This window comes from Monodelphis domestica, chromosome 3 (assembly GCF_027887165.1).
Source record: "Monodelphis domestica isolate mMonDom1 chromosome 3, mMonDom1.pri, whole genome shotgun sequence".
In the NCBI taxonomy this organism is placed as follows: Eukaryota; Metazoa; Chordata; class Mammalia; order Didelphimorphia; family Didelphidae; genus Monodelphis; species Monodelphis domestica.
The window spans coordinates 270,922,569-271,066,747 of NC_077229.1; the positions used below are offsets into that span (position 1 = coordinate 270,922,569).

The 144,179-nt window shown below is 36.2% G+C and overlaps 1 protein-coding gene across 3 annotated transcripts; it reads left to right on the forward strand.

Annotated features, from left to right (window-relative positions):
* The first annotated feature begins 2,667 nt into the window (after positions 1-2,667).
* Positions 2,668-121,416, forward strand: YES1 (YES proto-oncogene 1, Src family tyrosine kinase). Of its 3 annotated transcripts, XM_056823772.1 has the most exons (13): positions 2,668-2,846; positions 28,503-28,730; positions 77,672-77,944; positions 87,531-87,630; positions 89,972-90,070; positions 91,822-91,925; positions 92,027-92,176; positions 94,908-95,063; positions 96,449-96,628; positions 100,217-100,293; positions 102,407-102,560; positions 114,657-114,788; positions 118,721-121,416. In XM_056823772.1, the coding sequence occupies exons 3-13, from the start codon at positions 77,680-77,682 to the stop codon at positions 118,927-118,929; spliced, it is 1,626 nt and encodes a 541-aa protein (XP_056679750.1). In that variant the 5' UTR covers positions 2,668-2,846; positions 28,503-28,730; positions 77,672-77,679; the 3' UTR covers positions 118,930-121,416. The 3 variants fall into 3 exon arrangements, with proteins under 3 accessions (XP_056679750.1, XP_007487703.1, XP_056679752.1); XM_007487641.3 differs by lacking the exon at positions 28,503-28,730 and having other exon boundaries at positions 2,715-2,846; XM_056823774.1 differs by lacking the exons at positions 28,503-28,730; positions 114,657-114,788; positions 118,721-121,416 and adding an exon at positions 108,240-108,558 and having other exon boundaries at positions 2,715-2,846.
* The last annotated feature ends 22,763 nt before the right edge of the window (positions 121,417-144,179 follow it).

A 144,179-nucleotide genomic window follows, 5' to 3' on the forward strand; every position in this document is an offset into this window, starting at 1 on the left:
GTGGATTTAGAATCCCTTAGAATTAGAAATCCTTCTTTAACATTATATATTTCAATAAATATTTTATTTCTGTAATAAGAGTCTCTTTAGCATCCTTGGCCTGGCCCTGAAGGGAAGTTCACATTTGAGCTTCACCTCATCACTGAGGATACTTTTGATTACATCTATCAAAAGTATCCAAATAGTTTTGAACCTATATTGAACAGTTTTTCCATCTAAATATTTTGTTTTTACAACTCGCCAATTTATTTTTTACAGAAGACAGTGTTTTAAATCACTACACATAAGAATATTTATTACATCTGAAGAAGGAAAAGACAGAGATTCCAGAAAACAAGAATAAAATTATATTTTCCTATATGCAATTTTCCGCTGTGGTTCAACTAAACCGTTAGGGCCAAAAAGTCATGCTCTCTCTTGGAATTTATATGCTAAGACAAATAATGTCCAACTGGACTAACTACAATCTTTTAATGAAAAGCTAAAACAAGACATTCACACAAATGAAAGGGGGGTAGGGAGAAGCCTTAAATCATAATTCAAGTGTGTTATTTTTACTATTTGGAAGGGAAAAACTTATCTGGCTAATTCCCTTTGTTTCTGCATATGTCTAACTTCTAACCTATTTTATAAATCAATTGAATTGATTTCTTTTTCAATCTGAGTTTTCTTTACAAGTTCCTAGAATACACTCACGACTACAATTGGACATTTGGTGTATGTTACTAGCCATTCTTAACTTCACTTTTAAGAAGCACACACAAAGGAAACCAGCAATCCCGCATGATTCTAGATAACCCTGTCCAAGAGGAAATACAAAGAGGAAGTCGATCCGAAAGCCGGACAGGACAAGCATAATTTCACTTGAAAAAGACACAATATTCATAGAAGGTCGGAACTGGAGGAGACCCAAAATGGGTTCTTAACCTTTTTTGTGTCACAGACCAAGTTGTAAAACGGTATAAGTCTATGAATCTTTTCTCAGAATAATATTTTTAAGTGCATAAAATACACAGGATTACAAAGGAAACTAATTGGTTCTAAAATATGTGTTTTTTAAAACAAATTCATGAACGCTGAGTTCCTGCCCTAGACTTTAAGGAATGATTCCACCTCCCTCATTTAACTTGGGAGGAAATGGAAGTTCAGGGAATGTCAGTGACAAATAAAAGTCACACAGTTATTTGTTCAGTTGTTAGAATGGTGGCCGACTCTTCCTGGTCCCATTTGGGGTTTTCTTGACAAGGATACTTGAATAGTTTGCCATTTCCTTCTTCAGCTTATTTTTCTGATGAAGAAACTGAGGTAAATAAGGTTAAGTGACTTGCCAGGAGTCACACAGCTGGTGTCACAGTTACAATAAATGCCTATGCCGGGCACTCCAACTCAAGCTCTCCTAAATCCTAGTTTCTAAACTAATTTCTCGAGGCTACAAAAGTGATTAGAAGTCAGAGGACTAAGGGGAGAATTGAGTGACTTTGGATGCAAGACTTTTTACACCCTTCGATTGTGAAATGTGGCCACCGATGAGGCTGGATCCCTGCTCAGGTCCCTTCTAGAGCTAACCTCCCCCTTTGATCCTTACTCTAACCTTGGACGAACTCAGTGACACAGGACACCTTCTCCAGGGACCTGCACTTCCTAGGAGCGCCAGTAGAGAATTTAGAACTTCCCGGGCAAGTGGAGCGCGGACACGCCAGCGAGCGAGCGAGCCTCGCGCGAACGCGAGACCCTGAGGAAGGCTGGTCTGGGCCGGACCGGTGCCCGGGGTGGGAGGGGTTCGGTCTGAGGCATTCTTTCTGGATTGAACCGCACGCAGAGTCGGGGGTGGGGGCGCGACAAGCGCTAGGGAAACGTTGGCCGAGGACTCGAACTATAACGCCCATCTGCCTCATCCGGCTGGGCTGAAAAATTTAGCTTCGCGGACAAAGGATGAAAAAGCTTTGGGCCAAAGCGCAGGATGTTCAGGATGCACTGACTTCAATAAACACCCCCACCCACACAATCACCCCGCTACGATGTAAAGCTTGAGCCCAGAAGAACCACGAAGCGGTCCTACAGGGCGAGGGAGGGGCTAAATCAGTTCGCCTCATTTACTTCCCCGCAGCTGCTTAAGTAGCTCAGTTCGTCCATGGGTGCGCGATTAGGGGGCGGGGAAAAAGTGGGGGGGCTGGAGAGGCACCTCCTTTACTCGGGCTCCTACTCATCCCCCCGGGAATCCGCCCTGGACCCCGCCGCCATGTTTGATCGAGATGTGTGACACGGTTTTGGCCGCGGCAGAGTCCGGGGAATTGCAGGGTGGGGCTGCCCAACAGCCCCCACCCTTGGGGAAGAAGGCGAGAGGACCGTGACCTCGGCCACCGAGAGGGCACGAGGAGGGGGGTGGTGTCCTCCCGCCGCTGCTGGGGGCCGGAAGGTTGGGGTACGAGAGCGGGTGGGGAAGTGCGGGTTCCGGTGTCCTCGGGGCTCGCTCTCTCCCTCCCGAGCGCAGGTAGCCACCACAACTGAGGAGAAGGAGGGGCGGGAAGAGAGTAAGGGAGGCGGAGCCGAGGGAGAAGGCGGGTGGCTAAGGGGAGGAGAGAGGAGGTGGAGAGTGAGGGCCAGGGGTGGGGGGAGCCCGGGAATTCCCTCCTCCGTGAAGTAAGGAGTCTGGGGCTAGTTGCTGCTGCCGCCGACCGGCTCTCACGGAGGAGGTGGAGGAGGCGGTGAGGGCGGCGGAGGGAGAGGGAGGTCCCGCTGCCCGCCCGGATCCCTCGGCTCTCGCCTCCACCTCGCTTTCCTCTCCCCTCCATCTTCCAACCGAAGCCACCACCGCAGCCGCCACTCATGTGAGCGGACAAGAACAGGTAAGGACTCGGTAGGGCCCCACACCTCCCCGCTCCCCAAGAAAGAAGTCGACCGAGCCCCGAAGAGCACTAGGCCCCAGCAGCCCTCGGAGGCCGCCTCCTTCCCCTTCCCCCATTTCGCGCCCCCCTCCTCGCTTCGGGTTCTGCTTCGGGAAGTTAAGGAGAAACTTCTCTCTCAGTAGTGCCCCTTCCCTGGTCCGGGCTGGGGGGGAGGGGCCGCGCTGCGCTCTGGCCTCTCCCCCGCCGCTCTCCCCTCCCCCAGCGGGTGTGTCTCGCTTCCTTCCAGGTAGACTGGGTTCCCCTCCCTCCCCGGCGCCCGCCGGGTCGGGGCGGAGAGGCTTGTCTCCGGCAGTTAATGCCTCTGGAGCGCCGTAACCCTTAAACCTTTCGTGTGCGCCCCGTGCTGCCAACCTGGCGGACTGGGGAGGGTATTTTTTTAGCCACTCCTTTCCCACCCTGGTTCCTTGGCGGAGTCGTGTCGAGTCTGGAGGGAAGTGGCCCTCCTGACCGTATTGCCCCTGGTCGGGGGACCTGTCTGTGGCCTGATGCCTGGTGACAACTGCTCTGGGTTTGGAGCGAGCTTCTCCCTTTGCTGGGGTTGATTGAAAACCTCAGCATGCAAAAGTTTTCCTTTGTTTTGGGCTGAGGGCAGGCGGGTGTCGTTCTGGAACCAGTTTTCTCCGTATTGTATCCACTTCACTTACTGTTAGTAGTTAACATTCTCTGCACCAATGGACAGTAAAAAACTTGTCATGTTTTGGTGGTTTTTGTTTGTTTGTTTTTTGTTAATTGTATCCGAGGGTGTGCTGTTTTGGGGTAGGGGAGAGTGATGTTTTAAGACGATATTCAGAGATTATGGTTTTTTGTTTTTTTTTGTTTTACGTTTTGGCCCTTTTATGTTTTAGCTGTTTTGATTGTATGGTGATCAGAATACAGCACAGCTTCGTTCTTGGTTAAATGATCTTTTACGCATATTAATGAAAAAAAAAAAGGTACCTGTACCCTGCTTTTTAGTTAATAAATTAAGGAAACGAAAAGGCAGCACTTTAGCCATAAATGTAATTCCAAGACCTTATGCCATATGCATTGCATTGGCCGAATGCCATGGTTTGGATTCATACATGAGAGCAGGGACTGGATCAGGTATGATTTATCTCGATTATCTTATGCACATCCCAGTTCATTGAATATATTAAGAGTTTAATGTTTGTTGAATAAATGCTTATATAGTCACAGATTGGCATGTGTATTATGATAGTTGTATTGATATTTCTGTAGGCATTGAAATGTAAATTTCCATTAACATGTGAAATTATAAAATGTGAAATGTGTGCATATAAAACTGTAGGTACCTTTAAATGGATGTTCATTAAAATGGAAAAAAGATAATTATTTTAGATTGATGCCTTAAGTATTAGGAATATTGCCTGGATCATATATAGCATTCCCATGCTAAAATTCTCTTATTAATAAACCACATTTGTAAAGAAAGTTCAGACACTTGTCATTAAAGATTCAAGAAAAGGAAATGTTTTTTAAAGTTTACTGGATTTTAATTTTTGAATATTGGAGAAATCTGGGGGGAGGGGGTTGTGTTCCTGAATGAATAATTCAATGGGATTCAAGTTTGAATTTACCGAAATTAACCTGGAAGAAAGTTTTTTTTTTTAGCATTTTTTTGGATTGACTCTATACCTGTGAAATTAGGGGGAAAGTTTGACTTATAACAAAAGTGAATCTTTGTCCACAATTACCATAATGTTATAACATAGCTTTAATTTTGCACAGTGTTTTTGCTGACTTCATAAACCACAAATTGACTCCTTTCTGCTCAACAGCAGACAATTCCTGAAATGAAATTACAGCTTTGGCTTCTCTTTTTGGGATAGGTGGAATTTGTCTTATGCCTGAAGTATATACTGTTGTAAGATTGAAAGGAATTTGTCAGTTATAAAGCAGTGAGAACACTGTAATACAATTAATTCCTCCCCATATCTGTAACATTAAAAGGATTCATGCTGAAATAATTTAACTCTAGTCTGTTTCGACTAAAGCATTCACAACCCATGTTTAAAAAAAAGACTTGGTTGTTTTACTCTTTCAAAATTTGGGTAGTTTTTAATTAATGATATTTTATTGATGTACGTGAATTATCATATAATATAATGTGACATCTGTTTGGATGATTTGTTCACGTGTTGGTACTCCTAGTGGTGAGGAAACAAAAAGTTGGTCTATTTCTCTGTAATAAAATGACCATCTTGTGTGTATACACATACATATATATGATACTTGCAAATAAAATTGGAGGTCTTTCAAACCTAATATTTTTCTTTAAAGTAGAATTCCCCCTTATAGACTTAAAGCTGAGCAGTTCAACCTTCTGACTTCCATTTTACAGATGAGAACACAGGCCTAGAAAGCTTACATGACTTGCCCAAAGTCAACCTCAAGTAGTAAGGGGCAGAGTCAGAATTTGATCCCAGGCCCTGTTTCCAAAATCTAGTACACTTCTGGACATGAAAGGGAGAAACAGTTTACTTTTAAACTAGTATAAGTAGTAGCATTGAAAAATTACAATTTTCATAAGCATGTCTAGTTCTCAAATTTTTGTTTTATGTACCCAGTTCCCCTCAAGAAGATACCAGAAAGCCCTGAATGATTAACTGGCTTTCTGCAAATAAGTGTACATGTGCATGTACAACATATATTTGAGAAACAGCGATGGTGTTTTGTCGTCTTACTTTTGGTATTCTCTCATTGTAGCCATCATTATACCCTATATATAACATATATAGTAGATTAAGATTTATTGAATTAATAATCCATAATGAATATATAATTTCAAATTTTGTTTTCCTTCATTTTCATAGCATGAAATGTCATTTGAAAAATGTCATTTGAAAAAATTAAATAGTGCCCAACAGGAATTTTCCTTTTTCCATTTTTCTCTCTTTTAACATCTGTTTTTATAGGAAAGGCAAACATAACCATTATATAATCAATCCCATTAGCCCTCATTTAAAATGTTTGTATACATATCAACATGGGTTCCATATACTAATTTTTAGAACAGCGAGTTGTGTCACAAAAGCAAACATAATTATAGAATGCTGTAACTCTAAAAAGTTTGAAGGAAATTTCATTTGGCTATTGTATACAAAGCTGCGTCTGGGAAACTATCTCATTTTACTTTAACTACATATGGATCTGACATACTTTTCTTAATTCTCAGTGAAAAAGACTGGATTGTGTGTGTATGCATGCTGTATATATGCTGAGAATTATATATGTCATGTACATTCATACACAACCAAGTCTTTTATGCTGAGAATTAAGAAAAGGTGGCATAGTTGTCAAATTATCACGTCTTGGGAATTTAAAATCTTTTTTTTTTTTGTTAAACCCTTACCTTATGTCTTGGAATCAATACTGTGCATTGGTTCCTAGGTAGAAGAGTGGTGTAAGGGCTAGGCAATGGGGGTCAAGTGACTTGCCCAGGGTCACACAGCTGGGAAGTGTCAGAGGCCATATTTGAACCTAGGACCTCCCATCTCTAGGCTTGGCTCTCAATCCACTGAGCTACCCAGCTGCCCCCCAAAATCTTTTTTTGCGTGTGAAAAAGATGCTGTTTTGTGGTACTAGCTTTTAGTGACTACTTGCACAGTAGAAAATGTAAGTAAACATTTTACTTAATCTAGTGCATTTGATTAAATTTACATAAATAACTTCATTGATTTCATGTCTTATTCATTCACACTTGGAAATTTTAGCCTATTCTTAATTTGATTATTTCAAATTCAAAATAACCAAATTAATTTTATTTTTATATCTGGTTCCCCCCCTCCCCATTTGTATTGTTTGTGTTCCTTTCATCCTTAGCACAGAGTGACCACATATTCTTATTTTCATTTGTATGGCTCACAGCTCTTTTTTTCCATGGAATATTTAATAAATGTTTTTCAGTGTTACAGTTATTCTTCATTTGTGCATACTCTGAAATTTTGAATTTACAAATAGGGAGGAAGTATTATGATAATTTCAGTTTTATAAATAAATTGTTGTTTTACCTGTAGATTCATTCCATTGTCCATAGGACCATTTGCCTCTTATCTCTGGGCTTGGCTGCACTTAAACCAGAGGGTAATTATATGCTTTCACCCCTTCCCTAAATTTTTTCCTTTTCAGAAAAAAGTTTTTAAAAGTCTTCATCTTTCTGTTAATTTGTCTATGTCATTTTTGCAGTGTGTATTAATTTCAAAGTATATTTTATATACCCCTTTTCTCCCTCTCAGCTGCTCTAGGATTGGGGGCCTTCAGTTCAGCTGCAGCTGCTGGATGACTGGGACACTATCTACCTTTCTAATAACAGCTCAGAGGAAAATTTAGCCAAAGAAGCTTTAAAAGTAGTAGAAAGGAAAAGGAAACCAGTTGTTTGGGCCTAGCATTGATTTAACTTCTGTATGCCTAAAAATCCTTAGTTATAATGCCAGTGCTGCTGCTTTAGAAGCTTTAAATATTTAAATAAAATAATTCTTTTTTATTATAAACGTAACTAATAAAAACATTTCAATATACAGAGAACAAAAAAATTGTACATGAAACTGAACTTTTGTTTTTTTAAACAAAAAACAAAGTTTTTTAAAGTGTATATTAAATTTGTAAGCATTGTAATCACTTTTTTGGTGTGGTTTCCAAATTACTTTCCAGAATGATTGGACCAATTGATAGCTCTACCAGTAGTGTATCTCTTTCCATTGTTCTTGCAGCTATTTCGCTTTTCTTTTGTTATTTTTGTCTAACCAGTGGGTATGAGGTATAGACCTTAAGGTCTTCATTTGCATTTCTCTTATTAATGATTTGGGGCAATTGCTTAACTTTCTTTTGAGAATTGCTTTTATTTCCTTTGACCACTTATTGGGAATGTCTCCTGTTCTTATATATTTGTAGCAATTCCCTAAATACCTTTGATATCAGAGCTTTATCAGAGACATTTTCAGGAGCCATAGACTTTTTGGCAATATACTATAACCTGAGATTAGATGTGGAACTGGTGCGATTCCCTAATCATGCTAATATATAATATAGGAATGAGACAGCCTTGTAAGATACATGTAAGCCACAAATAAATTGAGTTCTGAGGGTTAACTGATTTACTCTTTATGGACTATTCTGATACTCTCCCTATGCTCCACCTGCATCATTCCATCACCTACTCAAACCATTCATTCCCTGAGTAGTTTTAGGTTTCTTCCATGAAGACTAGTGGACTTCAGAATGGGGTGGGATGTACACACAAAAAAACCCAAACATTAGAATTTTTATCTTAAAAAACTATTAAGCTTTACTAACTTTTAATATACAGGTTGACACTGGCCCATTCATTTACTCCTTTATTAGTCTCTTTCAGCACTGTCATATATTGTAATTTACAAGTGCCCAGTTAAAGGAATTCATGGATTATGTAATTAGGTTTTAACATAATTAACTCTGAAAAATGGATAATGACTTAAAAAAAATTCTTGCAAAGAAATGGGATTGAGGGTAATACTAATAATTTAGCAGGAAATCAGTTAAAATAGTTTAAAATGTATTAAAACCTTAAAATATTTAAAAACCAACCTTTTAACATCACCAATAAAAACTTTCCTTCATAATTCAAATATCCAGTGAATCAAGGTTTGAGTTCAAGTCCCTCTTTTGACATATACTGACTATTTTTTGAATAAAATGATTCTTTTTTATTATGAACCTAAACAACACGAACATTTCAATATACAAAGTACAAAAAAATATTGTGACCCTGGACCAGTCATTTAACCAACCTCTCAGGGCCTCAGCCAAATCTCTAAGACTACAATTTGCCAAAAAAGGTTACTATTTGCATTGGTAAAGCAAGTTCCTTAGCCATAAGACCCACCCAAATAGAAGTGGCAAGTCCTGTTCCCCACCTCCCAAATCTGTATGCTTTTTTTTTTTTAATGTAAAAAGAGCTTTATAATCTGTACAGAAATTTAAAATTTTGCTAAAAATAAAAATACCTCTTCCAGTTGTAATTTGCAAGTGCTACAACTAATTGGCTTCAGCTAGGGTGGTGTAATTATACTTGACCACAAACCTTTGCATGAATTGATGAATAAGATTAAAAAAATGAGTATCCTGGTTTAATAAGTACAGCCAGTGAGCTATATATTTTGAAACTTATTGATATGGTTTTTAGATTCATAATCCCAGTGAATTATTGAATACATTTTGTAAACTGACAATCATTATACAATTATAGAACTAGACTTTTCAGTCTTTATCACAAAGTGTTAAATTAAGATTTTAAAAAATCATTAAACACATTCATATTGCTCTCACTAAAATACATATACATATAGAATACAATCATTACAAAAATGACTAAAATATTTATTCATTAAACATTAACATTTTAGTAAGAATAAAAAGGTTTTTAATGCTGTTAATGAAATGTTTTAAATATTATTTCACTTTTAGTCTACCTTTTACTATTTTGTATACATTTCATTATGTACATGATATGTTATTTCATTAGGATATGTATAACTTTTATAAACAAATTAACAGCTCTCTTTTATGTCCATGCAAATTTTTTACTGTTGTAGTATTTGAACAAAAAAAAAATTGTTCACAATGCTGCTCTTTCTATATGGACTGCAAAGTTTATAGATGGCAGAACTTTAGTAGCCAAAACCTTAGATTTTCCTAACCTCAGCCAAGAAGTGGAAGTCTCCAAGAGATACAGTTCCATTTCCCATACTGTTGTAAATTCCAGTGCTTGCTTCCATCCCAGCTCCCTTTCTGTGTCCAAATATTCAAATTCTAACCAGAGGCTTTCCCTTTTGTCTCAGTCTTAGAGGTAAATAAGAAAGAATTATATCACATTTTGTAGCATTGTCAAAAGAGGAAAAAAGTTGTATAATTTAAATACCCCCAAATATAGTAATTATTGTCTAGTGGAATGTAAGGACAATATTTAATTTTTTTTTCATTCTTGCTAGGCACTGAAAATACTTATACTAAATCTGTGTTGCAGGTATTTCATAAATACTGTTCAGTTAAACTGGAGATTGGAGAAGATGGTCATCATCTCTTTATAGAATGGTGCCAACCATTGTAAAAATTAAATTTAGTTTCTGATAATAAAAGTATTATATTTTATGAGGTTTATTAAGGAGTATTAGAATTAAGAATACAAAGTAGAAAACCCACGTGCCCATGGCTGATTAGCCAATTCAGAATCTTAGCATACTCACTACATCTTATAATCTCCGAGTACAGGAAGAGAGCTCTTGGGAGGCAGAGAGCCTGTTAAATACTAATTGTGATCTCACCCAGGTGGAGACTCAGGTGAGATTATAGGGAAATCTGGGAAGTACCAAGGACTTCTGGGGATTGAAGTCTGGGGTTCAAATCTCCAGTTTTATACCATATGGCCAACTCCAGACTAAGAGATACCATTGGAAAACTGATACTTCTGGGATGCTGCTGCTATTAATATTATAGGTGTAGAATCCTTATTATGTGTGAATATCCTAAGTCAACCTCAGTATTATCTCAATCTTTCTTTCTCCTTAAACTTTTTCCTACTATGATTGACTGCCGGGAACCATCAAAGACCATGCTGTTTGACACTGGTCCATGTGGAAACCAGGGACTGCAAAGCAACCCCCAGGAAGGATGAAAACACCTATTGAAACCCCCTAAGTGACTTTCCTTATTAACATCCCTTTATTATTGGAATTGCTATGATTATTATTCTCATTTAGCCCCAGGAAAAATAGATGAGAGCAACATGCTTACAGGGTTAATACAGATGTCCCACTCTGTCCCCCTAGGATATTACCAGGAGAGCCCACTTAAAAAATTAAACCTAAGAATTCTTATCATCATCCATAGCTAGGTTCTACCCTACATTAAGGTCAAGGCGAATTGAAGTCTGGCTAATTAAAAAACAAAAAAGGGGGAATTGACCAGACTATTTGCTATATAGTCCTTTTGGCTAAATCTGTCTCTGAGACTAGAGTGAGAATTTGGGTCTGGAGCTGGGCTGGTTTTCAGTCCAGTAGAGCTGAAAGGAAGGAAGGTATACAAATGAGAACATCACATAGACATTGTCAGTATACATTGACATATACAGTATATTGATGTTGATGGCACAGACATGTTTTATGTAGGAATGCATTTGCCTTTTTCACAATTTAAAACTTTCTTTTCTTGTTATTTTTCAGACCACGTCTGATATATTTAAATTTTAGGAGACTAGACAAATATTATTTTATAGGCTAAATAAAGTTGAAGCATGTTGCCTAGGTTTTCTATAAAAACCAAATTCTTTGTTTTTGAATGAGTTTGCAAAACATGTTCAGAAATTTTTGAGGGTTTTGAATCTAAAAAACATTTTGTTGGTATATGGAAATCTAACCTTAAAAAATCAGTGTGGTTATTCTTTACTCAGAATTACTTCTGCCCCTTCTCTGTTTCCTCTATAAAGAAAACTTGAAACATTAAAGTATGATCTTTATTTGGTAGTGTAAAACTCTGCCATTATATTAATAATGACCAGCCTGTGCCCTTTGTAAAAAATTTATTTTTTAGGGGAAGGAAGCTATATGTCGTTCACAGAATCTGTCTGGTGAGAGGATTAAAGGGAAGTAGATGGAACTAGAAAAGACAAGAAGTACTGAAAGAAAGGATTGATGACTGAAATATAGAATAAGATTAATTTTTCACATATATATATAAATTTATATAACATGTTTTGCTGTTTTTAAACTACCTTATTAAAACCATTTTTTAAAGATCCAGCATTGTTTTCCTCAACTTACATATTAGAAAATTTTATTGGCTAAGGATATCATGAAAGCTTTTACTTTGAAAGTAGATTCTTATAAATGTTCCATATTATTGATTTCTGACTTTTTTAGGAAAGGCATAATATTTTTTTAAACTCTTACCTACTGTCTTAGAATCAATACTGTATATTGGCTCCAAGGCAGAAGAGTGGTAAGGGCTAGGCAGTGGAGGTTAAGTGACTTGCCCAGGGTCACATAGCTAGGACATGTCTGAGGTCAGATTTGACCCCCTAATCCCCTATCACTATGCCTTGCTCTCAATCTACTGAGCCACCCAGCTGCCCCCAAGGCATGGTATTTTTGAAGAGAAACATAAGTTTTATTTTTGTTTTTCCTTTATACTTTAGCATAAATAAAAATATTTAAAAGTAGGGAAGAGGCAATATGATATGAATAGAGGTTACATTTGGGTCCAGTTTTGTGTCTGCCTTCATCTGACCTCACTTTATGAAGATGATCAAAAATACCTTCCAACTTGAAATTTCTATGGCTTCCCATATCAATTGTTTTTCTAAACTACACTAAATATTGGTATGAAGAGACCTTCAGAAATCTCAGATTCTTTCCAAAGTAGTTAGAAAATAAGCAAGATGCTATCAAATCTGAAAATTAGATATCAGATGGAGTTAAAATTGTAACTAATGACTTTGCATAGAATTGACTTTTTTAGAAAATATGAAGTAATTTACTTGATATATTTTGGTGGGGGCTGATCTAAATTCTGTAGGTTAATAAACATTTTGGCAGGTTTATAGATTATTATAATGGAAAGACTGCTAGATAATTAGTAGAGCTGTGAATTGGTTCATCCATTCTAAAAAGCAGCTTAGTAAATTAGGGAAAGAAATAACTAAAATATCCATACCATTGACACAGATATTCCATTGCTATGCATATAAAACAACCAGAAATATCCATATGTCAAAACATTTTGTAGTAGCAAAGGACTGGAAACAAAGCCAGTTGCCCATTGGTTATGGAATTGCTAAACAAATTGTGGAACATGAATGTAATGGTGTGCTGTTCTGTAAGAAATGATGAATTATGAAAAATTCAGAGACACATGCTAACTATAATATAAACTGACACAATTTGAAGTAAGTACAGTCAGGGAAGCTACATAATGACTAACAGTGCAAATTGAAAGAATCACATTGATGCTTTGACATTATACTTTAAAAGTATAGTCACATTAAAGAGATTTGAGAAAGTGCACCTCTCCTTTCCTTTGCAAAGGAGTAGAATGATGGGCATGGAACATTGCATATGATGTCAAGTTTTTTTACTATGTCGTTTTGCTTAGCTAGCTTCTTATAGCTTTAAAAAATTCTTTTAAGTAAGGAAAGGCTCTCTGTGAAAGAGTGGAGGTAAAAACGCAATGGAAAGTGTGATGTAAAAATAAAAAGATCAACTGAAACAAGTTCAAAAAAAGGATGAATTTGTTTACATTTAATTCTGAGGGAATGTCATAAAATTTATATATGTGGTAGTCTAATGTTTATTTAAAATTAATTTTATTTTTTTCTCAGCAAAATGATGAAAAATCAATTAGCATATGGCAGCATTTCTACACTGAAAATTATTCTAGGAGGGAAGGGAAAGAGGACTCCTAATTTACAAATATTGTCAAGTGTGTATTTCCAAATACCACTGAGATGGCCACAAATCTTTCTATGTAAGATTGCCTGCAGATATTAGAAAATGCTTTACTTGGCTTCATTTTTCATGTTCAAAAGTTTGACTTCATCACTCCAGTAATTAACTATCATCAAAGGATTGTCTATTCAACCTCCCTCCAAATCCAAATGTTTCAATCAGCTGTATATTTGTAGACACAGTGAACCTAAAGATGCATAAAAAGTTGATCGAGCTTTGGCAAGAGCAGTGTCTTTTCTTTGAATGTATATTGTGTAACAGTTAAAAGTTGTTGGCATAAACTGTAACATTTAAGAGTGGTTGCCTTAAACTGTGACCGCAGAAATATGGTTTCAAGACACTGTCTTGAGTTAAATCAAATATAAAGTGGTCACCAGGGAAAAATTCCAAAATATGAAATATACCCAAGTCAGCTGGGTTTTTATGGAGATTTTAATTAATATAAATAAGGAATTAATGAAAGAGAGAGAGTAAGAGGAAACAATGAGAAAAGGGCTAGGCCAGCCCAGGCCAGCCCAGGCCAGCCTAGGCCAGCCTAGGCCCAAGCCCTAAGAGAGAGATCAGTCAGTCTTCAATCACTCACCACAAGATCCTTCCAAGCAAAACTCTAGTGTTCAGAGAGACACTTCAGTTTAGTTCCTGAGCTCCACTTCAGCTTCCAAGGCTGAATTCCTTTTCAGAGGCCTTCTGATTCTCCTTTTAAAGAGAATTTTCTCCTATGTCACTTCCCCTATGTTCTCACATCTACCAATCACAGTAGACGTTTTCACAGGATGACCATTCTTAATTCACACCTTCTTTAGTTCTCAACTTCTCTGGTTAGACTAAAACTTCTGAGTAAGTTCACACCTGAGTAGACTAAAACCTCACACCTCTTTTTCTTAAGGTTTTTCCCTTACAAGTTTGCAAGTTGCCTGACCTTCATAGGTACTTAGCACCTTCCTAAAAACAGACTTAGCTTAAGACTTTTGCTTCACTATAAGTATGAGTTAAGTACTTTTTCATTGTTCAGTAAAGAGTTTACAACTTTATCTTCCCCTAAAGTGTGCTTGAGTATGGGTGGAGTAGAGTTCTCACATTCCTGACTTAAGTCCCTTCATTGTTTAAAATGGGGAATGGTCTTAACCAAGTGTTCTGAAGTAGGGTCTGAGAATTTTTAAGATTCATAATTGGCAAATATTTGAAAATAACTGATAACATAATAATGGCAATGTGGATTAGTGGAAAGAGAATCTGTTTCAAAGCCAGAAAGACCTAGGCCAAATGCAATCTCTATCCCATACTGGTTGTGTGATTCTGGACAAGTTATTTAACCTTTAAGTGTTCTAGATGACTCACTAAGATTATAAGTTGCAGAGAAGGTGCTGATCTCCATAGCTTAATTGAATTTCAAAACTCTGAACCCTCTATATCAGTGAAATCAAGACCAATCTCTGTCCTTCAAAATCTCATGTCATTGGATTTACAGATATTTCTCTAAGAGATTATATCTTTTTTGGTTATGGAATCTGTTTATTTCTTGCTTACTCTACCTGGTACTGGGCTGGGTGCTCCTTTGTGTCCTGTAGTGCCTATACATACATGGAAAGATGCTCAGAAAAAGGACTTTATGATTATAACTTAACCAGTGTTGACAAAAGCGAATAAAATAAGAAGTATGCTATGCTACAGTAGATGCTCTTTTTTTAACCTGTACCTTCCATCTTGGAATCAATATTAAGTATTGGTTCCAACGCAGAAAAGTGGTAAAGTCTATGCAGTGGGGGTCAAGTTACTTGCCTAGGGTCACGTAGCTAGGAAGTGTCTGAGACCAGATTTGAACCAAAGACCTGTCTCTAGTCCTAGCTCTCAATCCACTGAGACACTTACTTAGCTGCTCTAATATTTGTTTAATATTTCAAAAGATTTTTGATTTAGCATTGGTTCTCATACTACCAGTGCAGATCTGACTTTTTCAAGCCTTGCTAATTGGTTACATGAGTTTTTATAGGCCCCTTTTCCCCTAAAAAATGGTCATCTGGTGGCCAACCCTTTGGGGAGAATCCCCTTAAAACTTGTTACTCTTGCAAAAGGCACATAGTCCATTGTCAGACTTGTATTTGAAATCTGTATTTAATAGCTATTGTACTAGCCATTAAAGCATGCTTCATTGGCATTGTATTTGTAAACCCAATTCATCTCCATACTCTGAAAAGGCATCAGAGTAAATCTGTAGAGTATAAGACAAAATCACCAATCACAGACTCGGAGATTGGAAGGGAATCCTAGTGACATTTCTAGCCTAACTCATTAATGAAAGAAATATCCACCTAGAGCTTTCCTGAACACCTCCAAGAAGGGGAAACCCATCACCTCCTTAGACATTCCATTCCACTTTTTGACAGCTCTATTTATTAGGAAATTTTTCTTACCATAAGCCTAAATCTGATTGTTTGCAACTTTACTCATTGCTTTTGGTTCTGTCCTCTGGGGCCAAATAGAACAAATCTGATCCTTCCTCTCTACAGCAGCCCTTCAAATTCTGAGAGACAAATTGCACATTCTCTCGGAATCTTCTGCTCTTTAAGTTAAATACTATTACTCCAGGGGCAGCTGAGTGGCTCAGGGGATTGAGAGCAAGGTCTAGACAGGAGGTCCTAGGTTCAAATCTGGCCTCAGACACTTCTTGGCTGTATGACCCTGGGCAAATCACTTGACTCCCATTGCCTAGCCCTTACCACTCTTCTTCCTTAGAACTAATATATAGTATTGATTATAAGAGAGAAGGTAAGGTTTTAAAAAATAAATACTATTCCTCCAACTAATCTTCTGATATTTAAGACTCTTGGTTGTTAATATTTGTCTTTCTCTGGACATTCTCCAGCTTTTTTGTTTTCTGAATATACCCTAATCTTTTTACGTAACATGCTATATATCTATATCTGTATAGAATCATAGTATCTTTTGAAAAATGTATAAAGCCTTGGAGAACATAAAAAACATAGTAAATTCTCATAAAGCCCTCCATAACCCAACCCTTTTCCAGTTTTCATGTGCTTTGCTTGTCCCTACTCACTTTGCCATCTAGTGACACTGGTCTTTTTGCTCTTCCTCAGGACACTCTTTATCTCCTGACTATAGGCATTTTCATTGGCTATCATCCTTGCCTGGAATGTTCTCACTCTTTTTTTACCTACTGGCTTCCCTGACTTCAAGTCTCAGCCAATCTCACGATCTTTCTAGAAGCCTTCTTAAATTCTAGTACTTCCTTCTGTTATTTCCAATTTCTCTTGTATGTATCTTGTCTGTACATAGTTGTTTAAATGTTGTCTCCCTCATTGGAATGTAAACTCTTTGAGAATAGGGACTCATCTTTTACATTTCTTGGTATCTTCAACATCTGTTATAGTGCCTGGCACATAGGAGGCACTTAGTAAATTTTTGTACATAGGAACAATACCAAGAACTATTAAATTGTTGAAACTACTCATACCAAATTTCCCTGGGTTCCACGCTTTTTTCGTTTTTGCATTTGTTTTTCATTCTGTCACTTCATACATTTTTGTTTGAGTGTCTACCTCTAGCCATCATTTTTCTCTTCCCTGAACTTTTTTAATATTCTACTTTTAATTTCACTTAAACCAAAAAACATTTTGGCCATTTACATATCTCTCCCTTCTCCTTTCTTCATTTCATATCATTCAGGCTTCTTTTGTCACTGCCATCTTCATTCTGGTGCTCAAGAGGTAATTTTTTTTCTTGACAAAGCCAGCCTCACTTTATGCACCCTTGATCCCATTCTTTCCTATATTTTCCAGCAGATAGTCCCCATTATCATTACCTCTCTCTTATCATCATTATCTCCCAATCTCCTGGCTCTTTCTCTGTTGCCTACAAACACCTATCCCTTCCCTAGTCTGAAAAATCCCTCAGTTGAGGTAGTTCTATCTTTCTAGTAGCTATTTTCTTTCTCTTTTCCCCTTTCTGGGTAACCCCCCTTGAGAATTCTGTCTATACTCATCTTATGCTTCCTTTTTTTTTTTTAAACCGTTACCTTCTATTTTATAATCAATACTATGTATTGGTTCTAAGGGAGAAGAGCAGTAAAGGGTAGGCAATGGAGGGTTAAGTGACTTGCCCAGGGTCACACAGCTAGGAAGTGTCTGAGGCCAGATTTTGCTTCCTTTTTTCTTATGAACTGTCTTCAGGCTGACTTCTGACTCCATCCAACTGAAACTGCCTTCTTTAAAGTTACCAATGATCTCTCTCCTTTGTCCATTCTAGTAGGTTTTTCTCCATCTCAGCAACATTACATATTGTTGATCACTTTCTCCTGGATATTCAACTCTACATTTTAGTGAACCTCTCTTCTATACAGAATTTACTCTCCTGGTTCTCTCCACATTCTTGTCTATCTAACCACTCATCTTTGGACTCCTTTGCTGATGATTCATCTGTGTTACTTTCCCTGACCATGGATATCTCTTAAGGGTCTGTTCTGGGCCTTCTCTTTCTATATATGGTCTTACTTGTTGGTCTCCACATCACCTATAGGTTTTTTGGGGGGGTTTTTGTTTTTGTTTTTAAACCCTTACCTTCCATCTTGGAGTCAATACTGTGTATTGGCTCCAAGGCAGAAGAGTGGTAAGGGCTAGGCAATGGGGGTTAAGTGACTTGCCCAGGGTCACACAGCTGGGAAGTGTCTGAGGTCAGATTTGAACCTAAGACCTCCTGTCTCTAGGCCTGGCTCTCAATCCACTCAGCTACCCAGTTGCCCCTCACCTATAGGTGTAAGTATCATTGTAGACCATTTTCCAGATCTATCTCTACAGCCCTGTTCTCTCTCCTGAGTCTTACAATTGCCTTTTGGATATTCAAATTGGATATTTCATAGGCATCTGAGACTTTTTTTTTTAAACCCTTACCTTCCGTCTTGGAGTCAATTCTGTGTATTGGCTCCAAGGCAGAAGAGTGGTAAGGGCTAGGCAATGGGGGTCAAGTGACTTGCCCAGGGTCACACAGCTGGGAAGTGTCTGAGACCAGATTTGAACCTAGGACCTCCCGTCTCTAGGGCTAGCTCTCAATCCACTAAGCTACCCAGCTGCCCCCATCTGAGACTTTGCATACCCAAAACAGAGCTCTTTCTTTTCCCTCTTCCCAACTTCCCTATTACCATCTTTCTTTTCTTACCTAGGCTCATAACCTAGCTGTCCTCCTTACATCCTAATCTCACACATCCAATTCATTGCCAAAACTTGTCTCTTCTTCCTTTATGACATTTTTTTTTACGTGTATCAACTGCAACACTTGTTCAGGTTTTCATCATCTTATCACTTTCAGGTTGGTCTTCCTGCCTCAGTTTTTTCCCTGTTGCCTTCCATCCTACATAAAAATGCCAAGATAAGTTGTGACCTCCAGTGGTTCACTATTGCCTCCAGGATCAAATAGAAAATGCTCTCTATTTGGCATTTAAAGTTCTTCATAACTTGACCCTTTTCCTACCTTTGCAATCTTGCACTCCATGCATTCTGCATTCCAGTGACACTGGCCTATAATCCATATCCCATCTCTGTACATTTATACTAGTTGCCTCTGTATTTAAAAAAAAAAAAGATTAAGTTGTAACAGAGGGGTTCAGCCTTTCAGTATTGAGAGGGGGAAAGGGTGGGGACCTCCCCTCTCAAAGCGGGCTACGGGGAGACAGCTGATATTTAGGGTTGGCCTAGAGAGAGAAGAGGGGGTTTGAAGATTTTCCCCCTTCTGCCTTCCTTCCTAAAGCTGCTCTCCCTAATTCGCTCTTGTCCCCCCTCCACTACTCAAGACCAAAGGGTCTCCTATTGATCTGTTCACTCACTCAGCTTGGGGAACAGATAACTTTTAATGTCAATCAGGTAATACAAAAGGAAGAATGGGAAAGGAATGTGGGAAAGGGGGTCCCTGTTTCTATCTAAGACCCTTTTCCTCCCTCCTCAAGTCTGGGGGGGAACTCAGGCCTTGGCAGCAACAGGAGCTGAGGTAAAGTCTGCTCAGGTTTTTCTTCGGAAAGTCCCTTCAATTGGGAAGTGTTGGGGGGAGGGGGAAGATTTCCAGTCACCAGCAGGAAAAGTGGGTAACCCTCAGGAGAAAGTCTTTTTCCCACCTTCTCTCTTCCACTTCTCAAGACTTGACAAGAACTCCTCTACCTGCCAGTCTTCTCTCCAGATTCCAAACTTCTGGGGCCCCTCCCCCATTGAGGTGATTAGTTTCACCCACTCTTCAGCCTGGCAATTTCTCTTTAGGTACAGCCTCTATCACACCTCCCATTACTTGAGTGCTCTGCTGATCCTCACATCCTTCTGTTAGTTTTACAGACTTCCAGGCTCAGCCTTTCCCACTTCCCCTAGCTATTAATGCCTTCCCTTTGTAGAGTGCCTTTTATTTCCTCTACATGATTTACATCTACTTAGTTGCTTACATGTTTTTTTCCCATTTGAATGTAAATTCCTTGAGATCTAGGACTGTGTTTTTTTTCTTTTATATCCCTTGTGCACATTACCTAGCATGTAGTCTGGGTTTCATAAATTATTTACATTTGGGAGAAGTGCTTTGTAAACCTTAATTGTTTTTTTTTAATCAGGGGTATTAAATGCATTCAGTGGACCTGAGCCAGATTAAAATATAATTGGGAAATATTTAGCAATAAAAAACATAATAGAACACAAATAATGCTAATATGTACTTTTTCCAAGTCAGTGTTCAGAACACAAGGAACCTTATGTACATTTTAGTGACCTGGTTTTTATTTGAGTTTGACATTACTGTTCTACATAAATGTGATCAGTTCTTATTATTTTTATTAGAATAAGGTATTTCAGCTTGCTCAGGAAATGAATTCTAAATAAATTTAAGTCTAGAAATCTTTATTTCCTGAATTCTTTTAGTTACCTCCTATGACAGAACCTGCTAGGTATATTCCGGGGAAGTTAGAAAATTTAGGCTTATTCTAACTCAACAAACATTTCACTATGCTAAACCCTGGGGATACAGATAAGAAAAAGACAGTCTTTGCCCTCTAGGAGCTATTATAATCTAATGAGGGAAGACAGTTGTGGTGGAGTGGGGTAGGAATTGATTTGTTAAGTAAGTTCAACTAGATTATAAACTCTGTGAAGGCCAGAACAGAGCTTTTCTGGTAATAGACATTTAATAGTTGTTTGTTGAGTTAAACTAGTAGTTCAAGTGATCATATAGAAAGAACCTCAGAGGTCCATCTAGTTTAATCCTCTTGTTTGAGAGATGAAATTGAGGCCCATTGAGGTTAAGCAATCTGCCCAATGTGATACAGGTAAAGTTAGCAGAGCCAGGTTTTTTAAATTGTCCTGTGATTCTAAATGCAATGCTTTTTTTCACTAAGCCATGTTGCTGCCATCAATTCATATGTTTGGATTTGCATGCCAGAGACTTTTATTAAATCCTAGGTACTTTGCCAATAGTTAGTATAAGCTGTTACCAGATTCATTGGCTTTACATAATCCTAACAATTTGACTTCCCTTTTATAGACTATATCAATTATAGAACATATCTATTCATTTATTCCTTTACCATATATTGAAAAAATTCAAACTTCATCATACTAGTGAGGCAAGAAGGGGTAAGGAAATAAGCATTAATAATAATAAATCCAGCTAACATTTAAATAGCACACAATATGTGACAGGCATTGTGCTAAGTGTTTTACATTTATTATTTCATTTGATCCTTACAACATCCTTGGGAGGTATATGCTTATTAACCCCATTTTACAGTTGAGAAAACAGGCAGTTTAAGTGATGCATAGGGTCACATAGTAAGTGATTGAGGCTGTATTTGAACTCCAGTCTTCCTGATGCATCCACTTGATGCATCAGACTTGATGCATCCACTGAACTACCAACTGACATGAACATATTAAGTTGGACAAATTTCAAGTGGTTCATCATTTCAAGTGGTTCTTCTGGTGGCAGAACTGGTGTCCAGGATAACTATACCTCACAAATCCTTGATTCAGTGGCAGCTCTTTTCATTTGCTTGCTCGAGTGCCCAAATTGACACTACATCCTTGATGATTAGTACCACATGAAAGGGAGCCATGCTGCCTAGCCTATTTGCAAAAAGGTGTGCACAGAGTGTGGGGCCAATTGGATGCTGAGTCTAGTTTGGAGGCAAAGGAAGAATGAGAATAGAAGAGCCCTGGGAAGCTGGAACCCAAATCCAATTCTTTTCTGACTAGGAGGGTAGGTTTCTCTATTAAGCCAGACTTTTTCTCCTTCTGATAACTGCTTTAAATAGGGTTTAAAATGATGAAAACAAACTAAATACAAATAGAACAAAGATATAAAGTGGTTTCTTCAGTTATTAAAGAAATTGTTCATTTATAGTAGCAGAAACCTTGTTTGATTTCACTGCTTTCTGGCTACAGATTGAAATTACATTATAGTAAATCCTCATGAAGAAATGGACAGAGAACTGACCTGAGAAGTGAGGATAAACTAGGTTAAGGTTTTATCTCCAGGTCAAACACAACATACTGTTGTATAACCCTGGACAATTCACATTTCTTCAGGCAACTTTCTAAGACTACTAAATGTAAAACCATTGATTTTTATAGGTAGATGGAATTCCTTAACACTAGTAGACATATCCTTACTGATAATTAGGTCTTCTCTCTCCCCTTTCTCTCTTGTCTCTTTTTTTTCCCTTTTCCATTCTCCCTCCTCTTTTTTCCTCTCCCAACTGTTTCCTCCCCTTCTCTCCTCTTTCTCTTCTTCTCTTCACCACTCTCTCCAGTAAAGGAAGGAAATATAGTACCTACTCTGTGTCTGACATTGTGGTGTGTTAAGCCTTTACAAATATTAACCTCATTTGATAGTATAATGCCTGGGTGGGGTCCATGATGTTACTATACTTGTGATTAGTATGTCTTAACAATAAATTAATTTGACTGGGACACCATTATAAATGCCTTGGAGCATCTAGGTAGCTCAGTAGATTAAGAGCCAGCCCTATATGGAGGACCTGGTTTCAAATGTGGGCTCAGACTCTTCCTAGCTATGTGAGCCTGGGCAAGTCACTTAACCCTTATTGCATAGCCCTTATTTGTGTCTATATGTGAAAAATCTGAGAAATTAGGTTTTTTGCATTGCTGAGGAATTTTAATTAAGAATTTAGTAAAGTTAAATTAACTCCATACAACATTTAAAATATTTTAGTTATATATAATTTCCCACATACATTCTGTTGTATTACAATGACAGATAACCTGGAATCTGCCTTATTTTGTACTTGTTCACCAATAATAGTTTTTTTTTTTCTCATTTAGATTTAGCACTTATTCAAATCCTCTTAATGTTCTGTATGTGAACATTTTACCACAAGGAAGCAATAGAAAGAAACAGCTGTGCTTCATAGACTTTAAGAAATCAATTAAGAATCTCAAAGATTTAAGTGGTCACTAATAGATACTTAGTTGATTACCAAGAGACCAACTGATGTGCTTTTTTTGGATTTGTTTTTAAAGGTACTTTAAAGTCTAATGATGTTTGATAAATAAATATACAAGTCAGTAGGTGTATATGCTACATCATACTGTATATACTACATTATTTCATGTAATCTGAATTTGGTTCCATCTTTTCCTGGTAGTGAGTTTTCTTGAATACTTTGAAGAAAATATGAATCTTTAAGTGTAGACATTGCACTTAAATGTTTAGGTGCAGAGTTATTAAAATGTATGGGAATAACAAGTATATTTTAATATGTATACTGTTACAAGGGAATCACTTTAAAAGACTGATATATATTAATTTAAGGTCGCCAAGGAATCAGCTATGTAATTCCTAAATGAAAAACTCAAGTCAGCCGTCAGCCTTTTTTGGAGTTTAATTACAATAGGAGCAAGAAAGGGATTAGAGATATATATAGAGAGAGAAAGGGGAGAGAAGGGAATAGGGCTTAAATACCCCTTCTGTTTAGGCTGGGCCAAAAGGCCCAAGCCCTTAGATAGCTGGGGCAAAGAAAGGAGATCAGTCCCTTTCACTCACGTGTCCAAAATGGAGAAACAGTCTCAGAGGCCCCCACCTTCAGCTTCCTTCAGAGCAAGCTTCCTCCGAGCCCAGGAACCACACCGACCAAAAACTCAATCCTCTCCCCCCCCCCCCCCCCAGTCTCCAGACCCTCCTATCTTTAAGGAAACCATCCAAGTTGCCTCCCCTCAGTCCTCACATCTACCAATCACTCTTCATCAATTTCCCTGTCAATGGAGGCTCTCGCTTAACCCAGGACCGCCCAGAGGTTTCTGGCTTTTGCACATGTCTGTTGAAGGTCATATTTTTCAAATGATTAAATCTTTACTCTTTTGTTACAGCCCTTTCTAAATCCTGTTAACTTGAGTATGGTAGAGATTGGAATAATTAAATTTTGATCTAGGCTGCAGCCCTTACTCAATCCTATTAGGACTGAATAGGGTGGAGATTTATTCCAAGTATCTCCATTGTATCAATTCTAAAATCAATCAAGACTCAAAGAAATTCCTGTTCTATGCTTAAGCATAGGTCAAAGTCCTTTCCATTGTTCAGCAAAAGGTTTTCTGTCCTAAAGTAATCTTAAGAAGGGAAGAGAAGGAACCTCCCATGCCAATGGAGTTCCCATTCCAATAGACTATCAGTAAGAAATTTTCCAAGTATGAAATATCCCAATGGTGAAATTTCCAACATTTATAAGTCTAAGGAATTTTGAGGTTTACAATACTCTAGATGTATAGAGATTTTCTGGCTTCATCAGTTTGGATAAATTGGCTTTGTAGTGGTTCTGTATTCAAATGAGTTCTTGATCTTATCAATGTGTACTCTTTTTAGCAATGCAGATTGCAACCTAAATTACCTCCCTATCCATCCTAAATGTCTTGTCTCATGTTTACTCATAATTTCCTGAATAGGAGAGCACTTAATGTTCAGGGTTATTTGGTTATTTTCTCTCTTTTTAATTGACAAGCCCCAAATATGTGCAATTACTACTTTTACAGTTATTTAAGAAGGTTCTTCTGTAGAGTGTTGTGTAGTTGTAGTCCTAAGTTTTCTATGTTTGTCTTTGGAAATGAACTCCCAAACAGACCTATTTATTTTGAATATAATTTCTCTATCACTTGCCTTTGAATTTGTAAGTAGAAAGTCTTATGGTTTACTGGAGTTATTATTTAAGTGAATTTTAATTGAATCTTTTGAGCTCTATAAGTAGACCATATCATCTGCAAAGAATTGTAATTTTCTTCTTTGTTTATATCTTATTCCCTAAATTCTCTTCCTAGCCTTATTGCTATAGGTAGTTTTTCTATATCAAATAATAGTGGTGAAAAATGCTTTCAGATTCACTCACAACCTCCTCATTCCACTGAGACTGCTCTTTCTTTAAAAAAAAATGATTAATTTTTTTGAATCATGACTTTTTTGGGGAAAATTTTATTTAATTAGTTAATTTTGAATATTTTTCCATGGTTACAAGATTCATGTTCTTTCCCTCCCCTTCCTCCAACCCCCCCCTCCTGTAGCTGATGCACAATTCCACTGGGTTATACATGTGTCATTGATTAGAATTCTGAAGATAATTCCATTTTCTTTTTTTGAAAATATATACTTAAACATTTTAGCTTTAAAAGAGAGAATAATGTTGAGTTGTCTGGTTATAATTATTGAGTTTATCCAAATAGCAATATTTTGTTATTATTTAGATAGCTTTTTATCAAGCATCTATAACTTTAAAAAGAAGATAACCAGTTCATTTTGGTGTCATTAATATCAGAGGGTGCATAAAAACGTAATTTCTTGTTTTCAAAAGTGATGGGTAAATTAAACAGACAAATTCTGCATATCTGGGAGAACTAATACATTAAAAATATCTAAACAAAATAATAAGGAGTTTATTCTTTACCCATACTTAATGAAAATTGTTATTCACCCTTGAATAACTTCATGTGAACATGGAAATAAGGTGGAAGAATGAATTATCATTAGTGGATTCCTGCTTATCAGCTATTTAAAGGAATATGCAAGTGTTAAAAAGCTTTTCCTAAAGATAACTAAAATCCTTGGTCCTTAAAACTTTTTTTCAAAATTTGAACTAAACGAATTATAAAAATCTAGGATATTAAAACCAGTTTAAAATTTCTACATGATGATGAGATTAAAAATAATTTCTTAAGAAGACAAAATGACTTAAAATAGGAGTTTAATGCAGTAATATTTATCAAATTAAATATTATTTCAGTAACACTAATTAAACAGGTCTTCATAAAAAATTTGGAAATGAAAAATGCAGTACAAGGAGGGGCGGCAACTAAGGTTAACACTGATTTTAGAATAAGTATTACTTAAATAAGGCATTTTTGCTGCAAAAAGTTAGTAGATTTCATTTTCTTATTTTTGTAGTGCTTAGAATTATGTAGTTTAATAAAAAATGTTTTTCCTTAATAAAAAACGAGTTTTTAATAAAATAACAAGTTTTTGCTTCTACAGATTGCTTGCTTTTTTTTTTTTGCCTTTCTGCATCACAGTTATCATTTTCCTAAAGACTTCTCTTTTTAGAAGGGAAAAACAGGTTATTTAAATAAGTTGTACTATACACATCCTTTTATGTTAGCAAACATTATGAAATTATACTGGCATTGATTTTAGATAAGACTAGAAGTAAGAGAACTTTGTTATTAAATCATGAGTCAACAATAATGTATGATGATCAACTAAGAGTGACTTGACTATTATCAACAAGGCAAGAATCTAGGACCACTCCAAAGGATTTGTGATGAAAAAGACTATCCACCACAATAGAAGAAATAGATGGATTCTGATGCAGGTCAAAGCATTTTATTCTTTACTTTGTGTGCTCCATGAATTTTTCTTTAGTGTAAGCATGTGACTTCTTTCACAACATGATAAATATGGAAATATGCATTGTATGAGAATATGTGTACCACCTATCTCAGATTATCTTCTTCCTCGAGGAGGGGAAAATAATAGATGGTAAGAACATGGATTGCAAAATGTCAGGAAACAATTATTAAAAATCATATGAACATGTCTGGAAAACTAAAATGAAATAAGATAAAGTCATGGGTCAGCTGATGAAGTCAAACTGATAATCAGAAGTTTCTTAAAATTTGGTTATTTTTTTATTGTTTGACCCAATTAAGTTTTGGAAACAAATTTCATCATTTAAGTAAAATTTCACCTAAAATGTAAAGTATTTAGAGAAGTCTTGATTTGCATAGTATGAATAAGAAGCTTATAATTTTTAAATAAAAATTTTTTTTACATTTCACTTCCTTCTTTCCTTTTCCTTTTGGAAATAGGAGTAGGGATGAAAATAATCATACCTTTAAGGTACTTCTACTTATTAAGATAAGAAAACTAGATTGTGTTATAATATATAAAACACTGATCTTTAAATCAAAAGACCTGAATTAGAACATGAGTTCTGTTACTTTTTATGTATGTAGATGCCTGTACTATGGTGGTTGTAGTGCTAGAGAAAGGGGTAAGTCAGAGAGATTAAGAATGTAAATTAATTAGATGGATCCTGGCAATAGATTAGATATGAGAGGTAAGAGAGAAAGTCGAATTTAGGATGATGCCTAAGTTTTGAGCCTGGGTGACTAGTGTAATAATTAAAATAGTTGAGGTCATAAACTGTAATGATTAAAATAGTGGAAGGCATAAATTGTAGTAGATATGAGTGGATAAGTAAATTGTGACCACAAAGATATGTTTTTTATATTAAAAATAAAGTGGTCTCCAGGGAAATATTCCCAATTATGAAATATACCCAAGTCAACTGGGTTTTATAGAGATTTTAATTAATACAAATGAGGAATTAAAAAAAGAAAGAAAAAGGGAATAATGAGAAAAGGGCTATACCAGCCTAGGCTGGCATGAGCCAGCCTAGGAAGAGAGGGATCAGTCAGTCTTTTATCACTCACTACAAGATTTGTCCAAGCAAGGATTCAGAGCGACAGAGTCTCCTCAGAGGGAGTTCCAGCCAGAGTCAGCCTCCCTCAGACTGTCTTCAAGAGACTGCCTTAAGAGACTGTCCCAAGAGCCTGTCTTCAACTGACTCCTTAAGAGACTGTTTTTTTCTCTCAGATTTTCATGTCCTTATAAAGGGAATTTTCTCCTATGTCACCTCCCCTAAATTCTTACATCTACCAATCACAGTAGACGTTTTTCAAAGGATAGACCATTCTTAGTTCACACCTAAGAAGACTAATCTTTTGAGTAATTCATACCTGAGTAGACTAGAATCTCCGAGTAAGTTCTCACCTCTTTGCTCCTTGTAAGTTCACAAGTTGTCTGACCTTTATAGGTACTTAGCTCCCCTTTGTATTAGTTCTAAAAATAGGCACAGCTTAAGAACTTTTTGCCTTATTATAAGTATGGGTTTAAGTACTTTTAATTGTTCAGCAAAGAGTTTACAACTTTATCTTCCCCTAAGGCATGCTTAAGTATGGTGAAGTAGAGTTCTCACATTCCTGATCTAAGTAGAGTTCTCACATTCCTGATCAAGTACCTTCACTGCCCAAATGGGGAATGGTCCCAATGGGGAATGGTCTTAACCCAACCTTATGAAGTAGGGTCTGGGAATTTTTTTAAGGTTTACAATCCTAACCTTATGAAGTAGGGTCTGAGAATTTTTAAGGTTCACACTAGGAAGTTGATGGTACCCTTATCAATTAACAGGGAAGTTAAAGATGGAATATTTGAAGTCTTTTAACATTAGGTGGTGGTTGTTGTTTTATCTATATAAACATAAGCCAGAAATTACCTTTCTTTCTTTCTTTTCTTTTTTTAATTTTATTTGGTCAATTTCAAACATAATTCCTTGGTTAAGAAGATTATATTCTATTCCTCCCTCCCCTCCACCCACACCTCCCATAGCCGACACAAAATTCCACCGGGTATTTCATGTGTCCTTGATCAGAACTCATTTCCATGTTGTTGGTGTTTGCATTAGGAATGTTCATTTAGGGTCTACCTCCCCAGCCATATCCCCTCGACCCATGTAATCAAGCAGTTGTTTTACTTCTGTGTTTCTACTCCCACAGTTTTCCCTCTGAATGTGGAGTGTTGTTTCTTATAGATGCCTCCGGGATGTTCAGGAATACTGCATTGCCACTAATTGTAAAAATGGAGATTTGAACCCCGGACTTCAATTCCCAGGAGTCCTTGATAGCTCCCAGAGTTCCCCATAATCCCAGGTGAGGTCCTCACCTGGGCTGCCAGCAGAGAGTGTTATTTAAGCTGACTCCGCCTTCTACTTGCTCTTCCTGTTTCAGCTTCCAAAGACACAAGTCTCTCAAGATGTAATGTAAGTGAAATTGAATGGGCCTTTCGGCCCTCCTAGTCATGTGCTTTCTTATTTTGCATTTTATTTATTTCTTAATCTTAAATAAGCCTCTAAAATTATAATACTTATATTACCAGAAGCTAATTTTAATTTTTACATAATGGAGAAGTCCATTACACTTGTTACAAGTCCATTACAATTTGTTCAGCCATTCATTCCCTAATTGAAGGGCATCCCCTCATTTTCCAATTTTTTGCCACCACAAAGCACACCTATGAATATTCTTGTACATGTATTTTTTCTTATTATCTCTTTGGGATACAAATCCAGCAGTGCTATGGCTGGATCGAAAGGCAGAGTCTTTTAGTGCCCTTTGGGCATAGTTCCAGATTGCCCTCCAGAATGGATGGATCAATTCACAACTCCACCAGCAATGAATTAATGTCCCGATTTTGCCACATCTCCTCCAGCATTCATTACTTTCCTTTGCTGTCATGTTAGCCAATCTGCTAGGTGTGAGGTTTTGATTTGCATCTCTCTGATTATAAGAGATTTAGAACACTTTTTCATGTGCTCATTAATAGTTTTGATTTCTTTGACTGAAAATTGCCTATTCATGTCCCTTACCCATTTATCAATTGGAGAATGGCTTGATTTTTTTGTACAATTGATTTAGCTCTTTGTAAATTTGAGTTATTAGACCTTTGTCAGAGGTTTTTGTTATGAAGACATTTTTGCCCAATTTGTTGCTTCCCTTCTAATTTTGGTTACATTGGTTTTGTTTGTACAAAACCTTCTTAATTTGATGTAATAAAAATTATTTATTTTACATTTTGTGACTCTTTGTCTTGCTTGGTTTTGAAATCTTTCCTTTCCCAAAGGTCTGATATGTATACTATTCTATGTTCACATAATTTACTTATAGTTTCCTTCTTTCATTATGTTCAAGTCATTCACCCATTCTGAGTTTATCTTGGTGTACGGTGTGAGGTGTTGATCCAAACCTGATCTCCCCCACACTGCCTTCCAATTTTCCCAGCAGTTTTTATCAAATAATGGATTTTTGTCCCAAAAGCTGGGATCTTTGGGCTTGTCATAGACTGTCTTGCTGAGGTCACTTACCCCAAGTCTATTCCACTGATCCTCCTGTCTCTTAGTCAGTACCATATTGTTTTGATGACCACTGCTTTATAGTATAGTTTGAGATCTGATACTGCAAGGACACCTCCTTTGTATTGTTTTTTCATTATTTCCCTGGATATTCTTGATCTTTTGTTCTTTCAAATGAACTTTGTTATGATTTTTTCTAATTCAGTAAAAAAGTTTTTGGGTAGTTCAATGGGTATGGCACTAAATAAATACATTTGGGTAGGATTGTCATTTTTATTATGTTAGCTCGTCCTACCCATGAGCAGTTGATGTTTTTCCAATTGTTTAGATCTAGTTTTAATTGTGTGGAAAATGTTTTGTAGTTGTGTTCCTATAGTTCCTGTGTTTGTCTTGGCAGATAGATTCCTAAGTATTTTATATTGTCTAGGGTGATTTTAAAATGGAATTTCTCTCTAATTCTTGTTGCTGAGATGTGTTGGAGATATATAGAAATGCTGATGACTTATGTGGGTTTATTTTGTATCCTGCAACTTTGCTAAACTTGTTGATTATTTCTAATAGCTTTTTAGTTGATTCTCTAGGATTCTTTAAGTAGACCATCATATTATCTGCAAAGAGTGATAGCTTGGTCTTTTCATTGCCAATTTTAATACCTTCAATTTCTTTTTCTTCTCTAATTGCTACTTCTATTGTTTCTAGTACAATGTTAAATAATAGCGGTGATAACAGGCATCCTTATTTCACTCCTGATCTTATTAGGAATGCATCTAGTTTATCCCCATTGAAGATGATGTTTGCTGATGGTTTTAGATACTGTTTATTATTTTTAGGAAAGACCCTTCTATTCCTATACTTTCTAGTGTTTTCAGTAGGAATGAGTGTTGTATTTTGTCAAATGTTTTTCTGCATCAATTGAGATAATCATGTACTTTTTATTCGTTTGCTTGTTGATATGGTCAATAATGTGTATGGTTTTCCTAATATTGAACCACCCTTGCATTCCTGGTATAAATCCCAACTGATCATAGTGAATAACCCTTGTGATGACTTGCTGGAGTCTTTTTGGAAGTATCCTATTTAAGATTTTTGCATCTATGTTCATTAAAGAGATTGATCTGTAGTTTTCTTTCTCTGTTTTTGACCTTCCTGGCTTTGGGATCAGTACCATATTTGTGTCATAAAAGGAATTTGGTAGATCTCCTTCTTTGCTTATTATGTCAAATAGTTTGTAGAGTATTGGGATTAGCTGGAATGTTTGATAGAATTCACTTGTGAATCCATTAGGCCCTGGGGATTTTTTCTTAGGAAGTTCTTTGATGGCCTATTGGATTTCTTTTTTCTGAAATGGGATTATTTAAGAATTCTATTTCTTCTGTTAATCTAGGCAATTTATATTTTTGTAAATATTCATCCATATCACCTACATTGGCGTATTTATTGCCATATAATTGGGCAATGTAATTTCTAATGATTGCCTTAATTTCCTCTTCATTGGAGGTGCTGTCCCCCTTTTCATCTATGATACTGTTAATTTGGTTTTCTTCTTAACTTTTTTCTATTAGATTGACCAGTACTTTGTCTATTTTGTTTGTCTTTTCAAAATACCAGCTTCTAGTCTTATTTATTAGTTCAATAGTTCTTTCACTTTCAATTTTATTAATGTCTTCCTTAATTTTTAGGATCTCTAATTTAGTTTTCTTCTGAGGATTTTTAATTTGTTTGCTTTCAAGTTTTTTGATTTGCATGTCCAATTCATTGACCTGCCCTCCCTAATTTGTTAACATATGAACTCAAGGATATAATTTTTCCCCTGAGTACTTTTTTGGCTGCATCCCATAGATTTTGAAAGGATGTCTCATCATTGTCATTTTCTTCAATGAAATTATTGTTTCTATGATTTCTTCTCTAACTAACCGATTTTGGAGCATCATATTATTTAATTTCCAATTAATTTTTGAAATGGCTCTCTATGTACCCATACTGACCATTATTTTTATTGCATTATGATCTGAAAAGATTACATTTATTATTTCTGCTTTTCTGCATTTGTTTGCCCTGTTTTTATGACCTAGTACATGGTCAGTCTTTGTGATTGTACCATATGCTGCTGAAAAGAAAGTATTCCTTTTTGTCTATTTTTCTCTATATATCTATTAACTCTAATTTTTCAAAGATTTCATTCACATCTTTTACCTCTTATTTATCTTCTTATTTGATTTATCTAGAGTTGATAGTGGTAGGTTCAGGTCTCCCACTAGTATAGTTTTACTATCTATGTCCTCCTTTAATTCCACTAGTTTCTCCTTTAGAAATTTGGATGCTGTCCCATTTGGTGCATACATATTGATTACTGATATTGTCTATACTCCCTTTTATCAGGATGTATTTACCTTCCCTATCCCTTTTAATCAGATCATTTTTACTTTGGCTTTGTCAGATATCATGATTGCATCTCTTGCCTTCTTTCTGTCAGTTGAGGCCCAATAGTATTTTCTCCAACCTTTAATTCTAGCCTTGTGAGTATCTACCCATCTCAGGTGTGTTTCTTGTAGACAACATATGGTAGGATTTTGGATACGAATCCATTCTCCTGTTTGTTTTCGTTTTATGGATAATTTCATCTCATTCACGTTCAAAGTTATGAATATCACTTGTCTATTCCCTAGCATTTTGATATCTTCTCTTAGTTCTGTCCTTTCTTCTTTTGCTATATCTTTTTAAAGCAGTGGGCTACTTTTAATCAGTCCCCCTAATCCCCTCCCTTAATATGCTTCCCTTTCTGGCCCCTCCTTTTTTGTTCCCTTCTTGTTTTTTTAGGATCTGTTAAGTTCCCTCTCCCCTCTCTTTTCCTCTCTTTTTGTACTCCCTTCCCCCTATCCCCTTAGTTTTCTCTTCTCACTTAACCTGTAGGATAAGATTGAATTCAAGACCCCAATGGATCTGGATGATCTTCCCTCTCAGAATTAATTTCACTGAGAGTAAGGTTTTAAGTATTACCTATTAGCACTCTCTTCCTCTCCTTCTTATAAGAGTATTCTTCCCGTCCCCTTCCCATGTGTATCTTTGTGGGATAAAGATTATCCTTTTTAATTTCTTCATGAATCTCTTGGTGCCATCTTTGATCCCCCCCCCACCTTTTTCTTTTTTTGCATATCATCTTATAGCCTTTGATATCCCAATCTCTTCCTGTGAATGATTCTTCTAATTACTATAACAGTGAATACAATTTTTGAGAATTACAAATAACATTTTCCCCATATATATATATAATTTGATCTAATTGTAGCTCTTAAAGAAGAGAGTTTGAATAAAAAACATTTTCCCCTTTTCCCTCTCTTATTTACTTTTTCATGTTTCTCTTGATCTTTGTGTTTGGATATCAAACTTTCCACTTAGTTCTGATCCCTTTTCTTTACAAATACTTGGAAATCTTCTATTTTGTTGAATGCCCATACTTACCCCTTTGAAAGTATATAGTCAGTTTTGATGGATTGATTCTTGGCTGATGACCCAATTCTCTTGCCTTTCTGAATATCATGTTCCAGGCCTTGTGGTCCTTTAAGTGTGGAAGCTTCCAGGTCTTGTGTGATCCTGATTGGTGCTCCTTGGTATCTGAATTGTCTCTTTTTGGCTTCTTGTAGAATTTTCTCCTTAGCTTGAAAGCTCTGGAATTTGACAATTACATTCCTGGGAGTTGTCGTTTGAGGATTTAGTGTAGAGGGTGTTCTATGAACTCTTTCAGTGTCTATTTTGCACCCTTGTTCAAGAACATCAGGGCAGTTTTCTTGGATGATTTCTTGTAGTATGATGTCAAGATTTCTGTTTCTTTATGGGTTTTCAGTTAGACCAATGATTTGTCTCATCGTGATCTGTTTTCCTGATCTGTCATCTTGTCAGTGAGATATTTTATGTTTTCTTCTCTTTTGTCAGTCTTTTGACTTTTATTAATTCTTGCTGTTTTGCAAGATCATTGGTTTCCAGTTGCCCAAATCTGCTCCTTAAGGCCTGGTTTTCTGCTATAATCTTTTGAATTTCCTTTTCGGTTTGGTCTATCCTGCTTTTCGTGGCTTCCAGCTATTTTTCCAGTTGGGATTTCTTGTCCCTCAAACTGTTATTTTCTCTTTGAACTATTTCCCACTTTTATTGCCAGAAGGCTTCCATCTTTTTGATATGCTCCAATTTAAATTCTTCAAGAGCTTGTGGACAATTTCCATTTTTTTGGAAGGTTTTGGCTTTGTTTGAAGTTCTTCCTCGGTTTCCTCTGTATCCTGGATTTTTCCTCCATAAAAATTTTCCAGGGTCAATGCCTTCTTCTTCTTCTTCTTCTTCTTTTTTTTGGATGGAGGGAGGTTGTAGCTCTTGGGCACAATTTGCCATCACTGTGGAGGTTTTTCCTTCTCTTTTTAGTCAGAAATCTGTGTGAGATGGAGTGAAGGAGCAAGGATTTTACCTCAGGCAAGCTCTCGAATCTCTGCAGCTTCTACTGTTCACTGCCCTTCTGCGCCTCCTTCTGGAGAAAGCCCATGGTCTGAGCTCCCCAGCCCACCGGGGTTTCAGGTGTAGCTGCTCTTAGGGGCGGTCCTCGGTGGTCTTAGTCAGCTCCCAAGGACCTAGATGTGCCCCTTACTCACTCCAGAGGTGCCCCTCGCTCACTAGCTGATTCTGGAACCCACTGACTCTGACTCTGGCTCCGTAGGTGGGGTGGGGGAGGGTAGATCAGCTTTTGGGTGGGAACTTTTTCATCCCCTTATAGTGTGGAAATGCCCAAATCCCACGTACCTTCAATGCTGAGCCCTACTGTAGGGTCCCTTCATGCTTATGAATTTGGTTTTTTTTTTGGCCTTTTGAGTTAATCTATATCGGTGGGTGCTGAGGAGAGGAAGAGTCCCACATCTAGACTGCCACCATGCTTACCCAGAAGTCTGGCTATCCAGAAATTACTTATCTTATAACCTTGGACAAAATGTTGTCTAAACCATAAGCATCTTATATAACTTAGTCTCCAAGAAACTACCAGAAGTTCATAGTTCATAGAAGTTCAAAAAAAATTAATTTTTATCTGATATGGGGGGAGGGAGAAAGAGTTGTACTCTTCTGTTTGCTTAGATATTCTTTATAAAAGCATTTGGGGATATTTGGTTCATAAATATTTCTTGAATATCTACTGTGTACATTATAGCATTCTGATAGAGAGGATAGCTGACATAGCTCAAACTTTGGGCAAGGCCATGTTTCCCTTCTAACTTTTACTATATTACACTTATCTACGTTTATCCATTTGGAGCTTAATTTGATGTGTGATGTGAGGAATTAGTCTAAGGCTAAATTCTGCCAGACTCTGGTCCTGTTTTCCCAGACTTTTTATGAAGTCTAACTTTATTAAGTACTTTTTGCTGTATTTGTTTTTTTTATGGTTTTTTTTTTTATATTTTGTACCCAATTTGATGTTTCATTGATCTATCAATAATTCATTCTATGGGGAGTTTGATTGGCATATTGCTGAATAAATGAATGAATTTAAGTAATATTGACATTTTTATTATATTGACCTACTCATGAGCATTTCCTGTTTTTCTAATTATTTAAGTCTGTTAAATCTTTAAAGAATTTTTCATAGTTAGAATTCATATAGTCATTAGGAGGATTTTGTTTTTTCATTTTATAAGCCATGAATTTTTTGAGGGGGAAAGTGGTGAGTAAAGAATATGGGAAGAGTGATTGGGATATGATCCTGAGGAAATTAAATTGACTTTAATATCTTTTATTGCTCCTATTTACAGTCAATGAATTTTGTCATATAACTGCCTAAAGTCGTGAATCTTTGTCTCTGAACTTAGTTTAGAAATACAATTGGCCTATAATGAGTTAAGTTTGGAAACTCAGTTCTTCTGCTAATCACTGTTCTATTTCCTCAAAGGAATCTGCTATCTTTGGGGAATGTAGGTAGACACCAGGGAGTCTGGTCTAGTATATTTACTAGCTATTCTTCAAAGATGTTTGGTTTGCTATCCCAAATAAGTCTGGCTTATTAGTTCTAACTTAGCAGGTAGGCTCAAACAATGAACTTTTCTTACTCACAGAAGGAAATGAGTGGATTGTTGTTAGCCCCTCATTCCCAAACTCCAACTAATATTGTTCCCCACACTTCAGCCATGTAACTAGTCTTGTTGTCCTCAACTTAATGATGTCTCTAGGTCTGTAACTAATTGTAGTATTTCCTCACCTATCCTGTTCTGTTCATGTCTCAGTCTACCTTTTCAGTTTCACATATGATGATACAAGACAATGTAGCAATAAAATCCATTTTAAAAGGTAAATAGTTTATCTGAAAAATGGGTATTTTAATGTACTTCAAGCTCAATATGAGGTAGTAGTATGTTCTGGCAACAAAGAAACTGAATGTGAATTTAAGCTGCCTTAAGAAAGGATTAGGGGAATAGTTAGGTGGTTTAGTGGATTGAGAGCCAGGCTTAGAGACTGGAGATCCTTGGTTCAAATCTGGCCACACTTTCTATCTTTGGGACCCTGGGCAAGTCATTTAACCCTACTTGTCTAGTTCTTACTGCTCTTAAGCCAAAGAATCAATACACAATATTGATTGTACGTTAGGGGAGAGGCAGAGAAGAGGGGGAACAGGCTTTGCTTTGGAGAATACGAAAGTGATGGTCTAATCGTATATTGTACTATTCAGTTCAGTATGGTTCAGTGAGTATTAAGCACTTGAGCAGCTAGGTATCTCAGTGGATAGAGCACTGGGTCTAGAGTTAGGAAGACTCTTCCTGCATTCCAGTTTGACCTCAGACATTTTACTAGCTGTATGACCCTGTCAGGTTCTGCTTGATAAATTATTTTTGGGTCATCGAACTGGGATGAGAAAAATGATTTTTGGGATTATAGGAGGACCAGCCACCAGACTGACAGATTAGACACAGAGACATCCTCTTGCTGGGTGGGGACAAAATTTATTGATTTGGAGTGCATGATATATAGGGAATATGACGTAGGCTAAAGGATTAGGTAAGCCTTTTGCAGGAACAATGATTGGTAATGATTTACAAAATGGAAACAATGGATGTAGATTGCCTTTGTGGTTCTTAAGCAATGTTTTCTATAGGATAATAAATCACATGTCAGCCTATCAATGTATGAGCCGATACTGTATGTTCTTCTCACAGAACTCTTGTATTATTATGTTTTTGGCTGGACATCTAGTATTTGGGGAGAGAAAAAGTTTGCTTTTCTCATGCTGGGGAGCAGACTACATGCTTTGATTTCTAGCTGATGGCTCTGATTTTACTGGGGCCTGTTTTCACTACTGGGGGCTACATGACCCTGAGCAAGTCTCTTACTTAATTTCTTTATCTGTAAAATAATATGGAGAAGGAAACAACAAACCTTTCCAATATCTCTGCCAAACCCCTAATGGAGTCACAGAGAATAAGACACAACTGAAAAATGCCTGAACATTGTTGTTCTTCCAACAGCTAGCTCTTCCATTGTAGTAGGCACTTTTCCAGGTGCTGGCTGCAAAAAACAAGAACCACTACCTTCAAGGAGTTTACATAGGGATCATCAAAGGCCCTGAAATGAACTCATGCTATAAAAGTATTGGTTGACAGAAAAGACTTAAGGGGTTAGATGAGCCAGTATTGGATATAGGTAATAAGAAAATTAGGGGAAAAATAGGAAGAATTCCATTCAGTTCTTCTGCTAATCACTTTTCTTTTTCCATTGTGGGGGCCTCAGGAATTTCTCAGGTTCTCTAAAGGCACCTAAGTGATATGGTATGGAAAGAGCACTGGGCCTTGAGTCTGGAAGATTGAGTTCAAATCTAGCCTCAGACACTTAGTTGTGTGACCCTGTAAAAGTTACTTAACATCTGTTTGTTTTCAATTTCCTTTTATGTAAAGTTGGTACAATAATATCAACTAACTTAGAGTTTTTGTGAGTATCAAATGAGATATTTGTAAAGTGTTAAACACTTTTTCCTCCCTAGGTTTTCAGTATACCACTCTCCCCTGGTTCTCTTCCTACCTATCAGACTGCTACTTCTCAGTATCCTTTGCTGGATCCTAATGTAAATCATGCCATCTTATCATAGATTCCCACAGGGTTCTGTCCAGGACCTCTTCTCTATCTTACTTTACTTGGTTAATCTCATCAACTCCCATGTATTTAATTATCATCTTTATGCTAATTATTTCTCATATCTATCCCACCTTAATTTTTACTGACCTCTAATCTCACATTTCCAGCTGCCTATTCGATTTCTCTAATTGTCCAGTAGATATCTTACATTCAGTATTTCCAAAAATGAACTCATTCTTTACCTTTAAATTCCCCTCCCCGTCTTCCTTTCCTATTATTACTGTTGGGTATAACACTATCCAGTTCTTTGGGCTCTAAACCTGGATGTCAACCTCAATTCCTCACTAAATCTTACCTGCCCTCCATCCATCCAATCTCTTGCCACAAAACCTGTTGCTTTCATCTTTGTAGCATTTCTTTCCTACTCTCCTCTGACATTGCAAATCACCCTGCTGCAGGCCTTTATCACCTCACTCCTTGAATGTTAAAATATCCTGTTACAGTCCAATATTTTCCTGCCTCAAGTCTCTCTCCACTTCAACCCATCCTCCATTAGCCACCAAAATGATTTTCCTAAAGCATAGGTCCAGCTATGTCAGCCCCCTGCTCAATAAATCGATGGCTTCCTATCACTTCCAAGATCAAATACAGTCTTCTGTTTGATGTTCAAAGTCCTTTGTAATCTAGTCCCCCTCCCACCTTTCTAGTCTTCTTAACACCTCACTCTTTTCCATATCCTCTGATCCAGTGACACTGGCCCCTTGACTATTCTACAAACTAGACACTCCATCTCTGGGCTGTGGACTTTTCCATGACTGGCTCCAGTGCCAAGTGTCTTTCCTTATCTCTGCCTGATGGCTTCCTATAAATGCCAACTAAAATCCCATCTTTTATAGGAAGTCTTTCCTGATCTACCTTAACTTTAGTGCCATCTCCCTGTTAATTATTATTTATCCTATATATAGCTTGCTTGTACCTATTTGTTTGCTTGTCCTCTCCCATTAGACTGAAAGTACCTCGAGAACAAGGGGGGGGGATGTGATATCTTTTCCCTCTTTTTGTATCTTCACTGTTTAGCACAGTGCCTGGCACATAGTATGTGCCATATAAATTCTATCATAATTACTATTATCATCATCATTTAAAATGTATTCAGAATTCCATCTATTTTGTGTAACCAATTTATATATCACCTGGGTCAACCTTTCTTTTGGCCCTCCTGTCACGCTTTTCAGCCTTCTGCGACACCACACTGGTTGTCTTTCCTACCCAGAAGGAAGATCCTTACCCACAATAGCCATTCCATCAGCCTACTAAGATGATGTTAGCGGACCTCTACTCTTCCCTTCTAGCCTCTTAGTCTCTTCCTGGAAAGTTCTTATCTTGAAAAGACCTAACCTTCTGGTCCTAGGCCCCTGGGACTAAGATAACCTGGCTGACTTCATTCCTCAATAATTAACACACTCCCACCCTGTCATCTTCCTCCTTACCATAGTGATTCTGAACTCTGGCTGTCATTGTATTCTACTGCCTTCTGCCTTGTTTCTATCCTCAACTCAGCTCCACATCTTCCAGGACCCACTCAAGATTTTCCCATTTCTTCCACTGTGTTCTGGAGTGTTTGTTCCATAGATGACAAACTTGCTTTGATCATAAACCTTTCTTTTCTCTTAAGTCATTTCTCTACTCAGAATTGGCTCTCTCCTGTGAACACTGTGTCAACTTTCTTTTCTCTTTTTTTTTTAAATTTAGACTATTTTCCATGGTTACATGATTCATATTCCCCCCTTTCCTCCTCCCTCCCAGAGCTGACAAGCAATTCTACTGGATTATACTTGTCTCATTGTTCAAAATCTATTTCCATGTTATTCATATTTGTACCTGTGAAGATTGGATTTGGCTCTCCCCTGATTATAACAATGAAGGTACTTAGCTCTTCCTTCATTGTGAAGATGAAATTGTTATCCCTTGTCTATTTGTTGATTTAATCCTCAAAATGTAAGCACAGTACTTAAAGTCTTTCCATGTTAGATCTGATCACCAAGGGTGTAAATCTCCCACTTAATCATGAGGTGAGAGGTCTGTGACTCACATATGCAATAGTGGGTAATGAAAACAAGGGTCTGAACGAGGTTGGTTGTTGAGGGTTGGTCTTCTGGGAGTTGTTGGTGGTTGGTCTTCTGGGAGTTTGAAAGAGACACACTTGGAGTGGAGTCTGCTGGAGTTGAGGCTGATAAAAGAATCCCCTGATTGAACTGACAATGTGGTAAGTGTAAAGGCTGACTTCCTTCCTTGCCCTTTCTGGAGGCGTGAGCCTCCGGGAAAGGCCCTTCATATTGAGACTCCTTTCCCCTGACTGGGGCCTTAGAATTGGTACCTGGCTCAGAGGAAACCAGAGCGCTCTCTTTCCCCCTTTTCTCTTTTCCTTAATATCTTCCCTCTATTGTAAAATAAACTACCATAAATTCCATTTGACTTTAGTAATTCATTTTTGGGATTTAGAAATTAAATCCCTGGCAACCAATTAAATATTCAGTCCAACCATAAAATTAACACACAGTAGAGTGATCTTTTAACATTAAAACCCTAATCATATCCCCATAGAACCATGTGATATGTTTTTCTTCTGCGTTTCTGCTTCTGTAGTTCTTTCTCTGGATGTGGATAGCATTCTTTCTCATAAATTCCTCTAGATTGTCATGGGTCATTGCATTGCTGCTAGTAGAAAAGTCTATTACATTCAGTTGTGCCATAATGTATCAGTCTCTGTGTACAATGTTCTCCTGGTTCTGCTCCCTTTATTCTGCATCAATTTCTGGAGGTCTTTCTAGTTCACATGGAATTCTTCCAGTTCATCATTCCTTTTAACACAATATTAACAATATTCCATCACCATCAGATATCACAATTTGTTCAGCCATTCCTCATGCGATGGACACCCCCTCATTTTCTAGTTTTTTTTTGCCACTGAGCATGGCTATAAATATTTTTGTACAAGTCTTTTTGCTTATTATTATGTCTTTGGGGGTACAAACCCAGCAGTGGTATGGCTGAATCAAAGAGCAAGCATTCTTTTAAAGCCCTTTGGGCATATTTCCAAATTGCCTTCCAAAACAGTTGGACCAATTTTAGTGTCTCAATTTTGCCACAACCCTTCCAACATTTATCACTTTCCTTTTCTGCCATGTTGGCCAGTCTGATAGGCATAAGATGGTACCTTAGAGTTGTTTTTATTTGCATTTCTCTATTCAGAATCCTTTTCATATGCTTATCGATAGTTTTGATTTCTTCATGTGAAAACTTGAATAAGAAGATTTCCCTTGTGTGTCAACTTTTTCTTGGCTAATCTTTCCAATACTCATCCTATTTTTGCTTGTAATGTCCAGAAAATCATTAATGGTGGTGTAGTGGTAGCATAGTGCTTGGCACATAGTAGACATATAATAAATGTTTATTGATTGTGAGGAAGTTGGAATATTCCTTGCTCCCCATTGCCACTTACAAATGTTCCTGCTACCTCTGTCATTCAATAACTTCATTTTTTATATTCAGTCCTAATTTATCAACCGGTCAAAATAATGATTAATTTGCAATCTTTTTCTCCTCCTTAACTCCTGTCCTCCTTTAATTCTTACCCATGTACTTAAGGACATGGACACACACACACACACACACACAGAGTCATCTTTTGCTATATCATGGTTCACTTATCAGGGTTTCACTTTATTGTGGTTTTGTTTTTTTTAGTCTCATTCTGTTTTTTTAAAGTCTAATTCTATATTGTGGAGTTTTTGCTATATCATGGGATTTTGCAGATGGATACCATACAATACACACAATGGAAATGCAGTACACCACTACCACTTGTGCAGGTTTACCTATGTGAGATTGTACATGGCACATTATTGGCTGATGGAATGAAAGGCAATCAACCACAGTGCTGTGTTCTATATCCTAGGTGCTGATTGGCTCAGTGACTATATACTCTCGCACACTATGCCCATATATGTTCAGCATTTCACCTTGTCCACTTTATATCAACATCTGATCACTGTGCATAGAATTGCTCTGCAGTATTGTGTTTTTGTAAAAGTTTGAATTTATTTCAAACCCAGGACTTCTGATCCCTTTATCTCTCAGTTCTTTCTCAAGTTAATACTCCATCCAGTGACTCCACTCTGTTTTTCCCCATTTTAACAGTTGTGATAGAGGAATGATCCAGAGACTTTGAGGGACAGAGCCTGGAGGACATGCTGAGGTTTGCATCTACAGCAGGGGATGGTGAAGGAGGTTTGGAATCTTGAGGGAAGAGGAGATTCCAGGGGGAGACAGTTGATCTCTCTCTTACCTGAGAAAGCCAAGGGTGACTTCTCCTAAGCCATACATAATCCCTCATTGATCCTAATCATCATTTGCCCCACTGGGATGCAAACCTTGGTATGTCTTCCAGGCTCTGTCCATCAAAGTTCTCTGGGTCATTTCTCTATCACACCGTTGAAAAACCACTGTCCTCTTCTGTCTAGTTCCTTTCCCTCTTAATTTATTACTAATCTTGCCCTGCCAAGTCCTAGTTTTGGATTATTCATCTTCCATTCTCCTCATTCCTACTAATGTGATACTGAATAGAGCTTGAGAAAAATCACAAAACTATGCTTACTGTTGTGAGCACTATGTGTAGACTGCCAGGGTTCTGAGAGATTAGAGAGATAACAAAGCAAGGACCTGATGGGGAGGCATGGTCTCCATGAACTCTGTTTATTGTGACAAAAAGAAAGACTTTTATAGGGAGTAGAATTCTAAGCATTACATCATTATGGGGGGGGGTAGGGTGTTACTTTCCCACAGAATATGAAATGCCTTCACACAAGAACATTACCGGGGTTCCAAATCAAGAAAGAGTGATGCCTAATCTATTCTGCATAACTTAGGGAAAGGAAATTATGATACTTTTCAGTCATGATATTACAAAGACTTCTTTGCATTTCAGAATGATGAAAGACTCAAAGTTAGATGACCATATTAGGGGAGGTGGAATCCTTTCTTATCTGAGTTTCAACCTAGAGAACAGATGTGGCTGTGAGATTGGCCTTGCCAAGAATCTCAGTCTTACAGACATGTCTCTTCTGACTGCTTTTCCTCAGTGGACCTGATTTGCCCTAGGTTCCTCCACATATGCATAGATGACTAGGTCTATATTCAGACTTCACATTCCAATTTTACACCCCTTAATAGATTTACTTCCAAGTGACTTTTCCAAACCTTTTGATCCTTAAACTTCCCATTAATCCCTCTAACCTCACCTTCTTAGTGTAAAGGTTAAATTTAATGGTCTGACACAATTAATTTACCAAAATGAAACAATAAAGTAGAAAAATGTGAAAGAGGTTGGAGAAAATACCTATACTAGTCCTCAGCCAGGAGGGCTGGTAGTGAGTAATCATGTGGCCTTCTCCAAGATGGAAGCTAGTCTCTTAGGAATCTAGGAAGGGAGTCAGGCTTTTCACACACTCAACCAAGTAGTCCAGGAGTCAGAGTCCAAGTTGAAGTGAGGATCCACGCTGTAGTCTTCAATGAGGTTCCCTCAAAGACTATCTCCAGGAGACACTCTACCAGACTCAACTTCACCAGCCTCCCAGCCATGGGAATTTATGACTTTTTATGGTGGTTTCATATCCTATTCACAGGGGCCAATCACAGTTTTCAAAATTGTCACACCTCTCATCCTCTGAAGGTACAAACTCTCCTCCTAGGATGCACATTTTTCTGAGTGTGTGAACTCTTAAAAAAATTCAGAGGTTTTTGGCTATTTGAGTTAGAAAAAAGGGTGGATGGAGCTCTTCCAAGTATCTTGGTGGCTTCTTGCCTCTAAAGGTGTTAACTCTCCTCCTAGGAGTAAGAGTTTATGGACTTCCCTTACTTTAGGGTAAAGTATGGGTGTATTTTGTTGATTAATTAAAAAATGCTGGGTGAGCAAAACCCTAGGTCACCAGGGGTCTACGACCCAATGGCTACCCTCACAAGGTTTGGCCGGCCTGTTGAAGCTGTTGCCCGGGGTGTGGCCACTGCCGCATGCTAGCAGCTACTGGGAGCCACAAGTGAGAGCTGGGTGTCAGGTGGGGGTCAGAGGCTGAAGAGCTGCCCTAGGAGGGCATGATAAGCCCTCCGTACCAAGGGTGCTACCCCTCCCTGAACACCCCATACACCCCAGAATAGATGAGTGTGCACAAAGATACTTGTGCGTGAAGGAGATTTAAGTGGAAAAGTCGATGCACATAGACAGTCTCACTCTCTCGGCGTTGGAAGCCTGGGTCCAGTGGCACAAAAAATCGTTACACCTGGAGACTTCCTCAGCTGCATTTGCTCACCCAGCATGTGAAGTCTGCTTCGGTGGAACAGGAGGAAGAAGCCAATAAGAAGGTTCAACAGCTGAGATGGCGATGTAGCAAAGCACTGTGGAGTGCTTAGGGTGTGTTGGAGCACAAAAGACAACATAGCCACCCAATGCAGTGGAGGAAGTCTCCAGGTGTAATGATTTTTCGTGCCACTGAACCCAGGCTTCCAACGCTGAGAGAGTGGGACTGTCTCTGTGCATTGACTTTTCCACTTAAATCTCCTTCACGCACAAGTATCTCTGTGCACGCTCATCTATCCTAACACCCGCCCACCCTCTTCAAGACCTGCGGCGAAGGGGGAGTGGCGACGCAGCAAGTGGAGGTGACCACTGGCAGTTGTAGTCACGATCCTGCACATAGGCGACCCATGGACCAGTGGTTGTTTGGCCCTGTACCCGGGCAGCAGAGTCGTTCTGCAGCATCCTGGGCGACTGAGCAGCCCTCTCTAGGACAGCACTGCTCACCCTAATCAAGGGAGGGGGCTAGAAAAGGTGTCCCAAACATTGCCTGCCCTGCAAACACCCGGTCAGCACACCGCGGCTGGCGGGTCATCCCTTTAAGTGGGTCGAAACTAAAGAAAACAAAACACAAAGAAACTCCTACTAGGAGCATGGAACATCAGGACATTACTTGACAGAGAGAATACCCCAAGACCTGAGGAAACAGCTCTAATTGGTAAAGAACTGGTGCAATATAACATCGACATCGCAGCATTAAGCGAAAAACGCTTAACAGAAGAGGGATCACTCAGCGAACCCACCACTGGATACACCTTCTTCTGGAAAGGGAGAGCTACAGGTGAAGACAGAATCCACGGTGTTGGCCTGGCTATCAAGACCAGTTTGCTCAAACAGCTGCCAGACTTGCCTGTGGGCATCAGCGAGAGGCTCATGAAGATCCATTTACCTCTCAGCAAAGACTGGTATGCCACAATCATCAGAGCATATGCCCCAACACTGACCAGCACAGAGGAGACCATCGAGCAGTTCTACTCTGACCTGAGTGCCTTCCTGCACTCAGTGCCCACAAATGGCAAGCTGATACTACTGGGAGACTTCAACACCCGCGTTGGCCAGGACCATGAAAGATGGAAAGGAGTGCTCAGCAAACACGGCTTAGGCAAAATGAACAACAAAGGCCTACTGCTACTTGACAAATGCTCAGAGTTCGAACTCACCATCACTAATACTGTGTTCAGAATGGCGAACAAATATAAAACAACGTGGATGCATCCACGATCAAAACAGTGGCATCTAATTGACTACATCATTGTACGCCGGCGAGATATCCAAGATGTAAAGATCACCAGAGCCATGAGAGGAGCTGAATGCTGGACAGATCACCAATTGGTTAGAGCGACTCTTCAAATATGCATTGCGCCTCGCCATCCAAAATGCGCCCAGACAGTTCGCACATCTTGCAACGTGAGTCATCTCAGAGATCCACTTTATCTGCAAACATTCCAGTCCTGTCTGGACGACAAGCTGTCTGCCAAGGGACCACTCACTGGAAGCCCAATCGAGAAATGGAACCAGTTCAGAGATGCGGTGACGGAAACATCAAAGGCAGTCCTAGGCCCCAAACAAAGCAATCACCAGGACTGGTTCAACGAGAACAACACTGCTATTGAAGACCTATTGAACAAAAAGAACAAAGCCTTTATGGAGTCAAAATAACCCAAACTCTGCTCCTAAAAAGGACAGATTCAAGTCTCTCCAAGCCACGGCACAGTGTGAGATCAGGAAAATGCAAGACTGATGGTGGGGGAAAAAGGCAGAAGAAATCCAGTGCTTTGCTGACAAGAAAAACTAAACAATTTTTCAGTGTCCTCAAGACTGTCTATGGGCCATTAAAATCTGCCACCGCCCCCTTGCTATCCTCTGATGGTGACACTCTCATAAAAGATAAAAAAGGCATCAGCAACAGGTGGAAAGAACACTTCAATCAGCTCTTCAACTGACCCTCCTCAGTCAACCAAAGGGCCCTTGACCAGATCCCCCAAAACCGCATCATCAATCAACTTGACATCCCTCCTTCATTAGAAGAAGTCCAAAAAGCTATTAAACAAATGAGTGCAGGCAAGGCACCCGGTAAAGACGGGATCCCAAACGAGGTGTACAAGGCCTTAAATGGAAAGGTGCTTCAGGCATTCCATATAGTGCTGACCAGCATATGGGAAGAGAGGAATACATGCCCTCAGAACTCAGAGATGCCTCCATCGTAGTCCTATACAAGAACAAAGGCACACGAGCAGCCTGTGACAACTACTCTCCACTGCCAGAAAGATCCTTGCCCGTGTTATACTCAAGAGACTCACGTCATCTGTTTCAGAGCAGAATGTGCCTGAATCACAATGTGGCTTCCGACCAGATCGCAGCACCATCAACATGGTCTTCACGGTGAGGCAAATGCAGGAAAAATGCCTTGAGCAGAACCTGAGTCTCTACATTGCCTTCATAGACCTGACAAAGGTGCTTGACACAGTGAACAGGGACGCATTGTGGGTGATATTCAGCAAGCTCGGTTGCCCAGCAAAATTCGTCAAACTGATCCAACTCTTTCATGTCGACATGACAGGGGAAGTCCTATCTGGTGGAGAGACTTCTGATCGCTTCAACATCTCCAATGGCATGAAACAAGGCTGTGTCCTTGCTCCAGTCTATTCAACCTATTTTTCACTTAAGTATTACGACATGCTGTAATGGATCTAGACCTGGGCGTCTACATCAAATACCGACTGGATGGCTCACTATTCGACCTTCGCCACCTGACTGCAAAAACAAAGAACAGAGAGACTCATCCTGGAAGCTCTCTTCGCAGATGACTGTGCTCTCATGGCCCACCAAGAAAATCATCTTCAAACCATTGTGGACAGGTTCTCCACCGCAACAAAACTGTTTGGCCTGATTATCAGCCTCAGCAAAACAGAGGTGCTATTCCAACCTGCACCAGGGAGGCCAACTAACCAGCTGTGCATAACTATCGATGGCACGCAGCTTTCTAACGTCAATACTTTCAAGTACCTGGGCAGCACCATCGCCAACGACGGGTCCCTAGACCATGAGATCAATACCAGAATCCAAAAGGCCAGCCAGGCACTCGGGCGGCTGCACTCCAAAGTCCTCCAACACAGCGGTGTAAGCACTGCGACGAAGCTCAAAGTGTATAACTCAGTGGTCCTCCGCTCGCTCCTGTACGGTTGTGAGACATGGACACTGTACCGGAAGCACATGAAACAGCTGGAGCAATTCCACCAACACTCTCTCCGGTCAATCATGAGGATCCGATGGCAGGACTGAATCACCAATCAGGAAGTCCTCGACAGAGGCAACTCCACCAGCATCGAAGTCATGGTCCTCAAAACCCAGCTACGATGGTCTGGACACGTCATCTGCATGGACCCACAGCAAATACCAAGACAGGTATTCTATGGTGAACTGTCAGCTGGACTCAGGAAACAAGGTCGACCAAAGAAAAGATACAAGGATCAGCTAAAGTCAAACTTGAAGTGGGCTGCAATTACACCAAGGCAACTAGAACTTGCTGCCTCTGTCAGAAGCAGCTGGAGAACCCACATTAACCATGCCACCACCACCTTTGAAGATGAATGACATTGACTTCTTGCTGCTGCACGTGAATGCCAACACCAGGTCACAACCGCACCTCCCGTAATAACTGGCATTCCATGCCCCATGTGTCACAAACTTTGCGCCTCAGTCTTTGGAGTTCAAAGTCACATGAGGGTACATCAATAGATGATAATGCACAAAGACAGTTGTCATTCTTGGTCAAGGAAAGACTACTACTAATTCAAAAATAGACAAAAGAGAATTAATTCAGTCTAGTGAGGTATTAAGTAAGGGTACTTAAGTTATTGTTATTCCAAAGTGTTAACTCCAACTAGGCAAAAAGAACAAAAGTTTCCCTTTTCTAATGTGCAAACTCAGATTAGACAAGGAGAACCAAGAATTTCTTTTCACTTTAGGTAAGACTCTTCTCTCATATAGGGGGTGGAGGGGGAGTAGCTATTTGCTGAGAGTTCCCTTTTCTCCCTTCATCTCACATTACTCAGAGAAGCCTTCTACTTCTCTTTCACTTGAAGAGGTAGACCTTCTGCAGATTGTCCACTCTTACTAATCTGTTACCTCTCCTTATTTTGCTTTCCTGTGGCATACAAGCATACAAGTAAGCCCATTATTCCTCCAGAAGCAAAAAAACGTAGCCCACTTAGTGTGTCCCTCTGTGATAGCTGTCATCTTTATAGCTCTCCTCACTTTTTGAAGCTAAACTACTTGAGAAGTTTATGTTAGAATAGAATATTATCTACTCTGCTGTAGATGCCTCCTAATCTCATTATTCAATGAATTTGCTCTCTCCAAAATTATTAAAAGATCTTTTTGTTGCCTGATCTAATAACTCTTTTTTGATCTCCTTTGTAGGTTTTGACCTGTCATCACCCTCTTTTTTGGATATTCTCTTTCCTCTAGGTTTTTGTGGCACTTTTTCCTGGTTCTACTCAAAAGTGTTTGACTTCTCCTCAGTCCCCTTTGCTGATTGTGTTTGCTAACCAGGAGTGTTCCTCATAACTCTTTCCTGGACTCTCTTCTCCCTCTTTGCTTAATGCTTTTATCAGCTCCCAGATATTATAATTATATATATATATTATAATATTATATATTATAATTATCTCTATACAGATAATTCTTAAATCTACTTATCAAACCCATCTTCTCTCCTGACCTCAAGGCTCGAATATCTGACCACTTATTAGACATCTCTAATTGGAAGTCCTGTAGAGCATCTTAAGACCAGTATGTTCAAAACAGAACTTTAATTTTTTTCTCTGAAACTTTCTCTTTTTCCTAATGTCCTTAATACTGTCAAGCACAACATTTTTATAAAACCTAAGCTCACAATCTTGGTGTCTTTATTTACTCCTCACTCTCATTCCTCATAGCCAATCTGTTCATAGCATGGAGTTTTTATTCTCATAATATCTCTTGTAAATACCCCTTTCCTCTGACATTGCAACTATCCTAGTGTTTATACTCATCATTTCATGCTTGGGTTATTACATTGATCTGCTTGTCTCAAGTTTCTCCCCACTCCTATTCATACTCTACTCAGCTGTCATTGAACTTCCTAAAGTCCATATCTAAACATATCAACCCCTTTTTCAATTGTAAAACAGTGTTTAGTTTTTAAAGTCTTCATAACTTGGCCATTCACCACCACCACCTGGGTTTCAGTGAATGGGAATAAATGGATAAGCAAAAGGCTAATGGAAATTGTTAGGGGACATTTTACATGTAAAATTCATTTATCTAAAGATAACAGATACAGAGTGGATTGTTTTGACTTCATTGATCTTAATTCTGTTTGTCATAAATTGTAAAATAAAAATATAAATTAATTTGAAAGGGGAACCTAATTTAGATATATGATTAGATGATTTTAGATTTGGGCATGTTGAATTTGAATAATAAGTTTTCCAAGTAAAAATATTCTGGAACTTAGTTCATAAATAATTAGCTGAAGTAGATTTGAGAATAGTCGAATAAGGTAATGGCTGGAAGCATGCATGAGAAAATGAGTTCTAAGTATAGAGGGGAAAGGGGAGCAAAATGCTTACATTTAGGGATTGGGAAGGGGAACTGTAAGTGTATAATGGATTAACAAGATATGTAGTACTTAGAACCTGAGGAAAGAGAGTTTCAAGGAAGAACAACAAAAAAAGATCTTTTTGGATTTTGCAAAAACAAAGTCATTAGTGACCCATGAAAAATACATTTCAGTCTTGTTGTATGGAAGAAGCCAGGCTGTGTTTAAAAAGACAAAAGGAATTGAGGCAAAAGTGAACCGAGAAAGATTGATTCAAGTAGTTCAATAGCCATATGCACGAATCATTGGATCAATAACCAGGAGAAGCAGAAAGGTCAGGTAAAGGGCACTTTATTGTTGCTTTTTTTAACTGTAGGACAGATGAAGGAAAGACTAGAGATTTTAGAGAAAAGGGATTAATTGTAGAAACATGGTTCTTCAGGTGATAGAAAGGAGTGTGGTTAAGATTACAATTTTAAAGGGGTTAGTTTTAGAAAGGAAGATATATCTTTTCCTTTTTAAAAATATTTTTTTTCTATATTACATGCTGATATAATTTTTAATAAACACTTTATGACATTTTGTGATCCACATTCTCTTTCTCAATCCTCCTGAAGATGGCAGGTAATATGGCATAGATTGTACATGTATTATCATAATATATAATATTATATTATATTATGAAAGACATATTGATTACACTAGATAAAAATTCATGGAGGAAGGATATCTTTCTCTTTAGAGGCTGTTAAATAATTTCAAATTTCCCATTTTATCAATTAAGATTAACTTTTTTTTTTTGCAAATATATTTTTCATGCTGGGTGAGATGCCTTTGAAGTTTTTTGTTTCTGAGTGGAAACTACATGTCTCAGCAATAGTATTTTCTATTCCCTTTTATAAGCACCATTAGTTGTGGGAATGATTGTGAAACCAATACAGAATATAAGCAGATGTGGTTGAAGATTCAACAAGTGGGCCTTATTCATCCACTTGGTGTTCATCATGGAGGGATGGGGAACTTTCCCCACAGGGGAATTTACTTTTCAGAATTTCACTTTCCAGCAGCATTTTTTAATATATACCTCTTCTGTACCTGGGAACTTTGGGTACTTTAATAATGGGTATAGTAACCATCGCACGAGCAGACTGTGACAACTACAGAGGCATCTCACTACTCTCCACTGCCAGAAAGATCCTCACCCGTGTTATACTCAACAGACTCCTGTCATCTGTTTCAGAGCACAACCTGCCTGAATCACAATGTGGCTTCCGACCAGATCGCAGCACCATCGACATGGTCTTCACAGTGAGGCAAATGCAGGAAAAATGCCTTGAGCAGAACCTGAGTCTCTACATTGTCTTCATAGACCTGACAAAGGCGTTCGACACAGTGAACAGGGACGCATTGTGGGTGATCTCAGCAAGCTCGGTTGCCCAGCAAAATTTGTCAAACTGATCCAGCTCTTTCATGTCGACATGACAGGGGAAGTCCTATCTGGTGGAAAGACTTCTGATCTCGTCAACATCTCCAATGGCGTGAAACAAGGCTTTGTCCTCGCTCCGGTACTATTCAACCTATCAATATCAATATCAATATCAAACTATTCACCCAAGTATTACGACATGCTGTGATGGATCTAGATCTGGGCGTCTACATCAAATACTGACTGGATGGCTCACTATTCGACCTTCGCCACCTGACTGCAAAAACAAAGACAACAGAGAGACTCATCCTGGAAGCTCTCTTCGCAGATGACTGTGCTCTCATGGCCCACCAAGAAAATCATCTCCAAACCATTGTGGACAGGTTCTCCACCATAACAAAACTGTTTGGCCTGATTATCAGCCTCAGCAAAACAGAGGTGCTATTCCAACCTGCACCAGGGAGGCCAACGAACCAGCCGTGCATTACAATCGATAGCACACAGCTTTCTAATGTCAACACTTTCAAGTACCTGGGCAGCACCATCGCCAACGACGGGTCCCTAGACCATGAGATCAATACCAGAATCCAAAAGGCCAGCCAGGCACTCGGGCGGCTGCGCTCCAAAGTCCTCCAACACAGAGGTGTAAGCACTGCGACAAAGCTCAAAGTGTACAACGCAGTGGTCCTCAGCTTGCTCCTGTATGGTTGTGAGACATGGACACTGTACTGCAAGCACATGAAACAGCTGGAGCAATTCCAACGCTCTCTCCGGTCAATCATGAGGATCCGATGGCAGGACCGAATCACCAATCAGGAAGTCCTCGACAGAGGCAACTCCACCAGCATTGAAGTCCTGGTCCTCAAAGCCCAGCTACGATGGTCTGGACACGTCATCCGCATGGACCCACAGTGAATACCAAGACAGGTATTCTATGGTGAACTGTCAGCTGGACTCAGGAAACAAGGTCGACCAAAGAAAAGATTCAAGGATCAGCTAAAGTCCAACTTGAAGTGGGCTGGCATTACACCAAAGCAACTAGAACTCGCTGCCTCGGACAGAAGCAGCTGGAGAACCCACATTAACCATGCCGCCACCACCTTTGAAGATGAGCGATGTGGACGTCTTGCCGCTGCACGTGAATGCCTACACCAGGTCACAACCGCACCTCCCGTAACCACTGGCGTCCGATGCCCCATGTGCCACAAACTGTGCGCCTCAGCCTTTGGACTTCAAAGCCACATGAGAGTACATCAATAGATGAAACTGCACAAAGACAATCGTCATTCTCGGTCACCGAGTGACTACCACTACCTGGGAACTTTGGGTACTTTAATAATGGGTATAGTAACCATTGAAGATGTATTATGTTAACAAAAGCTAAGCTTGTTTTTAAAAAACAGATAACTCATAGGATGATTTTCATGTTACAAGATAATTCTGTTATTTAAAAAAAATTTGACAGCCAAAGTTTAAAAAAATACTGAATTCCCCTAGCATTTAGAATGTAGCTAAATTCATTTGTAGGTGATTAACAGACTTTTCTTTCTTTCTTTTTTTTTCCACAACAACCTACTTTAATTAGTCTAAAATTATTTTTTAAATTTTATAATATTTTATTTGATCATTTCCATGCATTATTCATTAAAGACACAAAGATTATTTTCTCCCCCCACCCCCACCCCCCGTAGCTGACGCGTGATTCCTCTGGGTATCACATGTGTTCTTGATTCGAACCCTTTGCCATGTTGTTAATATTTGCATTAGAGTGTTTGATTAACAGACTTTTCAACCATACTGATTACTGTATTTTATAACTTGATACCATCTGGGGTTCCATATGGTTTTAAAAACAAGAAATAAACTTTCTAGGAATTAATCATTGTCATATTTTAAGTAGAGACTTTCCAAGAGGATTTGAGAGTTTTGATAACTATATTTGAATACCATAGCTATATTGCACAGGGAATAAATTAAGTTCATATTCAGAGTGATATTAATGTCACAAGTTTTATTATCAGTTTCAAATGTGGGACAGAGGTGTTTGCTACTATCAAAAAGAAAAGACTTCATCATAGCTTCTTAGAGGAAATTAATTCTCTGTACATCATAAAGATTTTCTAATGTTCCTGTTGATGGCATCAATCCTCATTATACTATAATGCCTCCTCAATGAGTTCCATGATCCTTTTAAAAGATCTTGGACCAGTTATTCACCCTGGAAAAAATATGCGATTTGCTAGACAGTCCTTTAAATTGGTCTGCCACCGTGGCAAGCTTCTACAGGTCATGAACTGGACCCCACACTGAAATAATAGAACTTTCAACAATTCCAAGCTTCTCCTTGAAACAAAATGTCATCTTTTTAACATTATTCCAGCAGTGGTGATATGTAATTATTATTCTTGGAATACTACAGTCTCCGAAGAGTCAAAATGCAGTGATTCAATATAGAAGGTGTAGTCAAGTAGACAAAAATAGGCTATGGTTTAGTAACCAACAATGACTTGTGTGCTGAAAGTGAAAAAAATTATCATATGTCAACATTTTTTAGTGTTCTTTTTGTGTGGACTACTAGATCAATCACTGCTCAGGGGTACAAAATGATAGCAAAGATTTTGTGGTTGCTAATAAAGGTTACCATCCAGTTCAGGGTCTTTATTTATACATGTAAAAATCATGGAAAGCCTTTCAGGCTCTTCATATTTTTAATATGTGACTCACCATTCCTCTTTCTGAGATTCTTTAGTGGCTTAGGAGACCATGTGTTTGAATAACATGTTGTCAAGAAAGAGTTTGATTCAAGAGTCTAGGAAGATTTACCTAAACTGATGTGAAGTTAGCAGAGCCAGAATAATTTCTACAGTAAATATATTAGAAAGAAAAGCAAGTTTGAAAGACTTAACTTTGATCCATTGCAGTTACCAACAATCATGATTCAGGAGAACTGAAGAGATGAAAAGTCGCACTACTTATCTGAAATAGTACAATTAGATTTGAAGGGTTTTAGGGGAAGAAACACCAGGGAAATAGCATTTAAATATTTTGGTTTTATTTATCAGTGAAGGGGAAGGGAGAAAGGAAGAAGGGATAAGGGAGAAATCTTAACTTCTTTTACTCAATAGAATAAGTCAGATAGCATATATTATATATATTTATATATATAAAATCTCTAATTTCTCTAAAGGCAAAGTCTATCAGGGACCAGTATTTTACAAAAAGAGACCTTGGTGAGCATAATCCACGAATTCCAAAAAAATATGTTCACAGATGGTATTTCTCCGATTGTATCAGCTTCTCAATCTCTGTCCATCAGAAGACTGAAGTCTACCTTCTTATTTACAGCCAAAGATATTCACAGGCTTGTAACTTGAAAGATGATCCTCAAGCTGCTTCAGAAAACACACCTGTCTTCTTCCTCTCCCAGGTTCAGAGAGGGTATCAGGGATTCCACTCTACCAGGCCCCAGGAAAGGTTCTGATCTCATGCACTTGTCAATCATTCTTATGCACTAAGCATTACATTGTGATACTTCCTGATAGAGGAGGACAGTGAAAGAATCTTATCAGTTTCAATATTATAAATGATGGTTATGTTCCCAAACTAGCACCAAAAATGCCCACTTAATCTATAGATATGTTATCCTTCAGTGTTTTCCTCAAATTTTCACTTTCAGTCACCCCATATATCCAATCTATTAAATCATGTCATTTCTATTTAACATCTCTTATCTATGTCTTTTTCCTGACTCTTAAAATTGCTACATTTTTTCAGGGCATCATCACCCCACCCCTGAACTACTGCTATTGTTTTTTAACCGGACTCCCCTCTTTAAGTCTCTCCCAACTCTAATCCACCTTTCAAGAAACTATCAAAATTGTTTCCCTAAATTGTAAGTGTAGCCATTCCATCCCTCTCTACTCAATAAATCCAATGGGTCTTTTGTTTGCCTCTGAGATCAACTATATACAATCTTATTTGACATTTAAATTTCTTCACAACTCCCTATGGTCCAACCTCATATACATTTTCTACAGTATAACAATACTGGCCCACTTGCTATTTATTAAACAATATACTTCATTCTGTCATTGTACCTTTGTACTAGTCTTCTGCAACTGGAATGTTTACTTTTCTTGCCTTGGTCTCAGGCTTCCTTTAAGATTTAGATCAAAAGCCATTTTATGCAAAATATCCTTCATAATCCCTCTTACTTTGTAGAACCTCACCTACTGATGTTACCATCCTTCTATTTTGTATGTGTTGTATATGATCATTTAGGTGGTACAACTTGATAGAGTCCTGGACTTGGTATCTGGAAGATCTGGGTTCAAATTCTACCTTAAATACTACTTAGCTATGTGACCCTAGGCAAATCAGTTCTGTCTCAACTGCAGTTTCCACATACACAAAATGGGGGGTTAATAATAGCACTTCATTTCACAGAGTTGTTGTGAGGACAAAATTAGATAACATGTAAAACACTTTGCAAACTTTAAAGTGCTAGTAGCAATAGAAAGAAGCAGTGATGGCAGGAACTGTTTTTGACTTAGCATAATACATAAAGCAAACTCAAATGCTTTTTGTCTGACTAGTATTAGCCACGAAGAGGAAGGGCTAGATGCAAGAGAAATTGCAGAAGATCAATGAAATACTTAAGACTAGACTTTTGGAGAATGATACAAGGAGGAAGATACAAGGAAGAAAGACAATTAAGAAATTTCTAGTCTAGCTAATATGGAGACTAGAATTTCCATTAACAGGAGAACAACCCCATAAAGATCTGGTAGTTATATTCTTAGGAGAGTAAGTTGAAACCTTGGGAATAGAGGAGATTGTTAGGGTACCAATGATAAAACAATAGGGGAAAGGGAGAAGGTATATTTTCTGAATTATCATACTCTTTCTCAACTGAAAAAGATTCTAGAGTTCCTTAAATAATGAATTATGGCACTATCACTTAATCTCAACTAAGCTTTTATAGAATATTATGTCTAAGGTTTGCAAAATATCGTTGGGGAGCTATCATGATATTTTAATTTGTTAATTTGTGAACAGCATCTGTAGATGTGCATAGCCACTGAATATAGTAATCTCTTACTTAGCAAAGGTATTCAAGATACCTCTGTCTTAATTTTCCTATTTCATCTCTTATAAAACCCTTAGTTTTTTCTACTTTCTAAACCCTTCTCCTTCTTGGCTCTCATGATGCCTAGAAAATAAAACAGGCATCCCAACAAAGTTTCATTTTCCTCTGGTATTACATTTTTTATAACCAAACTGTAGGAGGCCCTTTGTGAGTTAATCTGGGAACTGTGAATTTTTGCTACTTAACTGACTTGTGATTTTTTTTCTTTCCTGCTTTCAGTTGTTTACAAAGGTAAATGCTTGACAACAATAGATCTGAAGAGGCAAGGGGGGGGGGGCAGGAATTAAGGCTTAATGTTATTATGACTGATTATGACTAAAGCCCCCATATAATCTACAGAATTTACACATTTAATGGATTTGTTGTGTTTTTTTAAAAAAGCTAATTTCATGCTTGCACAGATAGAGCCTATCGATACAGTTATAAGACTTAAGTGAAGATTAAATTATGTATGCATAGTAAAAAGGAAAAAAGTTGATTTGATAGCTTTAACTTTTAAAAGCAGAAGAATCCCATGTAATCTTCTGTTTGATTGATAGATGTCATGACCATTGCTAACAACAATTAATGATGCAGAAATTTATGCAGCATGAACAAATGTTTCATAATTCAACTTTTTAGTTAGTGTTTCATTTTTTTGTCTCTTAATTATAACTCTGCTTTCCACAGCTTTTTCTCAATAACTTGACCTTTTTTGCTTTCTCAGATAACTTTTATGAATGTCATATTGTTTCTCTTTTTTCCTCAACCAATTTGATGGTATGTGGTAAAGCCTCAAAGTTGTTTTTTTTAACCTTTTTTCCTTAGGTAATTTAAAGCATTTTCCCATATAATTACTAATAGTTTAGATTTCTCCTTTTGAAAACTGTTCATATCTTTTGTCCACTTAGATATTGAGAAATGGCTCTGAATCTGGGTTATATTTCAATTTCCTATAAATTTTGTAAATAAGACTTATTAGATGAATTTCCTGTTTGAAATTTTTCTATTATTGGTTTTATTCATACTAAAAACTTAGTTTTATATAATTGATGCTGTTTACTTTTTTCTCCTTTATTAATTAGCCATATTTGCCAAAGATGCCTCCTTCTAGTCTCCTAATTTTTAATGACTTAAACAAGTTTAGATTAAGTATCCATCCCAAGGCTTTATGTATGCTTATCTAAATCTATTTTATTTCCTTTGAAATCCTCCACATTTTGATACTACGGATGAATTTTAATATTATTTTGTCTAGTATATAAATTAGCCTTTCAATTTATTTTATTTAGGTAATGATGTTGTTTTTATTATAATGGCATGGTTATCTTTCCAGTTATTTGTTTTCCCGTGAATTCTGAGTATCTCTTAACCCGAGGCTGATTCTCAGGCATTTATGCATTTCATATCTATTTTTACTGGATTTTTACTTTCTTTGTGATATACAAAAAAGAAGACTTTGTAAACTCCTACTTTACTGAAATTATTTAGATTTTTTGTTGAACCACCAGAGTTCTCTTAAATTAACCTTCATTATGCTAGGGTGCACTGAATAGACCACTGGACACGGAGTCAGGAAGATCCAAGTTCAAATTCAACCTCAGACACTTGTGATCTGAATAAGTCAGTTAACCTTCATCTGCCTCAGTTTTCTCAGCTGTAAAATGAAAATGGCACCTACTTCAGGAGATTGTTATGATGATCAAATGAGATTATATTTGTAAAGCACTCTGTAAACTTTAAAGTGTCATTTAAATACTATGTTGTTATTAGAGATCATTTCCCCTCTTGTTTATTATTCATTTAGTTTCTTTTTTTCCTCATTGCTATAGATAACATTTTTAGCACTAGATCAAGTAATAATCAAGTATAGACTTGAGCTGGCTAACTCTTAAGAGAGCAATATTGCAAAATTGCTGAGTAAGGCAAATCAAACTAAAATATAATTATTTAAACAAAATAAAAATACAACATCATTTGGGTTTATTTGTGATATTCCAAGTTACAAGTGTGAGGGTCAGGAATCTGTATACAATGTACATTCTTACTTTACCTCTGATCTTATTGGAAAAGTTCCATTGTTTCTACATTACAGTTTTAATTATTGATTTCAGATAATTTGAATCATTTTAAGAAAAGGCCCTTTTGTGCTTATGAATTTTAGTTTTTTAAAATATAAGTAGGTGCTGCATTTTGTCAGATGTCCTGCATCTACTAATATAATTTATGCCATTTTAGTATTAATATAATTTATTAGGAGCAGCTAGGTGGTTCAGTGGATAGAGCTCTAAGACTGGAAGCAAGAAGTCCTGTGCTTAAATTTGCCCTCACACACACACTCTCACACCTTGGACAAGTCACTTAATCTCTGTTTACCTTAATCCATTGGAGAAGGAAATGGCAAACTATTCATGATCTTTCAAAGTATCCTGTTGACACCAGATGGTTTCACAAGTGAATTCTGTCAGACATTTAAAGAACAATTTATCCCAATGCTATATATATAATCTATTTGGGGAAAGAGACAAAAATGGAGTCCTATCAAATTTTCATAACACAAATATGGTGCTGATACCTAAGCCAAGAAGACAGAAAAAACAGAAAGAAAATTATAGGCCAATTTCCTTAATGAATGCATATGCAAAAATTAAATATAATACTAGCAAGGAGACTAGGGCAGATATATTACAAGTTTCATTAACTATGACAAGGTACGATTTATACCAGGAATGTTGCTTTGGGGTTAATATTAGGAAATGTATTAGCATAATTGAACATATCAATAACCAAACCGATAGAAACCGTTTGATTATCTCAGTATGATGAAGAAAAAAACGTTTGACAAAATACAGCACACACCTATTAAAAAACAGTATGGAGCAGCTGGGTAGCTCAGTGGAGTGAGAGTCAGGCTTAGAGACGGGAGGTCCTTGGTTCAAATCTGGCCTCAGACACTTCCCAGCTGTGTGACCCTGGGCAAGTTACTTAACCTTCATTGCCTAGCCCTTACCACTCTTCAGCCTTGGAATCAATATTGATTCCAAGGCTGAAGGTAAGGGATTAAAAAAAAAATACTATACAGCATAGGAATAAATGCTTTCCTTAAAATAAGTATCTTATCTAAAACTATCAGTAAGTATCATCTAAAGTGTGGGGATAAGTTAGAAACTTTCTCAATAAAATCAGGAGTGAAGCTAGGATGCTCATCACTACTATTATTACCAGAAATTTCAGCTTTAGCAATAAGAGAAGAAAAAGAAATTGAAGGAGTTAAAAATAGACAATGAGGAAATTAAACTATCACTCTTAGATAATGATATACTTAGAGAATCAAATAAAAAACTAGTTGAAATAACTTTAGCAAAGTTGCTAGATACAAAATAAACCCACACAAATCATCAGCATTTCTATATATTTCCAACAAAATGAAAGAAAGAGTTAGAAAGAGAAATTCCATTTAAAATCACTCTAGGCAATATAAAATACTTAGGAATCTATTTGCCAGGACAAACAGAGAAATTATATGAACACAATTACAAAACATTTTTCACACAAAGTTAGATAGAAACAACTGGAAAACATTAATTGCTCATGGATAGGCTGAGCTAATATAATAAAAATGACAATCCTACCTAAATTAACTTACTTATTCAGTGCTATACCAATCAAACTACCAAAAAAGTTTTATAGAGCTAGAAAAAATAGTGACAACATTCATATGGAAAGACCAAAAAATCATAAATATCAAGGGAATTGATTTTAAAAAATGTGGAACTCTACTATAAAGCAGTAATCATCAAAACAGTCTGAAACTGGCTAAGAAATAGAATGGTGAATCAATGGAATAGATTTGGGATAAATGACCTCAGCAATCTAGTGTTTGATAAACCCAAAGTTCCCTGCTTTGGGGATAAGTTTTGACAAAAACTGCTGGGAAAATTAGAAAACAATATAGCAAAAATTATGTATAGACCGATATCTCACACACTATAGCAAGATAAGGTCAAAATAGGCATGTGATTTAGACATAAAGGGTAATATATGCAAATTAAAGAAACAATAGTTTGCCTGTCAGATCAATGGAGAAGGGAAGAATTTATGACCAAACAAGAAATAGAAAACATTAAAAGATGTAAAAGAAATAACTGACTATATTAAATTAAAAAGGGTTTGTACAAATAAAACCAAGATTAGAAGGGAAACAATAAAGGGAAAAATGTTATAACAAATTTCTCTGATGAAGATTTAATTTCTCACATATATAAAGAACTAAGTCAAATTTATAACAATACAAGTCATTTCCCAATTAACAAATAGTCAAAGGATATGAATAAGCAGTTTTCAGATGAAGAAATCAAAGCTGTCATTAATCATAAAAATGTTCTAAAGTCCTCTTGATTAGAGAAATGCAAATTAAAACAATTCTAAGGTTCCACCTATCAGGTTGGGCAATATGACAGTAAAGGAAATTGATAAATGTTAGGTGGGGTGTGGCAAAATTGGGGCACTAATGCATTGCTAGTAGTTGTGAACTGATCAAATCCTTCTGGGGGGTAATTTGGAACTATGCCCAAAGGGCTATAAAACAATGATCTAGTAATTAGTAATCCCTTTGATTCAGGAATACCGCTACTAGGTCTATTTCCTAAAGAGATCTGAAAAAAGGGGTAGGAGGCCTACTTGTACAACAATATTTGTGGCTACTCTTTGTGGTGGTAAACAATTGGAAATTGAGGGGATGTCATTGGGGAATAGCTGAACAAACTGGTATATGATGGTGATGGAATGCTTTTGTTCTGTAAGTAATGAAGAACAGGATTATTTCACAAAGAGCTAGAATGACACATGAAAGTGAAATAAACAGAACCAGGAAAACATTATATATATATACAGTAACAGCAATATTGTGGAATGGTCAAATGTGTTAGGCTTAGCTACTCTCAACAATACAATGATCCAAGGCAGATCTGAGGGACTTATGACAAAGAATGCGATCCACATCCAGAGAAAGAATTGTTGGAATTGGAATGTAGATGAAAACATATGATTTTTCACTTGTTTATTTGGGTTTTTATTTAGGGGTTTTGTTTTAATATGATTATTCTCTTACAAAAAAGAATATGGAAATAATTTGGAATGATATATATAACCCAAATTGAATCGCTCACCAGTTCCCGGAGGGTGGAAGGAAGGGAAGAGAGGGAAGAAGATAATTTGGATCATAAAACTACAGAAAATTTAAGTGGACATTTGTTTTACATGCAATTGGTAAAAAAAAAAATGTGTAACTGTATTTGGATTAGAAGAAAAATTATTTATAATTTAAATTTTACTTAAAAACCGTTATGAAGCTTGACCTATAGTGCATTAGTTTCATTGTATAATTATTTGTTCCATGCTATGGATAAGGAAACTAAGGCATGAATAGTTAATTTGCTAAAGACCAGATGATAAAACTATTATTAACAGTCTCTAATACTATGTAAGTAGCAAACTCTGTAGAAGTACAAGTGAACTAATAATAACCTTAGGAATGAATAAGCAACAACACTTGCCAAACTCTTCTGTTTTCTAATCTTAGTGTCATACTATTTTAAGAATATAGAATGCATATGGATGTCATTCAAGATTCTCTTTTGTTATTATTTCAATGCATGTATGAATATTTAATCTTCACCTATGTGGACTCTCCCTCTGAAGATACAGGTAACAACTAATCCATGCCTGCTCTCCCTCTGCAATTCCAGGTCATCTTCTATTAGTCCTTCATAAAAAATCTACCCAATATGCTTGAAATCAATATAGACCATTGAACATTTTCTGGGTATCATTTAGCATTCAGCTATCAATTATCCCTGGCTATCATTATAGGACAAACTCACTTTATTTTCTAGTCATACATATCCTAGGTGATCAATTGATCAAATCAGTGGGTACTGTATGTGACATACCAATCTGATCTTGGAATCAGACTTGGATTCAAGTCCTGGGACTGACATACATTCTGGCTATATGATCAGGACTAAGCCATATAATCTTTCATTGTCCCTTTGCTGAGTTAGTACGTTAGATTCCATTAGGTTGTGAGCTTCTTGAGAGTATAGACAATCTTTTGTTTCTTTGTATATCCTGAGTGCTAAGCACAGTGTCTAGCAGTAGTAGGTTAATAATTATTTATTGATTTGGATTTAATAGACCTGAATTGAAAGAATTTCCTTTGTACTGTATGACAGCATTGGCATAATTTATATCAGATTCTTTACCTCAGGGATTTAAGAAGAGGGAAGGAGGGAGAGAATCTGAATCACAAAATGTCAGGAAACGATTGTCAAAGATTGTTTCTACATGTAATTGGAAAAAAAATTTAAAACTTTCATTCTATCGGGAGGATACATCATAAGCAAAGATTAAGTACAAAATGTTCTACTCCAAGGTCTCATATTGTGGAATTGACCCAAGATGCTCCCAGGGTATTCCAGCATATCTTAAATCTTAAAGAATATACCTTGCTGGAAAGATTTTAGTACATTGCCAGCAATAGATTACTTCTGTTTTCTTAGTATCAGCCTAGTTTAGTATAGAGATATTCTTTGCCAATAGGCTGGCCAGTTGATGATTAAATTATAAAAATTCATGACAAGCAATGAAATAGAAAAATACAAAATGACCATCAGCCTCATACATACTCCTGCCATTTCTGCAACAATAGTTGAAAACTGACAGCAAAGCAGACAAAGAATTACACAGTTTTGAGATCATTTATCATCATTGGCTTGGATAGTGGTAATCTTGTGAGGTTTTTGTCCAGCAATTCACATTATTGGAAAACCTGAACAATATTAGAAATTAAACCAGATTACTAAAGGAAGTTGTGGCTAAAAAGATGACTAACATCTCTTCCTTGCAGAGGTGATCAAAGGCATTGACACCAGTTGGCTTAATCATTTATCCAAGGTCAGAAAGAAATATTCCATTGGAAATTTGACTATCTCCTATAGCAGTGAGTATGATAAACATTTGCAAGAAAACTATTACAAAGATATGCACCAACATCTATTGCAGGTAAAGGTAGAAAAATTCTGTAAAGGACCCTCAAGATCCTTCCAGTTGTATTAACATATGTAACTTGGCAACTTCAGTACAGAAGAGGACTTAGCAAGGCCATGAAAAAGTATAATGGTAACATGGTTCATAAGGAAATAAGAAAGGCTAAAGCAATAGAATATGTTGAATATGTAAAGCCTATATGTCATGAACATTTTTTTTAAACAAGGTGAGCACTTAATGCTATCACAAAAAAAAACAACAAAGAAATTTTCATAAGAAAATGCTAGTTTAGATAGTATGATAATTTTGGCATCAGTTGTCTATATGCAATCAATCAGACCACTGAACTATTAAAGAAAATATTATTGCCAAATTAAAGGAATAATGTTGGGAAAACATGGCACCCAACTGAGCCAATTCTAACCTAACTTTATGCAAGTTGATTTAAAAAATGGAAAGTAAATAAAAGTAGATTAAATTCTGACTATTGCATTTTCCAAAGAAGTTTAACCAATGGAAATTTATCACCACAAGAATTATCAAAAGGACCTAAAACTTCCTTGATTATATTGTCAGCTAGAGGAATTTGGCAGCTAAAGGAAACATTGACAAGACTATAATTTTCTTTGTAAAAACTTACGAAGGAGGGTGATGGGTGATTATAAGCATTATCTCCTCATGAACCAGAAAGAAGTATGAGAAAGAAAAACATTCAGAAAGATAGGCAGGAACCCATCTAAGCCATATCATCTCAAGGACATTTAAGGATGAAAATGAGAGGAGAACAATGAGTAAACAAAATGGAAAATATCTATTATGATTCTCTACCAAATTTTTCTTTATCAGTTATAATGTAACTACCATACTGTGGACTCTTACATCAGTGCCCTAAATATGCCACATTAGAAAGAAAAAAAGCACAAAAAAGATTGATAGGTTGTCAGGAAAGCTGACCTAAGTAAGCCAAATATACAAATAAAACTTTGTCAGAGGCAACAGTATTGAGCATTAACAGCTGATTCTCAAGATATATCAAAGAAGGAATGATAAAAAAAAATTTTTTTAAGTGATGAATTTCATTATAACCAAATCAAGGAGACATCAGAAATTCCCAGCTCATTATTCCAACTTCCCTGGCTTTTTAACTTCATAAATTAAGATATGAAAAAGGAGTAAGTAGACTTACCCAAATAATATTCTATAGCAGACATATCTTTACAGGTACACAATTGCTTGAAAGACAGAGAACTTAAACTGTTATGCTCTTATTTGTTGACTTAAAAACATTTAAGTGTTTTTTTTGTTTGTTTTTAAGTGCCAAAATAATACAAGATTCCTTGGAAAATGCTATAGAGAGAACTTTATTTGACAAATTTCTGATTATTATCAAGCAAGGCATAAAAATAGTGACAAACTTGCCAAATGTTTGTTTGCTACCATTGTAGCATGACCAGCAGAGAGTCCATATTGAAAAAGAATTTCCTAGAGATGGTGAGGTCCACCAGCTGTAATCAGAACAATGTCTTCCACAAACAAAAGCATCAAATCTATTGATTGAAGTCTATTGCACTATTTCCTCAATGAAACTTTTCATCACTTCAAAATGATGGAGTGGAGAATGAAAGAAGGAAGAATGGCAGGGGACTGGTGAAAACAGGGAACAAGTGGATGAAGAATGCTTATTATCCAGACTGTGATGTGCAGCTGTATGAATAAAATTGATACAAATATTTTAAAAAGATAAGAGGACAGATATTGTGGCCCAAAATAAATAGAAGTAGAACAAGTTGTACTGCTTTTGAGAAATTGTGCAGTGTTTTTAACGAGGTTTTTCTCTCCGAAACAAAGGCCTCTAATTCATTAATATTTTTCCAATGATGCTCTTTGGCTGTGAATCATTCTGTAGTCTGAAGAATTAAAGTTGTGAATTATTAAAATCTTTAAAAAGAAAGAAAGAAAAAGAAAAGAAAGTTCCTTGGATTAATAAAATCATAGATCCAGCCTTAAAATTGTCTTCTTATGAGCATAAGTATGCACCATACTTGTCTCTGTTGTCCTTTTGTAAGATTGAAAACTTTAATTTTCAGGAAGAATTGTTGTGTCCCACGGTAGGTAGCTATATAGCAATGATTTGGAGTTATTAGGAGACTTGAGTTCTAATCTGGCCTTAGTCACTTACTGTGTGACCCTAAGAAATTCACAACCTCTCTATATCTCAATTTTCTATTCTCTACAATGGTAATAATAATACCACCTACATCACAAGGTTATTGTGAGGGCCAAATATGTTAATATATGTAAAATACATTGTAAAACTTAGTGACTGCATAAACTTAAGCTGTTATTATGAATATTTCTTGTCTCATTGCCATTTTGTAACCCTTCTACTTGTGCCCTAGATCTTGTCCCAGTGATCTCTGTTGCTAAATCAATTGACTTTTTCTCAATCCTTATACTTTTTGACTTGTTTGTAAGCCATTGATACCGTTGTCCTCATTCTACTACATACTTCAGGCTTCCCAAGTTTTTTTGACATTACTTTGTCAGGATTTTCTTTCTTGCTGTGAGATTTATCTTCTTTATCAGATCATCATATGTATCCCAGCCCCTTTGTGCAAGTATACTTAAAAGCTTTGCTCTGGGCTCTTTTTTTTCTGTTTGTTTTTTTCTCCTGTTAATCTCAGGGGTTCCTTTTCTCTATCGCTAGTCTCATATCTCCCATTCTCCGCTAGATAGCTATCCTAGAATGTCTCTTAGACATTTCAAACTCAACAGGTCCCCCCAAAAGAGCTCTTCTGCTTCTCCCTCCAACCTACTCCTCATAACTTTTTCATTTCTATCAAAGTTACTACCATTTTTCTGACATCCAGGTTCTCAACCTAGGAGTCATTCTTAATTCTTTACTCACCTTTTCATATTCAGTTGCCAAATCTTATTCTCTCTTCTGCATATGTCCCTTTCTCTCTACTTAGGCCACAGCCATCCTAGCTTATCTTCTCTTCCTAGTTCTGCTATTGCATTGTTTTCCTTATTGGTTTCTCCTCTCTAATCCAACTTCCACATAGCTGTCAAATTAATATTTCCAAAGTATTAATACTCAAGAATAATTGGTTCAAGAACACCTCAAGCAAACATTCTTTTGCTTTAACAAATCTTGTGCTGCCTCCCTATTGCCTTTAGGACAAAATATCAAAACTCTGATTAGCATTTATGACTCTTCCTCAGGCACTTTGTTCTTGAGCCAGAGTGGCCTATTTCCTGTTGCTTATAAAAGGCATTCCAACTACCATAACTGTGCTTTTGTACAGTCTTTGTCACATGTCTGGAAGCCTGTACAAATTTATGGTATGTAATTGGGCCCTTGCTGCTGCTAGGCCCTCACTACTATAATTATAACTCCCATATCAATTTACTATCAAGTTCTCTGCAATAGATCTTTCAATCCTTTCATCCTTCCTCTAACTTCCCATGGCTCCCCTACCACCCATGCTCTTAAAGGAAAACCTTAAGTCATTTTATAAAAAATATTGAGGCTATTCGTCATAAATTCTATTTTCTCCTTTCTTCCTCATCTCCTATCCTCCCAAGTAAGTATCTTCTGCCACCATCTTTTGTCTTGCTGCAGTGACACTTTACTTTCCAAGGCTATCCTACCTCTCTTCAAGGGATCTCATTCCATCCCATCACCTCCAACAGATTGCCGCCTCTGTCATCTCTACTCTTATTTTCAGTCTCTCCCTCTCTATGGGCTCATTCCCCTCAACTTAAAACATGCCTATGCTTCCCTTATCCTGGGGAAGGGGAAAATCTCTCACTTTTATCCTTCAGTCCCTGTTAAATATCATCGTTTCTTTTCTGCCCCTTGTTACTAAACTTGACAAGGCTTTTACAATAGGTGACTCCTTTCTCTCTTCTCACTCTTTTTAACCCTTTACAATCTTGTTTCTGACATTATCATTACATTAAGACTGCTCTTTCCAAAGTTACTGATGATCTTTTAGTTGCTAGATCCATTGGTCTTTTCTCAGTTCTCATTATTCTTGACCTCTCTGCAGGTTTTGACATTGCTGATCACACCCTTCTTGATATTCTCTTCTCTAACCCCTCTCTCCTGGTTGTCTGCCTACCTATATGACTATTCCTCTCCTATGCTGGAATCTCGTCCAGGTCACACCTATGCCTTTTAACTGTAGATGGCCCTCAAGGTTCTGTCCTGGATCCTCTTCTCCTTTCCTTCTTTACTATTTCACTTGGTGATCTTATCGGCCCCCATGGATTTAAATACCACCATCACATTGATAATTTTCATATCTACCTTTCCTACCCAAGTAGCCCTGCTGATTTCCAGTCTCTTGTCTCCAGCTGCCTTTTACACAATGAAAATTAGATGTCTAATAGGCATCTTAAACTCAGTATGTCCAAAACAGAATTCACCATCTTTCCACCGAAACTCTCCTTTGCCTTCTGTTGTATGTCTATCACTGTAGATGTATTATTACATCCTCCCAGTTCCCTCAGTTTACAACCCTAGGAATCATTCTAGACTCATGCTCTCATATTCCTTATCTAAACTTTGACCAAGGCTTTCAGCTTTGCAACATCTCTCAAACTCCAGAGATTTCTTTTTGCCTCCAGGAACATATTAAAAATGTTCTTTTTGGCCTTCAAAACTTTTGATAACTTAATCCCCTTTATACCTTCCTGGGCTTCTTATATCTTACTATCTGTCATATACTCTTTGAACCAATAACACTGGTCCCCTGACTGTTTCATAAACAAGACACTCCCATCTTTCTACTCTGGACATTTTCTGTGCCTGTCCTCCCATCTTCTACTGGAAACCTTCCATAACCCCTCTTAATTCCAATGCCCTCTCAATTATTTCTGATTTATCCTGTACGTAGTTTGCTTTATACATATTTGAATGTTGTCTTCTCCATGTGATTGTAAATTCTTTGAGGGCAGGGACCATCTTTTGCCTCTTTATATACACAACACTTGGAAGTGTCCAGCACATAGATGATGCTTATATTCATTGAAATGAATAAATCTGAGAAATTCTACTTCCTCTTAAGGGTGACCACCCTCAAGAGACTTGTCTAATTCCTTCAGTTGGGTTATACATATCATCCTCAAAATTACCATATATTTATTTTGCTACACTGTATTTTCTTAACTGTGAACATCATGGATCTTTCCAATAGCCCATTAAGGGCAAGAACTTTTTCACTTGTGTATTATATTCCCAGAGCCTAGTACAAATGCATCAAGTATATAAAATACTTAATTGCTTGTTGATAGGAGCAACATAACTATTATTTTAAAAGAGGATTTTTGTGTTAGGGAGCATTTGAGATGATGGGAAGTGCAATACAGTTTTCAAAAGAAGAAATCGAAACTATCAGTTAACTTTGTGGGAAAATGCTCCAGTAAGAGATGAGTTGAAGTTGACTTCTCATACTTTTCACTCCAGTCTTATTTGATCTTTAAAAATTTTCATCATGTTCTTTAAAAAAAATTTCTTTGGTGTGTAGTTCTTTCAATTTACATTATTATTTTTATGGTGTGTATTTTCTTCGCTCTGCTTACTCTACATCCTATAGGTATTTCCATGTTTCTCTATAGTTATCACATACATCAGTTCTTAGAACATTCCATTACATTCATGAACTACAATGTATTTAGCTATACCCCAATCTAAAATCATCTATTTTGTTTCCAATTCTTTGCTATTAATGTTGTTATATTTTGGTGTGCATATGAGGACTTTCTTCTTAATGATATACTTTCCTTGGGGTCTTGTTTAGTCTTTTTCAATTATATCCAACTCTTTATTTGGTTTTTTTTTGGCAAAGATACAGGAGTGGTTTTGCCATTTCCCTTTTCAATTCATTTTACCAATGAAGAAACTGAGGCAAAGTGTTTAGTGACTTGCCCAGAGTCACAGGCTTGTCTGAGGCTGAATTTGACCTCAGGAAGAAGAGTCTTCCTGACTCAAGGTTCAGAACTATCCAGTGTACCTCCTAGCTCTGAATAAAAGGGATATAAGCCCAGCAATGGAATCTCTTGTTCGTAGGATATGAACATTTTTAGTTATTTTATTTACTTAATTCCAAATTGCTTTCCAAAATGGGAGTACCATTTCACAGCATCTCCAACAGTGTATTAGTATACCTAATTAGTGCCCATAATCCCTCCACACTGCACATTGTCTTTCTTTTTGTCAGGTTTGCAGATTGGCAGGGTGTGAGGTAAAACTGCAGTGTTATTTTGCTATGTATTTCTCTTATTAGTGATTCAGAGGATTCTTTCATATAGTTGTGAATATTTTTAAATTCTTTTGAGAATGGTTCATATTCTTTGACAACTTCTATTTGAATATATGTATATATTTGATATAAGAAATCCATCTATCTAACAAACCTTCAAAAGAGAAGTTTGATAAAAATAATTTCCCATTTCCCTTATTAATTTTGCTTATGCCGAGACTTCTCATTTTTATGTAATCAAAGTTACCTGCTTTATCTTTTGTAAATTACCTATGACTCTTGTTTGATTAAGAACACATTGTATTCATAATTGTGAAAGTTATATGCTCTTCTTTTCTAAGTCTTTTCAACAATCTATAAGCTCTGAACATTTTCTCTGGCTGACTCTTGAAATATTATAATAAGATTGAAGGATTTTTAGGGAAGAAACATAGAGGGAACATAAATATTTTTCTTTTATTAAACAAGGAAGGGGGAGGTAAAAAGGGAGAGATCTCAGTTCTTTTACCCTCTAAATATACACACTATCTAACATACTCTATACTAAATCCCAAGTTATCTAAAGGCAAATCAAACATGGGAGCAGTATCTTACAAAGAGTCTCTGGGGAGCCAAAACAGGAATCCCAGGTGAAATGTCCACAGATGGTAATTCTCCAAGTTGAAGTCAGCTCCTCAATCCCTGACCAGCAGATGACTGAAGAATAACTCCTCAGCACAGCCAAAAAATATTCACAGGCTAGTATCTTGGTAAATGAGCTTCTGGAAGATGCAGCCACACATCTCTCTCCTTTCCTTTCCCAGGCCCAGAGTAACAGTTTTTCCAACTGAATCCCAGGGATTCTAACTCAACCAGGCTCAGAAGATTCCGGTCTCATGTCCCTGTCCATCACTCTTATGTCATGTCTTAATTTCCTATTGTAACACTTTCATACCTGGAATGCTCTTCTACTTCTACTTCAGTCTTCTACTGACCATCCTTGCTTCCTTTAAGTCACTACTAAAATCTCATCTTTTACTGGAAACCTTCCCCAACCCTCTCTTAATTTAGTGCCTTCTCTTTGTTAATTCTTTCCTATTTATCCTGTGTATAGCTTGCTTTATATGTGTTTGTTTGCATGCTATCTCCTATTAGATCTCCTAGAACTGTGAAGGTGAACATATGGCACTTATGCTCTGTGGGCATGCCTGCTGTGGTCTACCAGATTTCCTTACTAGAAAGCCAGAGGCACTTGTGGCAGTGCTATTCCCCTTCTCCTCTCCACACACCTGAGGACATTCCATACTTCCTAGCCCCTTTGCCCAGAAACCAATGGTAGTGCTTCCTCTACCCCTGGCTTGGCTAAGGCCCTGGGCGGGGTGGGGTGGGGGTGGGGGTCACATGCCACATGAGGGGTGTAAAAAGGAAATCTTTCATTTCTTTACTTTAATGGGGGACCTGGAGGTTCTCTTATCATAGAGATGTATAGGGATTAACCAGCCCACAGTGACAGGAATTAGGAACCAGGGAGGTCCCTGTTGCAGGCTGTGAGTTGCTGACAGTGAGGGCTGGCAGTTGCGGGGAAGTTGGCTGCTGGGGCATGACTTGGTCTTTGGGAGTTGGTTGCTAGTGGTGTGGTTGGTGTTTCTTTTCAGGAATATAAAAAGTTTACTGAGAGGGCTTTTGGCTTTAGCCTTTAAAGGACTTTTTGCCTCTGGGATCTCTAGAGAGCAGGAGGTCTGTCTTGTAACATTTAAAATTAGTTTCTCTGCCAAAAGTATTGTATTTTTATGAGATTTATTAAAGATTAAGAAATAAAGAATACAAAATAAGAAAGCATGTGGCTAGTAGGGCCGAAAGACCCATTCAATTTCACTTACACTACATCTTGAGAGATGTCTTTGGAAGCGGAAGCTGGAAGAGCAAGTAGAAGGCGGAGTCAGTTTAAATACCCCTTTTGCTCTCTGCCCAGGTGAGGACCTCCAGTGAGATTAGAGGGCATTTTGGGAACTAGCAGATGAGATTAGAGGGCATTTTGGGAACTAGGAAGGATTTTTGGGGATTGAAGTCTGGGGTTCAAATCTCCATTTTTAATCATGAAAACAATCAACTTAAAGATTACAATAATTTGAGGATAAGAGGAAAAAAGAACAAAACCAATAATTGCTAGACGCATTGACAAAAGGCCAGTTAGGGGGCAGTCCACTTTGGCATGAAAGTATACATACAAATAAATGTTCAATCAATCACACCCAAAGTTCATTCTTGATCTTCTCCTGCAGCTTGTGATCTGGAGGCATCTTCATGGTGTCCTTCTTCAAACAGTTCAGTTTCTGGATTTGGAGAGGTAGCCTGTTTCTTCACCTAAAATTCTTTTCAAAAGGAATTTAAACTTTGCAATTTAAAATAATAATATTTTTACAGTATCATAGGCAAGGATCTGCTGTCAGTTGGCTGCTGACAGTTGGGCTGTTATAGAAAGCTGATTGAAGGAGTGAGTGAGTGGTAGTTGTCTATTATTTTAGGGAGTTAGTTAGTGAATAATTTATAGATCGTGTAGGTTAGATTAGGCCTGCTTAGGCAGAAGAAACTGTCCTCAGAAGACAGAGGTAGTAGTAGGAATTTTAGGTATATTTATAGGGTGTAAGATTAGTAATCTTTCCTCTTTTCTATCTTTGTATTTGTTCTTCTTTCTAAAATTAAACAAAGGTTTTTTTTTATTAAACAGCTTTCCTCACTTTGTCTAACTCCTTTTACTATTTCTGTTTTAATTAAACTAAATTTTTAATTGTTTAAAGCTGCTAAAGTTTTCTTTTCTCTGGTTTAAAGGGATATTAGTTTACAACTCTACTATATTCTTATTAAAACTTAAATTATTAAAAACTGCTCTTGGGGGCAGCTGGTTAACTCAGTGGATTGAGAGCCAGGTCCAGAGATGTGAGGCTGTGGGTTCAAATTTGGCTTCATATATACTTCCTAACTGTGTGACCCTGGGCAAGTCACTTGACCACCCCCCCACTCCCCCCATTGCCTAGTTCTTACCACTCTTCTGCCTTTGAACCAATACATAGTATTGGTTCTAAGGCAGAAGGTAAGGGTTAAAAAAAAAGTTGCCCTCTAATTTTGTCAAAACTCCATTTTAGCCCTTACAGGGGGCAGCACAGATAACAGCCTGTTGAGTCTGTGGTGAAGGTGATTCCCTGGTTGGAGAAGGAGCTAGGTTGGAGGGGAGCATAGCTCATAGCATGGCACATAGCTGGAGGGTAGCAGAGCGCTGGAGCCACTCCCCTCTTCATCTCCACATGTGCCTCTCATCAATTGCTCCTCTGCCCAGCAACCCAATGAGAGCACTTCCTCTCCCCCCTGCCTTGGGTAAGGGAAAGGGCCAGGGGTGAGGAGGGGAACAGCACTGTGTCTCTGAGGGGGGCAGGCATGGGGGTAGGATGGGAGTGGAGTCTGTTACTCTGTCCCTTCACTGTCCTAGAAGCTCTTTGAAGGTAAAGACTATCTCTGCCATCATCCTTTTTTTTTGTATCTCCAGCACTTGGCACAGTGCCTAGCACATAGTAGATGTTTAATAAATATTTATAGATTGCATAATCTTCAACATTAAGCTCCTGTATGTATGTATAACGTATTGTAGAACTTGATATGAAGTTTAGATATAATCTAATTTCTTCCAGACTGCTTTCCAATTTTTCCCAACAATTTTTATCAAATAAAGAGGATTTTTCCCTAGGTGTTTTATTTTCCATTTTACTAGACACTGGGTTATTGAATTGGGCTTTTTCTGATCCTCTTTTGTCTTATCTATTCCAAAAATCTTAATATTTTTTAGCCAGTACCAGATGGTTTTGATTATTTGTGTTTTAAAATCTAGTTTAGAAGTGCTATTTCCCTTTCAATCTGTATTTCTTTTTACTGTTTTCCTTGATATCCTAGATCACAGATGTCAAATCATGGTCAGAAAAATTCTGGAGTACCAAGAAACCAGATTAAAATGTAATTGAGAAATGTTTAACAAAATAAATTAAAGTAAAATACAATATAGTTACTGTTAATTCATTATTTTCTTAATCAATATGTTGCTATAGGGATCCATTTCTATTTAAATTTTACATCGTTATTTTAGATCTTTTATTTTTCCAAATTTTTTTTTTATTATCAAGTTCTATAAAGTATCTTCTGGGTAATTTGATTGGTATAACATTAAAGGTATAAATTAATTTTGGGGGATTGTCATTTTTTTTATGTTAACATTGCCTAACCATAAGTACTGAGTATTCCTCCAGCTATTTAAATCACTTGTTTCTTTAAGAAATACTTAGTAATTGAATATATACAATTCTTTTTTGTACTTTGGTATCCCCAGATATCTTATACATTTTGTAGTTATTTGGAGTGGAATTTCCCTTTCTATCTTTTGCTTGGTGAGTTTTGTTAATGATTATATAGAAATACTATTGATTTTTTCCAAGCCCTTACCTTCTTTCTGTCTTAGAATTGATAATCAAGTTTTGGTTCCATGGTAGAAGAGTTGTAAGAGTTAGGCAGTTGGGGTTAAGTGACTTGTTAAAGGCCAAATTTGAATCCAGGACCTCCTGTCTCTTGACTTGGGTTTCTAACTACCATGTCATCTACCTGTCCCTAAAAACTATTGATTTAAGGATATGTTTTGTAGGTCATCAGTTTGCTAAATCTTATTAATTGCCTTAATTAATATCTTTGCAGATTCTCTAGGATTTTCCAAGTATACCATTAATATCATCAGCAAATAGGAATAGTTTTATCTCATCTTTAACCCATCTTTAGCCTTTCTTGTCTTATAGTTACTAGCATTTCTAGAACTAAATCAATTAGCAATGAGGAAAGTCGGTGTTCTTGCTCCATTCTCATTTGTTGAGAAAGTTTCTAGAATATTTCCATTGTATATGATGCTTGCTTTTTGTTTTAGATAGGTGCTTTTTATGATATTAAAAAAGATCCCGATCCCTATGGGATTTTTAGCAAGAAAGAGTTCTTTACTTTGTGAAAGGCTTTTTCATGTGGGTTAGACTGTTTTAGTTTTTAATATGATTGTGTTGATTATTCTAATGTTTAATCATTTTCACATATCTGATACAAATCTCACTTAGTCAAAATGTATGATTTCTTGAACAATCACTGTAGTTTGTTTGACAAGACTTTTAGAACAATTTTTGAATGAATTTTCATTAATGATATTGGCCCACAGTTTTCCTTCTTAATTTTAATTTTCCCTGGTTTCAGCATTAGGACTGTATTTGTCTCTTAAAAAGAGTCTGACCATTCTTTTTGTCTCTATTTTTTTGAAAATTGTGAACTCTTAGTACTAATTGTTCTTTAAAAGTTGGCTAGAATTCTCCAGCAAATTCATAAAAATCTAGAGGTGGGTTTTTTAAAATAGTTTTCATAGTTATATGTTTATACTTTATTTTCTCAGTTTTGTTAGCTTATGTCCATATAATATATGCTTAACATGATGCCTGATTTATATTGTGTGCTTAATAAATGTTAATTGACTGAGTGTTCTGATTATTCTTTTTACGTCTGTTTTTGTTGTGATTTTATTTTGCTCCTTTGATTTTCTGACCTTTTTGATCAGATTAGTTAAAAGTTTATCAATTTTATTAGTATTTAGAACCAACTTGGGGTTTTTAATTTATCATTTCTGGGGGTTTTCCAGTATATGTATTTCCCTTCTAATTTTAATATCTTATTTTTTGTGCGTATTTTAGGTTTATTTGTTGGTTCTGTTTTTTTTTTTAATCTATATTCAGTTTATTAATCCTCTTTTTCAGTTTTGTTAATGTGTGTGTTAATATATCAAGGGATACAATTTTTCCCCTGTAGACTGCTCAGGGGAAATTTCTTTTTTCCAGATATTTTGATTTGTAGTTCCATTTTCATCTGGAAATAATGGTTCAACTACAAGTATAGATTTGTCATGTTACTGATGAATCAAAAATGTGTTTGTATGCTATCAAAGATTTACATATAGGTCAGGCAGACCTGGACCACAAAGTATTATTATATCCAGTAAGAGTGGTAGTACTTTAAACATCTCTCAAACCTGAATATTATTCCATGTATTGAAATAGTGTTCAACAAAGTGAACAGTTTTACACAGATCTAGTAATGTACAAGAGATCCATGTTATATGATAATTATTGGTACCTGAAATCTACTTAGATGAATTGATTTAATAGGAGTCAGTATTTCATAGAATGTGGTAAAAAAAAAACAGTTCAATTGGGACTTAATTTTGGGATAGGGAACTAAAATTTATGAAATAAGAATCTTATATTTAACAACATGTATTTAAATTGTCATTTTTTTTGTTGTTGTTCTAATTTTTTAAAGCCTTACCTCTTCTGTTTTACAATCAATACTAACTATTGGTGGCAAGGCAAAAGAGCAGTAAGGCCTAGATCTGTGTTGGCAAACCTACCGCACATGTACTGGAGAGAACTGCTCCCCTCCCCCCTCTACCTTGCCTGAGGACATTTCTCACCCCTCTGCCCAGCAGTCCAATGAGAGTGCTTCCTCCTTCTGCTGTCTGGGGTAGGGTGGAGGAGTGGCTCACAAGACAAGTAAGGGTTGTAGTTTGGGCACTTGACCTCTAAAATGTTTACCATCACTGGGCTAGGTAATTGAGGTTAAGTAACTTGACTAGGGTCATACAGCTAGCAATTTATTTGGCGTTAGATTTGAACCTAGATCCTTTTAACTCCTGGCCTTGTGCTTTATTTGCTATGCTACCTAGCTGCCCCTTAAATTGTTATTGTGAACTAATTCTTTGAACAAAAAATGAATCATTTTTTTTGAGTATACATTTGCAACAAAATCATATGATAGTACAATATAATTTTTCCCTTCTCATTTGATTTTCCCAGCTCAACCCTAAAGGCATTGTCTCCAAAATATTTGAAGATTTACTTGTTTTTCCAAGGGATCTTATTTCTTTGATATTTAAATCATTCTTTATTAAAGTACCTAATCATAATTTGTGAGAAAGGCCAACAAAGACCATTAATACAAGGACTGATGAAAGGTTTTTAGTAAATAAGAGAGAGTAGAGTAGTTGAGTAGAGTAATTATTTATGTCACCATTTCATTAGTGAATATTTTAGTGTTATGAAGACTGTATGTGGCAAAGTGTATAGAGAGATCTGGCAGTTACCAATATTTTTATTGGTATATTTGCTAAGAATCTTGAATTTAAGTCTTCAGTATATTATATAAAGGTTCCCCTACAGGTTAAATAATAACTTTTTATTTTTATCTTTCTTTTGAAAATGTTATTTAGTCAATTTAGAAAATTATTCCTTGGTTACAACAATGGTATACTTTCCCTCCCTCCTCTCCCCCAACCCTTTCCTGTAGCCAACGTTCAATTCCACTGGGTTTTACATGTCCTTGTAAATAATAATTCTTTAAATATGACAGTATTCCATCTAAAAATTAAGTCATATAAAAGGACCATCTTTATTGTCTTTTCTGCCAGAAGTAAATAAACTCTAGGTCCATTTATTCCAGAAATTTTTTATTTGAGCAATTCAGTTCCTTTTTTTACTTAATATTATTAATTGAAGTGTGATTACACAGTCATTTCTCTTTGGAGTGATCATAACTTGAATTTAGCATTTTAGGATTTGTAAAGAGAATTCCATTCATTGTCTCATTTGATCCTCATAATAATTGGGTTAAGTAGGAGCTTTTATTCTTCTCATAATGCAGATAAGTAAATTAGGTCACATTGGTAAAAAATGACAACCAAAATTGTGTTGTTAATAAGTATCTGAAGCAGGTTTTGAGCCCATGTCAATGTCATCCTAACTTCAAATCTGACTTCTTAAAATCAAGTTGATAGAGTATTTTTATTTTTTTTTCTTTTTCTGTAGAATCAGCAATGGGGTGCGTTAAAAGTAAGGAAGACAAAGATCCAGCTATGAAATATGGAACCGAAAGCAGTTCAGAGCCCATTAGCATAAATGTCGGTCATTTTGGTTCAGAACTTACCCTAGGGTGCCAGTCATCTTCAATAAAGGGATCAACTGTTAATTTTTCCAGTCATTCCATGGCACCATTTGGAGGTTCAGCAGGGATGACACCTTTTGGAGGTGCTACTTCTTCCTTTTCATCTATGCCAAGTCCACATTCTACTGGTCTAACAGGTGAGAATTAAGTGAATACTTTTCATTTTTCACTTTTTGCCCCTGGTCTTAGAAAGGAGTAATGTAATGTAATTCCATATCTACTGGAATATGTTTCCCTTATTTTTGTTGATATATCTGATCAAATATGTTTTACTATAGTTTTCTCCTAGGTTGTTGAAACTATATGTGATACATACAAAACTACTTATGAAACATTCATATGATGATGTATAGTTTACTGCATATATTGCTTAACCTGGGTATGTATACAAGGAGGAAGAAAATATAAAAAATGTCATGACCATTTCTACCCTTGACAAGATTCTACTATTTTCTAAGGCAAGATAAAGCAAGGCATCCCTCTGTCATCAGTCTTGTCATTCAGGGCAACAAGCAAATAGCAGTGAGTTTTTTAGTACTAGACACCTGGCAATCAGTTTTTGCCAATAGATGGTAATAATTTCCATTTCTCCATGTGTGTTGAAGAGGAGAAAGAGGACTTAAGAAAGCAATCATTCATAACATATTGATGTCATTTTCATTTCAATTCACTGATGAGTTTTTATTTATTTCTACATTTTTTAGAGGTTTGTCAGTGTTTAATTCATATATACTTACACATATATATTAGTATATATCCAATTTGATATATATATATCCAACTGATATTCCTTTATTAACTATTAAGATCTGTACTTTATAGTATTATGTGAAAGATTCCAGAATACTCAAAGTATGTTTGCCTAACTTTATGTACCAAGTATATTTACTCATTTAAAATAGTGTTTTGCTGGGGACAGCTGGATAGCTCAGTGGATTGAGAGCCAGGCCTAGAGATGAGAGGTCCTAGGTTTAAATATGGAATCAGGCATTTTCTAGCTGTGTGACCCTGGGCAAGTTATTTAATCCCCATTGCCTAGCCCTTACCATTCTTCTGCCTTGGAACCAATACACAATATTGATTCCAAGATGGAAGGTAAGGGTTTTAAAAATAAATAAAATAAAATAGTGTATGTTGTTAATTCTAGATAATTTGCCCTTTTTTTGTTTTGCTAAGATGAAATGAACCTTTCACAAAATCCAGAACCCACAAAATTTTAGGGACCCTAATGTTAAAGAAAGAATATTCTGTTTAAAAGATCTATAGGAAACTAGAACATAAAAAATAATGTATTTGATAATTTTGATCTTGAAACATTTATAGCCACATCCTTATTTGTCATCAGTGCCTTTTTAGATCTTTGAGCTTAAAAACTGGAGAAGGCAGAAGGAAAATACACTCAGAAATAAAGATTGTGGCATTTTTGAGCCACATATCTAGATGGTCCTACCAACTGTTTTCCTGGCATTTATTTAGTAGAAAATGCTGTACTTGTAGAAACAAAAAAATGAAGAAAACTTCTTGTTTCCTATTAGTAGAGCAAAAATGATAACATAGAAAAGTTAAGAGTAGTTTTGTAGGATATTGGAAATCTTCAAGGAGTACATATGTCTTATATACTTATTCCTTGTGTTCTTATTCCAAGTTTTATTTGATTTTCATTGTGTCCATTGAATTAGAGATTTTTCTCATCATAGTATAAAAAGTTGGCCATTGAGGAATTATTTTTTTTTTAATTTTTAAAAAACCCTTACCTTCTGTATTGGTTCCAAGGCAGAAGAGTGGTAAGGGCTAGGCAATGTGGGTTAAGTGACTTGCCCATGGTTACACAGCTAGGAAGTGTCTGAGGCCAGATTTGAATCTACGACCCTCTGTCTCTCCTCTGAGCCTCCCAGCTGCCCCCCAGCTATTGAGGAATATAATTCTCATCCTCAGCAACTCTCAAAAACCATTTATAAAATTAAAGGGGGAGGGGGCAGCTGGGTAGCTCAGTGGATTGAGAACCAGGCCTAGAGACGGGAGGTCCTAGGTTCAAATCTGGCCTCAGCCACTTCCTAGCTGTGTGACCCTGGGCAAGTCACTTGACCCCCATTGCCTAGCCCTTACCACTCTTCTGCCTTGGAGTCAATACACAGTATTGACTCCAAGACGGAAGGTAAGGGTTTAAAAAAAAAAAAAATTAAAGGGGGAGAAGGGCATACAATCTATATTTCGAGAGAGAGTACTCACCAACTTAAAGTTCATTGAAAGATGGGGAATTGTTTAAATAACTTGACATTGTTTCAGGCAAATTAGAGGAGGGATTATATGATTAGTAAAAAGTATGCCTTTTAACTAATGAAAAAAGTCTTATTACTTTGGAAATATATATTCTACAATATTTAATGTCCTAAAATATTAATAAAATATTTACAGGTAGAGGTTAAATTGATTTTTGCCTTAAGGAATAAATAAAATTATTTTAATTTGGAATTAACATCATTTGCCAATAATTAACATACTATAAATTTTCTGTTTTAAATCAGAGATGAAAGCAGTGATAATGTAGTGTCTTTTCTCACCACAATTCCATAAGGTGTAGGTAGACCAAGTGTTATTTTTTCTCCCAATTAGTGTATGAGACCAGAGGACATTAAGTCCACATATCTAAGAATGATTAAGGTAGAATTTGAACCTACCATTGTTTATCCTACATTACTTCTGTGATCTTGTTTATATGGTTCATTAACTAGAAAATCCTTCTTAGTTAAATGATATCAAAGCTTTTCTTCATAACAAATTATAAATTCCATGTTACTAAAGTGTGATAATATTTTAAAGTTAAATAATTGTTATCATTCATTTTATTCAGACACTTAAATGAATGTGTGATATCAATTATAGGGATGCCTACCTGTCCTATGTCATACTGGTCACAGAAGATCCCCTACTACCTGAAGAAAATTTGCCTTTCTTGTGGACATATTTTTTTAATGGTTTATTGATTTTATTATATTTTTTAAAAAATTCCATGGAAAACCATTGAAGATTTCTTTTTAATCTTATTTTCTGTCTTAGAATCAATACCAAATATTATTTCCAAGTCAGAAGAGTGGTTAGGACTAGGCAATTGGGGTTGCTTGACCAGGATCAGAGATCTAGGAAATGTCTAAGGCTACATTTGAACCCAGGACCTCCCATCTCCAGGTCTGCTTGCTACCCTACTAGTTTGTTTGTTTGTTTAGAATAATTTTCCATGGTTACACGATTCATCTTCTTTCTCTCCCCAATCCCAGAGCTGAGAAGCAATTCCACTAGAATATACATGTATCATTGTTCAAAACCTATTTTCCATATTATTCATATTTGCAATAGAGTGATCTTTTAACACCAGAACCCTAGTCATATCCCCATCAAACTGCATGATTGATCATGTTTTTCTTCTGCTTTCCACTCCCCTTGTGGGTGCATTTTTAAAAGTTTATTTAATTAATTTAGAGTATTTTTCCATGGTTACATGATTCATGTTCTTTCACTGCCCTCCTCCCAGCCCACTCCAATAGCCAATGAGCAGTTCCACTGGATACATTTCTAACAAGATTGATTATTAGCTTTTCCAGGCCACAAGATATTATTGTTTAGTTGTTTCAGGCCTTGTCCAATTCTTTGTAACCCCATTTAGGATTTTCTTGCCAAAGATACTGGAATGGTTTATTATTTCCTTCTCCAGTTCATTTAAAGAGCAGGAAACTGAGGCAAGTAGGGTTAAGTGACTGGCCAAGGGCCACATACCTAGTATATGATTGTTTGTCAGGAATGACTACCTTTGGAGTCAGTATTAGATTGGCAATAGTAAGAACTTATGTCCGGAAGTATGATGGAAAAAATTTAAAAGCTTTTTAAAAATCACAGACAGATTTTTTAAAAATCCAACAACTTAGACCACACGAAAGCCTTGAAAGTATAACAGAGTGGTGGAATAATGAGAGTCAGAATGATGGTGCAGAAATATGAAATAGCTAGATTTTCCTCTATGTAATTTGTTAAAGAAGTTTTGAAAATGTGTAACACATTTTAGAAAGCTTTCCATCCAAATTGATTATAGCAAAAATGTTTTGACATTTAAAGTAGTAATCTTTAGCTGCCTAGAAAATTCACTTCATGTGGAACATATAATTCCTTTATAATGACAGCTAAATGTGTTACTGTGTGTTTATTTTTCTACCCCATCTTTGGACACATTTCTGTTTTGAGAACAGGAAGCAGAAATCAAAAAAGGAAAAGGAAAAGTGTTATGGAAACTTAACACAGCTTCAAAATACTTTAAAATTCTCTATTTTTATAGTATTTTTATTGATAGTGATAGTTATCCTTTTAATTTTCTCACTGCCACCGCAGTTTCAAAATATGCTCCAAAATACTAGCAAACTGACCTAGCATGCTAATTAAAATCTATTAAGGAATAGGCAATTTTCAGATAAAGAAATAAAAAACTATTAATAAGCACATGAAAAAGTGCTCTAAATCTCTTATAATCAGAGAGATGCAAATCAAAACAACTCTGAGGTATCACCTCACACCTAGCAGATTGGCTAACATGACAGCAAAGGAAAGTAATGAATGTTGGAGGGGATGTGGCAAAATTCATTGCTGGTGGAGTTGTGAACTGATCCAACCATTCTGGAGGGCAATTTGGAACTATGCCCAAAGTGTGATAAAAGACTGTCGTCTGCCCTTTGACCCAGCCATAGCACTGCTGGGTTTATACCCCAAAGAGATAATAAGGAAAAAGACATGTACAAAAATATTCATAGCTGCGCTCTTTGTGCAGCTTTGTGCATTGGAAAATGAGGGGATGCCCTTCAATTGGGGAATGGCTGAACAAATTGTGGTATATGTTGGTGATGGAATACTATTGTGCTCAAAGGAATAATAAAGTGGAGGAATTCCATGGGGACTGGAATGACCTCCAGAATCTGATGCAGAGTGAGAGGAGCAGAACCAGGAGAACAGTATATATACACAAAGATGGATACATTGTGGCACAGTTGAATATAATGGACTTCTATAGTGTAACAATGCAATGATCCAGAACAATTCAGAGGGATTTATGAGAAAGAACACTATCCATATTTAGAAGCAAAAACACAGAAGAAAAACAACTACTTGATTATTACTTGGGTCGATGGGGATATGATTGGGGATGTAGACTAAATGATCACCCTAGTGCAAACATCAACATGGAAATAGGTATTGATCAAGGACACATGTAAAACCCAGTGGAATTGCGCGTCAGCTAGGGGAAAGGATGGGTGAGGGGGGAGGGAAAGAATATTCTTGTAACCAAGGGAAAATGTTCTAAATTGACTAATTAAATAAATTTTTCAAAAAGAAAAAAGAAAAGCAGGGTAAAATTTAAAGAATATATTTAATTTAAAGAATATATTAAGTGTAGTATTTAAATATATGACATTGAAAATTCCAGATTTTGAGGCAAAATACTTACTTTTTAAAAAGTATTTTTATTTTGAACTTATTTGAACTAAATTCTTGCCTTGCTGTGCTTGCTTCTGAACTTCTGTGCATCCCCCAAAAAAGTATGTCATCTTTTTTTTCCTTTGTATCACTATTAGTGATCATTCTTGCCCTCCAACCTCACTTCCTTAATTAAAAGCCAAAAAGGAAAGAAGAAAAAAAAACAACGAAAAATGAATGTCTCTTGTGTCCATCACCTCTGTGATATGACACCTCTGTAGACATGGTTGGTCATTGGGTTAATCAGAGTTTTAAAGTCTTTAAACATTGATTTTTCTTTATAGTGTGATGTTTCCATATAAATTATTTTCCTGGTTCTATTAAATTATCTTTTTCATCATTTCTTATCGTGTAGTAATAATCCATTACATTCTATGCCATAATTTGTTCAGCCATTTACCCATTTGGTGGGCAACCCCTTAGATTCTGGTTATTCAATCTTTTTTCCCCCTCACCTCTGTGTCTCTCTCCTTTTTGTCATTTTAATCCCTATTTCATGATTATAAGGTTTGTTTTGCTTGTCATGTCTCTCATCATCATTTTCATCCTCCCTTTTAATTATCCTGTCTTCCCTTTCCTTGATTTTTCCATGTAGTCTGATATATTTCTACACCAGACTTGGGTGTATATTTTCAACCCTCCTTTGTATATTTCAAATTTGGATAATTGAATTTGTTTTATACTCTCTCCCCCCTTCTTAATGATTGCATACTTTTTTCTTATGTAGCCAGCCCAGTTATGAAAAATAGCTTACCTCTACCCCATCTTCCTGATTTCTACAATAGAATATTATTTTTATGCTCTGTTCTCTTTCCTTTCTTTAAACCTACAGAACAGAGCCAGTCTACCCCCAGGGCCTGTTTTTCTAAGTTAATTCCTTTCATATCTTTTTGAAGACATTAAGATTCTGAAGAGATATGTTTCTTTTCCTTCTATTATATTAGCACCACATCATTTTTTAGGTCCTTACAATTGCTTGAGTAAATTTGCATTTCTAGATTGCTTTGGACTTTTATGCTTGTATTTCTGTAGTTTCTTAATGAATTTCTTGATCATTATTCAATCTAGTTCAAACTTCAGGATTTTGCTACAGTTGATACATGGGAGATAGATGTTCATCTCATTTAGACAACCATCTTCTCTGGAAATGGTGGAATACTTATCTTCAGTTAATATTTTGACATTGAAGTAATGTATTTATTGCATAAACATGTTCTAATGCTCTTTTGTCCTAATATTTTATCAATTCATTTATGATTGTTGACTCTTAAGCACAGAATCCTGAAATGGTATTTTATTTTACAATTATAAATTGGTAACCTGTATATTAAAATTAGCTCATTTTATTTTTAAAGCATGTTATATCATTATAAGTAAGTTAATATTATGTTAATTTAATAATTTCTTAGACATTAGGCCTATTTGGTGCCATAATATTAAGCTATGGCATCTGTGAAATTAGGAATATAGGACAACAACTATATAAAGCCCCTGGTTGGACTTTTAAACCCAGAGTTGTTTTTTTTTTAAGCCTTTGTCTTTCATCTTAGAATCATTACTGTGTTTTGGTTCCAAGGCAGAAGAGTGGTAAGGGCTAAATTAAATAGTGGGAGGTAAGTGCCTTGCCCAGGGTCAAACAACTAGGAAGTATCTGAGGTCATATTTGAACCCATAGGTCTGACACTGTCTACCAAAACACCTAGCATACCCCTGGCCAGAGTATTTTGAGAAAACTTTGCCCTCTTCTCAGAGTAGAAATTTTGCTATAACTGACTGGAGACATTTGTCAATTTTGAATTTGATTCTCTTGTTTCATAGAATTTAGTTCACAAATATCTTTTTATACTCCTCTGTAACCCTAGCTTTGGTTAATCTAATCAGTGTGCATACTGCCTGCCTTTGTACACACTACAACCCTCAACATTCTTATCCTGGTGAGATTACTTCTTGTTTTCCTACAGGATCTCTTCAGTGCAAGTTATCTATAATTGTTTACTTTGCTTGGGTATTATTACAGCACTCAGGCTTTCTAGCTCTTCTCCTGAGCCCTCTCTTTCTTCTTCCCCCCCTTTATATGACTACTCCACATCCTTTTCTAACAACCATTTCCAGGATGATATCTTATATGTAGCCAATTCTTAGTCACCACTTAATAATATACTGAAGATTATTTGCAGTCATCTCTCCATTGCCCTTTGAGCTCTTTGCCGTTTTTATTCTTTTGTAGAGCCTCGTGTTTCATTGTAAGCAGCCATATAATATCAATAGGAAAATATTGATATTTTTAAATAGAAGCAGACTGGAATCATTGAAAGTACTATGCAATTTCCCACATGCATCTTAGGCTGTACTCTTCTTACTATTCAATTCTGACCCCACAGCTCCAAAATATATATACTAATGGAACTGTAACTTATCTTTTATGCATAAGGCTTTATATATAAAAATTGTAACTTATAAGCTTTTATAATCTTCAAACCATTGGTATAATAGTTTACTTCCAACCAACATTTGTGCGCTAGGTGCTAGCAAAACAAAGGAAAACAAAACATTCTCAGTTTTTGAAGAACTTATAGTTCTATTGGTGAAGATACACTATGTATGTGGCTAAGTAAAAATTTTAACTAAGACAATATAAAGTAATTTTGGAAGGAGGCATTAACAAATGGTTTCAGGAATGTCATATGGTCATAGATTTAGAGTTGGAAGGAGCATCAGACATCTGAAACTGCCTCGTTTTACAATAGGAATACTGAGACTTAGAAGATACACTCACACATATAGTAAATATGCAGCAAGATTTGAGCTCCTTTTCCCCAGACTATAAGCTCAGCGTGCACCACCTTGCTGCTTCCAATTGTTGAGGCTTTGAACTGAATCCTGAAGGGAAACAAGAATTCCAACAGGTGAAGTTGAGGAAGGAGTTCTTTCTAGGAAAACCTGGGGGAATCATTTTTAGAAGTGGAAAATGGTGTATACTACAAGCAGTCAACCTGACTGGGATGGAAATGCTACAAGGAAGACTTCATAAAAGATAATCATTCTGATTGTGAAAGACCTTCAATGTCAAAAGTTTGTATATTGTCCTAGTGACTGTAGGGAACTCCTGAAACTTCTTGAATAGGGATTGATTTAATTATGCCTGCATTATTTCCATTTTGGATCATGAGGCTAATCTCTTTTGAATTGTATTTTGAGATCCAATCAACATAATATCAACAAATAAGCCTTTATTAAGTACTTCCTATCTATCAGCTAAAGAGGTAGCTAAGTGGCTCAGTAGATAAGAATGCTGGATCTAGAATAATGAAATTGTTGTTTTTTAGTCTTTTCTGCAGTGTTTGTCTCTTAACAAACTTAAGAAGAGAGACTTCAGGCCTGGTACTTTTATAGACTGCCCCACCTAGCTGCCTGTAATCAGATGAGTTCCAATCCAGCCTCTGACATTTAACTGGCAGTGTGATGCTAGGCAAACTACTGAGTCTCTTCCTCAATCAACTGGAGAAAGAAATAGCAAATGATACCAATTTTTTTTGTCCAAAAAAAAAAAAATCCTAATGGACAGGATGGCCCATGGGGTCACAAGGAGTCAAACATGACTGAACAACAACAGTATATATGCTAGATATCAGGAACATAAATATAAAGAATGAAATAACCCCTACCAAAAAGTTTATATTTTAATTGAGGAGTTTATAAACAGAAACATATAGAAGACTTCCAAGTGCATAGGAATTCCATTTCCATTTATACTCTATTGTAGGACATTATATATAGTTTGGTCCTGTTAAAAGAATATTGGAATTAGATAATCTGAATCACCTTAAGATGGTCACTAAAATTTTTTTGTTCTCAATTCCCTCATCTATAAACAAGGAGACCGGATTAGGTCTTGTTCTAAGGACTCTTCCAGCTCTAAGAATGTTTTCCTGTTTTTGCCCCATTTGGTATTAACTTAAAATAGTCATTGAAAGCTATCTCTGTGCCTGACAGAGAAAATTTTGTACAATGTTAAAATCAGGGAGACATTTTAATGAAGGCAAGCCTTTTATTATATTTTACTATGCTGAATCAGATGTTTTTGTTTGATTATTTGTTCATAATCAACTAAAAATAAATAGGATTTTATATTCAAGAAGCAGCTTTTTTTATGAGACTTTTTCTGGTGTCCTTTTATACAATTTGCTCACGTCACTTTTTTCCTGTTAGGTGGTGTTACTATATTCGTGGCCTTATATGATTATGAAGCTAGAACTACAGAAGATCTTTCTTTTAAGAAGAGTGAAAGATTTCAAATAATTAATAATACGTGAGTATTATAAATGTTTCATAGGGAAATACTACTAAGTCAGCTTATAATTATCAGTATTAACTGTAGTAATAGTCTATAAACTGGGGATTAACCATTAGGCTAAAACCTATCTTTAATTTCAACCATTGTTGTGGTTGCTGTGTCTAGTCCTTTCAAAATGGAATTCAAAAAATTAAGGATAAAGTAATATTATAAAGCCATTAATGTTAATTAATGAAATTTTTATTTCAGAGGTGGTGTATATAATAATAATGCGAAGCCTGTAGCTCCAGGGAACTACAAGGTTTAAAGTGAACAGTTCATGTCTCTAATCATACTAGCTCAGTTTACTGATAGTTTCTGGTTAAACCTCCTCTGTTTGCTTTGTATTTCTTCCCACTTTAAACAAAATTCATTATGTAAATTTTAAATACAGGTTTGTTTGTTTTTTTCTTCTTATCATCCTCTCAATCCCCAATTCTTCTCCTACCATTATGGATTTGAAATATATTTTAAAATATTTAAGGAAGATAGTTTTATATTCCTTATTAATTTTTAAGCCATTTAGTTCAACCTTTTATATTTTTATTTTTCTCTAAAAACAAAAACTTAGTCTTTAAAACTAATTAAATTGGTTTTACTTGAATGTGGGACTTAATTGTTCTCTCTTCTCATTCTAAATTTTTTTTGTTCTAATGTTCTAAAAGTTTTTTTTAATGTTCTAAAAGTTCTTAGTGAGTACTATAATTTATATCTATGATTCAAGAATCGTTTATTGTCTTTACTAATTTTTACTGAGAAATTTTATATCTTTTTGGCATTTTATTTTCTTCTAATAACACATAAAAACAACTTTAACATTCATTTTTAAAATCGATTTCCAAATTTTCTCCCTCTCATACCCGTCTCCCTTTTTGAGAAGTTTTATATACCTTAAGGTGTTTTCATTAAGAAAATATCTGATAATTTGGTAAAAAACTGTTTTGATTTCTTAAATATTTTAATTTACACATTTAATTGTATTGCTGTTGTGAGGTGTATTTTTCCCCATTTTGTCTTTGCCCTGTTTAGAGAAAAGAAGAAATACATTGATATGAATTGCGAAACAAATATTAAGTGATAACTTCTTGAATTGCCAAAGGAGGCATTGTGTTTCAGAGAACAAGCTCCTCTACAATAGGATTTGCTCTACAAATATTTTTCATTTAAAAAATGACAGATTTACCTATAAATTTAGTGGAATCCTTTTTAACTTAGCACATAATTGCAAGGTTGGTGATAGAAGCAAATAGGCCTTATATTCTTGCTTTCTTTTGGGAAATTCTAAGAATATTTTAGGAAATATAAAATAGATCCCTTACTCTAATTGTAGTTGAATGTTAACATCTTGCTAAAGTGCTAGGTATCCGCTTTTTCTAAAATGAATAAAAGGAGCAGTGAAGTTTAATGTAATACTCAAAAGGGAAACATCTAGCAAAAACTGAGTAATTTAATAAAAGCTTATCACTGTTCCTCAGGTGACTTAATTTTATGCATTTCTTTGTTGTTTTTAATCCTAGTTTTGAAAGAATTACATGAGAGAGCCTTTTATTTTATGTTCATCTGTTTCTTTGATAATTTAATGGCTCTGTGATCAAATAGGCACTTCTTTCACAAGTGCAGATAATAACTACCACTAACTTGTGTTTTTAAGCTACATGTCTTGTGCAGTTTTTTGTCTGTCATCCCATAAATCCCCTATATAAAGAATCTTACCTGTGTGCCAAGAAGCCTTTCTCCATTATCTTCTTTTAATATTTTCAGGGCACCAACATAGCAGATGGCATTACTAATTGTTATATCACTCTCTTAGATATTTGAGTGGCTCACCTTTTTTTTCCTAGTCAGTCAGGTTCATTAAACCTTTATTAATCAACTGTTATATTCAGGCCATCAAAGTTGCTCTCAGATTAACAAAATGTTTCTTGACTTGGTGAAATTTTCATACTACTGAAAAATGTAAAGAAAGTATGAACAATTGAGAAAATCAGAGGAGCTAGCTCCTGAGTTGAGCCATGATTATTTTGTTACACCCAGTTCTCAAACACATTCTCACTTGCTATTTTATTAAATGAATTAAAAATAATATTACTAATTTGGAATGGCAGAAAATAAAGATTCATCATATATCAGAATTCACTTAATTTGTATGTCATTTTAGTATGTCAAAGTCCAAATAATGATCAGTTTAATAGAAATGACAAACCCAACAAAAATTGCAGTATACCCTTTGCTTATTTAAAATGGAAAATAACGTTGCATATATTGTATCTTGGTTAACATGTCTGCTTTGTAGTAATTGCTATTATATTTGTTTCAGGGAAGGAGACTGGTGGGAAGCAAGATCCATAGCTACAGGAAAGACTGGATATATCCCTAGCAATTATGTAGCTCCTGCTGACTCCATTCAGGCAGAAGAGTAAGGAATTACTTCATATTTTATTTATGCTTTATTTCAAATGTGTTTCAGCATGCATCCTACTTAACCAATGATGTAATAACCACAAAATTCTATGCCAATATTAATACTACTAATGTATCCTATTAATAGAAGATGTGATATGAAACTCAATAATTCAGTGATATCTATCCACTTAGAGTAAGATCATAAATAGTGAATATTAATCAAAAACTTATTTTAAAGGTTATATGAAATCATGAATCCTTTGACATTCTCCAGTTTTACTTATTTTAAAGCGATTTTACCCTTTATGCCAGGTAATGATCAACAGTAATAACCCAGTTGAACTGTCATGTAAACTTTAAACCATGTATCTTTATTATAATTTCTTCTTTGTAAAATACTTGGAAAAAATTTTGTCAAGTTACTTAATTTTTCAAAATCTTATTTTTCTTCTCTGTAAAATAAGGGGTTGGATTATAGGTATTCTGACTCTTCTGTGTGTTTGTGTGTGTTTGTGTGTGGCATTTATATATATACATTTTAGAGGAGGCCTTAGAGTGCATTAGATAAAGTGCTGGACTTTGATTCAGATCCCTCCGTGGACACTACTGAGTCATGAGAATACAGGCTAGTTACATCATCTCTCTGAACTGAGTTTCTTCATTTGTACAATGGGAGTGAAAACAATGTAACAAATACCTGCCACATAGGGTTTTTCTAAAAAATCAAATGAGGTTAACCATATAAAAAGTTTTATAAACTTTGAAATGCAATATAAAGTTCAACTCTACTTACACTGTTATATACATACTTTTCATTTTAGCCATTATATAAATTATTCTATGTTCCAAATATAGAACACAGATTCCTTGAATTTTAGTTACATTTCTTTCTAGGATATAGAAAGGGTAACAAACTTTTGCTATTTATTCAAAGATGGTCATTTTACTTGATTAGGAAAAATCACAGAAGCAAGTTACTCATATCATAGTTACTTTTAGTTCATTGTGTCAGTTTATTAGCAATAAAATCTTAGTAATTGAGCCCTTTCCTAATGAAAATTCCCAGTAATTTGAATAGTATATTAGTGACTGATTGCTGCATATTAGATTTATGGATATAGCATGGACTCTATTGTTATTGCTAGGACATCTATGTAATGTCTTCTGCCACGTTCCCATTATTTTCACTTGACATTGCCATTATCACAGATGATCCAGAGTTAATCTTTTCTGCCCTCACTATTCACTGCTGTACTATAGATATTTTTACAAATTGAATTTCTATTTATATTGCTCCTTTTTACTTAGACTTGTATGTGACAGTAGTCTCTTTTGCTTTGATAAGTTACAGCATGCCATGGCAGAGTCAGACCTGCACATGGATTTTCCTGTGTGGGTTCAATGCAATTTGCAACATAATCTTGCTAAGTACCCCTCAGCACACAATTTGAATACCACTCTCTGAAGGGTCATCTATAAGATGATTTTAAAGTAGTTTCACTTACACCAAAAATTACAGGAAAAGTTTAGTATCACTTTCTATATATAATGGTTTATCCTTTTCTTGTGATATTTTTCAGCCCCTTGAATTCTTTTTGCCAGCCAGATACCTTACTGACTTAAGCCATTTAATATGTGGATAAATAAAGCAGTAGCTATTACATCTCACTATCATTCTTTTTTTTTTTTACTGTTGCATCTTTTTATTACCTATCCCTTATTCAACTTTACATCCAACACATCAACATATCATTTTACCCCCAGGTGGTATTTTGGCAAAATGGGCAGAAAAGATGCTGAGAGACTACTTCTCAATCCTGGGAACCAACGAGGTATCTTCTTAGTAAGAGAAAGTGAAACCACCAAAGGTATGATCCTTGCTAAATTAATACATTTTTATAGCCATACTAGTTGTATTTTCTATAATGGTATTTTAAGAAAGATATGACAAAAGGATTCATTTTTCTAGGTGCTTTTTCCCTTTCTATTCGTGATTGGGATGAGATAAGGGGTGACAATGTTAAACACTACAAAATTCGGAAACTTGACAATGGTGGATACTATATCACAACCAGAGCACCATTTGATACTTTACAGAAACTAGTCAAACACTACACAGGTAGGTGAATAATTTAAAGTGAATAAGTATGGCTACTTGAATAACTATGAATTTTAAAATATAAGATTATTAATGTGCCTTTAATATACATCCTTAACTGGGCCCTCACTAAAGTAAGGCAATTCTTTTATTAGTTCCTAAATGATTCCCTACCTCCATTTCCACAGAAACTATTACAGACCTTCTCTTCCCTCTTTTAAGGCTCCCATTCCTTCTCCTTTTCTTCAACCCCTCAGCACTTTCCCTTTTATGTCACTAAAAAAATTTAGGCACTTGATAGTAGCTACCATTCTTTATCTCATAATCTCCCACTCTCCACCTTTCTCTTTGTGTCTGACAAAGAACTATCCCACTATGCCAAAGCCAATTCCTCTATACTTGAACTTAATTCCCTTCTAGCAGATTGTATCCTAATCATACTCCTCCTTTTTCAGATCTTCATCCTTTCCTTATCAACTGATTCCTTCTTTACTGCTTTCAGACGACATAAATCTTCTCAGTCCTCAAAAGACCTTCACTAGACCCTACCATCTCATCACATAACTCTCCTCCCTTTCTCAGTCAGATTCTTGAAAAAGTTGTCTACCTTTGCTTCATCTGTTTCCTCTTTTCTCACTAAGTTCTCTTATGATATGTAGTCTGGCTTCCTACCTCATCCTGCAATTCAAACTGCTTTCTTCAAAATTATTAACAATGTCTTCACTGCCCAATTTGATTGTCTTCATATTTCTTGACCAGTTTTCATTGGACACTGATCACACTTTGTTATTGCATACTTTCTTCTCACTCCTTTCTCCAGGTTTGCTTCTTATTTGTTTGACTCTTCTTTCTCATTTTCCTTTTCTTTCTTATCTCCATTGCACTCCTTAACTAGATTGCTCCTAAAAATCCTGTCCTAGATCCCCTACTCTCTCATGATGACCTTATAAGCTCCTAGGTTATCATGTCTTGGCAAATGAATCCCACACCTACATTTATAGCCTATACATTTAGATCCCATATCACTCATTGTATCTGATATTCATTTTTCCAAAACTAAACTCATCTTTATATCCTTATAGCTTTCACTCTTCTAAATTTCTCAATTTCCATAGAAGACAAGTCTTGAATGTTTTTAATCTTGGCATTATCCTGGATTCCTCTCATCATTGGTTGCACCTAACTACTTTTCATATACACACAAACAGCTACAGCCTTAATTCAGGCTCTATCTCCTAGATTATTGAAACAGCCTCTAAACTGGTCTCTCTGCCTCATCTCTCAGTTTTACAGCCACTTCTGTTCATTGCTGCCAAAATAATTTTTCTGCACCATAGATCTGATAATGTGATTTCTCCTCACTCAACTTCAGTGACTTTTGCTTTTAGGAGAGGGGTTCTTATCCTGGCATTTATGGCCTTGTGTTTTGTTTGTTATTTTTAAACATGTTGCTTACTATATATTTTTTAATGCTACCTACATTTCAATATAATTTTTTTACCTTTATAATCCTTTGTGCTTTATGCATTTAAAAAGAGCATTCTGAGAAGGGATCCATTGTTTCAACCAACTGATAAGGCATCCATGACACAAAAGGGTTAGGCATTCTATCTCTATAACAAAAATATAAACCCCTTCTGTTTAGCTTTTAACGGCTACATAATCTGGCCCCAGCCTCTTTCCATCTATGGACATCATTGCTTTCCTCCCACCCCTTTTAAGATCCAGCCACATTGGCCATGTTTCTGTTCCTCACATACAAGTACATATTTTATCTTTTTGCATCTCTTCTGGCTGTCTCCCATGGTGGAATACTCTACCTTCTTACTTTTTGCTTCATAGATTCCCTCTCTTTAAGCACCATCTGCATGAAACCTTTTCTTCTGATGTCCTCAGTTGCTAGTGCCCTCCTTCCATCTTAATTATTTAATTACTTTTCTGTATTCATTTTTATTCACTTTATATTTAAGCTGTTTATATATATATATATATATAGTTTAAACACTCACCTTCTGTCTTTGAATTAATACTATGTATTGCTCCCAAGGCAGAAGAGCATTAAGAGCTAGAAAATTGGGTTTAAGTGATTTGTTCAAGGTCCCATAGCTAGGACGTGTGGTCAGATTTGAACCCAGAACCTCCCATCTCTAGGCCTAGGTCTGAATACATTTAGCCCCCTACCTGTCCTCTGTTTATATTTTTCTATCTACTTGTCTCACCCATTGTAAAGTAGGCTTCTTTCAAGTATGTTTCTTTATTTGATTCTTTTCACTTATATATCTACCTAATAATACTTGTTGAATAGTTGATCCACCTTTTTATATAGGTGTTTCTGAGTAAGATTAGTATAGTATTGCTTGAATATTTATATAAATTTTGTTATTTAAAAATTATATTAAAAGAGCAATGTCTACTATGTTCCAGGTCCTGTGTTCATTGCCTTTTTTCCTTAACTCTTACCTTCTATCATAAAATTGATACTAAGTATCAGTTTTCAAGGCAGAAGAGTGGTAAGGACTAAGCATTTAGGTTAAGCAACTTGCCTAGGGTCATACAACTAGGAAGTTTTGTCTGAGGCTACATTCAAACCTAGGACCTCCTGTCTCTAAATCTGATGTTCCAGGCCTGAGCCACATAGCTGCCCCTGTGTTCATTGCTTTTACAAATATTGTCTCATGTGATAAAGAACATTTAATTATTGAATAGAACTTAATTTTTCTAAGTAATGAAATGTTAATATTTAATTCTCTAGAACATGCTGATGGCTTGTGCCATAAGTTAACAACTGTGTGTCCCACTGTGAAACCTCAGACTCAAGGTTTGGCAAAAGATGCTTGGGAAATTCCTCGAGAATCTTTACGTCTAGAAGTTAAACTAGGACAAGGATGTTTTGGTGAAGTATGGATGGGTAAGAGGAAATGACTTTTAAAAAATCTTTTGTTCTAGACCCATGTTTTTTTGGTGAGGTCAGTTCCTCCAAACGAAGTCCCTTACCATTAATATTGAATCACCCAATACAATCATTCTAGTTGAGATATTAAGATATCAATTAAAGTGTAACAATTGAAAGATAATTTTAACATAAACATTGAAAACTGACCATACTGGCTAATTGTATAGAGTGTAGTAGTATCCCAAGTAGATGGAAGATATTGATCTGGTATATCCATAAATGAAGAACATTAGCTAATTGCCAGAGCTGCTTATATCAGAAGGAGAATTTCCCCTCAACACTAAGAGAGAGAAAGCTATGAAATTCTCTGGCTGGACAAAGCTAACAATAATAGATAACATTTATATTGTACTTGCTGTGTGCCAAGCACTATGCTAAATAATTTATAGTAATTATCTCATTTGATGCTCACAACTACTCTGGGAGGAAGGTGATATTATCTCCCTTTACCAAGGAGGAAACTGAAGGAAGCAGTGGGTAAGTGAGTTGCCCAGGGCAATATAGCTAGCAAGTGTTTTAGGTAGGAGTTTAACTCAGAACTTCCTGACTCCAGTCTTACTGCTTTAGCCAATGTGCCTTTAGCACTCATATGAAATATTTGCTAAAGAAGAAAGTGAGAATAACATTATGAGAGTTTTGTATTGTAGCACAGAATCAACAACTTGGGAGTTAGAGAGTCCTGTGAAGGATCCAGATGTTATTTGGAATAAGTCAGTTTGTCAGGAAACTATAATTTTGTCAATGTATCCTCTCCGCTGACACAGATCACCATCTTTCTGTAACCTAATAGATATTCTTAAACAACTCCATAACCAAAATTCATTATTTGAAAGCCACTAGGTAATAAGATTTTTCTGAGGACTTAGTGTCCTCAGATAAGAAACATCCCTTAGTGGATCTGTTCTTGAGCTTCTTCCAGCTTGGTAGATCCTGCCAGAGCTTATGCTCTGCTATCATGGTCTTTGAGAATCCAGGGTCCTTCTGAGAATACAAAGATGAGGCATTGGGATAGGATTTGAGTGGAGGAGTAGTTTTTAATAACACAACTTAGAGGCATTCTTTCCATTTCATCTGTCTTGTAAGTTGAGATAGGCAGTGTGTTATGTATGTGATAGCTACTCTTTTGCATAATTAGTAACATTTCCATACTTCTTTTCTCCCAAACACCAAACTTATAAGATTCATGACCTATAACATTTGTAACTGTTACTTTTTTTCCCCTACTATTCATTTTGACTTTTGCTACTGTTTTCATCATTAAACTTGAAATTTGGCACAAATGGCTTTAGTTGAAAATCCTTTAAAACTCATTAAAATAACAGAAGTTGTTATTTCCCTAGGAACATGGAATGGGACGACAAAAGTAGCAATCAAAACACTAAAGCCTGGTACAATGATGCCGGAAGCTTTTCTTCAGGAAGCTCAGATCATGAAGAAACTAAGACATGATAAACTTGTTCCATTATATGCTGTTGTTTCTGAGGAACCAATTTATATTGTCACTGAATTTATGTCAAAAGGTATGTATTTATGAACAGATGAATAGGAATGAAGGTATTTTTTCCCCTTAAAAATATTTTGAAGGACTGTTTTGGGATAATTTCATTTATATGTATTAGATTTTTTTTCTTAAACGTTTTCAGCAAAGCAGATTTTTCTTTTTCCTAAGCATTTGAAAGTTTGATGGTTTTTCTAATGAGAAAGTTTTTCATTTGGGAAAAATATGGAAGAAAAGTAAAAATTTTGAATGACAATACAGAATGAAAAGGTGAAGGGGTTTATGTAACTATAGGAAGGGAATGAATAGAAAAATAAGGTGATAAAAAGGAAGATAATTAGAGTAAAGGAATATAAAAAAATACTAAGGTGTTTAGAGCTTAAGACAAATCAATTTGGGTCTCAAACCAGAGTAAACTTCAATGGAATTGTGTAGGTAGCCCTTGATTTAAGTACATTCAATTTGCATATATCCCAATATACAAATGTCTGCCTCATCTACATGACAGTTGAAACACCTCCCCACCCTACCCCCTTATCATCATCATGTGAAATACCTCCTTCCATACATCTCTAACTCAGACCCTGCTTTTTACTTTTTCCGCTAACATGGATCTAGGAAAATGTCTTTAATAACAAAACAGGTAATAATAGGAAAAAAGTTGAATAAATTCCTAGGGTTGCTACCTATATTCTCTCTCCTCTCTCCTCCTACCCAGTACAACCCTATAATTTGTGTAGGCTCTCCCCAATAGGAGGACCTCCCCTCATTAGTTTTCCATTTTTGGCTACCATGAATCAATCAGTAAACATTTATTAAGAGCCAAGATACTGCTATGTACTATACTGTGTCCTAGATACTGCTATGATCATGGGATGAGGCAAAAGGCAAGGAGCTTTCAGTCTAAGGAGGGAGACAATATGCAACTAAATATATTTAAACTATATACTAGATAAATAATCAGCTAAGGAAAGGCACAGGAATTAAGAAAGCCTGGGAAGGTTTCATGTAGGAGGTATGATTTTTGTTGTACCCTATAGAGAGCAAGAGAGGCCAGTAGTTGGGAGTTGAGGAGGGAGAACATTCAGGCAATGAGGCATGTCCAGAGAAAATGTCTGGAACTGACAGATGGAGTGTCTTGTTCATGGATCAACCAGGAGGACAGTGTCTGCATCAGAGAGTTTGGGATGGGGAGTAAGGTGTGAGAAGTCTGGCAAGGATGGGTGGAGAGGATAGCAAGGAGGGAGAAGGGCTTTGAATGTAAAGCAGAACATTTTGTATTTGATCTTGGAGGCAATAAGGAGCCACCGAAGTAAAGGTGGAGTAGGGTAACAGTATCGGACCTGTGCTTTAGGAAAATCACTTTGCCAGCAAAATAAAGAGTGTTTTGCAATTTAAAAAAGCTGCTATAAATATTTTTGTACATATAGATCCTTTTCTTCTTTTATTTATTTGGGGTATAGGCTTAGTAGGAGTTGAAAAAAAAAGTGTATTTTCATAACTTTCTGGGCATAGTTCCAAATTTCTTTCCATAATGACTGGATCAATTCATAGCTCCACCAACAATACATTTAGTGTACTTGTTTTCTCACAGACCCTTTAATATTTATCATTTTTGTCTTTTGTTGCTTTCTCAGTTTTGTTGGGTATGAAGTAGAAATTCAAAAGTTGCTTTATGGAGGCAAGCTAGTTGGATCAGTGGATTGAGAGTCAGGCAGAGACAGGAGGTCTTGGGTTCAAATCTGGCCTTAGACACTTCCTAGCTGTGTGACATTGGGCAAGGCACTTAACCCCCATTGCCTAGCCCTTATTGCTCTTCTGCCTTGGGACCAATACATAGTATTGATTCTAAGATGGAAGGTAAGGGTTAAAAAAAAGTTGCTTTATTTGAAGATTATCTTTTTACATACTTACTGATGACTTGGCTTTCTTTTTTTGAAAACTGCCTGTTTCTATCTTATGGTATTTTATCTATTGGGACAGTAAGTGATGCTAACCATTACTTCCCTTTATAGAGATAAGGAAACAGAGACAGTCATAGGTTAAGTGACTTATCCAGAATTACTCAGCTTGTTGGTGTCTGAGGTCAGATTTGAATTCCAATCTTCCTAAGTCCAGGTCCAGCAACCCATCCACTGAGCTACCTAGTTGCTGATTTTAAGTAAACCCAAAATAGTAAGAAAGCACTTAGCTGCCACTGAGGAGTTTAGAAATCATCAAATCCAAACCAGATCCAAAGGTACTGTGACAACTGTGCTATAAGTGCATAACCTACTGTCAGTGATTTCTGAAAGTCATTTGAGGGTATGAAAAATGTCTATGATCTAGAATTCAGCAAATATCCCAATGATTTTGACTTTAATTTCATATAATAAAACAGTTACAGAAAGGTAAATTTTTGTTTCATCAGATAGAACTATAGTCACTTAAAATACCCATATAACCCTAAAGAATCATTTTTTCCTAAAACCATTCAATAATCTCTAATTTTTCTTTCTCAGGATACTCCTTTCCACCTGGTCAAATACAAACCCTAGAGCTACTTCTGTTAGTTGATTTTAATCAGATTTTTTTTCCTTCTCTCTGTCTGATCATTGCCCTAATCACTTCAGGGAGGAGTCCTTTACCTGCTGAATTTTCAGTTGTCTGATTCTTTGTGCCCCTATTTGAGATTCTCATAGCAAAGATACTGGAGTAGTTAGCTATTTCCTTCTCCTCGTTCTATAGATGGGAAAATTGAGGTAGGCAGGATTTAGTAACTTGCCCAGGTCATACAACTTGGTGAGTGTCTGAGGTCAGATTTGAACTCTAAAAGATGAGTCTTCATCTAGCATCAGCTAACTGCTCATCTTCTAAATAGACCTCTTTAGAACGTGGTTCAGCCCCTTGATAGGAATGATTAAGTATAGTTAAGGTCATCAACTGCTAAATTTGATGTCTTTTTAGTTCTCATCCTTTTGGCTCCCTTTACATCTTTTGATACTTTTAACTACCCAGTTATGGAATTTTTCTTAATTCATTTAAATTCCACAAGAATTCAATAAGTAGGGGGCAGCTGGGTAGCTCAGTAGAGAACCAGGCGGAGAGACAGGAGGTCCTAGGTTCAAATCTGGCCTCAGACACTTTCCAGCTGTGTGACCCTGGGCAAGTCACTTAACCCCATTGCCTAGCCCTTACCACTCTTCTGCCTTGGAGCCAATACACAGGAATGATGCAAAGATGGGTTAAAAAAAAAAAGGAATTCAGTAAGTACCTTACCAGAGACTATGGTAAGTACTAGGTTATAAAGATAAAAGTGAAAATTGTCCCTGCCTGCAAGGAGTTTATAGGCAGCTGGGTGGTACAGTGGATAGAGTGCTAGACCTAGAGTCAGGAAGTCCCATCTTCTGAGTTCAAATGTAGCATCAAGCATTCACTAGCTGTATGATCCTGTTACTTAACCCCCATTGCTTAGCTCTTACCATTCTTTGCCTTGGAACCAATGCATAGTATTGATTCTAAGACAGAAGGTAAGGGGAGGGGGGGATGTTAAAATTCGAAAATGTTGTTTATTTGTTTTGTAGTTTATCTTTTATATTTTGCTTCTCTTCATAAAATGTTTCTGTTATAGGAAGCTTATTAGATTTCCTTAAGGAAGGAGATGGAAAGCATTTGAAGCTCCCACAACTGGTTGATATGGCAGCACAGGTATGTGTGTGTGTGTGTGCACACATGCATATATGTGTGCATTTATAGCTATCTAAATGGCTTGAAAAGATACATAAAAATTAAGAAAAATCTTTTAAAATGTATTTTTTTTTATCATAAAATTGAGTAAGAAGACCATAGATAATACCTAGTCCCATCCTTCTTCCTACCACACAGGAAATTAAGGCCCAGATTAAGTGATTTGGCTAAAATCATGTGATCTAGCTGGCTAGTAGTAGAGCTAGAACTTGGAACCCAAGGTTTCTCTTTTCTAGTCATTTGTGTTTTCCACTACATCACTGGCTACTTATTTCCCAAAGAAGGTAGTTTGATTATTAGCTATTAAAAGAAAGAAGAGGGATGTGCCCTTTAGCTTTGATAGTGTGTGCCTGACATGATATTTGATCAGATAGATTACCTTGAATGTATTTAGATTTTTGTAATTATATATATTTTTGCCTCTTTTTTCCTTGCTTACTCATGAAAGTTTAATTCAGCCCATAAGACATTGAACTTTCCTATTTTGTAATCTTGAATTTTGTCAGATAAATTACAAAAAATCAGATATCATGGATTGCCTTATTGTTTATCAGAGGTAATGTATAAATTATATTGGATTTTGAACTACTAAAATAGGCCAATGTAGTAACTTAAGGGGTCATTAAAGAGGTCAGTAAAGTATAGTGGAATGAACACTGGTTTTGGAGTTGGAAGACTTGTTCAAGGCCACGTTTTGCAACTTAATAACTTTGTCATGTTCAACAAGTTGGTTGATCTCTCTAGGCTAGATTTCTTCTGTACAATAGAAATGATAATACAGCCATTCTTGGTTTCTGTGAGGATCAAATGAGATTATGTATGTGAAAGGAAAGTGTAATAACTTGGGTCACGTTTACATGCTTTACTGCTTGCAAAGCATTTTCAAACTAGAAAGCAATATAAAAAGTCTTAAAATAGTGCCATCTTATATTTCATAGATTGGGGATTTTTATCAATGTGATCTTTCCTTTACTGATACAGATGATAATTCCTTCAATTAGCAAGCATTTATTAAAAACTGTGTGATTGGCTCTAGGGATAAAAAAAGTAGATTTGTAGTCTTTGAGAATTCTTGTAGCCAAAAAATTATTTCTTCATGACCAGCCTAGTGATGAACTTAGTTAGGCTCATTCTTGAAAAACAGATATTCAGTTTTATTTGGAAAGCCCATATTCAAAGTCTTTCTGTATTGGCAAAGGGACTGTCAGAGCTTGCACTCTGTTGGCAAATCCTTCAAAAATACATAGACAGTCACTTCATGGATATGCAACAAAATAGGACTTTTATGGATAATTTTTCTGCAATTTAGCTTGTATATGTTGTATATTTTCATTTGCCTGTCTTTTGGCTTAACAGAAATTACTTTCTGTTTGGAAGATTTTGGAAGAATTTGAAGTTGAAAATGATTGAAGATATAGCCAATATTTACATTTACAGACATATTTTTCCTAATCTTTCATCTACCTGGTATCCCACATTAGGTACCTAAATATAGCAGTGTAATTTAAGGAATATGATATTCATTGGTATATTAGCTTTTTGACACATAGCCAAACCTTTAGGGATTCCAAACCCTTTCCAAAACTCTCATACTCCTTGCTATTTGGAAGATCGTGGACCACCTTGTTTCATACACATTTTCCCAGGGCAGATTATCCTCATTGGCAATGCTTATGAATGTGTATGATGACTAAATATATTAGGTTACTTAAAAATCTTGGCTTGGAATGTACTAATGAACATCCATACCAGGGTTCTTTCAAATTCCTATTGTCCCCTCTTTCCTTGAACTAATGCTAGTATAGTCAAGTGGCAACTAGAAATACTAGGATTGTAGAAATAATTTATTCCTAAATTGAGAACAGAGCAAAAACTCACTACAACAGATTCAACCCTAAATTTTTTTATTTTGATTTTAACCTGATTTCATTATCATTAAATTTCTGTTAGAAACACATATTGACAGCAATTTGCAATTCTAATCTTCTTTCAAAATGTGTCATTTTGATAGTTATCTAATTTATATCTAAAGTAGTCTCTATCTCTAATGGTTCTATTTGGGTTTCTTCTCAAGATTGCTGATGGTATGGCATATATCGAAAGAATGAACTACATCCACCGAGATCTTCGAGCGGCTAACATCCTTGTAGGAGATAATCTTGTTTGTAAAATAGCAGATTTTGGATTAGCCAGGCTAATTGAAGATAATGAATACACTGCAAGGCAAGGTAAAACTGTTGTTTTTTGTTGTTGTGTCCTTTCTGACTTTTTGACCCTTGTGGAGTTTTCTTGGCAAAGAAACTGGCTTGGTTTGCCATTTCCTTCTTTCTTGGATAACAGTATTAAGTGACTTGCTCAAAATCACCTAGCTCAAGACACAGGAGTGTCTTGAGATCAGGTTTGAATGTATGTCTTCCTGACTCATACCCAGCACTCTGTCCAGTGAGCCACCTAAGTACCTCAAGGTAAAACTACTATTTGTTAAATGGTTGTTACCCTATTTTAGAATGAATTTTTTTATTTTAACAGTATATTGAACATGCATGCAAAATACAGTTAGGAAGAAGCAATCTGTCTAGCATATTTCCTTGGGAATAGTTATTTCTAAAGTCAGCAATGACCTCTCTTTTTAAAGAAAATTCTATTCATATTTTTTTATTGCCTAAGTATCCATCTGATTTGTCCCCCATCTTCTTTGTCTCAAAAAACCATCCTTCAAAAAAAGAATTACTTTTAATGATTAAGAAAGAAAAGAAAAAATTATAAAAGACCATTAAATCCTCAAAGTCTGAACTTATAGGCTGTGTTTTCCACACCCATGAATTGACTACCCCCACCCTCCTGCAATCCCCTACTTCTGCAGAAAAGTGGGAATCTTATAGATATATATCTTCTTTGGGGCCAAGTTTATTCTTTGTAATTTTGTAACATTTATTTTCTATATTTGTCATATTCAGCATCTTTTTCATTTTTCTAAAAATAGATTTTTTAAAGCATTGCTTAAATTTCCCTTATATTCCTTCCTCTTTTCCCTCCCAGAAAGCATAAAGAATTTTAAAAAAATCAAAATCCTTATCTTACATCTTAGAATCAATACTGTGTATTGACTCAAAGACAAAAAAAATGGTAAGAGCTAGGCAATGGGAGTTAAGTGACTTGCCCAGGATCACACAGCCAGGAAGTATCTGAGGACAGATTTGAACCTAGGAATTCCTGTCTCTTGGCCTGGCTCTCAATCCACTGAGCCACCTAGCTGCCCTCAAGATTTTTTTTTTTAATGAAAAAGGAAAAAAAGTAAGTGAAACTGATCAATAGATCAAAAAAAATCAGAAACTAAGTTTTTCTTGATATCTTCTGTTTTTGTAACCTATCACCAACATTTCTCTTAGTATCCTTTCAGCTCCCCATTTTCAGAGAGCTATCCTTTATTTTGAAAAATATTTTTAAGACCCTCCCCCAAAATAAAAGGGAAATAAGAGGGAAAAATCAGAAAAAATGATACATTTATTATCTGTGAAGACTTTCTTCTCATCAGTGGGCTCTGTAGCATATAAATATAGTAGTAGAATCACTTAGTCACAATGTATGGACATTTTATATCTTGGATTCTAAATCCCTATCAAAGAAATTTTATAGCAAAAGTTTTTTGGGGTTTTTCCATTTCTAGAAAAAAGCTTCCTTTCTTTTTCTATGTGCTATTTTTTTATATTATAATTTTCTCTATCCCTTATTTGGGTAGGAATGCTTCTCCTACCCATAACTGTGAAAGGTATATAATCATCTACTGTTCTAATTTTTTTATGTTATGATATTTATTATTAAGGACATATTTATTAAGAATATATTGAGTACTATAGTATTGTAACATAATATGTAGTAATATAAGTAGAGTATTGTTCTAAGCCTTATTTCTATCAGACGGCTTTCTAGTTTTCCAAGCAATTTTTCCTAAGTAATTTAGATTTTCCAGCTTTTCAAATTTAAGAGATTATCATTTACCTTTTTTTTTATCCCCAGTATTTAGCATAGTGCCTAAAATATAGTAGGCATTTAATAAGTTTTGGCTGATTGATGAATAAAACTAAAAGACTTAGTAAAATTAATAAATCTTTATTAACCTAATTAATAGAGGACAAAATCAAATCAAAACAGCAAAGTGAAATCACAACAAAAAAATAAAAAGAATGATCAGATTTTGCTTATGCAGAGTTATATACTACCAAAACTGAGAAAAGAAATAGAGGAACTGCCTGCAAAAATAAAAGATAAAGGGGCAGGTGGATAGCTCAGTGGATTGAGAGTCAGGTCTAGAGATGGGAGGTCCTGGGTTCAAATGTGGCCTCAGACGCTTTCCAGCTATGTGACCCTGGGCAAGTCACTTAACCCCCCCATTGCCTAGCCCATACCATTCTTCTGCCTTGGAACCAATACACAGTGAGGGCTTTCATAAAAATAAATAAATAAAAGATAGCAAGAAGTAACAGAAAATAAAATAGAAATCTCTAAATTATAAAATCTCAACTTTACAAAGAAATTGAATTAACTATAAAGGAACTACCAAAGAATGAAACTCTTGGCTCTAATGGATTCATAGTACATTTTTATCAAACTTTTAAGCAACAGCTAGTACTAATGCTATCTAAAGTTTTAAAATTTTGAAATGAAAGCACTGAATTGGTCTCCCTTTATGAGAAAAGTCTTTTTTTAACCCCCTAACTTCCATTTTAGAATCAATACGATGTATTAGTTCTAAGGCAGTAGAGCAATAAGGACTAAGCCAGTGATAGAGAATCTATGGTATGGGTCCCAAGGATGGCATTCAGAATACTGTTTGTGTATTGAGATCCAGGCTTAGAGACAGGAGGTCCTGGGTTCAAATCTGGCCTCAGACATTTCTTAGCTGTGTGATCCTGGGCAAGTCACTTGACCCCAATTGCCTTGCCCTTACCATTCTTCTGCCTTGAAACCAATACACAGTATTGATTCCAAGAGGGAAGGTGAGGGTTTAAAAAAAAATACTGTCTGTGGACACTCAGCTCCCCTCCTCCTCTTCACTGCACCTGACAGCATTTTTTCAAACCCCCCTCCCCCCACCACCACTCTGCCCAGCAGTCCAGTGGGAGCACACAAGGGGATAAGGTGGGTAGCTCATAAGTGGCAAGGCTTGGGCCACTCCCTTCCCTCTCTATTCTTGCTGTGAGCATTCTTCACTTCACCCACCCCTCCACCCAGCAACCCAGTGGGAGAGCTTTCTTCCTCCCCTATGTGAAGTAAGGGGGGGAGGGGCAGGGCACTTGGTGAGGGGGAAGGGTACCACATGCAGTCTGGAGGGTGGGGTGGGAGTGGGGCTGGGGCCTGGCACTCCCATCTCAAAAAGATTCATATCACTGGGCTAGGCAATGGTGGTTAAGCAGTTACCCAGGATCACACAGCTAGAAAATGTCTGAAATTGGATTTGAACCTAGAACTTTCCATCGCTCAGCTTGGCTCTCAAACAATTGAGCCACCTAGCTGCCTCCTAAAATATAGTCTTGATATATAAACCAGAAAAATATATAAAATATTCTGTCTCTTTTAATGATGAATTTTCTCTGTCATCTAGATCTAAATCCTTGAAGTAATTTTAACTGTTGTTTCTCTGTTTTCAAATCTAGTTCTGTCTATCCTACTTCATAATGTCACATACATTTCTTTCTTTATTTCTACTCCCATTTAAAATCAGGCCTTATGTCAGTATTTACCAGGACTAATGTAACAACTTTATTTCTGGTCTCTCTGCTTCCAGCTTCCTTTCTCCAATCTGTTCTGTCCACCATTGCCAGGGTTCATATAGCTCTGATAATTAACTCCCATACTCAGAAATCTTCAGTGACTTCTCATTGCTTAATAAACATATACTACTAGCTAATAGTAGCCATCATTTATGTTGTCCTTTAATATTTGTCAAGACTTTTTATTTTTATCACATTCCACCCTCATAACAACCCTGAGCTGGTTCTGTCATTTTAAAAATAAGGAAAACCAATGAAAAGGAATTAAATAATTTGCCTCAGGACATGTGGCTATTATGATTTGAATCCATGACTTTCAAACTCTTCACATCAGTTTACTCCACCATGTTGACTCTTTAATCTGGTATTTTATAGGTTTCCATAATCTTGTTCTAACCTACCTTTTTAACCTTACTCTATACATCTGTTAATTCTATATTCCAATTAAACTAGATTTATCTCTGTTCCTTGATTTTTGTCATGACCTGTACCAGCTCTCTGCCTCTGTACATGCTTTCAGGCCTATAATGGTCCTCCTCTTTGTCTCTTATCTACTGAGATGCTTTTCTTCTTTTTAAGCATATATACAATGCTCCCTATGACATTCTTTATGCTTTCTCTAGTGAGAAGTGGTAATTCAATCCTTGAATGTAACATACTATTTTGATTCACTTTTCTGCCCTTAGAATCTAATAATTTTTATTATAATTATCTGTAAGATATTTCTCACACACAAACAAAATCATTAGTTCTTAACTTTATTTTTGTTATGAATTTTTTTGGAGTTCTGACAAAGGCTATGGATTTCTTCTTAGAATAATGTTTTTAAATACATAAAACACAATACACAAAATTACAATAGAAACAGAGTTAATCAGAATAAAAAAGAACAAGTTCAATAACCTCATGTTGAGAATCCTTGTTAGATTGTAAATTCCTTGAGGAACTCTGTCATATTTCATTTTTGTAACATAAGCACTTGATGTGATTATTCAAAGAACTAATGATTGTTGATAATTACAGTTTGTTGAACTGAATGCTCCCACAGAGATCAGTCAGTCAGTAAGCATTTATTAAGTACCTACTCTGTGCCAGGTACCAGCCAAGTGATGGAAAAGTCCCTGTCCCCAAAGAGTTTACATAAAACAGAGGAAGGCTGCACACAAAAGAAAACTGAAAGGTTGGGGTATGGAGCCAGGGGAGTCCTGGTAGGAAAATCAGAGAAGTCCCAAAGCAGTGCAGCCAGGTAAGAAATGAGGAGATGTTCTGAGCTCTCTAATCAAAGTGATAGAGGGTGGTATATAGTCCCAAGGCTGAGAGGATCCATCTTATGGTGAAGGCAATAAGCATTTATATTAGTGCCAGACCCTTTGATAAAGTGCTTTACAAAGATTGCATGATTTGCTTTATAACAACCCTACAAGGTAGGGATATCCCCATTTTACAGATGAGGAAACTAAGACATACAGTTTAAATGACTAGCCTGGGGTCACAAGCTAGTAAATGTCAGGCTGGATGCAGAACTCAAGTCTTCCTGACTCCAGACCCAGTGTTCTATTTACTATATCACAAATTAACTCAATCATATCTTGCCCCACAAATGTTTTCTTTAGCTATGGTTTATTATTATTTTTTTACTTTTTATTTTTCAAAAAAATAAAATAAAATTTTATTATTTTTAAAGAAAGAATGTGATTGTGTCCTCAATACACGTGGTAAAAGTAGAGCTTTTTATGTTTAGTTCGGTATCAAGTAACATATTTGGACCCTTATTCCTTCCCCCTTTTTTAAAGATTGAGCCTAACCAACACAGTGAAAAACAAGAAAAGCTTCAGACTTAGGCAGAGGAAAGTGGTATTTTACGAGATACATTTTTCTCTCCCTTAGCCTGCCATTCAGAAAACTTCTGAGAAAACAAGAGAAGACAGCTCCTTTTTTTTTTTAGGATCATTACATTGGTGATATCATTTTCCTGAATGTATTTCTTTTAACAAAGTATCATTTTTTTTTGCAATATCCCATAGAAATTGGTAAAAGTGATTTTTACTTATGTTTTATGAGTCAGTAATAATAGTTAGTTTCAATATGTTGTTCAGTCAAACCATCAACATTTATCAAGTACTTACTGTGTTCCAGGCACTGTGCTAAGCACTGGAAATGCAAAAAGAGGCAAAAGACATTCCCTGCTTTCAAGGACTTCACAGTCTCTTCTCAAAGAGATCAAAGACAACATTCAGACAACTATGTATATACAAGCTCCATGCTGGATAAATTGGAAATAATCACCAGAAGGAAGGCACTAGAACTTTAAAGAGGATCAGGAAAGGCTTCATGTAGAAGATAGGATTCTAGCTGGGACTTGAAGGAAGCCACAGAAACCACAAGGCAGAGATGAGGAGGGAGAACATTCTAGGCAGGCAGGACAACCAGTGAAAGTGTTTGGAGTTGGGAGATGGATATATTCAAGGAACAGCAAGAAGGTCAGTGTCATTGAATTACAGAGTACATTGATGAGGTATCACATATAAAAAGGCTTGGGGGAGGCAGGGAAGGAATTATGGAGGGTTTTGAATGCCAAGTAGAAGAATTATTAAGCCATTGGAGGGGTGGGTGTGGGTATGACACATAAGCAGATCTATTCTTTACAAGGCACAGATAAGTGATAGCTGAGTGAAAGATGACCAGAGTTGGGAAGAGACTTGTGGCAGGTAAACCAACCAGCTTGCTATTGCAGTAGTTAAGACATGAGGTGATCGAGACCTGCACCATATTGATGGAGATGTCAGGAGAAGGGCCCTACATGAGGGATGGTTTGAAAATAAAATCAATAGGCATGGGTTGGTAACAAATTAGATATGGAAGGGAGAAGGGAGAGAAAGTGAAGGGTGGAGGTTGATGCTAGGTTTCAAACCAACATGACTTGGAAGACGATAGAACCTTTGGCAACAATAGGGAAATTCAGGGTTAGGGGAGGGTTTGGAAAAAAGAATAATGAATTCAGTTTTGGACATGTTGAAGTCTGCTGTAAATTCAGTTCAAAATATCTGAAAAGCAGTTGGAGATACAAACCTAGAGTTCAATGTTTAGATGAACACATTGATTGGCACACCTGTTTTTATACTTCAGAGAGCTCAGAATGGCTTTTGTACATTTAATTCAATGTAAAAATTATTATTTGCTTGTCAGTCACAGCTAACTAGATTTGGTCTTACTATATAGTTTGTTGACACCTGGCATAAAAAGAGAAGAGAGGAGAGACAGGACAAAGTCTTGTATGATACCTATTGTTAGCATGTGTGACCTGGATGAAGATCCAGCAAAAGAGACTAAGAAGGGGTCATATTGTGAGGAGAGAAATTCAGAGAGAATAGTGTCATGAAAGCCTAAGAAGTGAGTAATTGAGTGTCAGAGGCCACAGAGAAGTCAGGAAGGATGATGATTTTAAAAGGGCCATTGGATTTGGTGATCCTGAAATCATTAGTGACGTTGAAGAGAGCAGTTTTAAATGAATGATGAATTCAGAAGCCAAACTGTAGAATGTTAAAAAGAAAGTAAGAAGAAAGAAAGTGGAGGCACTAACTGTTGATTGCTTTCTCAAGAAGTTTAGCCACAAAAAGAAAGAGAGAGAGAGATATAATATAACAAGATAGATAAATCAAGTGAAAGTTTTTTGAGGATGGAGTATATATGAACATCTTTATAGGTAACAGAAACAATAGACAGAGGAAGATTAAAGATAAGTGAAGAAGTGGTGATGATACAGTGAGTAGTCTGTTGGAGAAGATGGGTTGGAATGTAATCACATTCAGGTAGAAGAGTTTTAACTTTGACAATATTAAGTTTTATTTATGTATTATTTACTAGAGGAAGCTAGGTAGCATAGTGAATCAGGTGGATAGCCTTGTTTGAATCCTGCACCTCTGTCACTACTGACAGTGTCAACCTGAGCAAATAAATCTTAGCCCCAGTTTCCTTATTTATAAAATAGAAATGGGGAAAGATGAATTGGAGTAGAGAGAGACTTGTGGCAAGTGAACCAACCAGTAGGCTATTGCAGTAGTCAAGACATGGGTTGATGTACTTACTACCTATCTCACAAGTTATTATGGCCATCAAATGAAATAATATATGTAAGGTTTTTATCAACCCTTGCAGTAAATTTCCAATTATTATTGTTATCATATATTGGGTACTGCTTTACATATTAGAGAAGTTGTCTTTATGTAATAGGAGCTTGTAATAATTATAAGAGAAAGGTTAATAATAAATGCTAGCTGACTCCCCAGAAGGAGAGGGAATTGTTATTGACTGGGATAATTACAGAAGAATTCACAGTTGAGATGGCATTGAAGTTGATTCTTAAAAGACTAGTGAAATTTAGCAGCTTTTATATTAAAGAATCAGAGGGACTAGGATATGATATTCATTCCAGAAGGCAAAGGAGCTAGGGCTTCAACCAAGACTCACTTAGCCAACAAAAACTCAGGATAATCCTTCAAGGGAAAAAATGGGTATTCAATGAAACACAGGACATGCAAACATTCCTGATGAAAAGACCAGAGGCTAAAAGGAAACTCTGACTCTCAAATACAAGACTCAAGAGAAGTATAAAAAGGTAAACAGGAAAGAAAAACCAAAAGACATTCAATAAGATTAAATGTGTACAAACTTACATCAGGAAATGATTCTTGTAACTCTAAAGAACTATATCATTATTAAAGAATTTAAAAGGAGTATATAGAGAGGTCAAGGGAATGAGTTGGATATGATGGGATGATATAAAAACAATAAAATTAATGCATAAGAAACAGGTATGTATTGGGAGGAGGAAGAAGGGAAAAACAGAATGAGGTAAATTATCTCATAGAAAAGAGGCACGAAAGAACTTTTACAGTAGAGGGAAAGATGGGGGAGGTGGGAAGGGGAACATATGAACCATAACTCATCAGAATTTGCTCAATGAGGGGGCAGCTGGGTAGCTCAGTGGATTGAGAGCCAGGCCTAGAGATGGGAATGAATATCATATCCTAGTCCCTCTGATTCTTTAATATAAAAGCTGCTAAATCTTGTGTTATCTTGACTGTGGCTCCATGATATTTGAATTGTTTCTTTTATACTACTTGTAACATTTTCTCCTTGACCTGAGGGTTCTGGAATTTGGCTATTATATTCCTGGAAGTTATCCTTTTGGGATCTCTTTCAGGAGGGATCAGTGGATTCTTTCAATTTCTATGTTAACTTCTGGTTCTAGAAAATCAGGGCAGTTTTCCTTAATGATTCCTTAAAAGATAACATCTAAAGCCTTTTCTTGAACATGGCTGTCAGGTAGTTCAGTAATACTTAGGTTATCCCTCCTGGATTTATTTTTCCAGGTCATTTGTTTTTCCAATGAGATAGTTCACATTCTCAGTGAATTTGTGTACCTCTTTTTTCCATATGGCCAATTCTCCCTGTTAAGAAGTTCTTCTCTTCAGTGCATTTTTGTATATCTTTTTCTGTTTGACCAGTTCTACTTTTTAAGAAATTCCTTTCTTCAGCAGATTTTTGTTCCTCTTTTACCAATTGATCACTTCCGTTTTTTAAGAAATTATTTTCTTTGGTACATTTTTGTGCCTTCTTTACCAAGCCTTTTTTTTATGATTTTCCCATATCGTTCTCATTTCCTTTCCCAAATTTTCTACTATCTCTTATTTGACTTCTAAAATCCTTTTTGAGCTTCTCCATTGATTTCTTTTTGGGTATGAGAACAACTATTTTTCTTGGAGATTTTGGTTGCACAGCCTTTTTCTTTTAATTTAAAAAACTGTTAAAAGTTGTGCTCTGTAATTGTAACTGTTCCAAGCTTCAGATTCTTTGTGAGGTTGCCTTCAGAGGTAGCTCTGGGTATCTAGCCTACTTACAGTTCTTCTAAGGTGGTTTGAAGTAAGGAGAGGTGTGTTTAATAATACTTTTCTGGCTGTAATCTGGGCTGTGAGTAACACAAGCACTCTTTTCCCCCTTTAGAACTATGAACTATGAACAGTTCCTAATCCACTGTGGATGTAAGTGCTGGTGTATACTAATGTCTAAAACCCTACCCCCGAACTGTTACTTGGATCCACAAATGGGCAATGCAATGAGAATTGCACCCAGAGCCAACAAAGGGACCTCTCTAATCTTCTTCTGAGCATTTTTCAACCTGCGGCTGAGAGCTCTGGAAGGCTTTGCTGCTACTTCAGCTGCACCCAGGGCCCATTACCATGGTGGGGCTTGCCCTATTATGATGTTTTGTGCTCTACCTCCACTCCAGTAGACTGGATCCCTTATGTCAGTCTTCTAAATTGTTTTGGGCTGAAAAATTACTTCATCCCATCTTTTTGTGGGTTATGCTGCTCTAGAATTCATTCTGAGGCATCATATAATTTTTCCACAAACCTTCTCCACCATCATGGCTCTACCCCAGAAGTTTATGTTTTTACATTGTTGTTACTGTATAAATTGTTCTAATTTTGCTCACTTTAGTTTGTATCAGTTCATGTAAGAAAATGTTCCCTTCATAATTTCTTACAGTACAGCAATTTTATATATATATATAAAATACCTGTACCAAAATTTATTTAGTCACATTGCCATCACAAAAAGAAGTACAAAAAATATTTTTGTTGATAGAAGTCCATTTCCTCTGTCTTTAAACTTTGGAATATAGTATAGAACTGGTATTTCTGCGCCAAAGAGTATGCACATTTGATGACTTTCTGGACAGTTTCAAGTTGATTTCCAAAAGCTTTATTTAAGAAGGTACCCAGGCCAGCTATTTCTTCATTTCCCATTAGGCCACATTCCTCTGGACTTCCCCTTCCTTTTCCTCTTTCCACCTCTTTTGAACCTCATCATTTTTGTGTTGTCTTCCTGTTAGATTTAAAATAGTTTTGAGCATTAAATAGTTGTAGATAAGAGAGTGGGAGCCATAAACTGTGATAATTAAAATGTTTGGGAGCAAGGGAAATATATAACAATTATGACCGCTGAAATATGTTTTCTACTGTGTCTTGGTTATATATAAATATAAGATGGTCACCAGGGAATATATTCCCAATTTATGAATATGCCCAAGCCAACTGGGTTTATAGAGAAATTTAATTTATAATACACTGATTAATCAATAGAAAAAGAGAGAAAGTAAGAAAGGAATAAGAATGAAGGGCCTCAAGCCAATAAGGCCTAGACCTCAGTCCTAAGAGATAAATCAGTCAGTTGGTTTTATCACTCACCCAAGATCTCTCTAGGTAAGGCTTCTCATGCCAACCTTAGGCTCCACCTTCAAGAGAACCTCCTTTCAAGAAATGTTTCCAGAGAATTCAGCCTCCTTCAAGATCTCTCCAGGAACTCTCCCTCCAGGACCTCTCCTCTCAGACCTCCTTCAGAGCAAAAACTCCTCCTTTAAGCCAACAATCTAAGTTCCCTCCCCTCAGTTCTCACATCTACCAATCACTGTCGATGTCTCCCCTGTGCCAATGGTGGCTCTGGCTTAACCCAGGACCGCCCAGAGGTCTGTCCCCTTTACACATGTCTGTTGAAGGTCATATTCTCAAATAATTAAATCTTGATCTTTGCTGCAGCCCTTCCTAAATCCTGTTACTCTGAGTAGGGTGGAGATTGTAGTTTCCAAGACCTGGTTCTGTCATTCCAAGTATCTCTATTGTATCAATTCTAAAATCAATCATGACTCAAAGAACTTCCTGTTCTATGCTTAAGCATAGGTCAAAGCCCTTTCCATTGTTTAGCAAAAGGTTTCTGTCCTAAAGTAGACTTAAGTAGGGAGGAGAAGGGTCCTCCCATGCCAAGGAGTTTCATATTCCAATAGAGTTCTTACTATCAGTAGGAAATTTTTTTAAGTATGAAATTTCCCAATGGGGAAATTTCCAACATTCATAAGTCTAAGAAATTTTAAGGTTACATTCCTCAGAATGTAAACTTTTTGAGGGTATGAACTGTCTTTTGTGCACATAAGCACTTAAATTGCTGACTCCTTAATTTGGCATTTGGGGTCTCTTTTTGGTCCCAGTTGACTTCAAGACTTGATCTCTCCTATTCCCTTACATATACCCCAATAGAACCACTTGCTATTCCCAAAATAGACCTTAATGCTTCTCACCTAGGAACACTTATTTCTGCAATTAACTCAGCCATTTTATTGCCTAACCCAATCTTCTACCCCCACCTCCAGCCTATTCCTTCTGAGTGCAATTCAGTTCTTAACTCTGAAGAAGTCTTTCCTGGTCACCTCAGCCAGGAGTAATCCTCTTCTTTCACATTACTGAGGCATTTATTTATATAGGACCCTTGTGGAATTGATCATGTTAACTTTGCATGATAGTTATTTGTGAACATTTAATATTTCCCAGCCTAGAGTGTAAGCTTTTTGAGGGCAAAGATTCTCTTTCTATACCCTTCAAGCATATAACACATCGTCTTAAACATAGCCAGTAGTTATTAAACATTTATGCAGTTAATACCTACTTTTTAAATAAACAAACATATTTCTTGCTGATTTAAGAATTTTATTCATTTTAGGAGCCAAATTTCCAATCAAGTGGACAGCTCCTGAGGCTGCATTATATGGTCGTTTCACAATTAAATCTGATGTTTGGTCATTTGGAATTCTGCTAACAGAACTTGTAACAAAGGGTAGAGTGCCATATCCAGGTAAGCATTCTTTTAAAGTCTTAGTTGTTCCATCACTTTTTGTTACTCTGTTTTCGTGTGTGTATGTATATGTGTGTGTGACACACACACACACAATATATATAGTTAAAGTTTAAAAATGAACTAAATTTAAATATTGCTTATATTTTTATTATATACTATATCCCTTTAGTGACTTTACATACCAGGAATTTCATCACACCAGTGAAATCCTAGGTCTATAAACAAAGAGTCAGATGAAATTGATCGGTCTTATATTTTTTTATTCTTTTTCATTTAATTCTCTTTTTGGTTTATTTTGAAAATATCAATACTTTTTTTCAAAATAACTAAATAATACTTTCAGGGTCAAATTCAAGACCTTCTGTTTGACATTTAAGACCCTTTTTAATACCTGGATTCAATCTACCTTTTTCCTCTTTATACATTATTTACCATCACACATTCAGTGATCTAGCCAAATCTCTGGCCTCTTTGTTCTTCACACACAACATTCCTTCTCCCATCTCTATGCCTTTGACAACTTTTCTTCTGTATCTGAAATGTAGTCCTTTTTTTATCTGTACTTCTTTTTTTGGTTCCCTTCAGAACTCTAGTTAAATACCACATCAGGCCTTTTACTGATTTATGTTAAGTTATAGAAAGATAGTCTATATAGCAGACTTATTCCTAGCAATTAACCAGAAATTTTCACTCTCCTCTTATCCCCCTAATACCTATGCCTCCCACCCCAAAATGACTTATGTTTTTATATTTCTAGCAATTTGCATAATGCCAAGCAGGTAGTAGGTCTTCAATAAGTGCTTGTTCATTTGATTGCTTGAGTTTCTTTTCTCTTGGAAAACTTTATCCCTTACCTACCATGACAAAGAATTAAAGTCCTAGTCTCTGATGAATGTTTTCTCATCTCCATCATATACATACATATTTTGTTTCTCCTCTGTATTCCTGTTTTACCTCTTTATAAAAATGTAATTTTTTGGTTTCCACATCTTTTCTATAATGTCCCTTTCTTCTTTCAGCATCTAATCATCTCCTTTAGTATCTCCTCCATTCGTATGGTTCTAACCTCATATACTTTTTTCTATGTTCTGTCTAACCAGAGATCAGGGGGAAGGAAAGAAAAGGGAGAAAGGAATAAGCATTTATTTATATAGCACCTACTATATTCTTAGCACTATGCTAAACACTTTTACCTCATTTGCCTTATTTTACCTTATTGCCTTATTTGACTCTCATGACAACCTTGAGAGGTAGGTGCTATTATTTATCTCTGTTTTATATTTGGGGAAACTGAGGCAGACAGGTTAAATGGCTTGCCCTATGTCACACAGCTGGTAAGCATCTGAGGCTATATTTAAAATTTAGGGCTTGACTCTGTCTCAGCGCTCTATCCATTTTACCACCAGCTTCCTGGTTATTGAATGAAATGAAATGAAATAATTTACCTATTCCATCATCTTCTGTCTCTACCATTCCCTTTTATGAAATGAAAAATGCTATAGAATTTGCCAAGATTCCAAGTGATATTTGTCATTTTTCAAAACAGAACTCCATGCCTTCATCTTAGGTCTTAGGTGCCTGAGAAAGTACTTCAGTTCATTTTCAATTTAGAGAATGATTCTTACTGCTATAATTTCAGCATTAATTTAGAGGATTTCAATAGCAAAGCACACAGTTCTACCAATAATAGCATATTTACTTACAGAAAACCCCCAAAGGTTTGTTTTTGTCAAGTATTTATGTAAAATTACAGAAAGATAATCTGTATATCAGACTTATTCCTAGCAAGTAACCAGAAATTTCCATTCTCCTCTTAGACATTGAAAACTCAATAGAATCTCATGAATTAACCAGGTTCATTTCTAAATCTCTACTAAATCTAAAATCTTAAAAAAAAAATCTAAAAATTTTAACTAAACCTTACTCTAGTACCGTATCATGATTAGGAGAAGATCTGGTTTTTCAAAAGATATAAGTGGAGGACAAGCTTTGACAGATCTTAACTGCACTATAAATTTTTCAAATACAGTATCTGTTGTATTTGAATCTAGGCCTGTTGCTCATAGAATGCTAAATTTTAGCACAACAGCTCTTAAAGATAATTTGCCAAGTTATAAACAGTTTGGCATCTTTGTCTATAGAAGGAAAACTATACCAACAGTCTCAGATCCTGAAGTATCCTGTTACACTTTTCCAATAATCTCTCTCTCTCTCTCTCTCTCTCTCTCTCTCTCTCTCTCTCTCTCTCTCTCTCTCTCTCTCTCTCTCTCTCACTCACACACACACACACACACACACACCCCAATAAACTATATAATATGTCTAGCATGGTTAATTAAACATTGGGACATTTGACCTGATTCAGATAATGTAGTTGATAGAGTTATTATACAGATCTCCTTCATGAGCAACTTACAAGAAATTAGCCTGTAATAAATTATCTTTATTAACAATACCTTAATAAACATTTTGATCTCTGTTTAATATCATAAAGTCCTTTAAATACATAAAGTGGAGCCACTAAAATATTTTAGACTCATAAAAATATTTTTTAAGTAAAAGGTTATTTGCTTATTGAGCCTAGTGTTTATTTTATGTGTTTATTTTTTAAAAGCCCTTACCTTCTGCCTTGGAACCAATACTATGTAGGCAGAAGGAGTGGTAAGGGCTAGGAAATGGTGGTCAAGTGACTTGCCCAGGGTCACACAGTTGGGAAGTGTTGGAGGCCAGATTTGAACCCAGGATCTCCCATCTCTAGGCCTGGCTCTCAATCCTCTGCCCAGCTGCCCTGAGCCTAGTGTTTTAAAGAAAATCATGACCTAGAAAATATAATTGGTAATGATTGCAAAATCTTGTCAAAGTATTTCAAAATTTTACTCTGGGGTTGTAAATAGAGATATCTCGTCCTTTAGCTTTCTTGTTTATAACTAAAAGATAGCAAATTAATTTCTTTTCAGAAAAGAGGATAGTGGGATCTCATTTTGAAATCAGTAAGGCTCATAGCATTACACAAAATTGTGCATCTTACCTTTGCTTAAAGGCATCCCAAGAGATCTCATTCATGTTTTCCCTGGTTAAATAATTATAATTTTAGAAGACAATTGTTTTAAGAATTGAGAGTTTAGAAACTTACTTAAGAGAAATGGGAATAATGGACTTAAAAAAAAGAGGTGATGGACAATATACAGAATGAGACATTCACTTTTGATCATGACTAACAAATTTATTTTGTTTAATAACTATGCAAATATGCCACAAGGTTTTTATTTTCTTTTTTAATAGGGGAGGTAGGCAAGAGAACAAATAAGTGCTTCTTAACTTAAAGAAAATAATAGATCTAAAAAATGAAAAGTACTACCACTTCATATTGTAAAACTAAACATTCAGTCATTTTAAACAATTTTATTTCAACTACATGAATTCTATGTCTCTCCTAAAACCCTATTCTGGTGCTTTGTTATGGCATGGAGCTGACCCTGAATTCTTAAAGCCATTGCCAATGAGAAGCATAAACTATAGAAGGACCTACCAAACCAAAGTATGTAAGAAGGCTGCCTTATTCTTTTGTCTAAAGGCATCTCAAGCTTAGGGTATTGTTATATATGTTAGATATATGACTAATTTAAAAAATTAATATCCTCAAGAGATAAAACAGTATTAAATATATTAACTTCATAAAGACTTAAGTATTAAACTTAGTGTTAAAAAATAAAATTTCTCAGAGTACAGGTTAACATGTTAATAAAATAAATTTTTTTGCCTCGGTACATCAAGACTTCCTTATTTAGGAGATGTGATTGTTCATGTTTCAGTTTTGTTAGATTTTTTGAAGTTGTTCTTTCTCCCAAATAAATATACTTGATAGCACAATCCACTGCATACTCAAACCCTAATACTACTATTTGCTGCTTTAAACTTTTTTGTACTAGGGATGGTAAATCGTGAAGTCTTGGAACAGGTAGAACGGGGATACAGAATGCCTTGTCCTCAGGGCTGCCCAGAATCTCTCCATGAGCTGATGAACCTTTGTTGGAAGAAGGACCCTGATGAAAGACCAACATTTGAATATATTCAGTCCTTCTTAGAAGACTACTTTACTGCTACAGAACCACAGTACCAGCCAGGTGACAATTTATAAGTCACAACCCTACACTATATGCACAAATTTGCCAAAATGTAAAAGAACTTGTGTAGAGTTCCTCACTTACGTAAAGGAATCTAAAGAAGAAAATCTTCTCCACTCTGCATGCTTTTCATGGCAAACTGGAATTCCAGATACAGTTGCACAAAACCACTTTTTTTAAGTGTTAAACTCTAAAGAACCAATGATGCAATTTTCCAATTTATTTCAGGGTCCAAAGGAAGTTTTAACTAAGATACAAATGACAGTATGAGTGTTGGCATGATAATGAATAGCAACAAGGCTACTATTTGTAAATCCCTTCCTTTCTTTATTCCCCCCAAACTCAGAATTTTGACATTAGGGGAAACTTGTTTAGCATTATGTATAAACCTGGGAGATAAACACAAATGCAAAATGACACTTTCAGTATAATTTTAAATCAAGGAACTTTTTGGTATTGGACCAAATATTTCCATTCCAGTTCTGTAAAATTTTTTCCATTCATAATTTAAATAAAATTTTTCATATTTGATAAATCTATAACATTGATTTAATTTTCCTTTTGCATGAGATAATCCAGGTTTTGGAAAGAAGAAAAATAAATCTAAACAGTATATAACTTGATTAAATGTTAGGTGTCAGGCAATGAAATTGGAAAGCATAATGCACTGTTAATACTTATTTTAATGTAACTGGAAAATAGCATGAGAGATTTTTCTTTTTAATTATGTTTTGACTAGCTCCAATTAGAATAATGAGGTCTCTAGGAAATGTGCTAATATTTTATGAGATTATGATCATAAAAGCTGAGAATTTGTGACTTGAAATCATAGTCTACAATCTGAGGGAATAGTTGTTAATCTTTAGTTCTTAAGAAGAAGAAAAAAGGCCAATCTTTAGACAGTGCATTTAAAAAAAAATAAAATTGGTACTGTGAGATGTAACTATGTACTCATGGTGATGGGTGCCACAAATGTAAAATGTCACTAGTTCAGGGATTTGAATGATTGCACTTTTGCTTTTTTTTTTTTTTAATAAAACGTTTAACAGACAGAAGAAGATATATTTAAGAGGAAAATGGGAAAAGAGAATTTGAAAAAATAAAGGTAGAGGGGAGGGACATAGTGTTTATTGTTGACCTAATATAGTGACAACATAGCTCTTCTGGCATTCAAAACAACCAACACTGTAACTATTTTCTGTGATTTCAGACATAAGTAATGTGACTAAGATCATGAGGCTCTATGGCTTTATTTTTTAAAATATACATCCAACTCTGTGTTGTCCCCTTCAGAGTAGTCAACATGGAAGACTTATATACCCTTTATTCCAACAATGCTGTCATTGCCCAAAACATTTTTGGAACCTGTTTGGAATTGCCTTCAGAACTTATTCTTTTAAATGTTCCCAGTAGTGACAGATATTCCTAGTCATTTGTAGATGGATCTGTTTTTTGGAAATAGCCCAAAATTCAAATTAATTATGGTGAACAAACATGGTTGAGGATCAAGAGGGGATAACTTTTTTAACCCAACCCTTAGGTTTAGAAAAGAGAGATTTTGACTGTAATTAAGCTACTTTTCTTGTTTGACTTACAAGCTAGTTTTGAAGGTAATTCCATAAAAAGAGTTCCCCTTGCAATAAATGTAGTTTTTAAAGGAGACATCTTTGAAGGTAATCATTTATGTTATTTTTTTTAAGCTTCTCTTTGCAGTTATACCTTGTATTAAGCAATAACATCATATGTCTCTGGAGTTTGGAAATGAAGTTTTATAACTTTCATTTACCTGAATGAATCATGAAAACTTTAATTTATCCTTTGGTATCTGCTAAAATTCAAGCCATTTTTTAAAAATGTGATGGAAAACCTTAATGCAAGTGGGCAATAGAATTCTGGTACTAAAGATTATGATTTTTCATGTTTACATTACCTACTTAGTATTGAATCCCTCTACCAAATGGATCTTTCTAAAAATAGTGCCATCATATCATTTTCCCTTACCTTCTATAAACCTGTGATATGAGATTTTTAAAGGGCTTTATGTAAACTATGAAATTGTAATTTTTCTAAGCATTTAAAAAGGGTAACACAATTATATGTTTATGTACTAATGTCATTAAAGAAAAAAGCCAGAAAATGATGCTGGTATTCATTAGGTTTTAACTGAATGGAAATAGTTCCTTGTAATAACATTTGTATAGTAAAGAAATTTAACACTAACTTAATATGTATTCATTTTAAATGGTTATGTATTTTTAAACTTGTTGAGAAAATCAACTTTATACATTTAAAGCTTTTTTTCCAACAACTTTTCATCTCTAAAATCTTAATGTGGAATATACCCTAACCAAAAATGAAAGTTGGCAGAAAAAAAACCCTCTAGCACAAATACTTTTTAAAACTAAAAAATGGTAGCCTAAAACTTAATATTTTTATAAAATATTGTAATATTGACTTGTTTTGTGGATACACTTGAAAAATAAAAGTTTTCCTTGAATGCATTTGTTGCTGTTCAAATTCTCTTTATAAGAAAAATTCACCAGTATAAAAGATTTTCTTCTGTGTTAAGCAAAAGTTATTTTGAATTTAACTTACTTCATCTAAAACATTTTCCATTATTTGGAACTGAGAGAATTTTCTGTTATTTCTTTTTTCTTTTTTTTAACCCTTACCTTCCGTCTTGGAGTCAATACTGTGTATTGGTTCCAAGGCAGAAGAGTGGTAAGGGCAAGGCAATGGGGGTCAAGGGACTTGCCCAGGGTCACACAGCTGGGAAGTGTCTGAGGTCAGACTTGAACCTAGGACCTCCCATCTCTAGGCCTGGCTCTCAATCCACTGAGCTACCCAGCTGCCCCCTCTGTTATTTCTTAATTCAATTTGTAACACTTAAAACAATTTGCAATTTTTCTCTCTCAGAAGTCTTGTCACATAGTTGATTTTTCATGATTATTTCTTCCCAAACAAATATTCCCTTTTCATAAGGAATCACTGTTGTGTGTATGTTTTATTGTATATGACAAAATGAGAAAAATAAAATATCTCTAGATTGGATGAAGTTAAATACATATAATGGTTGAAGAAATCACTATGTACAAATAACAAATTAAAGTATTATATACAATAACAACTTTCTCCCTATGAAGAACTTAATAGTATACTCTGAAAGTTTAAAAAGTATGCAAAAATCTGTTTAGCTGTGTGTGTGAAAATTAATGAAATAATAGACATACTGAAAATTACATTGTTATTTTATCTGAAGTTTCATGTGACCAGTTACAGTTATTTACTATTTTTAAATTTTATGCTGTTATTACTGCGTAATTTAAGAAAGTAATATTTTTCTTTTAAATGTTTTATTGATGCTTTCTTTTCCTTTAACATTCCTCTTCATATTGACTCTTTCCCCCCTCGCCCCCTGTGCTCCATTAGAAGCTCTACATAAAACAAGTAAGTAGAATTAAGAAAAACAAATTAGCTCATTGACCATATATGTAGAAATCATGATTAGACACTGAATTGATCATAGTACTAAAGTCTTTCAGTGTTGACAAAAGTAATTTTTAAATGTTATTACTATTAACAAATGGATAAACATTTGGATTTAGCAAATATCATCTAATTAGAATTATGTGCTTCTTATTTCTTACCATATTTTGTTCTTAAATTTTCTTCAATCGTAAAAAAGTTTATTGATAGTTGTTACAAAATGGGTCTCTGATTTGATTGATATGGACATTCCCTTCAGTGATATATGTAACTCTTACCTATAGCATCTCAAAAATTTTACCACAAAACATCCAATATCCAGGAGGACTTTGTACATTCTCTTGTCATTGCAAGAATATTAATGGAATGGACTATCTTTTGGTTTTCCCTTATTCTTGCCATGTACCCATCTTTTTTCTCTTCCCTACTTTCATACATTTTTTCTATCATCCTTTTCCCTAGTAACCATTATTTTTCTTTTGTAACTCTTTATTTGCATTGTGTTACAACCCACTCATTTCCAAAGTACACCTCTCAGTGGCCCTCCAGTGTTCCTCAATTTCAATTCTTCAGAGATTTCCAGCTTCCATGACACACATTATAACTGGAAGTTTATATATATTTACATAATATATATATATATTTGCATATATATATATTTTAAATGAACTTCTGTTTTAAGGAAGAGCTTAGACTCAATTATAAACAATCCAGCACATATTCATCCTCCTCTTGCCTTCTGGGCTCAATTCATTGATCATTTTCAATGTCTATCTAATGAAATAATGAATGTTTTATAAAAATAAGTTTTAGATGTACATATATGCTGACAGATGAATTTAATACATGGTCTATACAACTATATCTCATTATCTAGAACACCGCTCCAATTCTTAACAAGTACAATAAATCCTATTTCAGTGGAAATATTTCTTCTTCCTTTTGTTTTGGATCAGGTATATGATTTTCTTGTACTGCAAATTTAGTGTCTTTACCCACTTTATCCACTTCCACATACTTTTCACAAAGTTCTTGGTAATTCTTTTTTTTTATTTTTTTTATTTATTTTATTTTATTTTATTTTTTATTTTATAGTATTTTATTTGATCATTTCCATGCATTTTTTATTAAAGACACAGATCATTTTCTTTTCCTCCCTCCCACCCCCCATGGCCGACGCGTGATTCCACTGGTATCATATGTGTTCTTGACTCGAACCCATTGCCATGTTGTTAGTATTTGCATCAGAGTGTTCGCTCAGAGTCTTTCCTCTGTCATGTCCCAATGCTGCCAGAATTTCTTCTAATGAGATTGTATAGTTTATGTCCTTAACCAACTCTTCTGAACAGATCGTTTGTTCTTGATTTGAGTTGTTAATGAAATCATCTGTCTCCCCCTCTTGTAAAGCTTTTGTGATCTTGATTGTAAAGTTTGATATATTCATAAGGTTCTTGGTCTTCTTCATTTTCTGACATGTCTTACACTGACTCTTGGTTGGTGATTTCTATATTCCCCATGTCTTTTGCAAGTTCTTGCCTGTTAGTATGCTGTAACTCTGTGTTATGTGTTGATAAATTTGGTTCTTGTGTGTTTGTTTCTTCCTGTGGATCTGCTATCATACCCCAGTTTTGTTCTTCCACTACAGACTTCTTGTTGCTTTGAACATTCATTTTGCAATTAATCATCAGTTGCAATGGAATTGCATTATCATGAAGATTTAAGGATGGCTTTTTCTTGTGCAGTTACTATTGGTTGGAATTCTTCTGCATAAGGATTTAAGGTTTACTTTTCTATTATGTCATTGGTATTTTCTTTTGTAATATCATCCCTGCCTTCAGTGTCATTATCTCTAGGAGGTCTGCTAATTTGAATGTTTTCTGTTATTGCATTTTCCTCCCCATTGGACCCTTCTGTTGATAGCTCATGTGTTTCAATTAATTCATTTGCAGTTTGTGTATTACAGACTGTTGCCAGTTCTGTTTCTTCCTCTTTCTTTGTAGCTTGCTCCACCATTCCAAAAATTTTCTCTGTAATGTCTGTTATATCATTATCTAATTGGATTTCTTCTTCTATCTGTTCTTTAGTTTTATTTTGTGCTTTTGAAAACCCAAATTCTATTTGCATGCAGTCTCCTTCATTTTCATTTTTCCCATTTCCTTTCCCATTTTCCCTTTTTGATGTTACCCCATGCACCTGGCTTCATAACTGACTTTGTTTGGCAGCACCTGAAACTACTTGCGAATAACGTGATTTCGCTCCTTGTTGGATGTATCTCTCCATGGTTTCTAAATTTGGTGCTTGCAATGAATTCTTGCAATTACAATCACAACATTTTGTATTTGTTTGTTTATTATTGCTTCTATACTTTACGTTGCTTTTCCAATACCTCTGTTTGTTATTAGCTTGGACTGATTGTGTCTTTAAATAGCAGTCTTGAACCATGTGACCCATTTTTCCACATAGAAAACATTTGGGTACATTTCTCCTTTGATTGCTTTGTGTATAATTTCTTGTGGGTTTATACAATTGCAGAGTGGCTAGATTTTTTATTTCTTCAATTTCTTTATGTTTCCTTGTACTATTTGCCTCCTTGAGCTTGGCTTTAAGCTCTTTTATTATTTCATCATTTTCAGCTAGGATTTCTTTATGACCTGAAAATATGTAAGTTGCAGTTTTTCTTAAATCTTCCAGACTTAGTGTTACCCAGTCTGGGCACTGAAGTTTAAAATATGATCTTATAGGTGTGTTACTGCCTTTCACAAATTGTCTCCTTATGTGTTGGAGATTTCGTTCAGTTAAATTTTTAAATCCAAGCACATCCTCTGCTACTTCAATCACTCTATCAAGGAACTTTGATGAATATTCCCCATTTTCCTGTCTCAATTTCTCAAATTGTCCCCAAGTATCTGGTCTTTTTGAAAAAACTTTTCTTTGCCACTAATAGATCTTCTCTGGCCTTTCTTAGATAACGTAGATTTTCATTATTAGATAACTAAGTCTGTTCTTTCCTCTGGCCATGATGTTAAATTTGGATTGTTTCTAGTTTCATCAATGAATTGTTTTTCCCTTTTTGAAAATAATTCTGAGTGAAGAACTCTCCAATGATAATCTAAGAACAATTTTCATTAAGACTCCCAACTTTTGAGCCAGATGGTTTCAGGGATTGTAAATTCTGTGTTTTCCCTCTCTTTCCATTATCTTCAAAAGCACAACTAATGTAGTATATGATTGTAATAACTAGGATCACAATAGTAGCTGTATTAGTAAAAGTATAATTAACTTGCGTAGAAAGGGTAAATAACGTGACATAATTATTCCACATTTCTAACTTAAGGGGCAACATTTTTCAAGCAGTATCAGTAAAATACAGAAAATCCTTGGGATTTATAGGATCTATAATCCAGAGCTGAAAGGGACCTTAGTTATCACTAGCCGAATTCTTTCATTTTACAGATGAAGAAATGAGGGCCAAAGAAATGAAGTGATTTGTACCAGGGTCACAAATATCAATCATAATGACTGTGAACCAATATCCTCTACTTCTATAATGGACACTTAAAGAGTTCTAAATATTTACTGTGCACTGTGCTTTCTTCCCATCTCATAGAATTTTAGAGTTGACAGAGACCTTTATACTATTAAAATTCTCAAAAATACAAAAAGGAAATTACTTAGACTAAAGACACTTGCTATGAAACTAACTTACCACGTGGCTTTGCTTGCTTTTAAAGCTCCTTGCTAGTGTTGAAATCCATTTTGTTTATATACTTAAAGTTGTCACTTAACTAGGATAGGAGAGCTTCCTCCCAATTTCATCTTGCCATTTTTTCCCTTCAGAAGTCTTAAGTGTGAATGGAATCTTCCTGGATCTCCTTTTGTGCCATCTTTACAACTTGTTACCTACAAATGGCAAGGGTTTTTTGTTTTTTTTTCTTTTTGTAACTCCTTTGACTTACCTTTCTTTATCCAGTGCCTATCAGTTTCTTGCACTCTGTGTGAAATGTTTTTGGAATAGTTTATCTGGCTTCTTCAAGACTCAGCTCAAATTCCATCTCTGTAGGATCCCTTTCTCAGTACCCCTGAATCCCCTACAAGAAATTCCTTCCTCTTCCAAATAACCTTCATCCATTTTGTTTATACCTTATATGTATCCAGTTATTTATATATCTTTTTCTCCATTGGAATGTACACTATTTGAGGGTGGTACATTTTGCACATATCAAAATGCCTTATATTCAAAAGATGTTTATACTATATTAGGCTATTTCTATTTTCCCTATTTCATTAAAAAAAAAAACCTAGCTAGCTAGAAATGAAATTAAGTCTTTTTAATATCTTACAATAAATTACTTTATCAATCTAAAAAGCATCACTGCATTTTTATCATTGCCTAATAGGTACATAACTGGTATTTGATATATCATGTTAACATATCTATTCTGTTTCTCTTGCATTAACTCTGGAAACCATTAGCTATATTACCTTTCATCTCCCCTGTTGTATACCTTAAAATCCCTGTGTCAGTCCATTGACCATTCAATAAAGTACTATTCTTCAATCTAGAGGGCAGAGATGACTCTTCTTGCCAAGGCCAATCCCTCTACTTGTGCCTTTCAGCTTCTCCTTCGTCATCTCTAATTTGCGATCTTTCTCCTAGATCCTTCCCTGCTGCCATCAAACAAATCCAGGTCTCCCATTCTTAAAAAACTTTTAACTTCATCCCTGCTATCCCCTCCAGCTCTCTCTACCTCTTCTTTCCACTGCCAACCTCATCTCTACTTTTAAGTTACCCCTGTTTTCAACCTCAAAGTCATCCTTGACTCCATTTTTCCTCACATGTCAAATGTAATGTATTACCTTGTCAATTCTGTCTTCTCAGTATCTTTTTAATCCATCCCCTTCTTATTATGGTGACCACCCTATTTTAAACTTAACTGTTACTCATCTGACTGGTATCCCTTCTTCAGCTAACCTCACCCCTGGCCCTATAATTATATTTATATATATAGATATAGATATATATCTTCCATTACTACTATCAAAATAATCTTCATAGTTCACAGGTTAAATAAACCATATCTGCCGCTCAAGAATTTTCAGTGGCTTCTTGTATTTCTAGGATAAGATACAAACTCCTTAGTTTGGCATTCAAATTCTTTTACAGTGTAACTCCCGCAAAAATTTTAAGATGTCATTTTTTAACTTTTCACACTCCATTCCAACTATACTGGTCTATTTTTTCTTTCCCATAGTCAGCATTATCACTCACCTCCTTACTTTTGAGAAAAATTATTCCATCCTACATCATTAATAGAATGTAAGCTCTTTGAAGACAGGAGATTGTTTCATTGTTATTTTCATATTTCCAGAATCTAGAACCGTAATTTGCACATAGAAAATGTTTGGTAAATGCTTCCTAAATGAATTAATTTGGGGAAAAAAAGATTGGAAAATAGACAGATTTTGCAATAAGCAAAAGGGTGAACTAGATACATTTCTATGGCAAACTTTTCATATGTAAATATATGCTATTTTTAAAAGATCCACTGTGTGTGTACCTAGAGCAAAAGTTTTTGTTTCAGCCAAACAAGGTAGACGAGGCAACAGCAGAAATAGACTTGATTAAACTAGGAAACAAACAGCTAATAGATACCATAGACAATGAATTAATAGCTAATTAACATGGGGATCATTAGGTTAGAGAACTAGAAATGGGAAGTCTTGGGTTCAAATGTGGCCACAGATATTTCCTAGCTGTATGACCCTGGGCAAATCACTTATCCTCAATTGCTTAGCCAACTCTTCTGCATTGGAACTGAAACTTAGTATCAATTTTAAGACAGAAAGGATAAAAAAAAAGTATGTGCTGAAAGGCATAGTATCTAAATACTTACAGAAAAAATGAAACAAATTACAAAAATTGACCATGGGGGTGGGGGCAGCTGGGTGGCTCAGTGGATTGAGAGTCAGGCCTAGAGATGGGAGGTCCTAGGTTCAAGTCTGGCCACAGACACTTCCCAGCTGTGTGACTCTGGGCAAGTCACTTAACCCCCATTGCCTAGTTTAAGAATAATTTTGGCGTTGTGACTTAAAATCTAAATTAATTTGGTCGCCAAGGAAATCCCATAAGAAAATACCAAGTCAGCTGGAAGTTTATGGTGATTTTAATTAATATAGAGGAAAGAAATTAAGAAAGGGAGAGAAAAAGAGTTAATTTAAACTGCTCTCTCTCAGGCTGAGCCAGGCAGGAGTTCAAGGCCTTGGCCAAGGGGGCTACCCTGAGAGCCAAGGGAAAGGGAGTCAGTCTTATCACTCACCATGTGATTGTCTCAAGGAAGCTGTCTGAGGGAACTCCTCCAGGCTCGAGTTCCAGGATCAAACTGAACTCAGCCTGCTCACAGGAAGTCACCACCCAGAGCCACTTCTTAGAAATATATAGCCGATTTCACATCACTTTCCTGCATCTCATCTGTACCAATGGTAGCTTAAGCTTGACTTAGGACAGCCCAAGGGTCTGTCAGCTGTTTTTGATTTGTCATTTTTCTCTATCAAAGGCCATCCTCCTAAATACTTAATCCTTAAGTATGATTATAGACATTCCGATTTTGTTAGACAAAGTAGGGTGGAGTAATGTAAAGTTTCCAAGACATCCCTGATTTTGTTAGATTTAAGTATTTTCATTGTTACAATCAGGAGATAGCTAACCCAATCTTCACAATCCCCCTAATGATCATTGGGAGACTAGTCTCCCCATTGATCATTTAAGATAATTATCTTGTAGTTCTAAAGCACTTCTATCTACAGATGTATACAATATTCAATTTCTTTCTTTTCTTTTTTTTTTTTATAAACCCTTACCTTCTGTCTTGGAGTCAATACTGTGTATTGGCTCCAAGGCAGAAGAGTGGTAAGGGCTAGGCAATGGGGGTCAAGTGACTTTCCCAGGGTCACACAGCTGGGAAGTGTCTGAGGCCAGATTTGAACCTAGGACCTCCCGTCTCTAGGGCTAGCTCTCAATCCACTGAGCTACCCAGCTACCCCCACAATATTCAATTTCTAAGGGGGAAATTACAATAGTTACATGAAGAGAGAAATAGAAGAGAAACAGACAGGAAAACCAATATTTGCTGAGAGCATTGTCAGAAACCAATTAGGGGCAGTCCCCTTTTGGCATAGGAGTATACATTCAAATAAAAGTTCAATCAACCACACCCAAAGTTCATTCTTGATCTTCTTGATGTAGGTTTTCTGATATCTTTCTGCAATTGTTTGTTCTCTGGATTTAGGAGTTAGAAAGCTTCTTCCTTGGAAGATCTTTCTCAAACAAAAATTTCAAAATCTTGGATTTTTATTAAAATACAATCCCCCCTGAAGTGGGTGTTAAAAAAAAAAAATCCAGTTCAGCTCAGGATGCAATGTTTGAGTGTATGTTTGGGTGTATGAGTCGATTATTAAAAAGAAGAGAAAAACAAAACCAAAAACATACGGAAAAAATGGAAGAAATTTAAACTTTTGGGAGAAAGGAAAAAAATTCAAAATCAGAATAAAATATCAAAATCTATGTATATAAAATGTTGAATAAGCAAGAATAAATTCATAATAAACTCTTGTACAGGTCCAATTTAAAGTAATTTCTATCCCACAAGTCTATAGGACAGAATGCAAGTAATATTTCACTTACCCATTTGCAGCCAAGACTACAAGAAGTTGCCATACTGTAAAGATTAAAATTTAGGGGAGACTGAGGCAGGTAGAAATTAGTTTCTCTCTGTAAGGAGTATTATATTTTATGAGGTTTATTAAAGGTTGAGAATTTAAGAATATACAAGTAAGAAAAAACACGTGCCTAGGCCAGAGGCCTAGACAAGATCTCACCTACATTATGGAAGGAGCCACGTCTGCCCCAAAAAGGAAGTCCAAAAGAGAGCCCAAAAGCCTTTGCAATCAGGTTAAATCCCTTCTCGATCTCAGCCCAGGTGAGATTACAAGGCATTCTGGGGAAGTGGAGCAAAGGCTTGTGGGGATTTAAGTCCTGGATTCCAATCTATTTTTACATTCCTCCATTTTATTGTTGTTGGGGGGCGAAGTTTCCCCAAAAAGGATCATGAGAACATAATCAACTTAAAGATTACAATAAATTGAGGATAAGAGAAAAAAAAGAGAACAAAACCAATAATTGCTGAACGCATTGACAAAAAGCCAGTTAGGGGGCAGTCCCCTTTGGCATGAAAGTATACATACAAATAAATGTTCAATCAACTACACCCAAAGTTCATTTTTGTGCAGCTTGTGGTCTGGAGGCTTCTTCCTGGTGGCTTCTCCAACAGTTCAGTTCTGGATTCAGAGAGGTAGCTTCCTTTTTACCTGAAATTCTTCTCAAAAAGAATTTAAACTTTGCAATTTAAATGATATTTTTTACATTCCCCCTGTTAAGAGGGTGATTAAAAAAATAGGGTGATTAAAAAAAATAGGATCACTTAGGGATGCATGGCTGAGGTATGAGGTATATGAATCAATTGGCAAGAGAAATTAAAAAAAAAATCAGAAAAATCCAAAACAAAAGAAAAAATTTCTGGATGAAAATATAGACTTCAACGTCTTATGTGTAAAATTCCAAGTAAAGAAAAATAAATCTATAACAGGTCCTTCAATCAGGGCCCAATCAAAAAGATCTAAGCAATGATGCATTTACCCAGTCAGTAGCCAGGACTACAGAAAGTTGCCACACTACGAGAGGCAGAAAAGAAAGGGACCAGATTATAGAAGCCAAATAGGAGCCAAGTTTGGGGATACTCATCTGTGAGTATTTTCAGAGTGAGTGTGGACACAAGGAAAGCCCATGTCTTAACATGTTAAACACATTAACCTTGAGTCTTCACACTAGGTTCAAGACCTTTGTATTGGCCTAGAAGTGCATCAGTCCATCCTGGATTGGCTTTTCTTTGGCTCTGTGCAATGGCTCTCTTGTGTATATCTTGTCCTGGAGTCAGACAGAATCATTAAGCAAAGTCCCATAATTTTTTAAGTAATTAGTGGCATCATATTTATAGTCTCTAGCTTTTTTTTGGGTTATGCATCGGCAAATGTATCTTAAACTTATTTTACTGAAAAGTAAAAAAGTTAAAGAAAATCTTAATGCTGGTGACATGTGCTTCAAATATAAAAAGGAGAGAAAAAAATAATAAAAAATTTAAAAAGTATATTGCACATGCAAGAAAAATATAATAAAAGAGCTTTTAAAATTCAAAGATATAGCTTATAATCATTGACACTCCATGTCAGCTAAGAAAATATAAAGTACAAGGCTTTCTCACCAAAGAATGAGATCCATTTCCTCTTAATATCTGGCCATGCTCCACTGTGAGTAGAAGGCAAATGAATTAAACAGTAGTACAAATATGTAGTTTCAATATTCCCAAAATTCTCAATAGCCCAATTAATTACAATAGCAAACAAACACACTTTCATATTTCACATAAGTTGCTATATGGCATTTTTTAAAGCCTATGAATTGATGGATATTTGTCACAAGTTTTTACAAACGTAGCAATCTTTCAATCTTGGTAATTAAACATTTTTAAAACAAAGTAAAACTCATCTTGGGTTAAGAACATAATCAAGAAATCTATATATCATTCTGGTAGAAGTAAAATAGTGAGCTGAAGAGTATAAATAAAGGGGTGCTCCTTTTTTGGAGGCTTATAGGGATACAAATGCCCTGAGATTAACTGCCCCAACTTCAATTCACATTTAGAAAAGAGGGAAGGTTGGGGGTTATAAAATGTATTTCACTTCAGTTACTAGAATGGGCCTTACCTTGTGGTAGGGGCAGGCAAAATAACCAGAGATTGCTAAAAAAATTTTTTTTAAATCATATTTAAAAAGCCCTTAAAATCAGTTGAGATATTTAGCACATTAAATTTTCCAAAGGTTATTATACAATTATAACCAGTTCTGAAGACCATCCATCCTCTATGTCAATTTACAAAGGCAAAAATAGAAAGGCTGCTTTTTCATATATGGGCTTATTCAATGATATTTTTTCAGCACAGTTATAGGGGAAATTTTAAAACTCAGTACATTTAAAATTCAATCAACCTTCAGTGTAACAGAATTAATATTGAATCTAGTAATATATGAACTTAAAATCACAAAGTTAAACCTTTATACAGAAATTTTTATAAACCATTGGAGTTTGAAATGCCTCAAAATTTATCCTTTAGTCTCTTTGAAGTTCTTTAGGTGTGGTTTTTTTTCTTTTAATTAATTATCCATTTAGATGCCTATTGTCTGAAGGCAGAGTGGTAAGGGCTAGGCAATGGGGTCTGAGCAATCTGCTCTGAGCCACACAGCCATGAAGTGTCTCAGGCCAGATTTCAACTAGAGACCTCCCTGTCTCTGGGTTTGGCTCCCAGTTCGCTGGGCCACCCATTTGCCTCATCAAAGTTAAAGTTGAATCTTTGGGCTGAGTCTGCTCCCTGACAGGCAGGTGAAGTCAATGAAATTACCAGAAGAGTCAAAAGGTATCCTTTTAAACAGCCCATTGCTATTAAGTTTCAGTTTGAAAAATCTGTTTCTTCTCCTCTCCCTTTCTCTCTCCCCTGCTATGATCCCTATTCCTGCCCCAGTCCACGTGGAGCCCAGACCACCCATGTGGAGCCAATCCCCCCCCCCCCCCCCCGTTTTGTTACCAGCTGATAGAAATGAGTCCTGAGCAATCTGCTCCAAGGAACTGGGTTTGTTGGGCAGGCAGGTCACCAGGTGATTATAATCTTGTTTGAATCAGGTGGGCCAGGTGAGTGAAAGACCGTGGGGTGGGCAGGGCCAGGAGATCAGGCAACAGGTGAGAGGCCAGGAGCACAAGCAGGAGCCAGAGAGGGACACAGGCAGGAGCTGATCAAGATGGTTTTCTAAAAAGCATCTTGGAGAAATGTGGCTTAAAAAAAAAATCATTATCTAGGCTAAAAAATTTGAGAAGTTCTCATCCAATCTAGTGGTCGCCAGCCTAGTTAAAAGGCATTCTGGGGAAGTGGAGCAAAGGCTTGTGGGGATTTAAGTCCTGGATTCCAATCCATTTTTACAATACTATAAGATGAAAAGGAACTAAAATTTTATTTTGATAGGGAAGTGTCATTCCCTGGTCTGATTTTACCTTCATTCTCAGGGATAGAGGGAGCCAGGATGATAGCCAAACTTTGGTACTTGTGTGAACCTTAAAAATTCTCAGAACCTACTTCATAAGGTTGGATTGTGAACCTTAAAAATTCTCAGACCCTACTTCATAAGATTTGGTTAAAACCATTCCCTATTTGGGCTGTGAAGGTACTTGATCAGGAATGTGAGAACTCTACTTCACCATACTTAAGCATGCCTTAGGGGAAAATAAAGTTGTAAACTCTTTGCTGAACAATTAAAAGTACTTAAACCCATACTTATAGTAAGACAAAAAGTTCTTAAGCTATGCCTATTTTAGGACTAATACAAAAGGTGCTAAGTACCTATAAAGGTCAGGCAACTTGTGAACTTACAAGTAGCAAAGAGGTGAGAATTTACTCAGAGATTCTAGTCTACTCAGGTGTGAATTACTCAAAAGATTAGTCTTCTTAGGTGTGAACTAAGAATGGTCTGTCCTTTGAAAAACATCTACTGTGATTGGTAGATGGGAGAACTTAGGGGAAGTGACATAGGAGAAAATTCCCTTTATAAGGAGATGAAAATCTGAGAGCGAAAAACAGTCTCTATGAACAGTCTCTTAGGACAGTCTCTTGAAGACAGTCTGATGGAGGCTGACTCTGGCTGGAACTTCTTCAAAGGAGACTCTGTCGCTCTGAATCCTTGCTTGGACAGATCTTGTGGTGAGTGATAAAAGACTGACTGATCCCTCTCTTCCTAGGCTGGCTCATGCCGGCCTAGACTGGTATAGCCCTTTCTCATTATTTCCTTTTTCTCTCTTTCTCTCTTTCTTTAATTCCTCATTGTATTAATTAAAATCTCTATAAAGCCCAGTTGACGGGTATATTTCATAATTGGGAATATTTCCAAGGTGACCACTTTATTTTTATTATAAAAATCATATCTTTGAGGTCACAATTTACTCATCCACTCTTATATCTACTATAATTTATGTCTTCCACTGTTTTAATCACTACAGTTTATGACAACAACTATTTTAACTATAACACTTGTCTGTAAGAATTTTCACAAAGAGGGTGGATAAAAGGAAGGCCTTCATCTTAACATATGTCAAGTGTTGCAACCTCGAGTCTCACACTAGGTTCAAGTCCTTTGTATTGGCTTAAAAGTTCATCAATCCTACTTGAATTGGTTTCTTTCTTTTTTTTTTTTACCTGTGTGCACTTTTGGCACTATCCAGGTTAAGTCTGTGCTCCTTTTTGATCCTGTTTCCTAGAATCAGACACAAACATTAAGCACAGTTCCATAACAATTATCAATAAAGGGTAGGTGCCCACAGTCTAAAGCTATTTGGGTGTGTATTGTGAATCTTGAAATTTCTAAGACTTGTGAATGTTAAAAAATTCCCCATTGGGGAATTTTTTATTGGGACTATTCCCTATTTTAAACAGTGAAGCTACTTAGATCTAAAATGTGAGAACTCTACTTAGATCAAAAATGGGAAGACCTCTACTCCACCCGTACTTAAGACTGCTTTAGGGGAGAAAACTCCTTGCTGAACAATGAAAAATACTTAAACCCATACTTAAGCCATGCCTATTTTTAGAATTAATACAAAGGGGTGCTAAGTACCTATAAAGGTCAGGCAACTTGTGAACTTACAAGGAGCAAAGAGGAAAAAACTCACTCAGAGATTCTAGCCTACTCAGGTGTGGATTACTAAAAGGATTAGTCTACTCAGGTGTGAATTCAGAATGGGCTGTCCTTTGGAAAACGTCTACTGTGATTGGTAGATGGAAGAACTTAGGGGAGGTGACATAGGAGAAAACCCCCTATATAAGAAAAGGACAGGCTGTTGAAAAAGATATAGATATCTCTGGAGCTCTCAAAGACAGTATCTAAGGAAGTTGTTGAGAGAATGAGAATCTCTAACGAAGTCTCTCAAGGGAGGCTGACTCTGTCTGGAATTCCCTCTGGGGAGACTCTGTCCCCCTGAATCCTTGCTTGAACAGATCTTATGGTGAGTGATTAAGGACTGACTGATCTTTTCTTTTAGGGTTTAGGCCTGGGTTGGCCAGGGCTGCCTGGGCTGGCCTATTCTTTTCTCATTTATTTCCTTTTTTTTCCTCTCTCTCTCTCTCTCTCTCTCTCTCTCTCTCTCTCTCTCTCTCTCTCTCTCTCTCTCTCTCTCTCTTTCTTTGATTCCTCATTGTATTATTAATGAAATTCTCTCTAAAACCCAGTTGACTTGGGTATATTCATAATTGGGAATATTTCCCTGGTGACCACATATTTTATTTAAAACAAGACACTGTAGTGAAAACATATTTTCTGCGGTCACAATTTACTCACCCACTCTTATATCTACTACAATTTATATCTTCCACTATTTTACTCACTACAGTTTACAACCTCAACCATTTTAACTCTTACGGTTTATGGCATCAACACTTTTGCCTTCAACCATTTTAATTATAACAGTATTAATATTATAGCAAGTATATATATATATATATATATATATTAAACTCATTATTATAGAATAAAATTAATATTGATTGTATGTACCTTAAGTACAAGAAATGAGCAGGGAAAAATCAGATATTCTAATCAAAATAAAAGAAAAGCAATAATAAAAATAAGGAAAAGGAGAAAAGTTCGGGGAAAAAATTCAGGAAATCAATGTGTTAAAAAAAACAGCTTCCACTTGTTAATGGATTATTATCTCCAGTGCATGTATAGGATACAGTCAATCAGTTTCATTAGAAGATGCTCTCTTTATGTGTGAGTAATGAATCCAAGAGTCCTTCTCAATTCTTTATAGGTGTTGGAGTAATGAACAAAATTTCAATGGCTCTTCCCAGGAAGGCTGAAATGCTCTAGTACTCTGGAAATTCTTAATATACATCTTGTGTCCTGGGTTCAGGTCATGAAGAGAAAAGTCTAGTGGTCTGGCTTGTACTGCAGCTTCGGATTCATGGAGTTCACGCAGTTTGTGCTGTAATTCTTGTATATAGGAAGCAATAGTAGTATCTCCCCCTAATAGTGATGTATATGCAGGGGAGAAAGGCTTAGCCTGTATGTCCAAAAAGCATCTCAAATGGTGAGATGTGTAGGTCTCCTCTAGGCCTGCTTCTAAGTTAAAATAGGGCTAGAAGAAGAATTTCAGACCATTTTAAATGTGTCTCAATGCATAATTTGCCAATCATAGTTTTAAGTTCTCTGTTCATTCTTTCAACTTGGCCTGAGCTCTAGGGATGATATGGAATTTGGAAGTTATCCCCAAGCAAGAATATATCTGATTTAGGACAGAATCAGTAAAATGACTTCCTCTATTGTAAAAAAATAGACTCGAATACAGGACTACAATCCCCACAAGCCTTTGCTCCACTTCCCCAAAATGCTTTGTAATCTCACAGGAATTCTGAGGTGGGCCGAAAGCTGGTGGCAAAGGTTTTGGGGTTCTCTCTTGAACTTCCATTTGGGGCAGATGTGGCTCTTTCCATAATGTAGGTGAGGTTGTGTCTAGGCCTCTCTGTGGCCTGGACACGTGTTTTCTTATCCTGTATTTTCTTTAATCCTTAATCCTTACTAAAGTTTGGCAACCTAATGGGGGAAAAAACTCTCAATCTTCTGATTTCTTTCTGATCTTTAGTTCAGCTTTTAATTTGAGCCACATCTCTCTGCCCAAGTTTTAGTTTTTTAACCTTGCAAAGCTGCTGCTCTTTCAGTTCCATCCATTAGATAGCTCAGCCACTTTTGCCTGCGGGCGTTCAGCCCCAGATCCCGACCTGTTGCGTTTGCCGCCCACCTGGCCCCTGGCTGCCAAATTCTGCCTGCCTGCTTCTCCTGCTTCTGCTCCTGGCCTCTCACCTGGTGCCCGAGCTCCCTGCCCTGTTTATCTGAGCTCTGGCTCTGGCCCCTGCTCTGCCCTGCCCACCCCGGTGGTCTGTCTCTCACCCATCTGGCTTCAGACCCAGACAGCTCATCACCTAGTTCCTTGGAGCAGATCACGCAGGACTCATTTAGACCAGCTGGTAACAGTATTGGCCACATGGGCAGAGGGGAGAGAGGAGAGAGAAAGGAGAATGGGCAATTTTCCCTTAGGTTAAGCCTCCAAGTGGACGGGGGTATTGACTCCACGTGGGCGGCCTGGCCTCCACGTGGACTGGGGCAGGAGGAGGTATCAGAGCAAGGGAGAGAGAAAAGGGAGAGGAGAAGAAACAGATTTTTCAAACAGAAACTTAATAGCAATGGGCTGTTTAAAAGGATACCTTTTGACTGTTCTTGTAATTTCATTGATTTCACCTGCGTGCCAGAAGAAAGATTCAGCCCAAAGATTCAACTTTGGGGAGTCAAATGGATGGCTCGGCGAACTGATAGCCAGACGTAAAGACATGCGGTCCTGGGTTAAAATGTGGCCTCAGATACTTCCCAGCTGTGGGGCCCTGAGCAGACCCCTTGACCCCCATTGCCTAGCCCTTACTACTCTGCCTTTGGACAATAGACATTTAAATGGATAAACTCACCTAAGGAACTTTAAAGACTAAAGGCTATATTCTAAGGCATTTCAGACTCCAATGGTTTATAAAAATCTCTGTATTCTATTGCATTTTTTGTTATGGTTTAACTTTGTGATTTTAAGTTCATATATTACTGGATTCAATATTATTCTGCTTGAACTGAAGGTTGATTGAATTTATTTTGAATGTACTTAGTTTTAAAAATTCTGTTGTTTTTTCCCTATAACTATTGAACAAATATTATTGTGAATAAGCCCATATATGAAAAAAACAGCTTTTTTCTATTTTGCCAAGGATAGATGGACTTCAGGACTGGTTATAATTGTATTAACAACATTTGGAAAATTTAATATGCTAAATTAAAATGCTAAATATCTTGAATGATTTTAAGGGTTTTTAAAATATGATTTTTGGAATTTTTTTTTAACAATCTGGTTATTTTTGCCTGCCCCTACCACGAGGTAAGGCCAGTAGTAGCTGAAGTGAATTACATTTTATAATCCCCAACCTTCCCGCATTTCCAAATATGTGAATGGAAGTTGGGGCAGTTAATCTCAGGGCATTTGTATCCCAAAAAGCCTCCAAGAAAAAGGAGCACCCCTTTATTTATACTCTTCAGCTCACTATTTTACTTCTACCAGAATGATATATAGATTTCTTGATTATGTTCTTAACCCAAGATGAGTTTTACTTTGTTTAAAAAAATATGTTTAAATACCAAGGTTGAAAGATTGCTATGTTTGTAAAAATTGTGACAAATGCCCATCAATTCATAGGTTTTAAAAATGCCATATAGCAACTTATGTGAAATATGAAAGTGTGTTTGTTTGCTATTGCAATTAATTGGGCTATTGAGAATTTTGGGGATTTTGATAACTATATATTTGTACTACTGTATTTTTAAAAATGAAAAAATTGTTAACCTTGTTCAATTCATTTGCCTTCTACTCACAGTGATCATAGCCAGATACTAAGAGGAAATGGATCTCATTTTTGGTGAGAAAGCCTTGCATTTTATATTTTCTTAGCTGACACAGAGTGTCAATGATTATAAGCTATATTTTTGAATTTTTTAAAGCTCTTTTATTATTATATTTTTCTTGCATGTGCAATATACTTTTTCAGTTTTTTTAATTATTTTTCTCTCCTTTTTATATTTGAAGTACATGTCACCAGCATTAAGATTTTCTTTAACTTTTTTACTTTTCAGTGCTACAAGTTTGAAATACATTTGCTAATGCATGCCCTAAAAAGCTTGTGACTATAAAAATGATGCCACTAATTATTTAAATAAATTATGGGACTTTGCTTAATGATTCTGTCTGATTCCAGGACAAGCTATACACACAAGAGCCATTGCACAGAGCCAAAGAAAAGCCAATCCAGGATGGATTGATACACTTCTAGGCCAATACAAAGGTCTTGAACCTAGTGTGAAGACTCAAGGTTACTATGTTTATCATTGCTAGACATAGGCTTTCCTTGTGTCTACACTCACTCTGAAGATACTCACAGATGAGTATCCCCCAAACCTTGGCTCCTATAATCTGGTCCCCTCCTTTTCTGCCTTCCATAATGTGGTACCTTTCTGTAGTCCTGGCTACTGACTGGGTAAATGCATCATTGCTTAGATCTTTTTGATTGGGCCCTGATAGAAGGACCTGTTATAGATTTATTTTTCTTTCACTTGGAATTTTTACACATAAGACTTTGATAGTCTTTATTTTCATCCAGAAATTTTTCTTTTTTTATTTCGATTTTTCTGATGTCTTTTAATATCTCTTATCAATTGATTCATATACCTCATACCTCAGCCATGCATCCTAAGTGATCCCGGTTTTTTAATCACCCTCTTAACGGGGGGAATGTAAAAAAATATCATTATTTAAATTGCAAAGTTTAAATTCCTTTTGAGAAGAATTTTAGGTAAAGAAGATGCTACCTCTCTGAATCCAGAACTGAACTGCTGGAGAAGCCACCATGAAGATGCCTCCAGACCACAAGTTGCACAAAATTGAACTTTGGGTGTGGTTGATTGAACATTTATTTGTATGTATACTTTTATGCCAAAGGGGACTGCCCCCTAACTGGCTTTTTGTCAATGCGTTTCAGCAATTATTGGTTTAATTTTTTTTCTTTCTCTTATCCTCAAATTATTGTAATGTTTAAGTTGATTATGTTCTCATGATCCTTTTGGGGGAAACTTTGCTCCCCATCAATGATCAAACAGGGGAATATAAAAAATAGACTCGAATACAGGATTACAGTCCCCACAAGCCTTTGCTCCACTTCCCCAAAATGCTTTATAATCTCACAGGAATTCTGAGGTGGGCCGAGATCGAGGAAGAATTTAAGCTGGTGGCAAAGGTTTTTGTGGCTCTTTTGGACTTCCGTTTTGGAGCAGATGCATTTCTTCTGTGATGTGAGGTTATCTGGCCTAGGCCTCTGGCCTAGGCACATGTTTTCTTATTCTGTATTTTCTTTAATCCTTAATCCTTAATAAACCTCTAAAAAAAATATAATTCTCCTTGCAGAGAGAAATTAATTTCTACCTGCCTCAGTCTCCTCATATTCCTAAATTTTAATCTTTACACTATCTGAATCAATATGTGTTGTCAGGCCAAAGCGAGGAATAATTTCTTTTAAAAGCACCTTAGCAACAAAAGCCGCTGTGGCTTGGGTCGCAGGAAATGCTTCCGACTATCTGGTCAGTTGATCTACTATGACTAAACAAAATTTATAATGTCCATCCTTTGGCATTGTTATGAAATCTATCTGTAGATGCTCAAAATGTGTGTAAGTCAGAGGACTGCCACCAAAGGCTTTGCCATGAAAGGCATGTTGGTTATATGCTTGGCAGGTAGGGCAGGCTGAACACACTTTAGAGGCTATAGTATTTATACCAGGGGCTATCTTATGAATAGATTGGCAAATTTGGTGATAGAAACTTCTAGGGAGCAGGGGTTTTCCTTCAGATGACACCCAGACTCCATAGATCTGTTTTGCTTTGAGCTTTTGTTTCCATTTTTCCACTTCCTTTTCATTATAGGAAAGTGATAAATTTAAGTCGTCAGCGGTTGTTAATGTTAAAATTAATCCAGGTCCTTCTATGGCTGCTAGTTTTGCAGAGGCATCTGCTCAATCATTTCCCCTAGAGACAACGTCAGTGCCACCTGTATGGGCAGAGCAATGAACTACAGCTAGGGCTTCTGGTAACTGGAGAGCAGAAAGAACTTCATTAATAATTTCTGCATTAGCTATAGATTTTCCAACTGAGGTTAAAAATCCTCTCTGGAGTCATAGCATCCCAACCGAGTGACAAATGCCAAAAGCATATCTAGAATCAATATACATTTTTGCCCTTTTATCCTTAGTAATTATACAGGCATATTTCAGAGCTATGAGTTCTGCCCCTTGAGCGCTAATATTAGAGGGCAGTGAAGCTGACCACTCAGTGGCAAATTCTTTGACTACAGCAGCTCCAGTGTAGCATATGCCATCCCTCATAAAAGAATAACCATCAGTAAATAAGACCAGATATGGATTGTCTAAAGGAGTGTCCAAGAGATTATCTTGAGGCTTTTCTGCCATGGACACTAGTGTTTCACAACTGTGTAATGGTTCTCATGAAGTTGGTAAATCTGGAAGCAAGGTGGCAGGGTTAAGGATTGTACAGAGTTTCAAGGTAATGTTTTCGCTATTTAACAAAGTTATTTCATACCTTGTAATTTGCTGATCCGAGAATGCCTGGGTTCTATGCCTTAGCAACAATGCTTCTACCTCATGTGGGCACATAATTGTTAATGGGCATCCTAATACTAGATTGTAACAGTTAAAAGAGTGGTTGCCTTAAACTGTGACCACGAAAATATGGTTTCAAGATTTTGAATTGCCAAAACTGTAAAGATAATTTTTAGTGTCTTGATTTTATATTAAAAAAATAAAGTGGTTGCCATGGGAAAATTCCCAAAATATAAAATACCCAAGTCAGCTGGGTTTATGGAGATTTTAATTAATACAAATGAAGGAATTAAGAAAAAGGAGATAGAATAAGAGAAGTATAGTATAAAGGGCCTAGGCCAACATGGCCTAGGCCTGAGCCTTAAGAGAGAGATTAAGTCAGTCTTTAATCACTCACCACAAGATCCTTCCAAGCAAAACTCCAGTGTTCAGAGAGACCATCCAGTTTAGCTCAGGAAGCTGCACCCAGTTCAAAGCCCCAGCAGCATTCTCTGACTCCTGACCTCCAATTCAGCTCCAAAGCTGAATTAACTTTCAGAGGCCTTCTGACCTCCTTTTAAAGAGAATTTTCTCCTATGTCGCCTCCCCTAAGTTTTAACATCTACCAATCACAGTAGACGTTTTCCAAATGACTGACCGACCATTCTTAATTCACACCTTGTTATCACCTTCTCTGGGTAGACTAAAACCCCATACCTCTTGCTAAGCTTGCTTGACCTTTTAGTGATTAATTTGACCTTCATAGGTACTTAGCACCTTTTTGTATTAGATCTAAGAATAGACCCAGCTTAAGGGTTTTTGCTTTACTTTAAGTATGGGCTGGGTACCCTTCCATTGTTCAGTAAGGAGTTTTACAACTTTATCTTCCCATAAAGTATGCTTAAGTATTGGTGGAGTAATGTTAGAGTTCTCACATTCCTGATCAAGTACCTTCATTGTTTAAAATTGGTTTAGCTTAATCAAATCTTCTGAAGTAGAGTCTGAGAATTTTTACGATTCACAAGTCTGAGAAATTTTAAGATTCACAAGATCAACAGTTTTTGTCACTAGTAAGGCTGTAGCAGGTACTCCTCTAAGACATGGTGGTGCTCTTGATGCCACTGGGTCCAGTTGGGTAGAATAATAAGCAATTGGGTGCTGAGAAGGCCCCAAAATCTGAGTTAAAACACCTGAAGCTACCCCTCTTCACTCATGTACATACAAAGTAAATGGCTTGTTGTAATCTGGGATGCTTAGAGCAGGGGCAGCCTTTTTCAGATCTGATAGAGCTGACAGGTGTTCTGGCTCTAATTTGAGGGCTTCAGGGACTAAATCCCTTGTTAGTGCTATAAGGGGTTTCGTAATCCCCCTCACCCCCATAGCAAGCAATCCATTGTCTAAAAAATCCTGTTGCTTCTAAAATTGCTCTCAACTGTTTCTTAGTGGTAGGAGTGCTTAAATTTTGAATATTTTCAATTTGTTTTGGAGAAATAGAATGGGCACCCACCATCAGGATGGACTCGAAATATTCTACTTTAGGGAGACACCACTGAACCATATCCTTTGAGATTGTATGCCCTCTTTTGTGCAATTCCAAAAAAAGATGTTTACTACCTTTCTGACATGCTTCTGCATCTGTTGAAGCCAAGAGTAGATCATCTACGTATTTGATTAATTTGCTATTTTTAAATGTTATATTATCTGTGTCTTGGCTCAAAATTTGTGCAAATAAACTCGGGCTTTCCACATAACCCTGGGGCAGATGACTCCATGCAACTGTGAGCCCTTCCAGGTGAAAGCAAAGATATGCCTGGAGTTCTTATGTATGGGAATGGAAAAGAAGGCTGAGCACAAGTCCACTACTGTAAGTATGTAGCTGTGCTAGGAATAGAGGAAATAATAATATTTATGTTGGAAACTACGGAGTGTCTCTTTATAATGTAATTATTCACAGCCCTCAGATCCTGTATGAATCTATAGAGGTGCTTGCCATCGGGCCCTCTTTTGGGTTTTTTAATGGGCAAGATGGGCATGTTGTATTCTGATTTACAAGGGATTATTATTCCCTGGTCAATTAATGAGTTTATTACTAGGGTAATACCCTCAATTGCCTCTTTTGAGAGGGGATACTCAGGAATGGAAGGAGGTGGACTAGATTTAGTTTTAATCTGCACAGGAATAACTGATTTAAGTAGACCTACATCAGAAGAAGGTGTGGCCCAAAGAAACTCCGGTATATCCATAGGTATTACAAAGGTGGAATGCTCTTTCCCCTCCTGACTCTCTGAGAGAATTATAGAGAGGAAATTTAAAGATTCCTCCAGTATTTCCAATGATAAGGAACTCTCTGGGGAGCAAGTTATTGTGGCTCTGAGTTTACATAGAAGGTCCCTCCCCAGCAA

Bases quoted from the DNA above. Each gene is read 5' to 3' on its own strand.
- YES1 (XM_056823772.1), top strand. From the start codon at position 77,680: ATGGGGTGCGTTAAAAGTAAGGAAGACAAAGATCCAGCTATGAAATAT. The intron at 92,177-94,907 runs GTAGGTGAATAA...TTAATTCTCTAG, and splicing joins ACTAGTCAAACACTACACAG to AACATGCTGATGGCTTGTGC. The intron at 95,064-96,448 runs GTAAGAGGAAAT...TTATTTCCCTAG, and splicing joins TTTTGGTGAAGTATGGATGG to GAACATGGAATGGGACGACA.